This window comes from Vulpes vulpes, chromosome 8 (assembly GCF_048418805.1).
Source record: "Vulpes vulpes isolate BD-2025 chromosome 8, VulVul3, whole genome shotgun sequence".
NCBI classification, from domain to species: Eukaryota; Metazoa; Chordata; class Mammalia; order Carnivora; family Canidae; genus Vulpes; species Vulpes vulpes.
The window spans coordinates 39,897,914-40,002,533 of record NC_132787.1 but is presented as its reverse complement, the minus strand read 5'-3'; the positions used below and the strand labels follow the sequence as shown (position 1 = coordinate 40,002,533).

At 42.0% G+C, this 104,620-nt stretch overlaps 3 protein-coding genes across 3 annotated transcripts; 1 reads left to right on the top strand and 2 right to left on the bottom strand.

The window, feature by feature from the left end:
- Window positions 1-13,518: 13,518 nt before the first annotated feature.
- Window positions 13,519-40,879, top strand: TIGAR (TP53 induced glycolysis regulatory phosphatase). Its single transcript, XM_025995387.2, has 6 exons — window positions 13,519-13,709; window positions 23,569-23,606; window positions 28,382-28,503; window positions 33,937-34,014; window positions 37,632-37,742; window positions 38,826-40,879. The coding sequence occupies exons 1-6, from the start codon at window positions 13,678-13,680 to the stop codon at window positions 39,255-39,257; spliced, it is 813 nt and encodes a 270-aa protein (XP_025851172.1). The 5' UTR covers window positions 13,519-13,677; the 3' UTR covers window positions 39,258-40,879.
- A 9,777-nt stretch (window positions 40,880-50,656) lies between these two features.
- FGF23 (fibroblast growth factor 23) lies at window positions 50,657-60,721 on the bottom strand. Its single transcript, XM_025995571.2, has 3 exons — window positions 60,419-60,721; window positions 54,479-54,582; window positions 50,657-53,271 (listed from the first exon to the last, which is right to left on the bottom strand). Exons 1-3 carry the CDS (start codon window positions 60,612-60,614, stop codon window positions 52,834-52,836), a joined length of 738 nt encoding a protein of 245 aa, XP_025851356.1. The 5' UTR covers window positions 60,615-60,721; the 3' UTR covers window positions 50,657-52,833.
- Window positions 60,722-85,855: 25,134 nt separating this feature from the next.
- LOC112917594 (cytochrome c oxidase subunit 7C, mitochondrial) lies at window positions 85,856-86,291 on the bottom strand. The gene has a single exon (XM_025995615.2). It carries the CDS (start codon window positions 86,203-86,205, stop codon window positions 86,014-86,016), a length of 192 nt encoding a protein of 63 aa, XP_025851400.1. The 5' UTR covers window positions 86,206-86,291; the 3' UTR covers window positions 85,856-86,013.
- Between the last annotated feature and the right edge of the window lie 18,329 nt (window positions 86,292-104,620).

The following is a 104,620-nucleotide window of genomic DNA, read 5'->3' as shown; positions in this document are numbered from 1 at the left end:
GGGCAATGGCTTCATAGCCATTTTGATGTTGCTATAAACATTCCTGCTTGGTAGAGTTCTCTGTCTCTCTCAGAGGCATTGGAGGCTGTTTCCAGCTTATTTCTGACCTGAACTGCAACAGTAATATTAATACTGGTCATTTGGAAAGTCCAGATTAAGACATCGCCTGTTAAGTAACTCCACTAAACAGGATTTCTAATCATACAAGGACCCTAGAAATTTTCCTTTATCTCCATCCCCCACTGACAGTCACCAATGGTGACAAGCAGGAATAGCTTTTTTTCTTGAGTTTCTGCCTAGTGGAGTCTGCGAGGTCTCTTGGGAGTTTCCAATGACTCTGGTTGCCACTCTTAACCATCCATGGAATTCTCTTCTGTACGACCTGACCTGTTGTACAGCTGGGTCCCTCCCCGCTCTTCCCCCAACTGTTTGGCCTGCAGTATTGGTGCCTATCTGTTATTAACACTACAACACCACTCCTTCCAAATGCCATCCAGTAGCCCCGCAGGCTTCTCCCATTCAGAACTGTGGATGTTTAAGGGTGGGAAGGAAGCAGACAAAGCTGGCACTCCATTCCCCATAGCTGGCTAGTGATAAATCTAAGGGCCCCTTTACATGCTCTTTCAGAGGCATCTCATCATACACTTGAAAAATTTCAAACCTGAGGCAAAGACAAAAGTGCCCTTTCTCAAAGTGGAAGGAGCAGTGGAGTGAAGAACTAGAAATACCAGGTCTTTTGTGCTCTACTGACTACTTTCATGTTTCTTACGACTTTCCTAAAGATCAGGAACTTTTATGCAGTACACAGAAGTAACACCAAAATAAAGCGTCCCAGTTGGCTTACTAATACTCTCAACACACTGCCGTGAAACGAGTGTTCAAAACTGAGTATCACACCTGATTTTTTCTCCCCTGCTATTTAATGGTGCAGGCGACAGGATGGGTTTCCCCAAGCAAATGAGTTTTAGGAAACCCCTTCTGGTGAGATGCAGCACAGTTTGGAAACAACAGTAGAAACAATTTGACCTTTCCAAAAATTAAGGGATGGGAAATGGATGGGTAATGCAAATAAAAAGTGAAGGGAAAATATTCAAATAGCTTGACGAACATACATAATATAACGAATTTGAAATGCTGCAAACAGACATTATCCTCACAAAACAGGATGAACTCAGCCACAAACACTAATTTGGGATTCCCACCCACCTAATTCGTCCTAGGCTCAAAAAACTAAGGCTGGTACTTTCCAGAGGATGATTGGTGGCTTTCACACTCAGGGCCCTGCCCCCCCCCCCCGCACGGAGGATAGAGGACAGGCAAGGTCCATCAGCTCTGACTGCAGGCTCAGTCAAGCAGCCCTAGTGGCCTGAGAAGGCAAGGCAGAGGTTGGCTGTCACCTCTGACCCCATCTCAGCATCCCCCTGGAGCTTTGAGTTTCTGATTATCCAAAACATGGCTTCCATCTCACTTGTGGTGATTTGCCTTGGCTCTCTCTGACATGTCACCCTCATCCCTGATTACCCTCTGGCTCCTTTGTGGAGTCAACAGAGGTCTAAACATGCGGTGCTTCCTGGCAAGTCCACTAGGTGGCGCTAACACCCCAGGTGAGAACAACTTAAAAACTGATCCCTGCACAGCCAGGTGCAGGAAGACTGCCCAGAACCAAGCCCTCTCTCTGGCCCCGGGAGGGCCCAGCGGTTCCCTCACCTGCTTCTCTCTCAGTTACTACTACTACGACATTCTGACTCCATCTGGGAGTGGTTGGTGGGATTCATGACTTCTCGTTCCTCTCTGTGATTGGCCAACTGGCAGCCTGCAGACATACTCAGCTGGGCGCCCACTGTGATATAAGTTGCCTTGGACTTACTTGCTAACGTAAGATGAGAGCTTTCACTTGCAAGTCAGGATTTTAATTACTCTTGGTAAATCCACGTCCTGGTAACGACCGGCCTGAGGGGCAGTCAGGGCTGCAGCCAAGGATGGTCTGACCCCTTCTCTGCTCCCTAGCACCCACTGAACCTGGTTCACTCATTGACATCGCTTGCGTGCCCCCTACCGTGCTTGCAGCTCTGCAGCCTCTGAAATGTTTCTCTCTTACCAGTCTGCTATGAAGTAGGACCCCCTGTCGCCTCAGGTGGAGCAGTACAGGTCTGGGACTCTCCCTCCACTTTTTTGCCCCAAATACAGACTACAGACCTCTACTCCTCATGAGGCTTCATAATATCCTTTCCCCCTTTATGGGCTTTTAGTTATCAGATACCTGGGTGCTGGGCCAGATTTTTGAAATTCCTTCCAGACCCTAGTACTCAGTCCACACTGAGGTCTGCAGGTAGGCCAGGTGGACAGGGTTCAAGATGAGCTTTTTCTCTGTTTCTGTAGCCACTTTTCCTTCTTGTGGTATCTCAGTGACCCCACAAGAAGATGCACCTCTAAGATTTTTAGATCTGTTGATACAATACAAATCCCGTGGCTATTTCAGTGACCTTGTCCATTAAAGTGACATGTAGCGCTCCCCGGCACTGCTCATTCTTCCAATAGACTGTATAGGGCTGGTCAGATGCCAGGCATTCTGCACCAAAAACCTCATTCAACAAATATTTCTTCAGCATCTACTTTTCCAGGAACAACGTCCCTGCACTGCTTGATCTCAATGGTCAATGGCAGAAACAGACAAGTCACAGGACGCCTGCTACTGAATGTAGTGGCAAACAACACAGCACTCTTGCAGGCTTCCTGCTCTGGAATCCCCATTGGTCCACTACACTAGCTTTGTAGTGAGCCGGGTCCTTCATCTTTGAAATGGGGCAAAATAATAATAGTACTTCCTGAGTTAATCCATTTGAGCGCTTCAGCATGCCTGGCATATAGCCAGAGCCTGATAAATGGTAACAGTCCTCAGGCTAAGGTGGCATGTGAGACAGGCACCTAATTCAGTCTTTAAAAATGAATGTCACCGGCAGGTACCAATTGTTTACCTACTCAACCCAGCCAATAAGGCAGTGAGATAAGGGAGATGTTTTAGTTGATTAGCATTTTGTGGTTTTAAAGGAGTCCTTCCCGAGCAACCTATGTAATCCACACAACCGACTATGCATCTGATACTTCATTTTGTGATGAAGTGTCTGGAGGGTCACGCAGCTCAGGGTAAGTTATCAGAGTTGGACCAGAACCCAGCTGTGGCTGACTTAAATGGTACATATCCACCCTCCACCCCACCCCCACCCCCGCCATACTGGGCTGCTTGATTTATTTGCATTTTGCTCACTGAGGATTGAGCTGAGAGTGTGAGGCTTTCAGCCAGGGTAGGGTGGACTGCAGGATACCACTTGTTAAAATCACCCAATGGAATGTCCCCTTCAATGAAGACAAGGTCCAAAGAGAAAAAAAAGGGCCTTGAAGTCTAAGGAGAAGTGTGTGGTGGATTTAAACTCTGAAAGTGGCATTTTTGCCTTGCCTCTAAACCGAGAAGCAGTGATTCTGTTCAGGTAGGTTCCTCTCAGTACATGTGGTTTGTAAATGTGTAGCCACTATGATTGTCAGCCCAGAACTCAGATGTGTAGGGATATAATTATTTTTCCCTAACTAGTTTTTACTAGAAGAATCTGCCTTTCAGGCCATTCAGTGTGTCCTCGTCTTCCCAGGTTTGCATTCTCCTTTAGGTTTGCCTAGCCCCAGCCCTCAGGGTGGGATGGAGGGGAGGGGTGGAGATGTGATCCTCAGGCCTCCAGTTCAAGCCTGCAGAGCCCTTTCAGGATCAATGACGTTGCATACTGACGTAAGTAAATTCTTAGTCTCCTGGTCGATATTTGTAGCCATTAGAAAATTTGAAGTGTGTGAGCATTGGCCACTCCGTCGCAATCTTGCTATCAACTTACAGTGAAAGCAAAGCTTGGACTAAATTTTGCAGCACCTCCATACAGACATTAGCTGACACAGCAGGCCCTAAATGCTTAATACCTTCTGTCCCCCAGTGCTGTAATGGCACAGGACTCTGTCTCTACTGACACCTTGCATGAAGGTTTCCTTCCTCCAGGTAAATATTCCAAAGCTAGGATTCTCTTTAGAATCAGAAACAAGTGATCAGAAGGCCTCCCGATCCTATGGCTGGACAGAAGACCATTTAAGATACAAGGTGCTGGCTATTTATTCAGCGGTGAGGAGTACCTCTGAGATGGCTTCGGCTGGTCAATATACCCATCTTGATTTCAGGGAGGCCCAGAGCTAACTTGCATTGTTATCATTGACAGGTTGTTATTTTCACCAATACAGCCTCATTTCTTAAATTCAGGACGCTAATTAAAGTATCTATGATCCGTCAAGACACCAGTAACTGAAATTCCTGTGGACTATGATTCTCCCTCTGGACCACCCTTAGACTGTACATCCTTGATTGAGACATGTTATGGACTGGATATTTGTGTCCCTGTCCCCCCAACCCAGTTGTAATGGTATTTGGAGGTGGGGACATTGGGAGGTGATTGGGTTACAGATAGGATTAGGGCCCTTATAAGAAGCAGGCAGAGGGCTAGCTAGCTCTCTCTCCACCTCGTGAGGATACAAAGAGAAGCAGGTGGTCCACCACCCAGAAGAGGGCTCTCACCAGAACCTGACTATGCTGGCACCCAGTCCTGGACTTCCAGCCTCCAGAACTGTGAGAAACAAATGTCTGCTGTTCAAGCCATCCCACTGATGGTATTCCATTATAGCAGCTGGAGCCAACTAAGAACGCTTGTAGCATCTGGGTTATAGCTTACTTGAATCACACACGGAGTCCACATATTCTGAAATATTTCAAGAAAATTGCAAACACTGCTACTGGGCCTTTCTCGGTGATTTTTTTGCTATTCTGGAACATAAAAGAAATATTCTGCTGTTCCCAAACTCGGCTGGGACTGTCCAGGGAACTGCACAGCTACTGCTTCTCTGGGGTCTCTCCACCTCCAGGGGAGCTCCTCCCGCGAAAGGAGCAGTGCCTCCTTTCCCCCAAACCACAAAGCTTATTTCATTTAGAAAAATCACATCACTAATTTGTCCCTACTTAGAGACCCACTGACACTCCTTCCCTTCCTCTCAGCCAGGAGAATTTTTCTAGTCCAGGGCAGGAGCCTTCATGACACAGTCACTTAAGCCTTATTTATTTATTTATTAAGCCTTTATTAAGCCTTTTAATCTTATGTCAAGATTACTTTCATTATCCTCCAGGGACAGAGATTCTTTTCCTAGCCTCTTTCTTGTCACTTTCCCGTCCCTAAAAAAAGGGGACACAGGATAAAGGACCAAAAAATGCAGGGGAAAAATACTGTAGGAAAAACACTGACTACTATTCAAAAAATCCTATCCTACCAGGATTGTAGTTGCCAGAGGCCCTGCAAGGGTTCATGCCATTCTTAGGTTAGGATTGCCCAGCACTGGAGGCACTGAAGTGGTCTGAGAACAAGGCTTCTGCAGCTTTTCATTCGTGGCTTAGTTTAGTGAGCTTCTGGGCATCTTGGTTAATACTTTCCTGGAAAGTCTTGATGCTTTAGATAGTCTAAAAACAATAATTCAGGGGTGCTTGGCTGGTTCAGTTGGAAGAGCATGTGACTCTTGACCTCAGGGGTCATGAGTTTGGGCCCCACATTGGGTATAGAGGTCACAAAAAAAATTGAAAAAAAAAAAAGCAAAAACAATTTTTATATTTTCCATATATCTCTGTAAAGTCAAAATGAAGACACTATGGAAGATTTGCTTTGATATGTCATTTCCTACCACCTTATTTGCTTCATACTCTAAATCTTTACAGATACTAGGGTCAAGAGACCGGGATTTTAGGGTCCTAAAAGTCTTCTTTTTGCCTTAGCATTCTGACAGAGCTGTGGCAAAAGTAAGAGCCTTGGCCTTCCCACTCACTACCCTCTACCCCACACTGGTCCTGGCTCTCTGCCTGCAGTATTATTGACTATATCATACATTTGTATGTTTCATATAAATTGTCACACGTATTGCGATGGGGAGTCGTAGTGGAAAGAGTCTCACTTAAGCAAGAAGATCTGGGTTTGAATCCCTGGGTTTCCACTGAGTAGCAGGAAGATCTCTGACTTTCCTTGTTCTTTTATAAAACAGGAAACCTCACTGGATTAAGAAGATTAAGTTAGTTCACGTAAAGTGTACTACATAAGAAGAACAAGAATTGGCCAATCTGAATACATGCAAACATATCAATACTGTGTCAATTGTTTTTAAAGGTGTTATATATGCAATTGTTAATTTCCCAAGAGGCCAGGGTGGAGGGGGTGGTTGTTTGTCTGTGGATCCTGATGGAGGAGGCTACTCTTGATCTCATAGCAGTAACATCATGAGCATTTATAATTTTCATAGTATCCTCCTTGTGCTGCCGCCATTTTTCCAAACAGCAATGAACTCGGGTTTGGGGAAAGTTCTTTTGCGCAGTAGGTGACAAGCTCAAAGGCAAGGCATGAAAAGGGATTAGTGGATACATGTATTCAAATAAAGGGGAGTTCCCCAGAAGCACGTCAGGCTGAGAAGGCATCCTTCCACTGTCCATCAGTAGAAAAGCTATTTGACTGACAGATATGAGTTTTTTGGAACAAGCAATAATGGAGAACTACGGGTGACAGATGTCAGATGTTGGCAGAGTGGCTGCCAAAACAAATCTCCCTCCACCTTCAGACATCAAGATGATGGAGGACTGGGCACAGTTGGACTGGCAGCTCCTTCTTGCTCGGATCATCGGTCACATTATTATTTCTCAGTCACTGGACAAAGCAGATGGTTTACCATGTATTTGTGATTTTCTATTGGCCTAGAAATTGTTTTTCCATCAGGGTACGGCATGTAATCAATTATGACAGTGGGTGGGGCAAGGAAATCCCTGCCAGTAAAAGTCCAAGGCTTTCTCTTTTATTAAATTTGCATAAACCACTCTAATTTCCAACTTAAAAGCAATAGAGGGAAAAAGCAGAGTAGTGTTCTTAGAAATAACTTGGGTAATTGCAAAACCACAATTCTTAGTTGGTCCTGGAGTCTCTCAGTTTACAGTCGTATCTGCTGTCAGTTTTGTCTGTCCATTGTTAGTCTTAACATTTTCTTGTCTCTATTCTGGTCTTATACAGCTTTATCTTATAATCATAAAATGAAGGGACGCCTGGGTGGCTCAGTGGTTGAGCATCTGCCTTCGGATCAGGTCGTGATCCTGGGGTCCTGGGATCAAGTCCTCCATTGGGCTCCCTGCGGGGAGCCTGCTTCTCTCTCTGCCTATGTCTCGGCCTCTCTCTGTGTCTCTCATGGATAAATACATAAAACCTTAAAAAAAAAAAATCATAAAGTAACATAATCAGAGCCAAACTCTGTAAAAGTAAACAGAACAAATACCGAGAATACACATACCCATCAACTCAGATTTCTTTTTGAATATTCAGTTCTACTATATTAAATGCTAATAATCCTAAATTGGCTTGCCTTGGCATGGGCGAGTGGCTACCTACAGAGAACAATATACACATTCTCTCTCAGCCACCCTCTGAATGGGTTTTCCTTCTAAAAGGCATCTTGCATATATTTATGGAAAAAGTCCCTTAGTAATAAAAACAGCACAACAATTTTTTTTTTATTTTTATTTTTTTATTTATGATAGTAACAGAGAGAGAGAGAGAGGCAGAGACACAGGCAGAGGGAGAAGCAGGCTCCATGCACCGGGAGCCTGATGTGGGATTCGATCCCGGGTCTCCAGGATCGCGCCCTGGGCCAAAGGCAGGCGCCAAACCGCTGCGCCACCCAGGGATCCCAGCACAACAATTTTTAACATTATAAATATCACCTAGGGAAATCTTTGACACAAATAACATGTTTCTTCTTGTCTTTTTTTCAAATGTATTTTTTCTTATAATATCAGGCTCACAGTGAATAGTTTTCTATCCTTTTTTTTTTTTTTTTTCATTTAATCATGAATCAGAGGAATGTTACCATATCATAGATATTCCTTAGGAACATGATTTCCAATGGTGGCAAATACTGAGTTCCTATGATGTGTCTGGCACTATTCTAAGCACTGAAGACAGGAAAGAGAACAAGCTACACCCTAGCCTCGGGGAATTTACATGCCAGCAGAGACAAACAGGTGATCAACTTGTAAAAACAGTAAATGCATGAGATAGTTTCAGATAAAATGGGATAATAGTGGCCAGGCAGGCTACTTTGCTTGAGTGAAGGCCTCTTGACAAGGGAACTTGAGTCAGGATCTGAAAGCTGGAAGGGATTAACCACTTAAACATCTTGGGAAAGAGCCTTGTAAGCAGAAAGAACAAAAACTGCAAAGACCCTGAGACAGGAATGAGCACGTCGTGGTCGTGGTCGAGGAACAGAAAGAAGCATGATAGCTAGGGCTTGGTGAAGAAGGGCAGTGGACAGAGAGATGGGAGTGGAGACCTAGAGGGAGCCCAAGTCACATAGGCCTTGTAGGAGTTCAGTAAATAGTTGGGACTTTGTTCTAGCAACAATGAGACGCCATTAGAGAATTTTCCAGCAAGCGGCTGGTACGACTTGATTATAAAGACATCCTTTGGCACATAAGTAGGAGATGCTATGTAGTCTACAAGAGCACAGGCTCCCATGGTCATGCAGACAAGAGATGAGGGAGCTAGAATACGATGTAGCAAGGTCACAAGGAAGAGTGATGGACTCAATACATAACTCGGTGATAAAGCACACAGAATTTTTTTTTCTTAGCTTTTAGATTTATTGATTGATTGATGAAGAATTGAGCAACATAAGTAAGCTTGATTCAGACATACATAGAGCTCTGCACCCATAATGAATAAACCCACATTCTTCCTGAGCACATGAGACATTTATACAAAATGACCATGGATGAGTTGACAAAATGAGTATCCATAAATTTCAAAGATGTCTATCTTTAAAGATCTTTGAAGTCCTATAGATTTAAGTCTGTAACTATTTCAGTCTTAATCTCAGAATAAGAAAAAAAAAACATTAGTTAAAAAAACTATAGATAAGAAGAATAGAAACTTCACTGACTCCTCTATTAACCAGTAGACCAACATTTGGCACCAATATAATTAATTTCACCCTTAATGCTATTGTTGAAAGTATTTAAATGCCCAGGAAACATGAAAACCCATGCTTTCCTCCCTAATCCCACATCACACTTGGCTCATTTTCAGTGAAGACTATAATTAAATCTTTATTTGAAAACATGACTAAAAGATTAGCACTCACTGCATTATTGAACCTACAGAAATTTGTGATGAATTTGATGGGAAATGTTAGGTTAAGGTAAAGAATCTAGGATTACAAGGGCAACTGGGTAGGAGGTATTGCCATCAAATGAGAAAGACATGAGGAGGAGTGAGCAGTCTTAGGAGGTAAAATTCCAAGGTTTGGTGTTGGACAAAGTTGGCCTGAGATGCCCACTGGAGATCCAAGCTGGGTAGGTAATGGAATGAAGGAGGATTGTGGACTGGAGATATAAATAATATCTATACACTAATAGGATCACCTAGGCGACTACATGGGTAAGGAAAGAAGAGAGCTAAAGGCAGAATCCTGGGATACTCCACCATCCACAGTATTAATGGCATTGTCTACTTACTAAACATTTCTGTGTTCCCCATGTTTCTCATCAAATTTGCAGTTAATAGGGCCATATCAATAGCTCTGGACAGTGCATAGTGGAAGCATCTAAGATTTGGTTCAAGGCTTTTTTTTTTTTTTAAGATTTTATTTTATTAAAATAAAAAATAATAAAGATTTTATTTTATTTATTCATGAGAGACACAAAGAGAGAGAGGCAGAGACATAGGCAGAGGGAGAAGCAGGCTCCATGAAGGGAGCCTGATGTGGGACTCGATCCCAGGACTCCAGGATCACGACCTGAGCCAAAGCCGGATGCTTAACCACTGAGCCACCCAGGTGTCCCAGTTCAAGACTTTCAATTGTTCTCCTTTCCTGCCCCAGGAATCATGAATCTATGTATTTAAGTTGATATGCCTGTCAACCCTAATCCCTTAGTGACTATGTGGAACAAAGCCCCTTTTGATCCATGTCAGACATGTTACACAAGAGAGAAACTTTTATGAGTTAAGCCATGGAAAACTTCAGGCTTAATTTGTTACCTCAGCACAACTTGGCCCATCCTAACTAATTCAGAATTCCATCATATGCTATACTACAACAAAACACTATTTTCCCTTTTTTTAAAAAACAGGCATATGTGATTTGATAGGTTGTCAATGGAAGTCTATCAGTGGCTATTTCTAGTTTCTATCTAAACAAAATTTAAACCAACTTTGTGTTCATTTTAGAAGCTGAGGAGCAGGGATGCCTGGGTGATTCAGGGGTTGAGCATCTGCCTTTGGTTCAGGGCTTGGTCCCAGAGTCCTGGGATCAAGTCCCACATTGGGCTCCCTGAATGGAGCCGCTTCTCCCTCTGCCTCTCTCTGTCTCTAATGAATAAACAGAATTAAAAAAAAAAAAAAAAAAAAAGCTTTAGAGCAATCCTGGAATTGTTGAGTGAATAATGCAAGATTATGTCCATTCTTTCAAAGATCCTCATTTCTCAACTTTTTTTTTTGTTCTTAAAGTTTATGAAAACTTTATACATATTTCTTGCATAATTCTTTAATACTGGTACTTTAAATTTTCAAAATTTCTCCTGAATTAATGCTCTCCCCTTGTATCAGGTATTTTTTTAGATGTATGATGCATTGAGAAGTTTATTTTAATAGTCCTCATTCATGCATCTAACAAATTTTAATTGAGTCCCTACTGTGTTTTAAACATTTTGTGTTTTTTTGTTTTGTTTTGTTTTTTGTTTTAAACATTTTGATAGGAGCCAGGGAAATAATGAAATAAGAGCCAGTACTTAACTTCATAGTTATAGGTTTGATACCACCTGGAGCAAACTTATCTGGGGTCAAACTCAGTTTTGAGATCTTCAGATAAGAAATCAGTTGGGTTCTCTGTGCCTTAATTTCTTCATCTATAAAGTAAAAACAGTAATTCATACCTTGCAGTTATTTTGAGTGTTAAAAGAGACAAAGTGGATGTTTTTAATTAAGCTGTAGAAATGTACTCAGACTACCTCGAAGAGAAAAAGGTTTTTATTTATTTTTATTATTTATTTTTTTAGAAAAAGGTTTTATTGTAAAAACAGAACCTGCAGAGTATCTAGTATCAGGGCAGCCTGAGAGTCTAAGAACCAGGTGGTCTCTGCATTACATGCTTAAGTCTGCTTCTGTTTGTGTGTTTACTGGTTTCTTCCATTACCTTTGCTTGTTCTTACTCCCTACTCTAAATCTGTTCTTGAGCATATATTATTTGTGGCTTCTGTTTCTTCATAGTTTCAGTCTGCATGCTCCTCATAGCTCAATCTTAGGTTTCTTTTGATTCTTTCTCTTTAGCCCTCACATGTAACTACCTAATTTCCTTTTTCTAGTTCAAAGTTCCAGGAGAATCTGTTGGACCGATTTATTCATTCAGGCATTTGGCACCTTTATATGAACTATCTACGATGCGTAGGCAACGTACTCCCATGGTAATTTTGGCCCCCTTTTAGGACCCTCTGAATTATCCCTTTGCCCTTATTCTGAAAATGCCTGTTTCCTTGGAAGCTTGTTAAAGATGCTGAATTTGGCCCCCACTCCTGATCTATTAAATCAGAATCACTTTAACTAGATCCCCAGGTGATTCATAGGCCCATTCAAGTTTGAGAAGCACTGCCTTAAACTTCTAGTTCTTGAGGCTGGCTGTACATTGGAAACAGCTGGGGATTAAAGAAATTACTGATGTCTGGATCCCTCCTGCAGTCTCAGATTTAATTGTTTTGGGGTGCAGCCTGGCATCCAAAGGGTCTTAGATGATTCCAGTGTGTGGGAAGGTTTGAGAATAACTAAACCAGTCCTGTGCCACGATGGACCAGCTGTGAACCTAGAATAATTGCTTAGTTTCTCTCCAGACCAGATTCCTAGCACCTTAAGTGAAGAGACCCTGTGTACCTCGGACTTGTCCTGAGAGCCAAATGTGATCACACATGTGAAACTTTTGAAACGTGTGCTTATGATCCCATGCATCACTTGACTTCTCTAAACCCATCTTCGTATATATAATTGGGGGAAAACGCATTATTAAATATGAGAATGTAAGTAAAAAACGGATAGAAAACAATATGTAGGCCAACATTATTAAGTTCTGTCATTGTAAAGCTAGCACAGGTAAGCTTTACCTGTTATCTCATTTTACCTATCACGAAACTGAGAGAGAGGTTAAATAGCTCTTTCAAGGCCCTGAAAGCTGTTAAAGAAACATTATTCACCAGATGCTCTTTAAAAAATGGTGAGGAAAGGGCACTCGGGTGGCTCAGTTGCCTAAGCATCTGCCTTCAACTCAGGTCATCCAGGATCCTGGGATCAAGCCCCACGTAGGGCTTTCTGCCCATCCAGGAAGCTGCTGCTCCCTCTCTCTCTGCCTGCCACTCTGCCTACTTCTGTTCTTCTCCCCGCCCCCCACCCCATACATAAATAAAACCTTAAAAAAATGGTATGGAAGATTTTACTCAAGACTACTGCAACTGAGGTCAAGACTATTGCAACGTGGAGGAGAGACTCTGAATTCAAATACAGCAGAGCCAGATAAAGTTTTACAGCCAGGGGGTGTGGGGGAGGGAGGGAATGGAAACTAAGAGGAAGTTGGTTAGCTATCAAGGGAGAGGGGGGAGGGGAACTTGAAATCAAGAGTGGAGGAAGAGGGGCACCTGCCTTCGGCCCAGGGTGTGATCCTGGAGTCCCGGGATTGAGTTCTGCATCGGGCTCCCCGCAGGGAGCCTGCTTCTCCCTCTGCCTGTGTCTCTGCCTCTCTCTCTCTCTGTGTGTGTCTCTCATGAGTGAATAAATAAAACTTAAAAAAAAAAAAAAAAAAAGAATGGAGGAAGGGGAGCTGGACAAAATTCAGAGGGTGGAGGAAGAGGAGCTTGATTAGATACTAAGGGTGAGGGGATTCTCGATAAATTGGCTTCGCAGGCCAAGCACGAGGCCTAGGCTGGAAGAGCGCTCACAACACACTGGAGGAAAAGTCTGCAGCGCGAGCGCATCTGTCCAGGCGCCGGCGAGGCCGCTCCTGGGTGGGTCAAGTCCGCAGCCTCTGCTGACCTCACATCCCCAGTGTCAGGGGTGCACAGTAAAACCTCATAGGACCCCATGTGTCCAACACGCACACCCTGGAGGTAAGATTGCCAGCTGCGTTACAGCTTCACCTGCAATCGACCCCAAACCCACGCGCCGCTCACCCGCTTCCATCCGTAATCTCCCAAATCCAAACTTGCCCGGGCAGGAATCACCTCCCCGGAGGCCTCCGGGGCGGGCCCCGCACGCACCTGCCGCGCGCCAATCACGGGCCTGCGCACAGGGGCGCAAGCGCCGCGGCTGGGCGGAGCCTCATCGCCCGCCAGTCTCCGCCGAGCTGCCGGCCCCCCGCCGCTCTGATTGGCCTCCCGGGGATGACGTAGGTGGCCGCCTCGGCCTATAGCAATGGAGCCGGCCGGCCGGCGGGGCTTGGCGGAAGTGGTGTGGGCGAGGTGCCCCGCAGTGCGGCGAAGCGGCCAGCGGGCGAGTGCGGAGCACGCGAGCGGGACTGGGGCCTCGCTTCCCGCGTCTGGGCGCCAGGAGGATGACGCGCTTCGCGCTGACCGTCGTCCGGCAGTGAGTACTGCCGCAGAGTGGGGGAAGAGGCCGTTGACCCCGCTCCCCTGCACCCACCCCCGCATGAACAGCATGCTGTTCCCGGGAGAGCCGGCTAGGACCCCCCCCCCCCGCATGCTGTTCCCGGGAGAGCCGGCTAGGACCCCCCCCCCCCGCATGCTGTTCCCGGGAGAGCCGGCTAGGACCCCCCCCCCCCGCATGCTGTTCCCGGGAGAGCCGGCTAGGACCCCCCCCCCCCCCGCATGCTGTTCCCGGGAGAGCCGGCTAGGACCCCCCCCCCCCGCATGCTGTTCCCGGGAGAGCCGGCTAGGACCCCCCCCCCCGCATGCTGTTCCCGGGAGAGCCGGCTAGGACCCCCCCCCCCGCATGCTGTTCCCGGGAGAGCCGGCTAGGACCCTCCCCCCCGCATGCTGTTCCCGGGAGAGCCGGCTAGGACCCCCCCCCCCGCATGCTGTTCCCGGGAGAGCCGGCTAGGACCCCCCCCCCCGCATGCTGTTCCCGGGAGAGCCGGCTAGGACCCCCCCCCCCGCATGCTGTTCCCGGGAGAGCCGGCTAGGACCCTCCCCCCCGCATGCTGTTCCCGGGAGAGCCGGCTAGGACCGCCCCCCGCATGCTGTTCCCGGGAGAGCCGGCTAGGACCCTCCCCCCCCTCCCCCCCCCCCCCCGCATGCTGTTCCCGGGAGAGCCGGCTAGGACCCTGCCCCCCCCCCCCCGCATGCTGTTCCCGGGAGAGCCGGCTAGGACACCCCCCCCCCCCCCAGCTTGCTGTCCCTGGGAGGGCCGGCTAGGACCCCCCCCCCCCCGCGTGCTGTCCCCCCGGGAAGGCCAGGTTGGACCCCTCTTGCCCCCACGCCCCGCACCGCTGAGCGAGGCTGGCCGGTCCTAAGTACAGATGGGCACACTGAGGTCTGCAGGACTAGATGGCCAAGGTGCGCAGCCGCTGGGCCGGCCGACTTAAAGCTGAAGACAACAGGCAGCCTCTTCTCTGGACTAATCTGGGCGCCGCTCTGTGCTCCCCCGTGGATCCTAAACCACTTGCTGGGTAGCTGGTCCCAGGCCGATATTTGCGTGCGGTGCCGGCCGCCTTCCGCCGGCCGCTCCTGCTGTCTCCCCGGGTTTACCGGGCGGCCAGCCGCAGGCACAGGTCTGAGATTTATTTCTTCCCTCCGGAGATTACATTGGCGGAGGAAGAGGGCCTCCGCCCCGGTGACTGTATCACCCCCAACACATTTTTATCATAACTTTACACGGTGGAACTAAAGGCTGATATGTCTGCATGTTTCTTATCGTTTTCCTTCTTTACGCTTATTGGCCGAGTGTTAATGGAAAGTGCAGTTGAGGGTGGTTAAGAGCACAGATTTTTCAAGCAAGATAGACCTGGGTTAGAATCCGGGCTCCGGCCCCGGCTCCGGGTTCGGTCTGCCTGGGAGGAGCCTCGAAACCGGGGCTTCCAATAACCGACGCAAGCTTTAGGACCTCAGTTACCCCATCTATAAAATGGGGTAGCGATAGTGCCTACCTCACTGGACTGCTGTGAGAATTAAAGGCGGCAAGGGCAGAGTGTATAGCTCAATGGAGGCGGAGAAATCTCAAGAATTGGATAACTTCTAATTCTCTAAGGATCTCTAATAAAAATGTAGTTGGTCCGCAATTTGTGTGTATAGTGTTATCAGGCCAGCACTTTTTTAAAAAGATTTATTTATGTATTTATTTATTCATGATAGATATAGAAAGAGAGAGAGAGAGAGGGGCAGAGACTCAGGCAGAGGGAGAAGCAGGCTCCATGCAGGGAGCCCGACGTGGGACTCGATCCCGGGTCTCCAGGATCGCGCCCTGGGCCGAAGGCAGGCGCCAAACCGCAGAGCCACCCGGGCTGCCCTCAGGCCAGCATTTTGAATGGGTACTGCCTGCCAGTGCACTGGGTTAAACAGATAAATAAGATACCATTTTTGACTTCTGCAGCTCGCAGGGAATACTAATAGGACTTAACCTGGTCAAGCTGGCTTTAACTATCTTTGTCCAGTTCTTTATAGGAGGATAATCTTGGGAATCATCAGAGTTAACCGTTTAGGACCCACAGGATTTTGAGGACTAAAGCAGAAATCGGGTTACTCTCTCTCTTCTCTCCTCACCCCTCCATTTTATAGGATACTTTAATGACCATTTTATGATATATTTAATTTAAGGTCATGTAGCTCACTGGTAGAGCAGGAACAAGAGCCCTCATTTTTCCAGTGTTAGAACACTTTCTGGATGCCTTGATTCAGGCAGCTGGGTATTTGACATGTAATTGAAGCTGAGAAATTGTAGGAAATCTGGTAAACCATCCCTTGAAACTTAAGGTGATGTCTATCTAGATTCTTTTTTTTTTTTTAAGATTTTATTTATTTATTCATGGGGGGGTGCGCAGAGACACAGGCAGAGGGAGAAGCAGGCCCCATGCAGGAAGATCGTGCGGGACTCGTTCCTGGGTCTCCAGGATCACGCCCTGGGCTGAAGGCGGTGCTAAACTCCGGAACCATCTGGGCTGCCACTATTTAGATTCTTTTTTTTTTTTTTTTAATTTTTTTTAATTTATTTATGATAGTCACAGAGAGAGAGAGAGAGAGAGAGGCAGAGAGAGAAGCAGGCTCCATGCACCGGGAACCCGACGTGGGATTCGATCCCGGGTCTCCAGGATCGCGCCCTGGGCCAAAGGCAGGCGCCAAACCGCTGCGCCACCCAGGGATCCCCACTATTTAGATTCTTAATGGACAGTATTTAATATGAATTTGGATTTTATCCCCTCCTTCTTAAAAAGGGCTCAATTTAAAAAATTGATTCCTTACAGGAATCCTGTGGGGAATCAATTTAGAAATCAGTCGCTGTAAATTATCGTGTACCAGGCACTATTGTTATTGGGTTCTGACAACAGTCCAGTGAGGTGAGGACTGCTCCTCAATTAGCAGGTGAGGAAACAGATGCAGAGGGCATATAACTTGCTTGAAGTCACATGGCTAGGTGGGGTACTGGGATTTCAACCAAAGAAGCATGACTCTGTAGCCCATCCTCTCAACCACTGTACTCTTATGCTTCCTATTTATTGAGTTAAAACCTAGTTGTTTGTAGATTGCTTGAATATCACTAGCCATTTTAGTGGCTACTTTTTATTTCTAATATAATTATTGGAAGAGTGATAAGAATAGTTTGCTTTGTTTTATTTGTGGGAAAGTGGAGTTTAAGTGTTGAAATAATTGGTTGGGTTATGGTTAGCTTTGTCTGGGTCCTCCCTCTTTCCCCTTCCGAGTTCTCTAAGCTAAGAAGATTCTTTCAGGAAAAGAAATGATTGCAAACTTGATTAATAATAATCACTATAGTTAAATGTAATTCAATGAAATCCACAAGATTCAGTCATTTAGCATAATATTGGGAATAGCACTGGCCTTTTCTGTTACTTGATTCTGTATAGCTAAGATAGTCAAATGCTTTGAAACTGATGGCATGATCAGTATTTTTAAAGAGATGGATAGTTTTATCGAAAAGTGTCTCTTCTGACAATGCAAGAAAGCTTGTAAAATGCAATTTAGGTTTGACCAAATCCTTTATGAATCTTGTGCTGTTACTACGTGTGTTTGCCTTCATCATGCTTGTGGGTATGTATCATTTTTGAAATAGAATATGAAGATTTCAAACTTCAAGTCTTTTAATATTGTTAAACTGTAACTGCTTATGAACTTGTGGCACGGCATTGTTGAAAACCCCAATATATATATAGATTAGCATTTCCATCACCTACACAACCGATCGAAAGGCCGCAGTTCCCTTGAAATATTGTGTGTGTTGCAATTCGTTGCCTGCAAAACCATCTCATTTCACTTCCATTTTTAGCTAGCTTTTAAAACTTAGAAAGAAATTTACTAACTAAATTAAATTTACTTTTAATGACTTAGATGATGAATTAGTAAAGTTATTGACAGCAAAACTGATTTGTTTTTCTTACGCTGCCTCTGTTGGCAGTTACTTTTTGTTGAATGCCAGTAATTGTTTTGATCATTTAGCAAGCACAATAAATAATAGGGCACCTGTAAACTTTGTAAAAAATGTAGAATGCCAGTGATTTTTAATAATACAATAATTAATGTCCAACAGCAGTCCCTCTTATAGCTGATAAAATCCTTCATTATATCATAGCTATTTTTTTTTCTCCCTTTGCCAAAAATAGTTGGATGGTGTGGCAGTGCCACTATAAAACCATCCCAGTACTGGGATGAAAATATAGGGGATTGGTATGCTGCTGTGGTATTTGTTTTCTGAGACTACCGTTGATGAATTGGAAGAACGTTTACACCTAGGACAGACGTCCTATGTAAATGAAAACATATCATGTGTTGGGTGTGTTACATTTCCCCCCCTCAATATCTAGTTAAAGTCTCTGTGTTACAAGCCCTTAAAATCTTCCATATTTTTGAATGAATTAATTGGTAGAGAGGAATTAGGATAAAGCTGTATCCATGATTAAATATCAGGTGGGGCTTTGCATTTCCATGCATACTAAAGGATACTTATTTTGAAAACATGCCCCAAACTGTACTAATTTCCTATGATTTGTCTCTGTCTTGTGGCAAATAGTACTCTTCAATTATATTTGAATTCTTTAAAAGGATATGATTGGGAAATTAAGCTTTATAAGTGACTTCTAAAGACAAGAATATAAATTAGAGCTAACAAGATAAAATCTCTTTAGAAGTGAGAAATAATATAATAACCTGCAGAATGAAAGATGGATATTTGTAGGGCCTATAAATGGCTGGTCATAAGATTTCACTTCTTGGCATAAGCATTTGGATTCTTGCAGAGTCGGGCGTTCTGTTTTGGAAGTGGATCACACCACAGATTTTGAAAATGAGTAGTGTTATTCCTGACTCCTTCAAAATATATTCCTCTGACCTTTCAGCTCTCTCCACCTTCTCTGCCGCTATCACAAGCCAAACTTTGGTTAGGGGAAGTAGATTAATAGTAAAACTATTTGAGCCACCTACTTTCCTTTCCTACTCCCAAAACAAACTTTAAACAGTTGCCTGAAGGATTTATACAAACCTCTGGATAAAGCTGATAAAAGCTGTGAAACTAAATATTTATGAAAATTTTGGCGAAAAAATTCTATTTTGAGGTTTCCTGCTCTGTAATATTTATAAAGGGATTTAAAGGCAAAAAAAATGTAGAATGCCAGTGATTTTTAATAATACAATAATTAATGTCCAACAGCAGTCCCTCTTGACTTATAGCTGATAAAATCCTTCATTATATCATAGCTATTTTTTTTTCTCCCTTTGCCAAAAATAGTTGGATGGTGTGGCAGTGCCACTATAAAACCATCCCAGTACTGGGATTCCGTTTTTTTACAGTATGACATTTTTTTTTCAGTATGACATTTTGATGATAAAATCTTTTATTCTGTATCTTATCACATCAGCTATTGAGATTGAATTAAAATCGTAAGCTATCTTTTTAGCAAGCATACCAAAAGTTATCTTTGCCGAATTTATCTGATTTGTAAAAACCTGGACTGGCAAAATTATTAAATTTCTCCTCATCTGTGATTTTAAATTTATAAAATGAGCAAGAGAGCTGTGATTGTCATAAAATAGGCAAAACGCTTTTGAGGTTTCTGTATAAAAGTAAACTTGGCATAGGGAGGGTTCTTTGAATTTTGCTGGAAATTGAATTGGCTACAAAGCTGCTATCTAAAGAGGATGTTACTTATGTTTAACAGCAGTTCTTTTATTCTTGATCTCAGCAAGAATATGAGGCTGAGGCAGGAAATGAATCGAATGTTTGGGAACCATTTCCTGTATTAGAAATGAACAATTTCTTCATCATCGCCCTGGATGCTTTATCGGTCTGACTGGTAGAGATTAACATCCTCTTTCACATCTGTTTTGTATGCTTCTGAATAAATCTTGGAGTATAAGACATTTTTAAAAATATTAACCACAACGGTGATAATACTGGCAAATCAGTAGTAAATAGGTCTGAGAAATTTCATTTGTCATGTATGTATCCTATGTTTTTTTGTTTTTTGTTTTTTTTGTTTTCTTTTTCTGTTTTGTGCAAGTCCAAATGTTTATTCTTATTTCCCACCTTTCTAAAAAGGTGGTGTTTTAAAATATTATCCTGCACCTTGCTTTTTCTCCTTAATTTATTTTGGAGATTTTTCCATATCTTTACACAAATCACTCTCTTTTTGGGGGACACAGTTACATAGTATTCCATTATGTAGATACACCACCATTTATTTGTTAGTGTAACTAGTTCCCTATTAATGGACACAGGTTATTTACCATCTTTTGCTATTAGAAATGATACTGTAGCAGATGTTGTTTTAAATATGGCTGAATGCAAGTATTTCCAGTGATAGGGTTGCTGGGTCAAAGGGCAAATAGATTTGTTATTTTGATAGGTATTTCCCCATGGCCTTCCATCGGCAGAGTATGTACACTGATGTTCTCTTATTTCCTGGGATTTTCTCCAGGTAACAAGTATGTTAGGGCGAGGCAACCTCTGGCTGTGCCTTTAAGGAGCTGTAGCCAGGGTAGACACACAACTAAAAAAAAGTTACTTAGCATACAGGTGGTAACTTAAAATAGTGGTGCTGGGTAAAATGGGAGTATAGCATTAGGATGTGTAAATAGGATAGTTAGGTGGGGAATGGTGCTGGGGAGGGAAAGCTCCCACCGGAGGTGGTTCTCTGTGTTAGGTCTTGAAGAATGAGAACATATTGGTCAAGTCCAGCAGTCTATGTTTTAATAAGCCCTCCAGGGGATTCTGACACAAATTCAAGTGTGAGAACCACTGCTCCAGGCAGAGGTTGGCAAACAACTATTTTTGTAAACAAGGGACAAGGTCCCAGGCAGAGGCCTGGGTTTGTGATTTCCTCTAAGGTCTGATGGAGTTCTTTCTGTATCTATGTAAATCAACTCCATGTGAGGACTTTTGTGTTGTTTTTTAACTAGTTCTTTATTTAAAACAAACAGAGTATGGGTGATGAGCCTTCACAGTAATCAAAGAAATACAAATTTGGATCAAATTGAGACAAACTGTTCTAGTGCCAAATTGGCACAGATGGGAAGCTCTGACATTACTAAATGTTGGGAGAGAATGTGGGATGCTGCTGGGGAATGTAAATTGCTATGACCACTTTGGTAATATCTAATAAAGCTGAATGTTTGTATACTCTGTGGCTCAGTAGAGGAAGCAGTTTAGGGTTTACAAGCCATGTACTCCGTCTGAACCACTCAATTCCACTATTATAGTGTGAAAGTAGCCATAAACAACATATGAACTATGAAGGTGTGACTAGTTACAAAAAGAGTCATTTGCCAGCCCTCGAGGGGCTCTCACACATGAGTGTGCATCAGAATCACCTGGTACGTTTATTAAGACACAGATTAACTGAGCCCCAACCTCTTGAGTTTCTGATTCAGGGATCTCGGGTGAGGCCTGAGAATTTGCATTTCCAAAAGTCCTCAGGCAAAATCAATCAGTGATGCTGATTCAAAGGCCACTTTGAGAACCACTGCCCTAGAGAACCTGATGCACTCTGTACAAACATCTTCACAGCAGCTTGGCTCTAAATTTGAAACAATGTAAATATCAACAATAGAACATATAAATACATTGTAGTAAACTGTTAAGCATATTACACAATAATGAGAATGTAAGTAGTATGCCACCCTCGCAAACAAAGAACAGAAGGAACACAGACGACTACATACAGTAAGAAGCAATTCGTTATAAAGTTCAACAACAGAGGAACTATCTATGCTATACATGGGTGGGAAAGCTATGAAAAAAGGCAAAGCAAATGGGCATCTAAACACCCAAGTAGAGCAGCCTGGGTGGCTCAGCAGTGTAGCGCCGCCTTCAGCCCAGGGTGTGATCCTGGGAAAGGGGATCGAGTCCCACATCGGGCTCCCTGCATGGAGTCTGCTTCTCCTTCTGCCTGTGTCTCTGCCTCTGTGTGTGTGTGTGTGTGTCTCTCATGAATAAATAAATAAAATCTTTTAAAAAATAATCACCCAAGTAGTGGATCCATTAGGAGTGGGAGGACATTGCGTTCAGAAAGAGACCAGGTCTAGGAGGCTGGAGGTGGTCCGTTAACTTGGATGTGGCTACCTGAATATTGGTTTTATGGTATATTATTTGTTTATGTTGTTTATTTCATGTTTACAAGATTTAAAATGCATTAAGTTGAATCTGATTGTGTAGCTCTGTCCAAAAATGACCTATAAACAGAACTATTGAGTGCTTACTAAAAGCTGAGCAGTGTTTGAACACTTTACCTGTGATGAACACTTTACTTACCTGTATTTATTCAGTTACCCCAAAAGTCCTGTTTGAAGATTTATTTATTTTTAGAGAGAGACCTAGAGTGCAGGCTCAGGTGGGGAGGGACTGAGGGAGAGAGAATCTCAGACTACCTCCTGAGTGAGCCCCTGAGATCATGACCTGAGCTGAAATCCAGTCAGATGGTTACCTGACAGAGCCACCCAGGTGCCCCAAGAGTCATGTTTAAATAGGGCTATCATTGTTTCCATTTTACCGACAAAGAACAGAGGCACCCAAGCTTAACCGAGCTCCTAAGTACATAGCCAGAGCAGTTTTGTTCTCAGCCTGCTGTATGGCAATGAAGTTTACTTGAAAGGATTTTCACCTCTCATTGACATAGAACTACATCAGTGTGGACATTTGATACCAAATGAGGAAACAACCTGATCTGAAGAAACCCATTTACTATTTTTACCTACCATTTCCAATTCTGTATCTAGTGTCTACACCAGAACAGGCCAACCTCCTTTCTCCCAGGCTGCCACCAGTCCTTTGTGTCTCTGTTTCCAGTACCTAGCACTGTACTTAGTGCATAAAAGGCCTCAAAGAATTTTCAACTCAGTTCTTGATAGCTTTTCATATATTCAGTTGTTTTTGTTGCAGGTAAACCCTGTTGTCTGCTCTTGTCTGTGTAGCAATCCCCCCTCCACGTTTTTCCCCTCCAGCCTCAATTGATGGTTATTTTGTGATAAAATGTCCAGTCTGTTCCCTCTTGTGGTTGCTTCAAAATTGGTTTGGTTTGGTTTTTTAATTCGTAAAAACCCAGTACTTAAATCTCAGTTTTTCAGCGTGGTCTGCAAGATAGTTGTCAACATTACGAAGAGGAACAGCTTGAGATCTAGGAACTAAGAGAAGCCAGGGCATCTGAAGGTTCCTGTACTTCTTTCCCACTGTGTTCAAGTTCCCTTGGGCTTGCTCATTCCAATCCAGCAACAGACAGACTCATGGTTTGCTCCTGCTGCTTGTAAAGAGTTTTAGTCAACACACTTAAACAAGATTACTTAATAAAAATTGTCTTTCTATATTGTTAATAGAATTTTTTACTTACAATTTATTTCTGATTGATCCATGATTTATACATTTTAATTTGGGGCAGTATGGAATTCTTAGCATAGATGATTGCAAATATCACTTTAGAACAAGTTTTATGTTTGCAGGTTAGATTATAAAGTACACTACAGGGGATCCCTGGGTGGCGCAGCGGTTTAGCGCCTGCCTTTGGCCCAGGGCGCGATCCTGGAGACCCGGGATCGAATCCCACATCAGGCTCCCGGTGCATGGAGCCTGCTTCTCCCTCTGCCTGTGTCTCTGCCTCTCTCTCTCTCTCTGTGACTATCATAAATAAATAAAAAAAAAAAATTAAAGTACACTACAAGATTATATGCTATTTTTGTGAGTATCATTGCCTTTCATTGATTTTTTTTTCTCATTTCAAAAATGACGTAATTTGGTAATAAAGGCTTTTCTATCCCCCCTCCCCACTCTATTTTAGTGGAGAAACAAGATTCAACAAGGAGAAGATAATTCAAGGTTAGTTTATTTTATTTTAGTTGTCTCTTTCAGTGTCAATGTGATATGTGAGTTAATCAGATTTGGTGGGGTAGGGGAGTGGACTGGGGGCAGCTATTGTGAATAGCGTTAGAGAATTAAAGTGTCATAGCCCCTAGAAATATGATCAGAACAGATGGTAACCAAGAGGGAATAAGTTTCTTAAGTGAACTGAATGTAAAGAATAGGATTCCAAGATGTTTATAGGTAGCTTCAAAGTGGCCCAGTCAGCTGATTCAGCAGTTATATTGGGTCTAGTGGTCTTAAAATATAACTGCTGTGATTTAAAATGATTTCATATTTGGAAACATGGAGTTTGCTGGCTGGTGTTAATGGAATTTTTCTGCTAAGATAGTTATTTTTAGTAGTAACAAAGAAGAGGTTTAAAAAGAATCCCTCTTCTCACACAGAATTGTTATTTTATTCTGGACAGATTCTTCCTCTCTTGTTCTGCTAATTTGGATTCAGATCTTTTAATCTCCCTCTGATCCAGTAAGTCTAGCTTTTAAAGACTATCTTGGGTAAACTCTCAGCCAGACACACTATTTCTGCACTGTGATTATAAAAACATGTAGTTTTATTTCTTTTGGTTAGGGACATCTGGAGTTCGCAGCAACTGATTTTCATACCCAGCGTGACCCATTCCCTCCTCTGAAAGCTAATCTGATGAACTTGAACCTTTGTGTTCCAGTGACATGCGCGGCCGCACCCAAATTAGCCTATGGACTTCTGTCCCTTACCACCCTGTCCTTGAGTACTGCTCACCTGTCTCCTTTTCTTTTTTTTTTTTTTTTTAACCTGTCTCCTTTTCATTAGACCTGACAGTGAAGCAAGAATTAAAGTTTTTGTGGCCATACCTGTTTTTCACATTTGTTTTGTTTTTTTTCCTGATTTTGTCAGTTAGATGCTTAGTTCTTTAAGTTACAGCATTCAAGGCTTATATATTTCCAAGGACCATTTTTGTTGCGCACCTACAGTTTTGATAGACAGTAATTTTGTTAAGTATTCAGCACCAGGTGTCTTATTACATTTCCCTTAATGATTTCTTCAGTGATCCATGAAATACTTAGAACTGTTTTTTACATTTCCAAATGACTGAGCTTTTCATTTTTGTTCTTCATCATTTATGATTGACTGCCACTTATATTTTATATTCCAACAAGCTGATTTATTTGATGATGCCTTTTTGAAATCTGTAAATATGGTCAGTGTTTATAAATCTATTGTATGCTCAAGAAAAATCTGTTTTATAATTGTTGGGCTTGGAGTTATATGTCAAATAATCGACCTCTGTTTTGCTGTTCAAATCTATGTTTTGTTAATTTTATAAATTTACTAATTTGTGTGCATGACTGAAATATCAGTTAATGGGTGAGAGTGGAATTGCCCACTGTGATGGGCAATTTATCGTTTAGTGCCTGACATCCTATCAATTTGTACTTTATGTCTGCTCTTATTATAGTTAGAGACTGTTTTATTAGGCATATATACAAATTTAAAAATTGTTCTGTCTTCCTAGTGAATTGGATCATTGATTATAGTAATCCTCACAATCCTAAGACTTTTGTCATAAAGTCTTGCATTTTTTAGTGTAATATAGCTTCTCCAGCTGTTTTGGGTTTGGAATTTGCCTGGTGTATGTTTTTCTCTTGCATTCCTTTCAGTCTTTTTGTGTGCTGATGTCTTAAGTGTTACCTCATTAATGCTTGAGGCTGATTTTGGTTCTTCTCCATCCTCCCCCCACCTTCCTTTCCCTCCTCTTCCTTCTCCTTTTTCCTCCTCCTCCTCCTTTCTTCCCTTCCCCTCCCTACTGGCTTTGGAATGATAAACTCTTTCTGTTCTTTCAATGGTTACTTTTATATTTTTACCATTCATGTCTAATGAAGTGTAATATCAATATCTCCGTTCCCCCCAAAATACAAAGAACTTACATGACTATTGCTTAGTAGCTTAGCCCTATCCTTTTTTAACCACATGACATAGGCATTATTATTTTATTTATTATTTAGATTATTAGATTGTTTGGATTGTTTAGGTATATATGTATATATATTTATATTTATATTTATATTTACCAGTTTCTTTCCTCATTTCTTTTGCATGGCAGAACTTCATTCCTGAAATATTTTCTTTGAAAGGGCCCCTAGGGCAGATTGGTTGGTGGTAAAGATAGTTTTAATTGTTTCTATTCCAGACAATTCTATTTTTATTCTATTCAACCATTTTTAGCTTAGACAATTTAGACTGACAGTTCTCTTAGCACTTGGAAGATATTATTGTGCTGTTTTTTTGGCTGCCATTGCTCTTGTTAAGAAGTCTTCTGTCAGCCAAATCATGTTCCATGCTTAGCAATCTGTCTCTCTCTGCAACTGCTTTTAAAAATCTTTTGATTTTGGTATTCTGTAGTTTCCCTTAATAGATCTAGGAGGGATTTTTTTTTTCTTTTAATTTATTCTGCTTTGTGTTTTATCTGTAGATTTATGTCTTCTGTCATTTCTGGAAAATTCTCAGCCATTTTCTCTTCATATTTTCTCTCTTCCATTTTCTTTTTTCTGGAGTTCCAGTCAGATGTATGTTAAGGAATACCAATCTCTCCTTCATGTCTCTAAGAGATGTGAGATGTGTTTCATCTCCTTTGTGCTGCATGTGGGATGATACCTCAGCCCTGTCTTTGAGTTCATTAAGCCTTTCTGTTACTAGATCTCCCTTTATCCACTGAAGGATTGTTTCCCTCTTCAGCAAATCTATTTTTCAATATTAAAAGATCTGTTTGGTTCTTTTAGAAAGCTCTTTGGTTGTTCTTGATAGCTTCTTGTTACTTACTTTTGTGATTCTGTTTTTATGTTTTATTCAGTTCATAGTCTATCTGCTGATTTCAGTGTCTGAAGTATAAATAAATAAATGATTCTGAGTCTGTTATTTGTTGTTTCTCCTTTCATTCACAGTGGATTATTTTCTTGTATGTCAAGTTTTTGACTGAACTCTTATTTGTGCTTGTTAATGGAGTGTAAATGGAGTGAAGTTAACCAAGCTGTCCTAGATTATGAAAATCGTGAGTCAACACCCAAGCTGGCAAAATTACTGAAACTACTCCTTTGGGCTCAGAATGAGCTGGACCAGAAAAAAGTAAAATATCCCAAAATGACAGACCTCAGCAAAGGTGTGATCGAGGAGCCCAAGTAGAGTCCATGCCAGGGGCCCTGCACTTCCCCGGCACAGACTCCTCAGAGCAGCTAGCTGTCTGTGACTCAGATTTTTACTGCAGTAGAGAACTCTTTTTTCCCCCTTTTCTTTCTTTCTTTCTTTTCTTTCTTTTCTTTTCTTTCTCTGTCTCTCTCTTTTTCCTTCCTTCCTTCCTTCCTTCCTTCCTTCCATCCTTTCTCTTCTCTTCTCTTCTCTTCTCTTCTCTTCTCTTCTCTTCTCTTCTCTTCTCTCTTTTCTTTCTTTCTGACTCGGCATCTTTTTTAAAGGGAAACGTGGCCCTTTTAAGTGCTGGAAACCGAGCACTGAATGGCACTGTCTCTTTGGCAGTGCGGTGCAGACTCTGCTTCGGCTTGCTCTGAAGGCAAGGTGGGGCAGCAGGCGCTCCTGCTGTTTGGCCCCTGAAGGATCGCACCCCCATGGAGTGCTCGGTTAGGAGGGGATATTGTTGAACTGAGGCCTCCCACTCAAACCTACGAAAAGCACTGATCATTATTTTGCTTTGTTAGCTTATAGGCAGAACATATGTTTTCTCAGATCTCCCAAGACTCGTCAGGCCTTTGTGGAGAAGTTTTCTCTTACCCCTTGGTTTTTTGTTTTTGTTCTTTCATAGGAAAGACTATATAAATTTGTAAATCCTAAAAAAAAAAAAAAAAATCCCGTTGGAATGGAAACTTGTTAGTGTGTATTTAGTCAGATTTGCTCTGAAGTGAATTTGCATTTGATTTTACTACTGACCTTAGACTACACTAGCTTTCTTAGAGGATCTTTTGCTTCTGGGAGTGGTGAGTTCAGTCCACCTACCTTGCTGTGCCATGCAGCGAGACTCCCCCCAACCCCGCGTTTGTGCTGATACCCTGGCAACTCCATTTTTTTAGTGTTAATATTCAGGTTTCAGCTCCAGGTATTTTGGTGGCTTTGCTTTTCCTCTTAGAGATTTTCCTTAGACCTTGTGAGCAACACACACACACATGCATTTAGTTCTTTTGCAATAAGAGGACCCTTTGGAATGTTTAATCAGACATTAAATGTTTATTTAACATTAAGAAATGTTAACCTTGAAATGAAGGTTCCAAAGTTTTTTTGTTTTGTTTTGTTTTTTAAAGAGAAGGAAGGAAGGATGAAAGGAGCCAAGGATGAGGGGAAATAATACAATATTGCACATTTGGGCAGTGGAGATAAAGAAGGGCAACTTTTTAGGTGAGGATCCTACCTTTGAAATGCAGCACCTGGTTTGAGAACTTAAGATCAGAGCCAGCATTAATAAAATACAGCTAATGAAATGGTGAGCAGACATGAGAGAGGGGAGAGCTGGAGACAACTGAATTCTCATCATCGAGTTCCCACTAGACATTCTTTTGGGAAACATTTGAATACCTGAGCCTTTATGGGATTATAGCTTAATCTTACTTGCTTGAAAAGTTATATAGAAAAGTACCCAAGGAAATCTTTTAATAAAATGTAGATAAATTCTGTTTATATTTTTTTACATGTGATTTATTTGCATGTATTGTATTTATATTTGAATGTTACTGTTCCTTCTCTTACTACCACAGGACAAGGAGTAGATGAGCCCCTTTCAGAAACTGGATTTAAACAAGCTGCTGCTGCTGGCATATTTCTTAATAATGTGAAGTTTACTCATGTTTTCTCCAGTGACCTCATGAGGACAAAGCAGGTATGTTTGAAGTCAAGGTTTTCTTTAGAGTTAAAATCTCCGTGGCTATTACCTTGAAAACTGCTTCCAGAGTCTGTAGGAAATTCAGTCACATGCAGGTACCATCTCCAATCCTCTTCTTCCTCCACCAACAGAACTTTCTTTTCATCATACTTTGTACTTTTATTTTGGTAATTTTTAAATTAAAGTAGATTGGGGAAAATGTCTAACAAAATATCTTTAAAAAGATAAGGTTAATGAGGAAGAGTCAGCAGAAACACCAGATGGGGGAATTTAACCCATTACAAACATCAAATGTTGGCATCCAGACACTGTTAAAAAAGCAAACAACTATGTAACTGTAAAGAAATAAAAGACATGTTTAGAATATCTTTAAGGAACAGATTACTATAAAAATGACCCCAGTGAATTAAAAAGGAACCAAATAAATGTCTAAAGACTCAGTGGAGGGAATAATTGCCCATGAGGGAATAACAGGGTTGGAATATAGTCACCCTGCATAAGCAACTAGAGAAACAGGGCAAAATTTGTGAAACAGCTGTTTGCAGACATTGGACTTTAGACAGTGTGGGCCTGTGATCCCCAAATGAGGTGAACCCTTGGATTGCCCTGGTGTTCCACCTGAAGCAATTTCCCAGTGCTGCTTGGAGAAGGCAAATAGAGCCAGTAATCTCAGTGAGTTGAAGAGATATGCTTGGAATTTGGGGAGATTAAGTAAGGATTGTGGGACAGAGTGCTGGAAGAGGGAGCTGCATAGGGAAAGAACTCTAGAAATACCTATAGGGATCCCCTGAAATCTTGGTGGACTAGACTCTGCATATGCGTAGGTGAAAATGCATGAAGCCAGATATAAAACATAACTGCTAGGGAGAGAACAATTGCTCTCCCTAGAGGAGCCAGAAGCCAGTCAGTTTCAAGGGCTCACACAGGTTGGGACTGATTTGAGTTCCTACCATGCAAGTTGGAGAGATTTTGTTAGATCACACCTGAATAGTGAGGCTGGTCTGTGCTCAAAGGAACAAAATGAGGAAAAAAATAGAAGATATAAAAAGAACCAAATTCATCTTCTTGAGCTAAAAAATATATATAGTATTCTGAAATGAAAATTTCACAGGAGGGGATTACCAGCAGATTAGACACTGATAAAGAAGAGGTCAATGAACATGAAGTCATAGAAACAAATTACAAAATTAAAGAAGAAAGAAGACTAACAATGGAAAAATGGGGGCACCTGAGTGGTACAGTTGGTTAAGTATCTGATTCATGATTTTGGCTCAGGTCATAATCTTATGGGTCATGGGATTGAGCCCCTTGTCAGGCTCTACACTGAGGGAAATCTGTTTGAGATTCTCTCCCTCTGTCACTTCTCCCATTCATGTATACTCATGCTCACATGCATGTGTTCTCTCTTTCTCACTCTCCCTCAAATAAATAAAATGATCTTTAAAGGAAAATGAAGAGTTTCAATTGAGAGACCTGAAATAGGCCCATACTAATATGGTCAGGTTGTTGTAGATTATTTTTTCCATTGGTTTGTTGTTTTGTTGTTGTTTTTGTCATTGGTCTTTTTGAGTCCTCTTTTTATTATTTTTAAAGGAGTCTGACTAAAGGTTTTATTGATCTTTTTTTCAAAGAATCAGCTCTTGGTTTCATTGATCTTTTCTATTCTTTTTTAGTTTCTACTTCATTTATTTCTGCTCTTTATTATAATTTTCTTCCTTCTGCTGGTTTTAGGTTTTGTTCAAGTTCCTTTAGGTGTAAGTTAGTGTTTATCTGAGATTTTTTTGCTTCTTGAGGTAGGCCTGTATTGCTATAAACTTCCCTCTTAGAGTAGCTTTTGCTGTGTCCCATTGTGTTTTCATTTTAATTTGTTGGACCATTGTGTTTTCATTTTAATTTGTTTCCATGTGGTTTTGATTTGTAGTTCCCTGATGATGAGTGATGTTGAGTATCTTTTCATGTGTCTGCCATCTGGATGTCTTTTTTGGAAAAGTGTTCATGTCTTTTGCCCATGTCTTAACTGGGTGGTGTTTTGGGTGTTGAGTTTGATGAAAGTTCTTTTGTAGATTTTGGACATTAATCCTTTATCAGATATGTCGCTTGCAAGTATCTACTCCCATTCCATAAGCTCCCTTTTAGTTTTGTTGATTGTTTCCTTTGCTGTGCAGAAGCTTTTTATCTTGATGAGTCCCAGTAGTTCATTTTGTGGGTTCTTCATGTCTGATTGATTCTTTTTTTTTCTTGGTGTTTAAGGGTCTCACTGATGTCCTCCGCTCTTTTCTCAACTCCAGGGAGTATCTATTTGAGCATTACTCTAAATTCTCTATCAGACATATTACTTCTCTCCATTTCACTTAGGTTTCTTGCTGTGATTTTGGGGCATATTCCTGTCTCCTCATTTTTGTAACTCGCTGTGTCTGTTTCTGTGTGTTAGGAAAGTCAGTGATGTCTCCTGCTCTTGAAAGTAGTGGCCTTATGAAGAAGTCCTATAGTGCCCTGCGGTGCAGTGTGCCCTGTTCATTGGAACCTGGCGCTTCAGGGGTGTCTCCTGTGTGATGTTGTGGCTGAGCGACTTTGCTTTCGGTCTAATTGTGTACAGAGGTTCTCTTTGTCGTGGGCGGGGTTTGGTCCCTGTGATGTTAGGGGGCCCTTCTGGGGCTACCATGGGCTAGAGGTGAGTCTGAACTGGGATTTGCTGAGACAGCACTAAACTGCAGGGCAGTTGCCCTGTGTTGTCCCCAAGAAGTTTTCACTGATGGGCAGGGCCTGCAGTCTGACTCCTGTGTGGGGTTAGTTTTTCCTCTCCCAGGGCAAGAGTCACTTTGGAGTGGTACCGGCCACTGTAAGGGCTACTTGCACATGGCCAGGCCTGTGACACCACCGTGTATGGGCTAGGTCAACAGTGTAGTGGAGGGAGGGGGTGGTCCATGAGGTGCTGGAGGGCAGGGTGGCATTGTTAACAAGTTAGGTAGTGAATGTCTGCCTCACTGATTCCTATAGGCAGCCATGTGTTTATGCTGTGGGGCAGGGGAGGGAAATGATGCGTGTCAGCTCCCTTGTTCCCAGAGGAGTCTCCTGTGACTGCTGCCCCTCTGGACATGCTCTGAGATGAGTGAATAACTCTCCCTCCTGCATGCCCCAGGAATTTTTTAAAAAAGGTTTTATTAATTTATTCATGAGAAACACAGAGGCAGAGGGAGAAGCAGGCTCCCCGTGGGGAACCAGATGCAGGACTAGATCCCGGATCCGGAATCCCCAGACAAAGGCACGCTCAACCACTGAGCCACGCAAGAGTCCCCCCAGGCATTTTTCAAACTGCTGCTTCTGTGCCGTATCTTGTTGAGCAGTTTGTTGTGCTGTTTCTTAGAGGACTTGGACTCAGCTTTCTCTTGCCCTCCAGGCTCTCCCAGAGCCAAGCCTATTGATTTTTTAAATTCCAGGTTTTAAGTCCCGCTGATAGTAAGAACTCACAAAATTTGGACTCTCTGGTTTTCAAAGCCAAATGTTATGGGGGCATTTGTCTTCCCTATGCAGGCTTCCCTATGTGAGGATCTGTTTCTCTTCTCCAGGCCTTTGGTTCCTTCCCTCCTGCACATAGCCTGTAGGTCTATTTAGGTCCCCATCACGTCTCTGCCTCTCCTACTGTCTTCAGTGTGGCCTCTTCCTCTACCTTTAGTTGTGGAATTTGTTCTGTCAGTCTTTGGGTCATTTTCAGGGTTACTTACACTGATGTGAATGTTGCCTAATATATCCCTGGGAGGTGGTAAACTTAGGTTCCTCCTACTCCACCATCTTCCCTGAGTCCAAATCTTTTTTTATCAATTGGGTTTTGACAAAGGTATGAAGTAATCCAGTACTTGAAAGGTACTCTTTTCAATGAAAGGTGCTGAAATAATGGACTACCCATATGGAAAAATATGAAATTTTGGCCTTTATCTCATACAGCACAATGTAATAAACAGATTAAAAATATGAGAGTTTAAAAGAAATGAAGAACATGATAAGGTCTAGTGTCCTCAGAATGAGAAAGGGATCAAAGAAGTCATAGTTGATTTTACAGAACTGTTGGAAGATCATATTATCAGATCTGGGATGGGTGATAAATCCCAGTCAGAATAAATAAAAAGAAACCCATATCTACACTTAAAATAACAAAATTGCAAAACTCCAAAGAATAAGGACAAACATCATCCACTAATGGACTATCAACAAACTTGTCAGTATCAGTAATATATATAGATTTTTAATGTACCGAGCGATAATAGAGACTAACCTAGAATTTTATACCCAGCAAAACATTTTCTAGAGTGTAGGTGAAGACCTATTTCGGATGAACAGGTTATAAAGAAACTTTGAAAGGGTAATTGAAGAGGGAGAATAATAACCAGAAGGGAGCTCTGGTTTCAGAAAAGATTGGTGAGCACACACAGTGGTGAAAGTAAAGATCAATGTGAACAAACATTAACAGCAGACAGCCATAATGATGATAATGTTTAATTTGTGTGGAAAGGATTAAAAAACAAGGCAAACTGTGGACTTAAATTATCTTTATGGATTTGCAAATACAGTGTCGGTTGTCAGTCACACCAGGAGAGAAGGGAACATGAACAAAAATGAGCCTAAATAAAAGACAACATAACAGCTGTAGGAGTTCTTTGATAACTGGTCACCAGACATGGACTTTAAAATAACCGTTGAAGGGCACCTGGGTGGTTCAATGATTGAGCATCTGCCTTCAGCTCAGGTCGTGATCCCGGGGTCCTAGGATTCAGTCCTGCTTTGGGCTCCCCACAGGGAGCCTGCTTCTCTCTCTGCCTGTGTCTCTCATGAATAAATTAACAAAATCTTTAAAAAATAAAATAGAATATTGAGTGCATAGATTAAAAAATGACATTGAAAATTACAGTAGAGAACTGGAAGTGACGTACAAGAACCAAACTCGGATTCTAGAACTGAGGAAAACATAACTGAAATTAAGACTCAGTAGATGGGTTTAACAGCAATTTAAATTGCTGCACCTGAATGGAGAATTAATGAATTGGAACCTTTTCTGTAAAGGACCAGATAGTACATATTTTAAGTTTTATGGGTTACATGGTCTCCATCACAATTGTTCAACTCTGCTGTTGTATGATGAAAGCAGCCACAAACAATACATAAGTGGCTGTGTTCTAATAGATCTTCATTTACAACAAGCCATGGTCTGGATATGGGCTGCAGTTTGCTGACATCTGAACTAGAAGACAGTATTTCCTTAGAAGGAAATACTCAAATCCATGTGAAGAGACAAAGGGTGAACAGCACAGAAGAGAGGCAACTTTCACAAAGGAAAATTATTCCTAGTTCTTTTAAATTTTACTATGATGTATTTTGACATTTTGGCCAGAATGACTATTGTTTTGAGAAAAGAAACTGTTGTCTTTCCATTTTCAGACTGTGCGTGGGATTTTGGAGAAAAGCAAAGTTTGCAAAGATTTGACAGTAAAGTATGATCCAAGACTTCGAGAAAGAGTAAGTAATAACTTACACATATTCTTCACCAAAAATTATGAGTAAACCACCTCAGTTTATCTGGTGCATTCTTGATAGGGATGTGGAATCAGCTAACATGTTAAGAACCTGCTATGTGAGATTGGCTGTTACATATGCTCATAGATAGCATCTTATTTAATTATTAAATGTGTGTGAGGTAGGCATCCTAAATTATAAAAGCAAGATCTGTTCATTAAGAACTAGTAGAGAAGAGTTTGAGGTAAAAGTACAAAGTTCTCTTCTCAGCCTCCATGTCCTACTTCCTGATTTTAAGCTTTAGTAGACTCTCTTATGTATCAGAAATGAATTTTGCTGAAATAGTGATTTAGCTAAAGCCATACCTCAATTTCAGATCTGAGATTTGATCCCAGACCTCCTCCTAGAGCAGTAGTTTTGCTCTGCAATGCAGGCCTGTAAGCGGGCTAATGTCCCTGGCAGCCCTATGATTTCTTCTGTACCTGAATGGAAGTATCGAATGGCTAGGGCATCTTTAAAGAATTGCTTTTCAGACTTGCATGTGTTCTCTCTCTATTCTTGTCCAAAATATATGCTAGAGTTCCTCAGAGATCCTGCTTGGAAAGGCTCACTCTGTGCCTCTGAACCAAACAAGCATTGTGAGTTCAGGGGTGGGGCGCTGAATGAGCCCTGTCATCACAAAGTAGGGAGAGAGCATTGTCATTGGATGGGCTGGCTGTTCTCACTCTGCTCTCTCTCCCTCAGTAGCATCCTCTCCTGTGATTTCAATTGATTTCCATATATTTATATATATTTTAGCTTGGATCTCTTGCCTAAGCTCAGATATCAAACTACCTACTTTTTATTTCTGCATGTGTGCCCCACAGCTACTTCCAGCTCAGTGGAACACCCCACCTTTCCTGGAACTGGCTCCTGCTTTACCCAATTCCTCAAACCACACATTCTTGACTTCCTTGCCTCCTACCATCTTGTCACTTTTGCTGTTGTGTAGTAGTTCCTGAACCCTTGTCCCTCTGCCAACCCACTGCTGCCATCCTAAACTGCATCTGGTGTTCTCTGTCACCTAGATCACCGGGAACAGTGATTCTCCTGTCTTTGGACTGGTGCTTGCTTTTCTAATCTCATCTTCATGCTGCTGCCAGAGTACTCTTTGGAAAACGTGGTTGCTACGTACCTGTGTAAAACAGTTCACTGCTTCTGTTCTACCTTCAGGAGCCCGTCCAAGCTCCAGCTTGGCTTATCAGCTGTAGGATATGATCTGTTGCCTCCATCTGTCTTCTGCCTCCTTCCTCTCTCCTGTGCTTGATGCCCAGCCTTAATAATATTAGCCAGCATTTGCACAGCGCTCCCCACCCTCTGGCCCTGCTCCAAACCCTGCGGGTTTGTTAATCTTCACAGCATGCTGATGTTGTGAAGATTTAGAAACCTGTTTTTACAGTTGTAGAAAGCAAGGCACACCGAGGTCAAGTCCATGCCCAGAGTCCTAAGGCCAGTACATGGCACAGCTCAGATTCAAATTAAGACCATGTGGCCCTGGGTTCCATGTTCTGGACCACTGGTGATAGGCCTCTCATGGATCTTCTCAGTGTTGCCCAAACACCTTGTGCTCCTGCCTCACTGAACTTCCGAATCTGTGCTCCACTCTATCTGGAATACATACTCTCCAAACCTGGCTGGCTTCCATTCCAACCCCAGGGCTTTGGCTTCTGCAGCCCCGCAAATGCAGATTAGCCATCTCTGCTGTGTGTGTCTGTGTCCAGTAGTTCTTTCCATTACGACATTCTTCCCCTACTGTTCTAGGGTAGTACCCCACCACCCTGCAGTCTCAGCAAGGATGGGGAGCTGCAGACTCCTGGTCTCTTCTCTGCTCTGGCCTCATGGCCCGATGTGTTTCAGCATAGCATTTGGAATATTTAATGAATGGATGTCTCCATTCCTGAGAAAACAAACCAAGTAATTTTTAACATTCTCCTTTATGATAGAGGTTGTTCCGGTTATGAGGCTGAAAGTCTTTGAACTTGAGAATTGGAAGAGCATCTGACAAATGTGCATATGGTCTTAGAAAAAAATAACATTTAGTTGTTGGACTTCTGTCTGGTGGTGGTAGAATTTTAGGGGCATCATCAGTGTAAGCCATAAGCAATGATGCATCTCTATAAAGATTTTATTATGCAAGTAATCTGTTATCATTGTAAGGAATTAAAAGTAAGAACAGTTTGGGGAAAAACACAGTTAAAATGTCTACCATGCACAAATACTGTGAACATTTTGGTATGTGTTCTCTTGACTTCTTTTCATGTTCATCTGTTAGTCTATCAGTCTATCTGATTGTGTTCACATTTTTCTAAATGTACCTCTGTGTTTTTTTTTTTTTTTTTTTTAAGATTTACTTATGTGTTTTAGAAAGAGTGAGAGGGAGCAAGCACAAGTGGGAGGAGTGGCAGAGGGAAAAGGAGAGAATCTCAAATAGACCCCCTCCCTCCCACTGAGTGTGGAGCCCAACACAGAGCTCAATCTCATGACCCCAAGATCATGATTTGAGGTGAAACCAAGAGTCAGACACTCAGCTGACTAAGCCACCCAGGCACCTCTATATGTGTTGTTTTTTAACTAGCTTTTTCCTCTGTTTTTCAGTGCTAATAAATATACATGGATATGATCACTTAGTGACTGTATTATTCCAATACATGGATATTACATAGCTACTACTGGTGGATACCTAGGTTGTGACTAGATTTTCTACTAATGTAAATAATGTTAAAATAAACCTCTTTGTAATCAATTCTGTATACACCTAATACGTTTCCTAGAAGTGGAATTGGTGAATATATACTTTTTTTAAAGCCTTGTATATTGCTAAATTTCCTTTCAGAAAAGTTGTGCCAGTTTATACTTCCACGAATAAGATAGGAGAAAGTTTTTCTCATGTAAACTCTAGCTGTTGGTAGTCTTCTTGGTCCTCTAGTTTAATAGCACCTGCAAGGTGCCATCTTAATTTTCACTTTTATGGATTCTTGGTGAGGTAGATATCTTGTGTTTTTTTTGTCATTTGTATTTCTTTTGTGACTTCTGTGTCCTTTGCTATGGCTCAGTCTTTATCAATCTAAAGAGCTAATGAGCTTTGAAAACACACATATATGGGTTTGAATTTCAACTTTGCTGATTTTGGGAATACAGGCCAGTTGCTTAACCTCTCTGAAACTCTGCTTTCCCATTTATAGATATAGAGATGAAAATACCCATCTCACAGTGCTGTTATTAGGATCAAATGAGACAGTATGTATGAATGTGAAGTGGCTGACTTGGTGTGCTTCACATATTAGTCTGTGGCCCTGCAGTCTGTGCAAATCTCTGTATTTGTCCAGTAAAGCTCCACCCACCATCTACTTGAGTGTGTTCCATAGAACCTGTCTGGACACAGTGTACAATGTAAGATGTTAACTGAATTTTCTAGGGTTTGCAGCCTCTACGGAGTATGTTCTCATTATCAGTTTAAAAATAAAGTGAGTGGAAGGAAACCAAGTGTCTTGCCAGAGTGCTCCAGTTTTTGCCACAAGCATGTACTCAGTTGTCTTTTTACAAATTCATTTGAGGCACTTTTGTCTATTTGGCCCTTGCAGAAATATGGGGTTGCAGAAGGCAAGGCCCTAAGTGAGCTAAGGGCAATGGCCAAAGCAGCTGGGGAAGAATGCCCTGTATTCACACCACCTGGAGGAGAGACCTTAGACCAGGTGCGTAGCCCGGGGTGAGTTGCTCCGTGGATGAACTTGCCAACATCAGAGTAGGTAAAATTGGGTTTCTTTTGTAAATGGGATGTCTCTAAATCTTAGCTAAGCAGTTTGAAAGTTGTCTGGTTCATAAAACAACTCTGCACAGTGTGTTCATTTTTCCTTTTTAAGCTGTCTTTCTTATTTGCTCTTAAGTTGGCAGTCATTGCCAATACTGGATTTTTTTTTTTAAATTTTTATTTATTTATGATAGTCAGAGAGAGAGAGAGAGAGAGAGAGAGAGGGAGAGGCAGAGACACAGGCAGAGGGAGAAGCAGGCTCCATGCACCGGGAGCCTGATGTGGGATTCGATCCCGGGTCTCCAGGATCGCGCCCTGGGCCAAAGGCAGGCGCTAAACCACTGCGCCACCCAGGGATCCCCCCAATACTGGATTTAAAGTACGTGTGTTATTAGATGATTCTTGAAGAAAAGTCTTTGAATCTGAAGCAGTAACTTTAGCAGTGGTAGTGGTAGGCAGGAGAGCGAGTGCGGTGCTGCTCAAGGAGAGTGGGAGGCAAAACAGTTCAAAACTCGAAATCTTCAGGCCTCTCCTCTCTCATCTTTCACTCTGTAAGTGACCTCATCACCACACTTGCATTTCGTTGGAGTGTTCTGCTTTTAGATTGCATTATTGGGGATTTTCCCCCCCTATTTTTTATTTTCATAATTTTCTTGTAAAGGCGATTAGCTCAGTAAAGGCAAGATTTTTTATCCTTGTTGGTGGTTGCTCTAACCAGACTGATTGCTCTAGATGTAGTTTCATAGTTAACACTCTTATGGGCTTCTTTTTTACTTGTAAATTGCCCTAACTAGATTGTAAGTGCTTTGAAGGAAAGAATTAGAAATTGTGTCTTACTCTTCTTTGTTCCCCAATGTGCTTCCATCACTCCAGAAATATGGTAGAGGCTTTTACTGCTGATCAATTAACAAACAGAATTCTGCTTATGTCATCCCTACATTGACATATTCGAAAAATCCAGTCACTTGTGTTTTATGTTTATGTTTTAAGGCAATCATTAATGTCACTTTAATTTCTTCTCTTGTAGGTGAAAATGCGTGGAAAAGACTTTTTCGATATTCTCTGTCAACTGATCCTGCGAGAAGCGAGTCAAAATGAACAGTGTTCCCAAGGAGCTCCAAGCAACTCTCTAGAAACTTCTCTAGCAGAGATATTTCCTTTAGGAAAAACGTGTGCCCCTGAATCTAATTCAGACAGTGCTGCACCAGGATTAGTCGCCAATGTCTTAGTTGTTAGTCACGGCGCTTACATGAAAAGCCTGTTTAATTATTTTCTAACTGACCTTAAGTGTTCCTTACCCACAACTCTGAACAAATCCGAATTTATGTTGGTCAGTCCCAATACAGGGATTAGTCTCTTTATCATAAACTTTGAGGAAGGAAGAGAAGTGAAGCCAACAGTTCAGTGTGTTTGTATGTACCTACAGGATCATCTGAATGGAGTGACCGACACTCACTAAAATGTAAATTGACATCCAAATCTAGCAATTTTGAACTTTTGAGGGAGTGCCTTTGGCTTTATTTCCATCCTCTGCTAGTGTTGACTTGGAAACAGTTAAAAAGCAATTACAGCAGTTATAAAGGTTGAATGGAATCATGGCCACAGAGAACACTAATGGAAACCACTTAGGATTGACTTATTTTGTCTTGAGTACAGTTGGCATTTTCCAAAGTAATTTTACTGCCCTGTTCAGTTACGTCTCTGGATTGTAAATGAATTGAGGAATTCAGTATTGCAAATTGAGGGATTCACGACCTCATAACTATGTTTTTTCGTTTTCTTTATGTTGATACTTTAATATCTGAAAAATCTAGCCTATTCTATTGGCTCTTGGTAAGATGCTGTATGTTTTTTACTATATCACCCAGTGCTTTAAAAGAAGGAAAAGAAGGTACTATTTATAATCCCCATTGAATATTTATAGTGAGAACATATTGTATTTTAGAAGTCCTTTAAATTAAAAATTCTTAACCATCCTCAGTTTTATATAAAGCAAAATGACACTAAAATTTTTAATATAGAAATCAACTTGAAATTTTTTACTGTAGAGGGTTTGAAATGTGGATGAATGGATATTATGGTTGCAGGTTTTTCTGGTGAGGAAGAATGGAAAGCATCATTTGACTAAGAAACATTAAAGAATCTCTTTTCAAAAGAAGATAAAAGAGCAGGTCTTTCTCATCTGATTTATAGGCTGAAGAGTTTAGTTTGGGGAAGGTTCTAAAGTCAGTAAGTGGTTACTGGTGTACTACATGGTAACCTCAGAAGGAAGGGGGGGATGCTTCCTTGGAAAGAACCTTGTTCTGATAACCTCACTCCTCAACTGTGGGTTTGTGTGGTAGGTACAGTTGCCTCTCTTTTCCACCAGGTGGCACTGGAGAAAAGGGATTTTGGTTAACTGAATTTCGTACACAAGGTTGGCCCCTCAAAAATCGTCTAAATGAGTGTTTTCCATGTAGTTTGCTTTTAAGTTATCATGCTGATGAATGCTGTGAGTCTCACCTTACAAGAGTATTAATACTAAAGCATGTCAGTTAAGGCCAAAATCACATATAGTCAAAATTTACTTTGGACAGCTTGTCAGTCATGTGTAAAGTTAACCTGTGTGTCCATCCCTGCTCCTTGCCTGCCAGTGCTGGAAGAGAGCACGTGGTTGAGCACTAGAGCGAGGACTCCACAAGTGAGAACTTGAAAGGGGAATTGAAAAGGAAGAATTCTCACCATCCAGAAATAATTACTTTCCCTTCTGCCTTTAAAAAAAAAATTTTTTTTTTAAAGAAGTAACACGTTGAGATGTAAGTGAAGTTCCTTTAACTAGTTCCCACAGTGCTATGCCCCTCTTGTACTCTGCAGAGGCCACTACCATGGTGCGTCTATATGTATTTTCATCCATTCTTGACGATTTACCTAGGATCATAAGACAATGGTATTGCTTCAGTGTTTTTTAAAACGTACCTAAATATCATCAATCTGTACTCTTTATTTTCACTTATTATATCATGCAGTTCTATCTATGTTGGTATGTATGGATGTACTTATTATCACTGTATTCTGTTAAATAAACATGGCACGTTTTGTTCATTTGGTCTCCTGTAGAGGACATTTGAGTACACTTAGTATTTTCTTTCAGGCAACAGCCTTTTGCTTCTTTCTTGGTACTGTGGTGTAAAAATTGTGCATCCAGTTTGACAAGAGTCAAATAGATTTTCAAAATGCCTGGCCTGGTTCTTCATCTCTCTGGCAATATTCAAAAGTTCCTGTTTTTCACATTTCTGTTAGCACTTGATACTATATGATGAAAATCTGTGAATCTGGTGAGTGAAAAACCTAATGTCATTGTTCTAATGAGCTTGTATGTGACTGCTAACGTGTCTGGGCATTTTTCTCATATGTATTGACAGGATCCCCTCACTGGTGAATCACTGGTATATGCTCTTTGTCTGGTTTTCTGTTGGGCTCTAGATTTTTCTTAGTGAGCTGCAGAGGTAACTGCAAATATCTTCTAGTTTACTTGCCTTTTATATAATGTTTGTTAAGCTTTTTTTCCCATAGAAGTGTTTTTTGTTATTAAGTCAGATCATTTTATCATGGCTATTATGGTTTGTGGGGTTTGTTTTGGTGTCTTTCAGAAGCTTTTCCTACTGGGAGGTCATATAGTGGCTTCCTACTGATATCTTTAAAGGGTTTTTTTTTTTTTTTTTTTTTTTTTGAATGCTGTGTCGTAGATTATTTGGAGTTAACTTTTGTACATTATATGGTAAGAATTCAATTTTGTATTTTTTTCCCATATGGTAAAAAAGTTACCCTAATGTCATTTTTAGGAGTCTTCTTTCTAAATGATTTGTGGTTCTACTCTACTAAAACCTCCATGGCGCATATTTGCTGGAATATGTCTGTGGGCTTGGTTCTGTTTTAGTGAGTTATGTATTCCCATAACAGTATCATACTTAGTTACTGTAGCTTTGCAACTGGATATCTTGTAGGGTATATAACTCCTCTTGTTTCATTTTCTTTCTTTCTTTTTTTTTTTTTTTTTTTTTGATTGGAGTATAATACAGTGTTCTATTAGTTCCAGGTGTACAATATAATGATTCAGTAATTCTGTACATTACTCCGTGCTTACCATGATAAATGTACTCTTAACCCCCTTCACCTATTTCACCCATCCCCCCCCACCTCCCCTCTGGCAACCATCTGTTTGTTTTCTATACTTAAGAGTCTGTTTTTGTGTTTGTCTTTTTTTTTTCTTTATTCATTTGTTTCTTAAGTTTCACATAGGAGTAAAATCACATGGTATTTGTCTTTCTCTTAGCTCACTTAGCATTATACCCTGTAGGTCCATCCATGTTGTTGCCAATGGCAAGGTCTCTCTCTCTCTCTCTCTTTTTTTTTCCCATTCATCTGTCAATGGACACAGGCTGCTTACCATGTCTTGGCTATTGTAAAAAAATGCAGTAAACATAGGAGTGCATCTATCTTTTTGAAGTAGTGTTCTCATATTCTTTGAGTAAATACCCAGTACTGGAATTACTGAATCAGATGGTAATTCTATTTTTCATTTTTTAAGGAACCTCCATACTGTTTTCCACAGACTGCATCAGTTTGCATTCCCACCAGCAGTGCAGAAAGTTTCCTTTTTCTCTATATATTCTTGCCAACATTTGTCATTTTCTTTTTGATTTTAGCCATTCTGACAAGTGTACAGTGACATCTCATTGTGATTTTTGAATTGAATTTTCCTGAACATTAGTGATGCTGACCATCTTTTTGTGTCTGTTGACTATTTGTAAGTCGTCTTTGGAAAAAAGTCCATTCAGGATTTCTGCCCTTTTTTTTTTTTTTTTTAAGATTTTATTTATTCATGGGAAATACAGAGAGAGGCAGAGACACAGGCAGAGGGAGAAGCAGGCTCCATGCAGGGAGCCCGATGTGGGACTCAATCCCTGGTCCCCAAGATCACACCCTGGGGTGAAGGCAGCACTAAACCGCTAAGGCACTGGGGCTGCCCTTCTGCCCAATTTTTAATTGGATTTTTTTTTGGGGGGGGTGCTGGGTTGTATAAATTCTTTATGTATCTTGGATATTAATCTCTCTCAGATAATATCATCTGCAGATATCTTCTCCCACTCAGTAGGTTGCCTTGTTGTTCTTTCAGTTGATGGTTTCTTTGCTGTCCAGTAGTTTAATTTGCTTTTGTTTCTCTTGCCTGAGAAGATATATCTAGAAAGATGTTTCTATGGCTGATGTCAAAGAAATTACTGCCTATATTTTCTTCTGGGGGTTTTATGGTTTCAGGTCTCACTTTGAGGACTTCAATCCATTTTGAGTTTATTTTGTGTGTGGTGGGAGTCCAGTTTCATTCCTTTGCATGTAGCTATGCAGTTTTCTCAGCACCATTTATTGGAGAGATTTTTTTCCTGTGGCATGTTCTTGCCTCCTTTGTCCTAGATTACTTAATCATATATGTGTGCATTCATTTCTGGATTCTCTTCTGTTGTATTGACCCATGTGGCTACTTTTGTGCATTTTTCTCATTTCATTTTTATAGTTGTCCTGGCTATTTTTGTGTACTTTATTCTTCCATATACAGTTTAGAATCCATTTCCAGAAAAATTCAGTTGCAAATTGATTTGGAATCCCATGTGCATTTGTTACTTTATCTGGTCACTCAATACATACTTTTCAAGCATGGCACATACATAGCAGGCTATTATAAGAACTATTAGAACTATTATAAAAGCTGCAAATATAATAGCAGTGGATTAAAAAATAGACCAGGTCTCCATCCTTGTGAAACCTGTAGTCTGTCAAGGAAAACAGATAAATATGTAACATGTCAGAGTGTGGTCAGTGGGAGAGAGAAATGGAGCAAGGTAAGGGGAATTGAGACGGGAGAGAGGATGCCGCTTTATCTAGGTTAAGTACAAGAGGGCTTTCTAAGGTATTCCCTAGAGTTCTGAAGGATGTGAGTGAGTTCTGCTGATCTCTGGGAGAGGAGCAGCTCGGGCAGGGAGTAGAGAGAATGCAGAGACCCTGGGGAGGGATCTTTGCATATTTGACCTGCAACAGGAGTTGGAAGAGTGGTAGCAGAGGAGGACTAAGGGGAGAGGAGGTGGTGTGGCCCTGTGGCTTGTGCTAAGGATTATGGGGAACATTTGTTGATTGACTGTTGTATGATTGGAACAGTCAGTGATGATCCAAAAAAGGTTTGTGGTCAGAAGACCTGTGTGCCAAGTTCTAGGGCTGGCTCGTGGTGCTTTTGTGGCTGAGCGGGTCTTTAATACCCCTGAGCTGCTCTTTCCTCACACTAAACGGAGAATGACTATAGTAATGTATTTGTGTGTTTTGCTAACCTTTTGGTTTCGGTATGGCAAACCTACAAAAAGTGGCCAGAATAATACAAAGAATTCCTGTGTACCCTTCATCAAGATTCCTCACTTGCTTACCTTTTGCTTCATTGGCTTTGCCATTCACTCTGTGTATCTCTGTGTGTGTGTGTGTTTTCCCCCTGAAATCTGAGAGAAAGGTAGAGACATCATGCTTTTTGTGTGTTTCCTAAGATCAAGGATATTCTCCTATAAAGCCACAAAACAAATACTCAGCGCCCCTCAAGTCTTTAATTTTGACCATGATGGTGGATATGTAGTAGTATCTTGCAGAGGTCGTAATTTTTTGCTTTCTTGTTCACTAATGATATGGAGCACTTTATTACATATATATTGCCTATTTGTGTAGCTTTCTTTGCAAAATGTCTCTTTAAAAATTGTGTTTGGGACACCTGGATGGCTCAGTAGTTGAGCGTCTGCCTTTGGCTCAGGTCATGATCCCAGGTTCTGGGATCGAGTCCCACATCAGGCTCCCTGCAAGGAGTCTGCTTCTCCCTCTGTCTGTGTCTCATGAATAAATAAGTAAAATCTTAAAGAAAGAATTGTTTGTCTTATTTTTGAATTTGAACTCTTCATATATTATGGAGATAGAAGTTCTTTGTCAGCTATATGTGTGCATGTCTAAGCACATATACACTTATGTATTCATAATATTCCGGTTTTCATATTTGTCAGATATATAACTTTTCTAAGTGGTGTTTTTAAGGAGTAGTTGATTTTCCTAAGACTGATTTACCATTGTGTTTGTTTTATGGTTATTGCTTCCTGTATTCTGAGAAATGTCTGCATAACCCTGGGTTATGGAGATCTTTTGTTTTAGAAGCTTTATAATTTTACCTTTGACACTTAAGTCTTTGATCTATCTTGATTCATGGTTTTTCACACAAATATCCAGTTATTCCATGAGCAATGGAGAAGACTTTCTTTTCTCCCTGAATCGCTTTGGTTCCTTTGTCAAAAATCAATTGACTGTGTAAATGTGGGTCTGGTTTTGGATTCCTTATTTTCATTTTTTTTTTTCTTATTTTGGCTATTGAAGGTTCTTTGTATTTCCATATACATTCTTTGATAGACTTTTTAGAATAGCTTTTAGATTTACAGAAAAGTTGAGAACGCAGTACTAAGAGTTTCCAGATACCCTGTGCTCAGTTTCTTCTGTTATTAATATCATTTATTTTAGTGCATTTGTTACAATTAGTGAATCACTATCCATTCATCGTCATCATCGTCATTATTTAAAGATTTTACTTATTTATTCATGAGAGATAGAGGCAGAGACCTAGGCAGAGGGAGAAGCAGGCTCCCTATGGGGAGCCTGAAGCAGGACTTGATCTTGGAACCCTGGGATCATGCCCTGAGCTGAAGGCAGACACTCACCACTGAGCAACCTAGGCGTCCTGGTGCATCATTATTCAATAAAGCACATCATTTATTCAGATTTCTTAGTTCTTCTCTAATATCGTTTTATGTTCCAAAATTTCCCATCCCATTTTTACCACATTACATTTAGTTGTCTGTCTCCTCAGGCCCCTCTTCGCTGTGACAGTTAATCAGACTGGTTTTTGATCACCTTGGTAGTTTGGAGGAGCACTGGTTGGATGTTTTGTTGGATCCCTCTCGGTGGGAATTTGATGTTTTTCTCCTGATTAAGAGTTGGGTCATAATTTTTTGAGAGAAGAACACAGAGGCAAGGTTATTTTTTTTTATCACATATCAAGAGTCCATACCATGAACAATGACTTATTTCATTTGATTTTTGATGTTGGTTTTGAGGTTGACCTTGATCACCTGGCTGAGATAGTGTTTGTGAGGTTTCTCCATGGTCAATTACTGTTTTTTTCCCTTTGCTGTACTGTACCCTTCCGGAGAAAGTCAGTATGCACAGTGGAGATTTGTGTTCCCCTCCTTGAGGACAGTATCCATATACATTTTTTGGAATTCTACTTGAGAGCTTGGGCTCTTCTCCCTCATTTATTTATTCAATCATTGATTTTTTTTTTTTTTCTGTAAGGTTTTGAATTTTTGAGTTGAGATTGTTTATTGGCTCAGTATGTGATCTGTCTTGATTGACATTTCATATGTACCTGGAAAGGGTTTTAGAGACCTAACCATTTGATTTTTATATCTTCCTTAAGAATTGGCCCTTTTGTCATTGTAAAATGGTCCTCTTTTACCTATGGCAATATTCCTTAACTTGAAGTCTATTTTATATGTTATTAATGTAGTGAGCACGTATTTCTTATGCTTGGTGCTTTTTACCAGACCTATCCATTATGCCATGAATTGTGCTCTCTTCCCTCCTCCCCAAATTCATGCATTGAAGCCCTAGTCCCAAGTAACTCCGAACGTGAGTGTACTTGGAGATAGGGCCTTTAAATGAGGCAGTCACGTAAAATGAGGCCAGTAATATGGGCCCTAATTCAGTTCAACTGGAGTCCTTAAATGAAGAGGACATGTGAACACACTGAGACACCTAGAGATGCCCGTGCATAGAGATAAGAGCATGTGCAGGCAAGAAGTCAGCCATCTGTAAGCCAAAGTGAGAGGCCTTGCTGGCATCTGGGTTTTGGACTTCTGGTCTCCAGAACTCTGAGAAAATAAATTTGTTTAAACCACCCTAATCTGTGGTATTTTGTTATGTCAGCCCTAGCAAACTCATACAGTACCTTTCCATCCATTTCTTACAAGTGCATCTTTTATAGACAACATATGGTTGAATATTTTTGTTTAATCCTGTCTAACCACACCTGCCTTTGGTTGTAGTGTTTCATTTATATATGATATAATTATTAATATGATTGGATTTAGTCTGTCATTTTTCTTTTGGTCCCATCTGATTTTTTTTGTTTTTCCTTTTCTGTCTTGAGTATTCTTTTTTAGTAATCACTTTTAATATTTCTGTTGGCTTTTTGCCAGTATTTGTTTGCATTATTATTATTGCTGCTGCTGCTGCTGCTGCTGCTGTTATTATCGTGGTTACTCTAGGAATTACAGTGTGCAATTTTTTTTTAAGACTTTATTCATAGAGACAAAGAGAGAGAGAGAGAGAGAGAGAGAGGGAGGCAGAGACACAGGCAGAGGGAGAAACAGGCACCATGCAGAGAGCCTGACGTGGGACTTGATCCAGGGTTTCCAGGATCATGCCCTGGGCTGCAGGCGGCGCTAACTCGCTGTGCCACCGGGGCTGCCCAGTGTGCAATATTCTCAATTTACCACTCAGAGGTCATATTGTATGATTTTTACATATAGTGTTATCGTCTTGCAACCATTTACCCTTCCCATTCAGTGTGATAATTTTGCCTATATATTTCACCTTACTATATTATAAACCCCACAGTACGTTGTAATTTTTGCTTTAAGTCATAAACTAAGGGAAAGAAGTATACCATATATACGTGTACATATTCCTGTACATATATACTTCTAGCTGTCTACGTATATATAAGGTCATATTTCTACCCCAGCTTTCAAGATTTTAGTTTTGTTTTTCAGCAGTTTGGCTGTGATATACCTAAGTGTGGTTTTCTTTGTGTTTATCTTGCTTGAGTTTTGCTAAGCTTCTTGTATCAGTATATTAGTTTTTCATGAGTCTGGAGAAAATAACCATTGCATCTCCAAATATCTCTTATTCTTCAGCTTTTTCTGCTACTATTCTAGGATTCCATTTATACATATCTGGGGCAGTTTGATACTATCCCATAGATCACTGAGACTCTGGTCATTTTAAATTTTTAATTTTTTCTCCCTCCCCTATTTTTAAAAATTAAGTTCAATTAATTAACATATAGTGTATTATTAGTTTCAGAGGTAGAGGTCTGTGATTCATCAGTCTTACATAACACCCAGTGCTCATCACACCAATGCTCTCCTTAATGTCCCATCACCCAGTTACCCCTTCCACCACCCACCTCCCCTCCAGCAATCCTGTAAGGAAACATAGGACCCTTGTTTCCTATGATTAAGAGAGACTGGTCATTTTTTAAAACATGTTTTTCCCTGTTCAAATTAGATCATTTATATTAATTTTTTATGTTAAATGGGTATTTATTCTTTCACCTCCAATCTACTATTAAGCCCATTTAATAAATTTTTCTTTTCAGTTATTCTTTTTCAAGTCTAGATTTTAAAAAAATCTCCTGAGATTTCTGATTTATTCTTTGTTGTCGTACTTTCCTTTAAAACCTTTACACATATTTATAATAGCTGCTGTAAAGTTCCTCCCTGCTAATTCCAACATCTGGAGTGGTTTCTAGGGATTGCATTTTCTCTCGACTCTGGTCTGTTTTCCCTCATTTCTCACAGAGTATGGATGATACCATGTATGGAATCTGGTTTAACTCCTCTTCCTTTAAATGGAATCTAGTTTGTTCTGAAAGCCAGTTAAGTTAGTGGCAGAGCATTGTCGCCTTGTCAGGCATGGTGTGTGATTCTCTGTTACAGCAAGTCTAATTCAGTCTTAAATTTAGTTTTGGGTTATATCTTTTTCTCTGGGGCCCACTCCTAAGATGGGGCCTCTGTATGTCTCAGAACTGATGTGTTCAGTGAGCCCCTTTATGCTTGCCCCGTTGGACCTTTGATATTTCTCAGCATTTTATGGCTTCTGGTATTGCTGGCTGCTTGTCTTCCACTTCTGTAGCAGATGGTCTTTGTAGGGTCTTGCTGAAGTTTTCCCTGTGCGTGTGCAGCCCAGCCCTTGGCCAAAGACCTGTAGTGAATGCTCATGCGGACTTGGCATACCTCCCCTTTGCCTAGCTCTCCTTCCAGCTACACCCCCCCTCCCCCAAGAGTCCAGCTGCTTTCCCAGATCAGTGCAGGTGCCATACCTACCTGAGTTCCATCTCCCTGTCACGTGTTCTGAGGATAGAAAGGAGAGATGATCATGGGGACTTGTTTCCTTTCTCCCAAAGATCGTTGTCTTGGACTACTCCATGTCTGAAAACAATTGCCTCATATTTTGTTTTATCTAGTTGTTTGGGCAGGACAGCCCACCTGGTACCAGTTCATCTGTCACAGCTAGAAGTGGAAGCTATGTTAGGCATTAAGTTAGTTAAGATGTATACATGTTCTATATAAACAGCAAGTATCTATACAAATATGTGCAAGGGGTGTGCTGCTATTTCCATCCTGCAAGGATTTATAATTCTATGGACAAGATAAAGATTGGGCTTTAAATACCAGACATCCTGCCTGTGATTAGATCTCTGAAGCTTCTAGCAGCCAGATTACGTAATTTGTCATAAAAGTGGTATGTACATACTTTTCTTCACTTACCTTCTCCCATCCTCACCCCACTAACTGTGTTGTGTTTAAAGGCTTTAAATTTTCCTTCCCTTAGGGAGAACTTTCACAGACAGAGAACTCTTCCAAGCCTGTGGAGGGGCAATGTCTATAGGACATCTTTTCTCTGCAGTGTTTAATTTTCCTTCTATAATGGAATGAAGGCCTATTTATTCCAATATGGTTATTTTGGTACTGTTCCATTCCTGTGGATTATCAGATTTTAAAGTCCTTTGGGCCAGAAATAAAACAGAATCACTTACCCTTGTTTTTTATTTCAGAAATACTGTGGAAGAATGAACTTTATAAGCAGAGGCAATGTTATAAAACAAAAAGAGAACTTTTAAAACAGTAATCTGCCTTTGATAAGTCTGTTTTATGTGATTAAGAAAAAAAAAATATGACCTCTAGTCCTGTATCTATCCAGATTCCTGTCCCTCACTCTTCTCTGTCCTACAGGAAACTTTGGTACTCAGACTCTTGGACGTAATCAAGACAGTCAGTCTGGCTTGTCAGGAGGTCATTGGAACACCAGTCAAAATAGTGCACTGAACACCAGTTCACTTAGTGCAGTGAACGCTGCACTAAGTTCTTTAACATTTGTTACATAAAGAGGCTAAAGGTCAGGCTGTGGAAAACTAACTGTAGTCTTGAGCTGATGTAAATTTGAATATTTGGGTGTAATGGTGATGTAAATGTGTCATGGACATCTTTGCTTCCTGTGTTTCGGTAGTTGGTCAGGTAGAGATTAAAGGAGGAATTCTGGAGGCATCAGCCTCAGAGAAGACAGAGGTCCATTATATTGGTGTCCTGCTTTTATAAAGTCTCACAGGGCAGTAACACTGTGTCTGGGGCAAGTACATAGTATCTGGTTCACTGGGATACCAGTGTGGTTACATCTGTGGATATTTTCCAAATATGAAATTCTCTCCTTAAAGAAAACACTTTTGAGCTGGAATGATCAGAAATTCAACTTCATAAAAAAAAAAAATTCTCCTTGTTTTCAGTAATTTTGTCTGAATTAACCAAAATTGCTGAGTCCATTTATGAATGGCAAAGAAAGAATAATTTAAAATTCTGATACTCTTTTTCAGAGCAATATTGCTGTCTGGATTTTCACAATGCTGCCCTCCCATAACCCCTTTCATGATCACATTCTGACATGTTTTCATGTAGTAATACAGAAAGGAACAGCTAAGAGAAGCTGAGATAACTTTATTTTTCTTTTAAACAGAAGAAAGAAAACACATGGGGTTACACTTTTATAAATATCTATAAATATTGAGCGATAGGCAGATTTTCCAAATAAATAAATAAATATTGCCACATGCTAAGGACCATAGGAAATTGTGGGAACTACCTTGGCTCTGCCAAAGGAAGAACCCCTAACAAATGGCATTGGGTTTGTAAGATTACAACCAGTTTTCTACCAAAGTCCTTTTGGGATGTTACATCTAGTTATCAGTATGAGGGAGCTTCCAGTAGCTTTTAGACAGTATAATATCTCCAACGGGAAGTGAAAACTACCAAGAAAATACTTGCCATGCACTGCTATATAGTAGTATACATAGTTTTAGTGTTCCCAAATAGGAACCAGTCCTGCAAGTTCAGCAGGACTGAACCATCAGGTGAAGGCAGCTGTCCAATGTCTCGTAAGTAAAAATGGATCCGTTTCTAAGGCTGGGTGCCTGATGGCAGTGGGAAAAAACAAGTGGACTTCGAAGAAGCTGTTATTTAAATATACTTTGCTCATTAGCATTTTGCTCTGTAGGTGGCCATCTCAATAGAGGTAGGAACAGGGGACTCCCTTATAGAAAGACTCCAAGTCAGGTGGGAAGGCTAGGGAGGGGGAGGCTGAGCATCAGGCCCACCTGTCATGTTGGTAAGTGAGGTTTGGTTTTCCTGGGACTGAAAGCTGTCCTCATGTAAGGCCCCCAGAATTTGCAAGTGGACAGAGACCCAAACATGTCAGCCCAGGCGTGTTTAGCCACCTCTGTAGCCAGTGCTGCAGAGCAGTGAGGAGAACATGGTGAACAGCTGGCAGTGCTTTCTTCGCGTAACTCTTACACTTTGGCCCCCTGGGGATTGGGCTGCTTTCCCCCTGAGTCCGTGATGCCACCTCACTTAGATTAAAGGACACAATCTGCCAGTCCACGGAAAACGGAACCCAGAGCAGCCTGCTTGGTTCAAGACTCCCTTCCTGTAACAGTTTTGGAATTCATCCCAAATACAGTACTACTTAGGCTGGAAGTAGGCTTCATCAAATGCCTCCAAGGGGAGTTTGAATTTATTTCCATTTTAAACATGTATTTCCATTTCCTAGAGGGGGGGGGGGTGTTTCATGAGCCTCCGCCAAAGCTCTTCCTCAGGCCAAATTCACTAAAGCCAGAGTCGGGGGCCCAAGACAGGGTTATATCCTGGACTGCTTGGAAACAGGCAGGGTCATTCTCAGCCCTCCCGCTGCTCTGGCTGCATAGAAGAGGAGAGAGCATGGCAAGCAGTGCCCACCCTGTCGGGAGGTCGGATTTTCTAGGTTGACTGCTTGCCTCCATTGTCCGAGCATTCTAGTTCATTTTGACCAGCTTACTACCAATCTTTTGGACAGCTCTGCTCCAGATGCTCAAGGAAGAGCAAAGCCTTGAGATTAGGGTTTTTTTTTTTTTTTTTTTAAATTTTTTTTTTTTTATTTATTTATGATAATCACACACACACACAGAGAGAGAGGCAGAGACAGAGGCAGAGACACAGGCAGAGGGAGAAGCAGGCTCCATGCACAGGGAGCCTGACGTGGGATTCGATCCCGGGTCTCCAGGATCGCGCCCTGGGCCAAAGGCAGGCGCCAAACCGCTGCGCCACCCAGGGATCCCGAGATTAGGGTTTTTATCAGTTTGCCCAATTCAGCTATGAATGCCCTAAGTCGAGGTTTGCAAACCCGAATGCCAACAAGGGTCCAGGCAGGTAACACAAATGTAAGGAGCAGTGGAGAAGCTATAGGTGTCTGCTCTTCCTTTCATCTTGGAAATGGTGGACTCGCTAAGGCGTTGCTTGGTTTTTAATACTAGGCTGATGGAGAGAGGCCTAGGGAAGAGGCACTTCCCCGGGGTTAGGGGGAAGGTGGTGGTGGCAGTGGGGGTCCCCGTCTCCTTAGTGAAGGCGAAACTGCTAGTGTGTCGTTCTGGGCCTCGCCATTCGGAAGAGTGGTACAGGTGGGGCGGGGAAAGCTTCGAAATGGCCATTACCGGAGCCTCCAAGGTACATCCTCAGGGGACCTCCCGGGGATGGTGGGGAGAGAAGCCGCCCCTGGCCCACAGCGCCCCCACCTTCCCCTCCCCGGCGCAGAGGCTGCTTAGAAAGGACCCCCTTCGGGCTTCCCTAGACGAGCCTGGGGAAGGGGCGGCACCTGTCCACGCCCATGCCCCCGGCGTGCGCGTTCACCCTGTTGCCTCTGAGCACCCCCAGCGGGTCGCTGGCCGGCGCGCCGTGGTCCTCGGCGCTCGGGAGCTCCTGCGAGCAGGAGGCCGGGGCGGGGGCCAGGCGGGGCCTGGGCTTCAGCACGTGCAGCGGGTCGCGCCCCGTGTCCCCGGCGCTGCGCGTGTGCCGCCGCGGCCCGGCGGTGGTGAAGTGCACGAGGGGGATCTCGTTCCTCCGGGACAGGAACTGCGAGTAGGGCGGCGGGTTGGTGCCGGGCAGGAAGGCCCGCTTGGCCTGGCCCAGGCTGACGAGGAAGCGGTGCTGCGGGGAGTGGTACACGTCGTAGCCGTTCTCCAGCGTCCGCTGTCGGAACCGGCAGCTCTCCGGGCTGAAGAGGTGCTGAAGGGGAGAGCGCGGGTGGGGGGCGGCCGCGGGCCCCGCGTCCCCCTGGGACTCCACGGAGGCGGCCTCTGCCCCTCCCCTTGCTGGGGGGAGTGACCCGAGCCGCGCCCTCCTGCCCCCATCGCACCCCGACCCCGGCCCGGCCGGGACCCCTCGCCCTGCCCTTGGGCGGCCCCTGCCAGGCCGCTCTGGGTCGGGTTTCTGGAGGGGGGCTCATAACTTCATTCACTGCCTTTGCCCCCTCCCTTGGCTGAAAGTTGGCTTGGGCGGAATCCCTACCTGGAGAAAGGAGGAGGGATGGGGCTTGAGGGTGCTCAGACCAGAGATAATATCCTTTGGGATTTAGGGCGGGGAACTCTGGCAACAGAGGACCCGGGGTTGAGCCCTCGCTCTGCCACTAACTAGTACTGGGTTTTATCGAACACCTGCTAGGACCTTCACGTGTCCTTTCATTCAAAACCTCAAACTTCCCGGAGTGCTTTACAGATGAGGACCATCTATCCGCCTAAATGTGGTCAACAGCTACTTTAGTGTAATGCCTACATTCGTTCCACAGAGGGTTGTCTACTTGTGGCCAGATACTGTCCTAGGTGCTGGGACACAACAGCAAGCCAAAAAGGAAGTCATTGCTGTCATGGTATTCTTGGTCTGTGTGGTGGTGAGAGGCTCCTGAGATGAGCAGTCCCACTACTGCATGATCTCAAAATTCTTTAGAATATGCCTGCAACCTGTCGTTTGGGAAATCCTTTGCTCACCAGCCTGAATGACCAGCGACCACAGTTGGGGACAGAGATCATTCATGAGAGATCTTTAACTGGAGGGAGATGCCACATTACTTTTTCCAGGTGGGGAGACCAAAGTGGAGAGAAGTGAGGGGACCAGCACAAGGTCAAGAAGGTCTAGTAAAAGAATCAGGAAGACACCAATGGCTTCTCACTAGGGGACCTACATACAAGGTGCTGTGTAGATATACAAATGGGTTCCCATAGGCAGTCAGACTAGAGGTGAAGAGCCCAGGCTCCAGAACCAGACTACTTGGGTTCAGACCCCAGCTGTATAAACCAGAGCATCTATTACTTAGATTAACTAAATCACTCAGTGAAAACATCACCAAGCACGGCCAATGGAACCTTTGTATAATTTCATGTTCTGGCAAAGAAACGAATTATCTTTAAATGGTGACCAGCACAAAAAAGAAACTCACCGATCCAAAGATGTTGCCTCTGAAGTCCATGCAGAGGTACCTCCTACTCATCACACCTGTTATCACCACAAAGCCGGCATCCTCTGACCGGATCATCAGGGCACCTATGGAGAAAATCTTCCAGGTCAAAAACTGGTTGCACATCCAAGTCCTATCTTTGAGCACTTCCTGAAAATTCACCTCCCCTGATTGATTTTAAAGGCAGTGATGATTTCGCTTCACCCTCCCTTGTACTTACTTGTTCAGCTTCCTTTCTTCTGATTGTGCCCTCTAAACTCCCACTCCCACTCTCCTCCATCCTCCATTTGCCTCCTACTTCCTCCTCTTGTTTGTATGAAGCACTCTGAACTCCCAGCATCTTTCTCCTGTGCTGGGCACATGTTCCTCTCTCAGCCTGCACTGTCTTTACTTCCAGCGTTGCCTAGCTAATACCTCCTAATGTTTGTGGTTGGTTATCACGTTCTCCCAAGCCTCCTCGGCTTTTGTAGTTTTCAAATCTACACCAAGAGATGTCTTTCAAGGGTCCGGCTTGCATATATAGAACCTAATGCTCCACTCGGATATCTGTATAATAGTCAGTTATCCATCACCCAACACCCATTTTGTATCAAGAACCATGTTAGAATTGATCTTCCCCTCCCTTCTCTGTTTATTGAAGTCTCTCATCCTTCAAGGCTACGCTCACTTTCTTTGAAGACTTTCCTAATCTCCATAATCAGAACTAATGCTCTCACCTTTATTACAGCATGCATTTCATTCACCTTGCCTTAACTAAGCTTACATTATCTAGCACCTCTTCTAGAGTGAGCTGCTTAGGAGCAGAGGATTTATTTTTCTGTGTAGAATAGATACCATGGATGCACAGAATTTCTTCTTGGATCTTCCATTGCTGCTCTTTGTCCTTTCCTTGTTTGATGGTGTCCCCTCCAGTGCGGTCCCTCATGGTCTTTCAGTGTCCCCATTCAACAACCAGTCTCCAACAAGGGCCTAAAATCCACACATACTACCCTCACTTGAAATAATTAATAGCTGCCTGCCTTCATGGGGACTTGGCACTTTTAACAATTGCAATGCATTGTACCAAGGACTAAAGTCTAAAGCTTTCTGTTTTGTGGCAAGAGTATCATTCAGCAAGAGTTCCACCCCAAATGCTGTTTAATTACCTGACATTTTCTGCTAAAAATAATTATTTAATTAATTAATTATTTATTAGAATACACAGAGAGGAGAGAGAGAGAGAGAGGGAGAGACACAGGCAGAGGGAGAAGCAGACTCCATGCAGGGAGCCTGACGTGGGACTCGATCCCGGGTCTCCAGGATCACGCCCCGGGCTGTAGGGCCACTGAGCCACCGGGACTGCCCTAAAAATCATTTCTTTAAGTCTTTGGAATCACTTGCATTCACTTACCCCAGAATTTCCATGTGTATCTCCTTTGGCCTCACAGCCCCGGCAGGTGTTCAAATTTCTATTCTAGAAATGTAGTGTGGAGAGGTTGTAAATGCCCAGCACCATGTCCAGGAAGTGGGGGAGCCTCATGGGATGACTTATACCTGTCTCCCCCTTTTACCCTGTGTAGGCCCTGAGGAGAGTACCAGACAGTACTTAGACACTAGCTTCATAGGGACTGAAATTGGAATGATGTGAGACAGAGGGAATGAGGGTGGGAGCAACCCAGAAAGAAGAGAAAGCAAGAAGGCCAAGGAGAAACATTCATTTGTTCCAAGTTTGACTAAGAGCTAGCCTTAAGGAAAGCTTCTGGAAGTGGGGTGGGGTATAGGAGGCACAGGGGATATTTAAATTACCCTGTAATGAGGTCTACCTATGGGTCTCACATATATGGCTAATTCTATCACAAGCCCTTAGACAAACAAAGGTGTAAATGTGTAAAAAATGTGTAAAAAAAAAAAAAGTTTTGTCCTGATGAATTTTCAGTCTAACTGTGGATAAAATTACACTTAGTCATTGTTTTTGAGTGGTTGCGCTTTAGGTATTTTACATATCTTAAATTTTCAAAACAACTGTGATCTTGTTAATATTATTAGCATCCCAATTTATGTGCAAAGGGAACTAAGGCAGGATTCAAACTCGGGGCAGTGACTCTAACATCCTCTTCCTATGATCCAGCAGTTCGCCTCCAACAAAAATCATCAGCAGCCTGAGGAGACAAATTCAAATGCCAAGATACGCGTTGCAACCCATGAGAACTCCAAATCACTCTGCCCCTGAGCAGGTCAGAGAAGGGACCCTGACCCAGGAACCAGGGGACCTGTGTTCTGATTCCAATTACTAACTCTGTAGCCTTGGGCAAGTCATTGCTCTCGCCTCGGGTTGCTCAGCTGTGTAAAGAGAATGATAGAAGCTGGGCTGCCAACTTTAAAGGGTTCCAGTCAGACTCAAATGCAATCTTGATTGGAAAAGTGACTTTATTCAAATGTTTTGAGCAAATGGAAGGCATTATGTAGCGTGTGCTGGCCTGCCATTTATGACAGGCCCAGACTTTGTGAGCCATGCGGGCCTCATGCTTGGGGTCAGTATGGGCAGAGTGCATGCTACATGTGCTCCTGGGCTCCTGGGCTGGGCCCAGTAGAAAACAGCCTGGAGGGGAACAGTGAACAGCTGCTACAAAGGACAAAGACTGGAATCCAACCAACAGGAGCCAATGAGAAAGTGCAGGAAATGCCAGAGACAGATTGCCTTCCCTTGGCTTGTTCAGAAGGCATGTTTTCACAGGTAGCATAGGTTCTAGGGCGGAATCTGGCAGAAGGAAGGCACACACTGGCTGCTGGGCTACAATCTGTTGCAGCAGGTGGATTCAATGGACTGGCATGTGATCCTGGAGGGAGCATGGGGTTGGGGTCAAGGTGTCCTCTCAGTGACCTTGAGCCTGTGTAGTTCTTTAACCTTTGTTTTTCATATGTAATGGAATCATTTATCACATTTGGTCATCTTAAGGGTGCAATGAGTTAATATTTTTATCCACAATAAAAACACTTTCTAAATGCTAGCAATTTGACTATTGCCACCTGCCTCCACTCTGCTATAAAACTTATTTTATAAGCAATTAAAATTATCAGGGAATCTGGATGACTCAGTTCATTGAACATCCAACTCTTGATTTTGGCTCAGGTCATGATCTCAGGGTCTTGGGATTCCTCCTCAGTGGGAAGGCTGCTTGAGGATTCTCTCCCTTTCCTTCTTCCTCTACCCCTCCCCCCGCCATGCTCGCTCTCTCTCTCAAATAAATAAATCTTTTTAAAAAGTAGAAAATTATTGCCTCCATTCTGTTCTCATGACAGTAAATGATAAATGGGATGGTACATGTAAAGTGCTTTGAGCTCCCCGAAAGAAAGAGAATATTTTGCCAGATTAAAGAGCCTGAGAATAATTCCGCTTCAAGTAAAGAAAGCACCAGTGGGGAAAATGGAAGAAGGGAAAATATCAGGATCTTGGAAGTGGTATTAACCACAGGTAATAAGCATCTCTTCTGCTGTTTCTATGAAGCGGGGATGGTGGAAGGGTAGCCTTCTTCATAGTAGGACAGGAGACACAGATGTTGGAGAGACTCCTTGACATGGGTGCTGTGAGTCCCAAGGGAGGTCATAGAATCTTATAGCCAAGTAATTTCACAACAACCGACAATCCATAGATGGTTTGGGCATTCAATTATTAATCAAGAATTTACTAAAGCACAGTGATCAAATGAACCAGATTGTATCGGAAATGTCTAATTAATTAGGAGGGGGAAAAGCACACACCTTCCATTAGTGTAAAAGCAAATCTTTCACCAGTCTGTGAATTCCTTGTGCTGCTTATCTGTATGCCTCAGTGTTTCCTCTTTCCTTTTTTAGTGACTTTGGACCTTCGTGTATACTTTTATATTAGCAATACACAAAATGACTGATTGAATAGTTTAAAGGGTTATATAAATAGGTCAAGTAAGAGGCAGCTGGGTGGCGAAGTCAGTTAAGCATCTGCCTTTAGCTCAGGTCATGATCTCAGGGTCTTGAGATTGAGCCCCACAAGGGGCTCCCTGCTCAGCGGGGAGTCTGCTTCTTCCTCTACCTCTGTTCCTCTGCTGCTCCCCTCCCCTGCTTGTGTTCTCTTTCTCTGTCTCTCTCAAATAAATAAAATCTAAAAAAAAAAATAGGACAGGTAAGTCTCCCTCTCCCCACTGTGACCAACTCCCCTCTGCAGGTTTGTGTTAATTTCTAAAGACACAATACTTAGCTACTGTCTACATCTAACAAAACAAAATCATTTCTACCAAAAAACATCTGAAATCAGTTCAACTCATTTTTCATCTTCTCAGTCATTTTAATCACTCCCAACTAGTATCAGTGTATTCTCTGAGCCTTATGCCAGTAGATATTTGAGGGAAAAGTTTTACAAGTCAGGCTGCCTGCTTCATAGGCAGAGCACCACACGCTGTACCACCCACAACTCACCACAGCTGGCTCACACTGTTTATGTCATGCTCCAGAGGACATGTCTTTGAGGGCTCCTTTTGGGGGAAGGTACTGTTAAATATCCATTGAATAAAATGAGCAACACTTTGGATGCATCAAATGTATCCAGATTTAGTTCAGATTTGTGTCATTGTCATTGGACTGCAATTTGGTTTCCAAAATCTTGACTCCTGAATCCTACTCTATCCCCTTGAGTTCTGGAACCTGAATGGTATTTGCAGAGAACTTTGGTCCCTCCTCTCATCTCCTCTCACCATCCACTGAGCACTGGAAGAGATATGCATAGCTGGCTCTGCATGTGCATGTGTATCTTGCAACAGCTTTAAGGACCTTTGATACCCACACAGCAAAGCCACCAAAAATTATCAATTAAGTCTGTACAACAATAAGGGCAAAGCATTATTCCCATCAGGAGTTTCCTTTAATTAAACAGAGACTGTGGTTACTCTTTCATTCCTTTCGTTTGATTGAGATTGAATCAGCTGGCATTCTTCTGTATCCTCAGTGTAATTTTGACACATTCTTCTAAAATAGGAGGCCTTGTCTCTTTCACAACTCATCCCCGTCTCTCTCCAGAACCCCCTATGCACGTGCAAGTGAAGGGGCCCTCATTTGAATCATAGCTAATTGATCAACTGTGGATTGTGGTCTAGCTTGTCACAAGCCTAATCTTTAAAATCACTCCAGGAGTTTCATGTTGCCAAGGAGTTCCCAACTAGCTCAATCTGCTACTGAGCAGAACTTTAAGCTCCACAGAAAATAATAAAATAAAATAAAAGGCTCCACAGAGAGGAATCACCAACTAATACCAAGCTGGGTACCTCTTAAAGTCCCCAGCAAACATGTTGGGTGGATGGATGCATGGGTGCATGGATGCATGGATGTCCATGCACTTGGTCAGACCCATCAAGACAGTATAGCTGGACAGCCTGTCTTTCATACATTTTTCCTGAGAAGTTTTAAAAGACCAGAATACTAGAATTTGGAAAGAGCCCCTGAGTTCATCTATTCCAATCCTTGGTCTGATACAGGAATCTTTTTTATAACCTCCTCTGTTAGCTGTCTCCAAAGTTTATGAGCCAAACTCAGTGTCAATGACCTATCTAGCTTTTCCCCCCTCTCAACTTTTTTTGCCTTTGTTTCTGCACATTTTTGGACTCTGGATAGGACAAGTCAGAGGGGCTGCTATTGTGGGAAGAGGGATTATAGTTAAGACAAATTATTTTTGTTGGGAGAAACAAGTAAATGCTAATTAGGGAAGTAGTAGAATCTTCTCCCTGGGTTAAACACACATGCACACAGGCGCGCGCGCGCACACACACACACACACACACACAAATAATGGCTTCTGGACAAGAAGCTAGGAGGCTAGATTAGTCCTCTGTTCCCGCCCAAAGCCTCCCCAGGTCCCTTGGAGGTGGGTAGAGAGAGGAGCTCTCCATCCTTCCCAGCCTGAATGAAGCCCCTACTCACTGTAGATGGTCTGATGAGGTGTGCCATCCACATGGCCGTCCTTGTGGATCTGCAGGTGGTAGCTGTTCCTGGCTGTGGCCGTATACAGGTGGGTTAGGCTACCCCAGCTGGAGCCTAGCAGCGGGGAGGTGTTGGGATAGGCTGTGACTACCCAGCACAGGACAGAGACCAGGAATCCTAGGCGGGTGCCAGACATCACAGCTCTCTGAATGGCTGGCTGGAGTTTGAAACCTGACACTGCCTCCCTGATTCCCTGGCTATGCCTCACAGGCCTTTTTCTCCTCTTCTTTGTGGGTGCCTTGTGTGAAAGTCCCAGGCTAGATTCCCTCCTTTTTTCCCTCAGACTTTTAAAGGGTGGCCCTGTGACATCAAACAGGAAAAAGTCCACTGTCCACATCCTCTGCGTTGTAACCAGCCCATTGGAAGAGAATGCAGAGCCCTCTTAGGCTCACGGAAGGCACGTCGTTCCAGACACACACACACCCCCCTCAATTTCAGGCCAGCACTCCAAAAAGTGAATAATGTGTGGGCAAAAGTTATCTACAACTCTGGGTTGTCTGTTGACCTGTCCCACTTCCACCAGGAAATGTGAAGGCAGCCAGCAGTTTTGAAAAAAAAAATCCAGCTTCAGTCATGCAGTCAACAGACTCCTGTGCAATTAATCTCCCTTTGAATCTACTCATTTTGGTTTTCTCCGTCCTTTTAATTCCAATCAGCAACTGTGTATCCAGTTCTCTCTGTGCACAGTACCAGGTGGGTGTTTTGAAGGTACAGAAAAAGTACAGGACACCATCAGGCAGAGGGCACCCTCGGAAATCCCTCCTCATGAAGATATGGGAGCTGGAAACAGAGGTACAGAAGCCAGAGTTGCTACCCTGGGAAGATTTCAAAATAGGAAGAAAGAAAACCAGGCCTTGAAGTCCCTGCTGCTTTATGAAATTCTGAGGTTTGATTTCTCATTTTTCCTAGTTTGGACTACCTAAGGGCAAAATAACTGTTATTATGGTCTCTCCAACAGTATGGAGACTAATTCAGAGACCTCGTGAAGATGGGAAAGCTGGTGGCTGAGCACAGGGGAGCAGATCCTGGGAAGGTCCCAGGGGCAGAGTGGCAGGCCAGGGTGTCCCCACAGCTCATGTCTCCTGAGTGTCTGGCTCGTGGGACTAGACACTTCCTTGTAGACCCTGCTCACAGGTATGCCCTCTGGGAAAGTACATTTGATGTGGGGTGATAGTGCCAGCACCTGCAGTCTAATGGGGAAGCAAACAACTGGAATGCATACCAGAAAAATACACACAAAGAGACTGCTCCTCCTCCAATCTTCCACTTAGTGCATGCAGGCATCAGGCTAGACGTCATGGTTGATAGAAGAGAGAGTGAGGTGTGACCTCTGCTTCAAGGACGTCACAAGCTAATGGAGAAAGGAGAAACAAGAAGTAACCATTGCAAAAAACGTAATGGAATGTACAATCATACAGATGCAGACAAAAGATGCCATTAGTGATTCTATATTTGTGCAAGTTTTTATAATTTATAAAGCATTTCATAATGCTAATTTTTACATATATTAGCTCCTTTGAATCTCACTTGCAACCCTGTGAGATTGCATTATCAATATTTTTATTTTATATATGAAGAAATGGCAATCATGGGTTCATATGTCCAAAGTCACAAAGCAGTTAAATGAGAGAGCTAGGACAAGGTCTTCTGGTTCCCTAGGATGTTTCTCCTAATCACATAATCACAGCGACAACTGACACTCACTGAGAGCTTCCTAAGTGCTTTACTTGTAGTAACTCACTTCATCATTAAAATAACCCTTTGAGGAGATGCTGCAAACTCCTTTACACAGATGAGGAAACTGATGTGCACAGTGCCCCAAGATGTACAGCCAATATGTGGATTGATGTTGGATTTAAATCTGGGCAATCTGACCCCCAGACCTCCTAAGAACTCACACCACATGTTAGGGCAAAAGAGATTGGAGCCAGGAACGTGGTAAGAGAGTGCAAGTAGCAATGAGGCATAGTAGTCTCCGGTGTTTCTCTAGCAAACACAGTCCTATACCCAGGATGTGTCTCTAAAATATGAGGTGCTGTCTCCTCAGGTTAGGTAGTAGATGATCAAGGACATACAAGACAGTCTTCTTTAATAATGATCACAGAATGATTCATAAACACATTACCATATCTGAGCATTCAGAGTTGAAATACACATCATTCAGGAACATTTGCCAGTTGATAACCACGTTTCCTTTTCTGGTTGCAAAAGGTACAAGTGGGAAGTACCTGTGAAACAATCAGCAGGTATCAAGAAACTTATCTGTGCAAGAGAGAAGGGAGGGGGAGTTCCAGGAATAAAAAGCAAAACAAACATCCTTGAAGGGCTTATACTATAATCGAGCAGAGGAAAACCTTGTTAAATACAAAGCATTGTGTGAGAAGAGCTAAATTCCTAGAATGTGCAAGTAATGCTAACAGCAGGGGGCCTGAGTGGCTCAGTTGACTAAGCTTCTGCCTTTGACTCAGGTCATGATCTCTGGGTTCTGGGATTGAGCCCGACATCAGGCTCCCTGCTCAGTGGGGAATCTGCTTCTCTCTCTCTCCCTCTGCTCATCTCTCTGCTCATGCCCTCTCTCAAATATATAAATAAAATATTTTAAAATAAGAAATGCTAATGGAATTCAGAAGAGGATGAGAGCACAGTGGGCAGATGCTGTGGTCAAAGAGGGCTTTGAGGAAAGTGAGATTTGAAGGGGCCTTATAGGAGGGACAGGGAAAGGCATTTCCTAGCACCTGCCAGAGCATGGTGGGAAGGCAGTGCAGGTGTCTCAGGAAGAGTACATGGTTATTCATTTGTCCCTGTGGTGATTACAAAGGGGCTTCCCTAGCTGCTTCAGCTTATTAGTTATGAGACTTGATGGGCCAACTTAATCCATTTCCAGACTTCCCTCCACGAAGAAGCCCTGAACACCTAGCAACTGTATCTGAAGGCAGAGGACAACCTGGGACAGTAGGCTTACTTCTGAGGGGAATGGAGGCAGTGCAGGGAGGAGAAGCATTCTCCACTTGGTGAAAGCAAAGGAGAGTACAAGAATCTCAGAATAATTCTTTCTACTGAGATATTGAAAAATTTGAGTAGAGGAGGGGATTTTCTCATTAGTATGCACAGATGGCAGAACTTCCGGCTCCCAGCTGATGACCCTACCACTGGATTCCAAACCTGGCTGCCCATTAGAATCACCATAACTGCCCTAGCACTAATCTTAGACCTACTGAATATGCAGCCCAACTATTTGTACTGTGCCCCAAAGCTACCCGGGAGATCCTAACACCCATGATGATGTTAATGACACTTAAGAACTTTTCAAGAAATAAGAGGTTGAAAAGAAGATTCCTGTATCAGACCAAGGATTGGAATAGATGAACTCAGGGGCTCTTTCCAAATTCTAGTATTCTGGTCTTTTAAAACTTCTCAGGAAAAATGTATGAAAGACAGGCTGTCCAGCTATACTGTCTTGATGGGTCTGACCAAGTGCATGGACATCCATGCATCCATGCACCCATGCATCCATCCACCCAACATGTTTGCTGGGGACTTTAAGAGGTACCCAGCTTGGTATTAGTTGGTGATTCCTCTCTGTGGAGCCTTTTATTTTATTTTATTATTTTCTGTGGAGCTTAAAGTTCTGCTCAGTAGCAGATTGAGCTAGTTGGGAACTCCTTGGCAACATGAAACTCCTGGAGTGATTTTAAAGATTAGGCTTGTGACAAGCTAGACCACAATCCACAGTTGATCAATTAGCTATGATTCAAATGAGGGCCCCTTCACTTGCACGTGCATAGGGGGTTCTGGAGAGAGACGGGGATGAGTTGTGAAAGAGACAAGGCCTCCTATTTTAGAAGAATGTGTCAAAATTACACTGAGGATACAGAAGAATGCCAGCTGATTCAATCTCAATCAAACGAAAGGAATGAAAGAGTAACCACAGTCTCTGTTTAATTAAAGGAAACTCCTGATGGGAATAATGCTTTGCCCTTATTGTTGTACAGACTTAATTGATAATTTTTGGTGGCTTTGCTGTGTGGGTATCAAAGGTCCTTAAAGCTGTTGCAAGATACACATGCACATGCAGAGCCAGCTATGCATATCTCTTCCAGTGCTCAGTGGATGGTGAGAGGAGATGAGAGGAGGGACCAAAGTTCTCTGCAAATACCATTCAGGTTCCAGAACTCAAGGGGATAGAGTAGGATTCAGGAGTCAAGATTTTGGAAACCAAATTGCAGTCCAATGACAATGACACAAATCTGAACTAAATCTGGATACATCTGATGCATCCAAAGCATTGCTTTAAATCCAATTTTAATCCTGGAATTAGTACACAGAGACCAAGCCCCCTTCAGTGGCCTGCTCAATTTTCCATTTCCTTTCAGGATTTCCAGCCTAACTGTACAGTGTAAGATGTAAATGGGTCTCTCTAGGGCATTTTATTTTATTTTATTTTTTAAAAAAGATTTCATTTATTCATGAGAGACACAGAGAGAAGACAGAGACACAGGCAGAGGGAGAAGCAGGCTTCTCACAGGGAGCCTGATGTAGGACTTAATCCCCGATCCTGGGATCATGATCTGAGCCGAAAGCAGACACTCAACCGCTGAGCCACCCAGGTGTACCTCGCTAGGGAATTTTAGTAATGAACTCTAAATCGGTACACTGTGCCCCTGAGCAGGCTTTTCCTAGAGCCTGGTGTCTGTGGCATCTCCTTAGAACCTTCAGAGGGTGAAAGGAGAGTCCAGGATAAGTTGATTCCTGCTCTTTGCACCTAGAGGAGACTCAGCTGGCATAATTCTGAGCAGAGAATCTGGGAGCTACTATGACCTTAGGAGCCAAATGTGAAACACTCATAATGGATGGGAGCAGGAGGCTCAGGGGGGAGGCCAGTGCTTTGTGATTTTGAGTATCACTGTCCTTGGTTCCCAGGTAGCTTCCTGGGAAGAAGCAGGTGGGGGGCACACCTACTCTTCTCCAGCCTGTTCTGGAAGCCCATGTTCCAGTAGGACTTGCCCCAGGGACTGTGTGCAGGCCTTCTGGTCCGGTCCTTACATTTATAACCAGAGGATCAAGGCTCTAAATATGGGTTGGAGACTATACTCCAAGTTCAGTCTAATCTCTCATCTCCTAAGTTCTTTTTCTCACAACCTTCTCATGAGGCACTAAAGAGGAATGTCTCCCCCAGGTCATATCTCTCTCAATTGGTAGACTTGGCAAAAATTTTCAGAAGATAACATTATCTTGACTGTTATTAGGCAATCATGAAAACATGTTGGAGGGATCGAGGTGAAGGAAAAACAGAAGCTGGGTCCCAGGGTGGCTCATTGTATTCCTTTCTTCTTAACACTCTAAAAGCTCCATCTACAGATGGTAGGATCACAGAATATAGTTTGCATTTGTCCAGCACTTCACAACCTGTAACCTGCACATTCATATCTTGTATCTCATTTGATGCTCAAAACAGTTCAGTGAGGTGGGCCAGCAGGTCACTGCGGGAACTTCACCACCTCTTAGTCTAGAACTGATATGTCCCATGGGATCAATCTTCCCGCCCCCCTTCCCTCCTCTCCTCCAAATGAGTTGTTTCAGCACCCACAAAGCAAACTTTCCAGCTTTAAAAAAAATCATGGTAGCCTTTCCCAAATTGGAAGAAAGATCTCATAGACAGTGACAGAAGGTACACTGGGGATGAGAAGAAGCAAGAAAACCTGAGGATTATTACCACCAGTAGCATCCCTCAAAAACAAAGGCTTCCCATGGTGAATGGGACTGTATGTGCTGGAAGAGCCCAGAGCTGACTCCCTACAACTGGGGCCCTCCGTGCTGTCATTGTGGGTGGGAGTCACATGAACTCTGCATGAGCCATTGCACAGTGAGGGGAGCTGTGCACCAGGAGGGCACACAAAGCAAAGAACTGGAGCTCAGGGCATCTTTAGGGTAGTGAAACTACTCTGTATGATACTGTAATGGTGGATATATGACATGATGCATTCATCAAAATCCACAAAATGCACAACATAAAGAGTGTGAACCCTAATGTAAACTATGGACTTTGGTTTATAATCACGTGCCAATATTGGTTCAATAATCATAACAAACGTACCACCCTACTGCCAGATGCTGATGATAGGAGAAATTGTGTGCAGGAAGAGGGAGAGGAGAGGACAGTATATGGAACCCTCTGTACTTTCTGCTTCATTTTTTTTGTTAACTTATAACTGCTCTAAAAAATAAAGTATATTTTATTTTATTTTTCTTAAGGTTTATCTATTTGAGAGAGGCAATGGAGAGGGGCATAGGGAGAAGGAAAAATCTGAAGCAGACTCCCTGCTGAGCATGCAGCCCATGTGAGGGCTGGATCCCACAACCCTGAAATCATGACCTGAGCCAAAATCAAGAGTCAGTCGCTCAACTAACTGAGCCAACCATGCAGCCCCAGAAGTAAAGTATATTTTAACAAATGACCAACAATGCTGTTTGCCTCAACAGGTGTTAAAATTTCAGGATCAAATCAATGAAATGCACTAGAACAGCAAGTATTCCATTGTATATGGCTAGTTAGTTACCTTCCACTTCTTTCTTTCTTTCTTTCTTTCTTTCTTTCTTTCTTTCTTTCTTTCTTTCTTTCTTTCTTTCTTTCTTTCTTTTTATTTATGATAGTCACACAGAGAGAGAGAGAGAGAGATGCAGAGACACAGGCAGAGGGAGAAGCGGGCTCCATGCACCGGGAGCCCGACGTGGGATTCGATCCCGGGTCTCCAGGATCGCGCCCTGGGCCAAAGGCAGGCGCCAAACCACTGCGCCACCCAGGGATCCCTCTTTCTTTTTCTTTTTCTTTCTTTCTTTCTTTCTTTCTTTCTTTCTTTCTTTCTTTCTTTTTTGTTACCTTCCATTTCTTTAAATAGGACACAAGCAAATCTCTCGACCCCCACTGTCCCATGTAGCAGCTTCCCTATCAGAACTGGAACTCATTTCTTTTTAAATCTGTACATGCAACTTTATGGACATCACTTCCTCTCTCTGCACCTGTTTCTTCAGTTGCAAACTGGGGAGGTGGGATGTGGAATGTGGGATGTCTGAGACTTTCTCCAGGGAAGAACACTGTCTTCCCTTTCAGCTCCTACCCCTTTCCAATCTATTTGCTTTGTTACCTTCTAAACTGGATCATCTACCTGTGGATTGGGATGGGAAGGGCTTAAATCTCTACTGGTGGACTCGTTTCTCTCCCTCTGTCTTGCTTATCATGTCCACCCTGGATTAAGGATAAACTCAAGGGAGGAAAGTGCCTTTAATCTAATATTTAATATCAAATAGATGATAATATAATTTGATAATTTGATAATAGGTCACTATAACAGCAGTCTCAGCCTGAGAGATGTATTCAAATGTAAATCTAAATATATAAACAGAATCCTCATTATACATTCATTAAAATGAAATACAGTTGCCTCTGTAAGATTACCGAATCCGTGCCATACTACCTCGCCCTTGGTGCCATAACAAGAAGCTTATGTGGCAGGACAAAAGGGGTGAAAGTGCCTTTGCTGGGGAACCCCAGTGCCCTGGAGGTCGGAGAACAGCTTGAGACCTGAGGACAGAGGACACGTCCAACAGTTGCAGCTTCCAGCCCCTTTTCCTTCCCTCCCTACTGCTCACCCCTCCTCCCTTCCGCTACCACCCTTCTTCTTACTGGAAACCCTCTCCTGGCCTCCACCTCTACTGTGGGAGATAAGACAACATGTGTCCTGGGCGGGGAGAGGCCCAGCCTGTGTGAATGATTTCAAAAAAGGTTCACTTTGGGTGATAAGAACAGGGTTGTTTGTTCCACTGAGAGCAAAGCCAAAGACTTAGGTCAGATGGGGTAGCAGGGGTAGCTGGCGAGTGTGAGAGACACAACTTTTGAATGGAGGATAATCAGCAAAAAGTGTGTCAATTTGTAGCCCTCTCCCCAAATCCTTCACATATCCACACTTCCAGGGGGCTCCTTGACTCTTTCTCTTCATCATTCCTTAACCTCCAAGAAAAATCATTTTTTTAACTTCATGTTTAAATAGAACTTTAAAACTTTTCAAAAATACTTTCATAATGGATCTCTCACTTGTCCCCCACAGAAATGGCCCGCTTTGCATAGAAGACCAAGTTTCCCTGCAGCTGGCCAGCTGTCATAGAGTGAAGTTCTTGCCCAAGTGACTGAGTTCCCCAGCTTTCTCCTCCCAGCACACCCCCACAGCATTCCTTTTTGTGTCACTCTCAGTCAGAAGCCCCCCTGGAGTTTCCTGAGCCTGAGAGTTTTGTGAATTCTGAACCCATTCTTGTTCCACATCATTTTATTTCCCTTCCTCCCCTACCACTTCCCCCCACTTCTTCTTTATGTGAATCACAGAAACATAGAACCTCGTAATGGGTGTTGGGAGCCTCGAAGATTCTCACCATAGCTTCTTTCTACAATGAGGAAAACTGAGACCTAGAGGTGACTTGTCGAAGGTCACATAGCCGTGTTAGTGGTAGAGCTCAGTATTGGATCAGGTTTCTGAGCCTCAGCAAGACTCCCTTCCACCACAACACACTTACATTTATTCATTGGATTAAACCCATTGGAAGGGGATCAGTGTTCTCAGGCTGCCTTAGGAGTAGCTAGATGGTTCTTTGCATCTCCTTTGCACAGGTATCTCATGCTTCATTCATGCTACTTGCCATATAGGGTGCTGTGGAGAAGGGTGTGGTGGCTGTGTGTGTCCTCGGAAAGAGGGTGCTATGGAAAGAGAGGAAATGCATTTAGTCATTGGATGAGCCCTTTGCAAACAGATTCATCCTTCCTTCCATAGTGCTGGCCCTGGTTCAGGGATGGGAAAGTTTGGTTTCCCGTAGTTTCATTTCCCCCCACTTGATGGACATTAGTTCCCTTTAGTAGTAACAGTGAAGGTTTTGGAATCATCCCTTGCACAATTATTTTGTCTCCAGACCTGGTTTTATCCTTACTGACTCATGTCATGTGGTGGGAAGAGTGGACCTTGGAGGCAGGATTTGGGGAAGCTGCCTTTGGCAAGCTCATCTTCCCCTTATGAACCTCATTTCTGTTCTTTGTTGAATAAGGGGATTCAAGTAGAAAATATTTGTTTGTTTTTTTCTAGGTGAAGGAAAAAGGAGCAATGTCTAGAGCCCTTAGTTACTCTGCCTACAGGGCTCTGCCAGGTAGCTATTTTCTGTTATCCCACTCCGGACCTTTGATCAAAACCAGAGGGAAGACAGTGATGCTTCTAAAATGGAGCTTCTGCCCAAGGAAGGGGCAATAGAAACTTTAGACTGCGGAGGAGCTGTGTTTGTGTGTTTGTGTGTGTGTTTGTGTTTGTGTGTGTGTGTGTGTGTGTGTGTGTGTGGGTATGCACGTGCCCGTGAGCATGTTTGTGTGCACACACACAGTCTGCCCGCTCTGATTGGTGCTCAAAAGCTGCCCAAAGGAACCCAGCCCACCCTCTCAGGATGCCTGGGGCTTGTCACGCAGCCCACGTCGGGGAGCAGACATCCTGGTTCCCACTCACCTCTTTCAAGCCTATGACCTAGGCCAGCCCACCATGTTTGGGACTTTGCACATCCGGACCCATGTTATCTCAGGATCCTGGGACTCCTTGGCTCCCCTGCCCTGCCTCCTCCCCTCCCTGTGGACACGTAGCCACCACACACTTCTCAGAGGGCTATTTCTAGCTGAGGGGCTGTAATTCAGCCCCAGCCTGTCAGGTCAGGCCGTCTGTGTGCTGCAGCTGGGACGAGCGGCCCGACACGTTGTGGGTTCAGCAGAATGCAGGATGTTGGGGCTTCCGGAGGCAGGCATCGCCTCAGCCTGCTGGAGGTCATGGTTGCTGAGACGTGGGGGTGGGGGTGGGGCTGACAGGATGCTCCTGCCGCCTGATGGGGAGGAACTGGATGTATATGGGAGAGTGAGCAGGAGCTCAGCCTCATACCTCCAGTCCTTGTCTGGACTCTGACCTGCCACAGCCCTTCCTCTGGGACGGACCACTGTCTTCAGCCTCACTCAGAGTTAATGCAATCACCGTACTTAAACAGTGGGGTCAGACCCAGCTATGCCCATACCAGGCCTGCCATTTTTGTTCAGTTACTGCACCTCCTTGGGCCTCCCTTTCCTCATATGGAAAGAGGAGATGATAATTGCACCTACCTCATCAGATTGTTGACAGGATTTAATGATAGGGCACATACAATAATCTCACATAAAGGGGTCACTTAGCTCTTGCTTGTATATGGTACATGTCTCTTCCAAACCTCAACCTCCTGCCACAGCTTTGGGTGCTTCCCACGTGGCTTTCGCTTGCTGTCAGAATTCCTCAGAGGGGACTTTGGGTGTTTCCATTATTTCAGAGTTCTTTCTAATGCCTGGCATGTTTTAGGTGTTTAGTAAGTTTTTACTGAATGAAGGAATGAATTCCTCCTTAGGGTGATAGGATGGAAGAACACTGAACTTGGAACTAAAACAGGAATGAGACAAAAAATGCGGGTTCAAATCCCAGCTGCACCCCCTAGCTAATGTAACCTAAGCAGGTAAGCTGGGGCACTCATTCTCAACATCTTTCAGTCCCCTGTCAGGTAGGGATAATGGCTCCTGCCCAATCTCCCCATAGCTGTGGGGACAGATGAGCAAAGGGTGTGACGTTGCCTCAGTAGCAGTGAGAAGCTGTGTGGTTCTAAGTAGATTATTTTTTATCTTCAGTTGGTTCAGGTTTCCCACTTCAGGGAGACACATGTGTTCTATTTGGCCCCCTTTTACAGTACTATGTTCCCAGAGCTGAGGTTTGTCTTGGCTGTGTCATAGTCTCTTCCTTCCTTTTCCCTTCCCTCCCTCAAAACATGGGGCTCCCTTCATTCAGAATTAGGGCCACTCACCACATAAAGTGGTGAAATCATTCATTCATTATGATTTTATGGCAACTATCTAGACACCTCTCACTCCCTTGGTGCCATTCAAACAAGGCCACATGGCCTCACTTGGACTTCATCTCAGCTTTCAGCTCTCATCTCTGTGAGGAGGAGACATAGATTATTACCATCATTTTATAGATGAGAACATTGAAAATGTATTGACGAACTCAAGGTCTCATAACCAGCTAATGAGTCATACCCAGTTCTTTAGTTTTTGTTTTTTTTTTTTTTTTTGCATTATAGCTGGGGAATCCCAAAGGCAAGCTGTTATTACCAGGGTTCTTTTGATGGACCATATGGCATGGAAACTCCAACTTTATGTCTTATAGATATGGGGTTTCCAATCTTTGTCTGCCCTGTTACTGGTTGTCATCTTGGACAAGTTACTTGGACTCTGAGCTTAGTTAATGTCTGTAAAATTGGGATATACTATCTACTTCATATGCATAAAGTACTTGACCCACTGTAGCTACTCAACATTCCCTTTCATTCCTTGTGTTTCCTCAAAGTACCCAACAGCCTCTAATAAGTGTATGCACATTGTATTTCTTTTCCTATCCCATAAGTTATCTTAAGGTGAGATGAACCGAATACTTATCTACTTATTCAATGAATATATACTAAGTGGCTAATGTATACTAGACATTGGGCTAGATTCAGACATAAATGGGTGAAAAAACATTATTCTTGCTTTTAAGAAGCCCACAGTCTAGTGAGGAAAGGTACCTGCTAAAGATAAAAGTACTGAGTGTGATTTGTGCTATGAAGAAGGTGTGTTCAAAGGGCTCTGGGAGCTAGCAGGAAGAGCCTCAAACCTGGCCAGGAAAAATCAAGTTGGGCTTCACAGAAGGGTTGACAGCTGAGCAGAGTTTTGAAGGAGCAAGAATTAGCCTGTGGGCAAGGTGTGATAGAAGGAAGATTATTTTAAAAGGGGAGATCACATGTGGAAGGGCAGAGTCATGAAAGCACACATCTTTGGAGAGCTACAAGAATTGCAATATGACCACAACATAAAAGGAGGTGTGAAGTATTGGGAAATAAGGGGGAGAAGATGGACACAGTTGGATGGAAAGTGGAATTTTGTGATATATTATGGCATTTTGAGTGTAACCTCAGCCTACGGGGACACCCTGGCAATTCTGAGCAGGGAATCATCATGGTCAAATCTGGGTTTCAGTATGAACACTGGTAGAAGTGTGATGAGTAAATTTGAAGGAAACAAGTCTATATGTAGGGAGACTGGTTAGAAAAATTTAAAAATATTCTAGATGAGAGATGATAATAGGCTGGACTAATGCAAGGGCCACTTGGGGCTAGAAAAAATAAGGTGATGAGAAATCTTTGGAAAGAAGAACTCAAAGAACTAACTTGGGGGTCAGAGAGAGAGAGAGAGAGAGAGAGAGAGGAGTCAAGGATCATCCATGGGTTTCTGAGTGGAGTGCCTCCAGGGGCTGATGGCACCATCATTAGGCTAGAGTGTTCTCTCTACACAAGGAGATAAGTTTGGTAGAAGAGATGAGTTTGGTCTTGTTTGGTTTGGGTGCATCAAGAAATATGTGGCTCAGGATCCCTGGGTGGCGCAGCGGTTTGGCGCCTGCCTTTGGCCCAGGGCGTGATCCTGGAGTCCCAGGATTGAGTCCCACATCAGGCTCCCTGCATGGAGCCTGCTTCTCCCTCTGCCTGTGTCTCTGCCTCCCTCTGTGTCTCTCATGAATAAATAAATAAAATCTTTTTTTTTTTTTTAATATGTGGCTCTTGGGAGAGGGATCAGGGTTGGTAGTAGAGAAATTGGAGGTGTTTTCATGCAGGTGATAGTTGAAACAATGTTAGTGATGGATCATCCAGATGGACTAACAAAGAAAGGCCTTGGGTATCTGGTGAATATTGACAGCTAAGAGGAGAGTGGAGGAAGAGGAGACCACAAAAGAGATCAAGAAATGTTATTCATACAGTTTTGGTTGAGAAGTCTGAGTACATATTCCCAGCTTAACTAGCTTTGGTTGCAACTGATTCCCAAAAGAAGATGTACAGAAGATACCACAGGCAAATGCGCTGTCTTCATTCCCATTCAGAGCTTCCATGCTGGTGAGCTGTGCCAGGTAGTATGTGAGTCCTGAGGGCATCACCAACTTTAACTTGAGATCTTGACCATACACAGATAAAGGCAGCTTCTTCTTGATTTCTTTCCTCTAAGCCTCCATCATGCTCTTGTTCTTTAGGGGTCTTATCTCTCCAATTCCCAAAGGAATGAATAGAGACATTTAAATAAAGGGAAGAATTGATGGCTCCTTTCTGGAAGGCTGTAGCAGAGCTGATCTAGTCTCTTCTCCCTTCAACCCTACACTGAAGCCCGCTCAGTTTCTAAAGAGTCCAAGAGAGAGGGAAGGAATAAAAGGGATCTTTGTGGTAGAGAAGAGGGCATGGTTTGATTTACCCCCTGCTGCTTTCATGCATAATTTATTTATTTCTCCTACTAAAAAATTCCAGCTGCTACTATTAGGACCCTAGTGTATACCCCTCAAAGGAAGGAGTCCTTTTTTTTTTGGTATGTATGTACGTATTTGCAGTATAATTAACATGCAATGTTATATTAGTTTCAGGTGTACAATATATTGATTCAATAATTCCATACATTATTCAGTGTTTACCACAGTAAATGTAGTCACTGTGTGTTACCAGTGTTATTATAATATTATTGACTATAATTCTTATGCCATACTTTTCATCTCTGTGATTATTTATTTTATAATTGGAAGTTTGTACCTCTTAATTCCCTCTATTTCACCCATTCCCCCACCTACCTCCCCTCTGGCAACCACTAGTTTGTTCTCTGTATTTAAGAGTTGTTTTTGTATGTTGGTATTGTTTTTAGATTCCACATATAAGTGAATCACATATTTCTTTTTCTGATTTATTTCACTTAGCATAGTGTTCTCAAGGTCCATCTATGTTGTTGTAAGTGGCAAAATCTTTCTTTTTTATGGCTGAGTAATATTCCATTGTAGATACCATTTGTACCATATTTATTTATTCATTCATCTATGGATGGACACTTGAGTTGCTTCCATATCTTGGCTATTGTAAATAATTCTGCAATAAATATAGGGGTACATGTATCTTTCCAAATCAGTGTTTTCACTTTTGGGGGGTAAGTAGTCAGTAGTAGAAATATTGGATCATATAATTTTTCTATTTTTAATTCTTTGAGGAACATCCATACTGTTTTCCATAGTGGCAGCACCAGTGTACATCCCCACCAGCAGTGTATGGTGGTTCATTTTCCTCCATATCCTCGACAACATTGTTATTTCTTGTCTTTTTTATACTAACCATCCTGGTAGGTATAGGGTAATATCTCAAAGAAACCCATTTTGTTATTGACTTATATCCAAAATTCCATTCCTGGGGGTGATGTGAAGAAGTCTTAAGCTCTCTGTTTAGATCAGAGTGTGTTCTTAATTATCAAGAATAGGGGGGAAGGGAATGGGAGAGTAGTGTCTCAGAAAGGTAAGAGGAAGCAAGATTTCCAGAAAGAGGACATGATTAACCATGTCGAATGTTGCAGAGAGGAGACATAAGCTAAGGCACCATAATTTGCAAATTTTCATTCATGATTTTGCAAAGAGCTGTCTCAAAAGAGTAGGATTGGAGACCAGATTGGGTGGACACATTGGGTGTCCTCATTAGAGGACAGTATGAGGAATAGGAAATGAAAATAGTGAGTGTGGACACTTTTAAAGTACAGTGAGACTATAATAGGAAAGGATGTTGGGTGGTGTTCTGAGCTAATTAGTTAAGAAACTCAAAAGAAAAATGATGTATTTATCAGATCATAAAGAGAAAAATTTTAGAGGAACACCACTGTTAATCCTCATTTGTCTCATTTGCTCCAATCATAGGGCTTTTAGCTTTGGGAGAACTCGTAGGGCTAATGTGTAATTGCAGGTGATAGTTGAAACAATGTTAGTGATGGATCATCCAGATGGACTAACAAAGAAAGGCCTTGGGTATCTGGTGAATATTGACAGCTAAGAGGAGAGTGGAGGAAGAGGAGACCACAAAAGAGATCAAGAAATGTTATTCATACAGTTTTGGTTTCCAAAACTTCTCCAATCAGGAAAATGAGAAATCAGGGACTACATTTTCAATTTAAAAGTTATTGCCTGGCGGTTCCTGGGTGGCTCAGTTGGTTAAGTGTCTGACTCTTGATTTTGGCTCAGGCCATGATCTCAGAGTTATGAGATCAAGTTCCACATTGGACTCTGTGCTGGGCATGGAGCCGACTAAAGATTCTCTCTCTCCCTCTCTCTATCTACCCCCTCCTCCATAGCTCTTTCTTTAAGAATTATTCCCTGAAGCAACTTAAATGTCCATCAATAGACAATGGTTAGGGAAGATGTGGTATTTATATATATGTGTGCTTATATAATATATATGCACACACAATGGAATATTACACAGCCTCAAAAAAGATGAGATTATGCCATTTGTGACAGTGTGAAATAAGTCAGACTCAGAAAGATTTCACTCATATGTATACTCTGAAAGAACTAATGAGTAAACAAACAAAAAACAAAACAAGTCCTATAAATACAGAGAACATAGTGATGGTTGACAGGAAGGAGGGCCTGGAGGAGTGGGCTAAATGGGTGAAGGGGTGTGGGAGATACAGGCTTCCAGGTGTGGAACAAATAATTCATGGAATTAAAAAGTGCAGCATGGGGAATATAGTTAGGGAAACCATCATGCTGTTGTATAGTGACAGATGGTAGCTACACTTGTGATGAGCAGAGCATAATGTATAGAGAAGTTGAATCATTATGTTATACACCTGAAACTAATGTAACACTGTGTGTCAACTATATTCAAATACAAAATTTTAAAAAATTATTTCCTCTACAAATTATCAAACTCTTAGAAGATTTCATAGGAGAAAATCTAGATGACCTTGGGTATGTGATGACTTTTTAGATGCAACACCAGAGACATGATCCATAAAAGGAATAACTTTGTTTTTTGTTTTTTAAAAGATTTTATGTATTTATTTATTTATTATAGACACAGAGAGAGGCAGAGACATATGTAGAGGGAGAAGCAGGCTCTCTGTAGAGAGCCTGATGGGGGACTTGATCCCAGGATCCCTGGGATCACGACCTGAGCCAAAGGCAGAACTCAACTGCTGAGCCACCCAGTCATCCCCTAAAAGGAATAACTTTGAACTTCATTAAAATGAAAACTGCCCTGAGAAAGACAAAAGCAAGTCACAAACTGGGAGAAAATATTTGCAAAGACACATCTATATTTAAGAAACAAAACAGAAGAACATAGGGGGAGGGAAGGAAAAATAAAATAAGACAAAATCCGAGAGGGAGACAAACCATAGAGACTCTTATTATAGGAAACAAACTGAAGGTTGCTGGAGGGGAGGTGGGTTGGGGTGACAGGATAACTGGGTGATGGGCATTAAGGAGGGCACATGATGTAATGAGCCCTGGGTGTTGTATTCAACTAGTGGATCACTAAACTCTATCTTTGAAACTAATAATACGCTTTCTGTTAATGAATTGATTTTAAATTAAAAAAAGGAAAAAAGACATCTGATAAAGAACTGTTACACAAAATATTCAAAGAGCTCTTAACACTCTTTAATAAAAAAACCCCAACAATTTATAAAATCGTCATAAGACCTGAACATACACATCATCAGACATGATACACAGATGGCAAACAAGCATTCAAAAAGATGTTTATAAAAGTTCTCATCACAAGAAAATTATTTTTGTAACAACATACAGTGATGGATGTTAACTAGAATTATTGTGGTGATTATTTTGTACTATATACAAATATTAGATCATTATGTTGTATGCCTGAAACTAACATAATGTTGTATATCCATTATACTGCAATTAAAAAAAAACATACTGCACATCATCTGTCATCAGGGAAATACAAATTAAAACAACAATGAGATACAACTACACCTATTAGAATGACCAAAATTCAGAATACTGACAGCACTCAGTGCTGGTGAGGATGTGATGCAACAGGAATTCTCATTTTATGTTGGTGGGGATACAACACGGTGCAGCCACTTTGGCAGACAGTTTGGCAGATTCTAACACAACTAAACATACTGTATGATCCAGTAATTATGCTCCCTGGTAATTATCCAAAAGAAATTAAACCTTATGTTCACACAAAAACCTGCATATGGATGCCTATAGCAACTTTATTAATAATTGTCAAAACTTGGAAGCAACCAAGATGTCCTTCATAAGTGAATGGATAAATAAACTGTGGTAAATCTAGACAATGAGCTATTATTCAATACTAAAAATAAATGTACTATCAAGGTATGAAAAGACATGGAGGAACTTTTCAATATATATTACTAAGTGAAAGAAGGCAACCTGAAAAGGCTACATACTGTATGATTTCAACTATATGACATTCTGGAAAAGGCAAAACTGTGGAGACAGGAAAGAACTCAGATTGTCATGGACTGTGGTAGAGGGTGGGGAGACTGATAAACAGGCAGAGCAAAGAGGATTTTTAGGGCAGTGAAAATACTCTTTATGACACTATAATGATGGGTATAGGTCATTTGATACGTTTGTCCAAATCTATGGAATCAAGACAATAACATCAAGAGTGAACCCTGATGTAAACCATGGACTTTGGGTAATTATGGTGTGTCAATGTAGATTGATCAACTGTAACAAACGTACCCCTCTGGTGGAGGAGATTGATTATGGACAATCTATGGACAATCTCTGTATCTTCATTTCAATTCTGATGTAAACATAAAACTGTGCTAAAGAAGATAAAGTCTTTAAAAAATGATTTCCTCATTTCAATGTCCATGTATCTTCTAGCTTGATAAGTTTGGCAAAAGGAGTCAATTTAGAATATAAAAAGCAGTGGCTGTGTGCTGCTCTAGTATTGTTCTGTGATACAACTTCAGCATATGAATTTATACAATACATATTTATTGAGTGGAGTTGCTATGTGATACTTATTGGTAAAAAAATGACAGACATGGTCTCTGTTCTCAAATAGCTAGTGTTAGCAGAGAAGAAAGACAATTTTACTACTACAATTCAAATGGGATAAATGTTGCAGTGGGCATAGAACACAGACCCATGAGGTGTAGTGAGTGGAGTTGCTATGTGATACTTATTGGTAAAAAAATGACAGACATGGCCTCTGTTCTCAAATAGCTAGTGTTAGCAGAGAAGAAAGACAGTTTTACTACTACAATTCAAATGGGATAAATGTTGCAGTGGGCATAGAACATAGACCCATGAGGTGTAGCAATGGGCCTTAACCAGGCATAGGAGTCAGTGAATAGCCAGGAGGAGGTGACGATGGCTGTACTGTGGTCTGAAAGATGAGCAACTTTGGAAACTACAGAAAAGGACAGAGTTTAAAAATATCCATAATCTCTCTCTGAACATAAGTAATTATTTGATAACAGATTGTTGTATTTTCTTCTGATCTTTCTTTCTTGAATATTTTTCTGTTGTTTTGTGAAAATAATTTACTCATAAATATTTAAGAAAATAAAGTAAAAAGAAGTAAAAAAGAAAAAAAACCCACCACCCATAAATATCCACCCTTCAATGATCTCTATTCCAGACATATCTATAAGAATATAGATAGAAGAGTAGGTGGAAATGTTAGCAGAAGTACTTTTATAGAAATGGGATCATGCCATAGATTCTATTTTTTAAAAGATTTTATTTCTTTATTAGAGAGAGAGAGAGAGAGAGAACATGAGCAGGGGGATGGGCAGAGAAGAGGGAGAAGCAAACTCTGCTGAGTGTGGAGCCTGACACAGGGTTCGATCCTATAACCCTGGGATCATGTTCTTTTTTTTTTTTTTTTTTTAATTTTTTTTTTTTATTTATGATAGTCACACACAGAGAGAGAGAGAGGCAGAGACACAGGCAGAGGGAGAAGCAGGCTCCATGCACTGGGAGCCCGATGTGGGATTCGATCCCGGGTCTCCAGGATCGCGCCCTGGGCCAAAGGCAGGCGCTAAACCGCTGCGCCACCCAGGGATCCCTGGGATCATGTTCTAAGACAAAGTCAATTGCTTAACCAACAGAGCCATCCAGGTACCCCATATATTCTATTTTTTAACCACAAATTTTTTTTTAAAGATTTTGTTTATTTATTCATGAGAGACAGAGAGAGAGAGAGAGAGAGAGAGAGAGAGAGAGAAAGGCAGAGACACAGGCAGAGGAAAAAGCAGGCTGCATGCAGGGAGCCCGACGTGGGACTTGATCCCAGGTCTCCAGGATCACGCCCTGGGCTGAAGGCTAAGCCACTGAGCCACCTGGGCTGCCCAACCACAAATGTTTTAATTAGATATTCCTTGGATTTAACAGGAGAAAAAGAAGAAATGGAAGGGAAGCTGGTGAAGACATTGGTAAACTTCAGTTAAACGTGTCATTTGCACAAAAGATACTGTTTTGATAAAATCCTTCCATATTTAAGAAAATAGATTATGAAAATATTATGAAAAGCATTAAGAATTTGGAATAATAGTCTATGAATTTTGGGGGTACTGATTTAAATTAGCCAATTTTGAGTGGGTAAATACTAGAAAATAAATAATAAGAAAAAAAGAAATAAAAAAATAAGTGTTTTCACATGTCCTTTCTCTCCTTACCACTCCCTAATTTTGTTAAATATATCATTAATTTTAAGTTGTCAAAACTTATCAAAAATTTGTCAAAGTTCACATCATCCTAATTTGTTTTGTAATCATTATTTCTACAATTGTTTCATCTTCATTCATATCTAACAACTTCAGTGCTCACCACTAGTACTTTTTCAGCTGTTTCTCTTTTCCTGAATTGTTATTTGGATTAATATTTTAATATATAAAATTGTATTAAAATAGTCACCTCCCAAGTGAAGTTTCTGGGTTTTCAGTCTTTAGTGAGTATAAAAATCAACTGGAGAATTTCTTAAAAGATGCAAATTCCCAAGCTCTACAACCAGAGTCTCCTGCTGGTGGGGTGTCTACAAATCTGCATTTTAAACAAGCATCAAAGGGATTCTGATGCAGAATCACAATTTGAAAATACTGTTCTAAGAGAACTAACATGTTTGGGAGGGGGTGCTGAGGGGGAGAGTTTTGTACTAGTAACCTGGCAAGAGTGTTATATACTTAACCTCATTACTTCATTTAATCATTTAAATTATTACCTATGTTCCAGAGGAGAAAACTGAGGCTCAAAGAGGAACATGAATAGCTCAAGGTCAAACACAGCTAACAAATACAGAGCAGAGATTCAAGCTCAGGTCTGTCTGGATTTCACATTGTGCTGGGATTTTCCATGGCAATTAACCAGGTCAGGGACAGCCTGGGAAATGGAACCTAAGAGTTCTGGCCATTAGGGTATGAAGCAAATGTCTGAAGTAATTCAGTAAATAACTAACAACTTGAATTTACCTGGCACCTTTCTTTTGAAAGTTTCTGTTAAATAATGTCCCTTCTGTAATTTCTTGTGCTTATATTTTGGTTACGACGTCATGAAGTCCCCTGCTATGTACATCAGGAGAGGGTACTCAGCAGAACACAATTATTTGCCTTTATAATGAATGAATGCTCTAGCATCAGCAAAAAGATCAAAAGTAAGAATTTGGTGGGATGCCTGGGGGCGCTTAGCGGTTAAGCGTCTGCCTTCAGCTCAGGCTGTGATCCTGGGTCTGGGGTTTCAGTCCTGCTTTCGGCTCCCTGTGGGGAGCCTCTGCCTGTGTCTCTGCCTCTCTCTGTGTGTGTCTCTCATGAATAAATAAATGAAATGTAAAAAAAAATAATTTGCTGAGGGGGCACCTAGGTGGCTCAGTTGGTTAAGTGGCTGACTCTTGATTTCAGCTCTGATTGTTTCTTGGGTGGTGGGATGGAGTCCTGCCTAGGGCTCCGCACTGGGTGCGGAACGTTCTTGACATTCTCTTTCTCTCTCCCTCTCTCCCTCCTTCCCCCCCACTGGCTCATGTATTCTTTTTCTTAAAAAAAAAAAAAAAAGAAAAGAATTTGCAGAGAACTCCATCAATCTTAGTTCATCTTCTGGTATTAAAAAAGATAACACGACCCCTAAACACAAGTCAAACTTCATTTGACACTCGCCCCTCCAAAAAATTGTTCTGAAAGAATCGATAGATGTAGATTTGATGAGAAAGTACACGTTGATGTCCACACAGTATCTTCTAGAGGGATTCTGAAGGGCCCTTTTGGCTGTGTGTGCACTCTGTTCCACAGAAGGTCAGGTATGAAGGCAATCCTCTGCCTAACAAGTGATGCTCGGTGGGCCACATCCTAGACTCTCCAGGGGCGGGGGGTGAGGCCAAGCAGCTGGGGCTAGTCACTCATTGGCTTTTGGTGATGTCAATCTCCACCGCCTTGGGACTCAGCCTGCTGAGTGGTGGCAGAAAACTGGAGTGGAAGGCCTCTCCTCTCCTGGGTCCCTGCGATCTGGAAGGGGAAAGGGTCATGGGGTCCTGAGAATCAGCTAAGCTGGGAAAGTGTTGAGAAGCTTGGAGAGAAGGAGAGGTAGATCCAGTTACCTCAGGGCATGGGCACTGGTGTGTGTGTGTGTGTGTGTGTGTGTGTGTGCAGAAATCACTTCAGGACCATGGGTTATAGTATTAAGTTAAGCTCTTAATGCTTTCCCTGAGATTCAAAATCCAGACACTCTTCTTTTGGAAAAGTCACATTCCTTATGCCATCTTAATTTTTTTGGTCATTACCTCTTTTCTGTTTCATCTGAAAACTTAGTCAAATTTCCTTGGGACATGTCAACTTGTTTCAGTTCTCAGGAAATCCAAGAGGTTTCTATCTGTTGGGCTGGTTTGCTGACCAGAAGGGCTTGTTGGAAGCAGTGGGGAGAATCCCCACGGAGATGGTAAAGATACATAGGAAAATGCAGTGTAAGACTTTAATCTCATAACCAGTCACAAACACTGCCCTTGTTCCCGCCAGAAGCACAGGCTCAGGCTTGCAGCTTGAGTGGCTGGAACTGGAGATGCAGGAGAATCTGTCCCCCTGCTTCCTCAGTGCTCCCTTAGCTCCTGGGGCAGAGATCTTCTTGTGTGTTTTACTGCATGTAGATAATGGCCAGTGTTCCTGACCTTCCTCAAGTTTGCTCTGGGGGGTCTGTTTGTGCTAGCATACTCAGTGGCATGGTGGTCTCCATGAAGTAGTTGTGGTTCTTGGAAAGATGGTCAGCTTCACCCCTGTCCCCAAGCTCCTACTTTTCAATGACAAATCAGGCCCAGCCAACAGTGTTTTCTCTGGATTGGAGGTTGCATCCCTCAGCCAAGTGGCTGCCCTAGCTTCCTATTCCTCACTGACCTGTGAGTTCCTTCTATGGATCTTCCTCTGCCCTCTCTGTGTGTACCTTGCCTTCTCTGAAGGGCTGGTGGCTGGTACACCTTTCTCCCTAGTTGACTTTGTGCCATGTTGACAGGAGCTAACGTGAAAGGATAATGACAGCTGGAGTCAGGACTGCTTTGCTTGCCTTTTAGAGGCCTTGTGGTGGGGACTTGGGGGCATCTGGTGCCAATTCATTGGCAGCTTTCTTTTAAGCATAAGGATTCTTAGAGCCTCTTGATTTTAGCTTTGGATGCTAGTAACGGTTTAAGGACAATATGAAAAGTCCCATGTATGGTATTTTAAGTCAGTCCATCCTCAAACACCCTAAATTTGGTTAAAAAAATACTCTTCAGGCATTTTTATACAATGTGGAAACAAAAAGCAGAAGTTAGTTTTGTTTATATAGATTGTTGCTGTTGTCCTTGGACTTGGCCATGGAGATGGCAAGTTGTTTAACTGGGAGGTCCTGAGAGTGCACTGTTGAGTGATATTGTTCCCATGGAGACACCCAGAAGCTGAGAGATGGGACTCTGGAAGGCGGCCGTGGAGTCATTCCAGTTCTTGAGCCTCTCCTGAGATGATTTCAGACAGGAAATGGACTAAAGGCCAGGCCCAGGGGCTCCAAGAGCTAGCAGCCAATCAGGTTAAGTAGAATTGAAAGCCTGAGCTCCTTCTTCATTAGTGTTTATGAAACTGTTTTTGAAAGTATCAGCTTATCTCAGAATACTAAGGAGGATTAAAAGCGGGGTGGGGTGGGGTTGGGAAGGATTTGTTTTTAATAAGAGCATCTTTTAAAAGTTTTTATTTAGGGACACCTGGGTAGCTCAGGGGTTGAGTGCCTCCAGCTCAGGGTGTGATCGGAGAGCCTTTGACCCTGCTGGGCCTGAGGCTGCCTGTACAAGGAATTTGGGAGCAGAACTCAAACCAGATACCTGAGGGCTAATGGGATTTTATTGGAGTGCAGTGATTGGGTCCCAAATCGGGCTCCCTGCATGGAGCCTGCTTCTCCTTCTGCCTGTGTCTCTGCCTCTCTCTGTGTGTCTCTCATGAATAAATAAATAAAATCCTTAAAAAAATAAAAGTTTTTATTTAAATCCCAGTTAACACACAGTGTAATATTTGTTTCAGGTGTACAAATAGTGATTCAACATTTTCATACATCACCTGGGGCTCATCACAAGTGCACTCCTTAATCCCCATTGCTGTTTTTATTTTTATTTTTATTTTTATTTTTTTAAGAATACTTTTTTAAAGATTTTATTTATTTATTTATTCTTGAGAGAGAGAAGGAGAGACAGAGCCAGAGCCAGAGCCAGAGACACAGGCAGAGGGAGAAGCAGGCTCCATGCACCGGGAGCCCAACGTGGGATTCGATCCCGGGTCTCCAGGATCGCGCCCTGGGCCAAAGGCAGGCACCAAACCGCTGCGCCACCCAGGGATCCCCTCCATTGCTGTTTTTAATAAGAACATTTTTAATAGACCCCTAATATACTTAATATTTTAGTTATGCACAAGATGGTTTTCTTGCTGTAGAAATGTCCTGTGTTTATGGTGTCAGTATTTGAAGCATGAAGTCAAGACACATTGTCTGAACTGTATGAACATATTTACTGGGAGAGTGTATAGAATATTTAAATTTTGGATGGTCCTGAATGATTTAGAATTTGTGCTCATCATGCAATGCAGCAGCTTCCTTTGATCCTGCTGGGCCTGAGGCTGCCTGTACAAGGAATTTGGGAGCAGAACTCAAACCAGATACCTGAGGACTAATGGGATTTTATTGGTTACCTAGTCATTTTAGGTGGACAAACATGATGATCCAAAAGGAAGTGTCTTGTCTACAGACCTGGTTAATAAGATGTTTAGATTCACCCCAGAGGAGTGCACATGGATTATGTGTGTGGTTTTTTTTTTTTTTTTTTTTTTTTGGTCTTTGAACTCATTTTTACTTTCCCAAAGGCAGAAAGCCTTAATGTTCCATAAACACAGATGACATCTGATTCAGCAATAATAAAAAAAAAAATGATATTCAAGTACAGGGAATAAGTTGGGCAGTCCTAAAGATTTAATTATATCCATATTTAAGTAACTATTGCAGGATTATTGGAGATCGTGATGATAAGCCCAGTCAAACCATAAAGTTTTTTAAGGTTCTGCCAAATGAGTAGTTTAACATTAGGGGTACACAGATAATCTAATGTTGTCAGGACTAATTTAGGCAGCGGTTTTGTTCTATGAAAGGATGTAGAACCACTCAGAGCAATTTTTCAAGAACCCAAAGAGACTTTCTTCCAACTATTCTCGTTTTTAAATAATGGTTTAAAAAGTACAGCACCCCTATTCAACCAAAAAGTCTAGAGCTCAAATGGAGCACCAGTTTACAATCTCTGCTTTACGGCATTTTTCTAACATCAGTGTGGTATTCCAAAAGTGACTAAATGAGGATTAAACATTTAAAAGCTGTTTTCCTGCCCCAATACAAAGCCCTAGGAACTAAGTCACTACATTTTATTTAGCTAGTAGCATTTCACTATCAACATAAATTGATTTACTGATATAAATTACTAATCAGAGCCATCTTTTAGTCCATTTCTACTAAAATTCCAGAATAAACTTTGAATATTTCCATATGGTTTTACAAGCTATTACATTTCAAGTATTCTACTTTTTACTTAGTCTAAAAACGACTAGCATTGGTCAATAGGAAATTTATCATGGGAAAATTTTAGTTTTTAGATCACAGGTCTGGAGAACTCTTGGGGCTTCACTCTGTATACACTAGTGCTTTTCCTCATGACTAAATGTCACTCATGAAGAAAACCAATTTTACTGCTTATTTAGTAAAGGCAAATAAAAGTACACTTCTTTTTCAACTAAAAGATTACTATGTGACAACAAAGTTTGCCTTTTTAATAACATAGATTACCAACAAGGTCCTGACCTAGTAATCAAAAGTCAAAAACCTCAAATCTAAAAACAAGAAACAAGCACAATCACACACATATTCTGACCAAACAAACTAATCCTGAATATTTCCCAAATAAAAAAGCACAATCATTACATTCCATGTTTCAGCGAAGAGGCATTAAAGATTCATGCCATAAGTTTATTTACAAACATGTTGAGTATGTTGAATTCAAGAGTTTGATCCATTTTTCAGAGACTGCACCTCTTAAAATGTTCCTTTTCACATCTGTTTAGTGGATCAATTAAAACATCCTTATTTCTTAAGCAGTTGGTGTCTTACTATAAAAAAAGGTGCAGCAAATCCAGATCCAAAATACAAAGTCATCATAAGCAGTAGCCTCCACTTGTTTTCCACTGAAAATGGCAAATTCTTCCCGGGGCCCTCCTCATAGTGGCTCCTACGGACCACAGAGGTCGTGAACCTCCGGATGCTCTGTCCCAACATAGCGCTGAAGGTCCTGCGAGAGCCGCGGGCCCGGAGAAGGCAGGAACCGCAGCGCCCCGCGCGCTCCCCTCCGCGACCTTGCTCCTCGGCGCGCCGGGGCTGAAGGGGAAGATCGATTATGTGTGTTTATATGAAACAGCCACTTTTAAAGTGGAGTTAGTCTATCCAATCACTCAAATACTTGACTCACAAGATGCCCAAAAGCTGTCTTGAGAATTTTTTCTGTTTTTTTTTTCACTAGTTGTTGTCAATGGTTGTCATTATTTCTGGAATGCGATAATATTTTACAATGTATAAAACTTTCATACACATAGTCTCACTTAATCCTTTCAACATTCCTGCATGGTGGTGTTTCAGGAATGCATATGGCTACAATTAACAGAAAACCAAACCACAATGGCTCAAATGCAGAGAGAGGTATTCTTGTCACATAATAAGACATCCATAGGTAGGTGTTTGCTCGGATAGTTCAGTGGCTCAACAGCAGGGCTCACATGACTGGGATTCTTCAGCCTTGACAGATGGCTGCTCTATCTCCAGGCATCCTGTACATCTTTAAGGCAGGAAGAAAAGGGACACGCAGAAGGGGTAGCTTCCTAGAGTCCTGGTTAGAATTCGGCTCCTGTCGCATTGGCAAGAGGCAGGTCACATGATGTCATCACTTCTGGCTACAGAAAGGCTGAGCAAGGATTTTGTCTGGAGCTGAACACATTGCTGGCTCAATGAGAACTGGGTTCTCTAGCAAGGCAACCAAGAGTGCCTGCCATAGGTGGGCCACAGACTGCTCCTTCCCTTGCCATTGCCTGGTAAGCAGTGATGTTTGACTTTGCTGCATTCTTGTTTCCTCTTTCTGCGCCAATCTATTTGTATAACAATCTTCATTTCTTCCGTGATTACAAAAGAGGAAAATGCTCTTGTTCCAATGCCTTGGAAATTTCAGGAAAAAATGGAGAGCAAAATCATCAATAATCTCATACTCCAGAGATTATGACAAATGTTAACATTGTGGAATGCTTCCTTCCTGCATCTTTTCCACACATATATAAATACTATTATATTATATATTTAGTATTGTGCCATGCTCTTTTACTTAATAGTATGTGGTATTTCCCCATGTCATTAAACGTTTTTTAAAATCATAGTTACTTTTTATCTGTATTATTTTTATGATCACCAAAGTAACACACTTGTAAAACATTCATGTTTATGAATAGTCCCACCTCAAGAGAAAACCACTACAAACAGCCAGCAGCTTTATCAAAATTTATATAAGTATTCCCATGTTGTTGGATATTTAGGTTTTTTCCATTATTAAAGATAACATTTTGATGACTATCCTTGCATGTATACTCCATTCACATTTCTGATCATTTCCTTTGTGTAGATTCCTACTGGGTTAAAGGGCATAAACACTTTCAAAGCTCCTGACGCATATTGCCAAATCACTCTCTGGAAAGGCCACACCATTTACACAGGACATTTCTTTTCTTTTCTTTTTTTTTTTTAATTCAATTTGTCAACATACAGTATAATATCCAGAGCTCATCACATCATGTGCCCTCCTGAATTATAGAGGGCATTTGGTGAGCATGCCCAACTTGCTCCAACCTCAACAGGATTTCTCAAACTCTTCTGCCTTATTCCAAGAAAGCAAAGTGGTTTAGCAGAAAGCATAGCATTCAGAGGTCCAACTAATTCTGATTAGTAATTGGAAATCCTGGTTTTATGTTTGGACTCCAACAGAACTTGTGTATGACCTTAGGTGAGCCATTGCTCTTGTCACTTTAGTTCAAAAATATTGTGTACTCTAGTGGATACTGTTGGTTACCTGCCCAGCAATTCTTTCTCCTTTACTTCTTTCTGACACAACTCTGAATTTGTTCAGATTTGCATCCTCTTCTACATAGCCCTGAAGCTTCAGGGGATGCTGACCCCATTCTAGCCTCAGTGGATGCTGGTTCTTAAACTTTTTGGTATAAGGATCCCTTTCCGCTCTTAAAAAGTTATTGAGGAACTCAAAAAGCTTTTTATTTATGTGGGTGTTTTCTATTGGTATTTATTGTTTTAACATTAAAAGTGAGGAATTTAAAAACCACTTTGAATTAAAGATAACAAAAATAAGCCCATTATAAGTTGAATTAATTAGCATATTTTAATGAAAATAACGATAGTTTCCAAAGCCAAAAAAGTTTAGCAAATTGAGCAGCATTGTTTCACATTTTTTTGCAATTCTCTTTTTTAATGTTTGGCTTAATGAAAGACAGCTGGATATTTGCTTCTGCATTCAGTGCATCATGTTATCCTACATATGGAGTCTCTGTAAAACTCTACTGTGAGGGAGTGGGATGGAAAAAGGCAACACTGTTATGAAAACAGGTTTGGCCTCATGGTTTCCCTGGAAAGATCTAAGGGACCCTAGGAGACTCCAACCACACTTTGAAAGCTGCCATGGGGATCCCAATTGCCCTTACCAGTGACAGAGCCCTGTTTGATCAATGAGGCATTAAGAGAGCCTGCTGGCATGCTTCAGGAAAATTCTTGATTCCAAAGAAAAACAGAGGAAAGATGTAATCATGTCTGCATGTGGCATTAAGAAATGCTACAACTGTTTTTCTATCAGCCTAAGGAGGAAGCTGGCACATGTCAGATGGCGAAGCCAAGGGATAGCATGGAGACAAATCTGGAGTCTCATGGGTCAACTGCCGAGTCTGCCTTCATTGTGCATTGAGTTAGACATGGCATATCAATAGAATTTGGTACGAGGAAGTGGAGGTGCCCTCAAATGAGGAATGGGTGAGTTGAGGCCACAGATAGCAGGAATCAAGATTTTTGGTGTTCCAGCCTGGAAAGCTGGAGACCCCATGTGGCTGTGAACTGACACTAGCTCCTTTCAATAAAACCTTGGGATAGTAAGTGATCCTTGAGGGCATAGTGATGGTGAAAATTCAGAATATTGGTATATCGGCTATTTTTTTGTGGCCTTTAGTAAATCCTATACGAAAGAGACAAATTTACTGCTTATTCCCATCTGAAAGCAGAGAAGGAGGCAGGCATCTTATTTTCAGGAGATAGTGAGGCACAGAAAAACCTTCCTGGCTGGTGAATCGTCTCCCAAATTCCTTCCTTTGAGCTTCTCCACTCTGGACAGGGTGTGGGCAAGTTCAGCTTGGTGGTGAGGACTCCCTGCCTGAGACTATGATTTGGATTACTTTCAGGCAGAGGTCTTTAGTTTTAAACTAGGTGCAGGGTGATGGGCAGAGCACAATGGTCATTAATCAGGAATCTCAAAGACCACATCCAGAGAAACTCTTTGACCCATAGTTAATAAGCCATGGAACTGACCAGAAGCAAATTGATACAAGTCTACTAAATGCTAAGGGAACTGTATGGCCAGAGAAACCCTAATCTTGGCCAAGAAGAGCCATGATATTTTTAATCCCTAGGGCAATTCCCACACATCTGAACCTGTGGTTGCTGAAAGCTATGCACCTGCTCCAGTGGCCATCTTAGATGTGGCCATTGAAAATTAATTTTTTTTTATACCAAGGATCTATCTCCAGCAGATGTCTATGGAAATGCAAATACCTCCCCACATATAGCAATAATAATACTAGTTATTTTCTATGTACCAGATATTTTACCTGTTGCATTTCATTGAATTCTTACAATAACCATACAAAATTGAGATCATGATTCTTGCTTTGCAGATGAGGAAACTGAAGCTTAGTTAGTTTAAGAAACTTACTGATTTTTTTCTGACTTTAGAACCTGGTTGTTTTACTCCACCAAGCCACTAACTGCTAGCAGCTTTGCCTATTCACTTCTCTGAGTTCCAGTGATACAGTACGCCTACTGAGGACTCTGGGGTCAATGGGGATAAAAATGAGGTACTGTGATCCCACAGAACCTGGACCTGAGCTTGCTAAGAGATAAGTTAAATCCAATACACATTGACAGAAAACAGTCATTCAGACTTTCCTAATCAGAAATGAAATAATTATCTTGTAACAGGAGGTCCACAGGTAGTATGGTTTTCAAGCAGGTTGGCAGGAAGGATATTTTTAACAGAGAAGGGAGCCCAGAGTAATTTCTGACCCACCTTGGATCACATCACATGAGTTGCTGCATATGCTGGCTATTCCTGAGAGGTGCTGGTACTCATCGGCTTTATTAGCCAATGACTTGAATGACTGCTTGGGAACATGTTGCTGGTCTCAACTTTAATCACCTGACTCACCTTCCAAAACTCAGAGAAGATTTATCCCAAAGATGCCCCTTGTCTAATTAACCTGGATCCCTCAGACCATTCACAGACTCTATAACCTCTCAGGGCTTATACATGTAAAAGCAATTATGAGTGAGTATACAGAAATCCAAATAGAGATAACAGATAATAGATGAATTTGTTAAAAAAGGAATTTACCATAGGTATCTTCTCAGTATGCCAGAATTACCCTGTGGCATCTGACCCATGGGCATTTAGCCCTGTATCCTGTTTTCTCCAGCAGCTCCAAAAGATGGTTTCTCAGCACAGTGGAGAAGGAAGGGACTTGGAAAACATCCAGTCCAGCCCCTCATTTTTAAGGTAGGCCCAAAGGGGAAATGCCTTGTCTTCATTTTCACAACTGATTAGTGTCACAGCAAGGAGGAGAACCCAGGTCAGGATATATGGTTCTTTGGGCTCTTAGCCTCAAATGTCAGGACCCGCAAATATGCCCATTTGGTAATTCATGCATTAATTTGCCTAAATTTCTTTCCCAACATTAACCAGAATATTAATCTATATTAACATTTGGCAATAATGAGTTCTGTAACTTTATTATCTGTATAAAAATGATAGCACTTATTTATTTTACAGTTTTCTAGGACTTTCATAACTTTTGAGAAGAGAGTTTACATTTTTAATATTTTGAGATTTGCTATATAAAGTCAATATTTGCCCCAACTACACTGAACTATTTTGCAGGCTTTGATCATATCATAGCCCTGTCCTTTTTTTTCATATTCATTTTTAAAAAAGTCTTTAAATGTAGGGCAAGATTTCAGCTGATTTCAAAGAATCATGGAATTTTAAAACCAGAAAGGATTACAGCTGCTCTCTAAGATTTGTTAAGTGTCTTTCCTCATAAGCTTTAAAAAAGAAAGTTTACTTAGTGTGCTTATAATACATTTTTTGGTACGAAAATTATTTTGGATGCACTTTTCATGAAGATAGCTACTACATAGGGTGACATTGGTTTGCACTAAGTCATCTTCTGGAAATGGTCCTCTTATATCTCCCCATTTGTGTTGTGTTCCTGGTTGAGGCTGATTGCCATTAGAGGACTAGTCATATCTCTATTAATTCTCATTCTATAGTAACTATATCCCTTCCACAGTATGACACTGGTCTGAGTGACAGAAAGCACATAATGAATGTTTACTAAATAAATGGATGAAATCTAATGAGTGAGACTTGCCTTTCTTTATGGTAAGGAGAGGACAAGTCATCAATAACATGCGAATTCCAGAAACAGCAACAAGGATACCATTCCAGTAAAAAGTAGAAAAGACTTGTTTCCGGCTAGCATTTGCCAAAGTTGGTCCAGGAAGGAGGACAGCAATGATGATCATTTCTCAGAAAATGTTTTTGTTCAGGCACAGATACAATTGTCCTGGAAAGCGGAACCGTGCAAAGGTACAGAGGCCAGGTGGCCTGCTGACCACCCTCTCTTTTCCTTACCCCAAATCTCTCCTTCTCTTCCCACACCTACTTGTCAGCAGTGTACCCCAGAGTATGATTCAAATTCCAAGAATCTTTGGAACTCCGGAAAGGCCTAAATCATGAGGATAGAAGCAAAAAGAGACAATATCCGGAGGCCATTAATGTCACACTGAGAAGCTTGACTAGTTATAAATTCTCTATATCTGTGCTAATGAGGAGAGGCCCATACGGGTCACATGGAAAAATAGAAACCTGAGGAGTCTTGTGTGCAAAAATTTGGAAATGCTTTAAGAAAATCCTAGTAGGTACTCTTTGGAGCACACATATACTGACGTGAAGAGGTTTTCTACAGAAATAAACATGACGGAGGCTGAATAAGTCGGCCAACAAAGAGAATCAGTTCAATTAATTTAGTGAGGTCTGAGTGAGAGAGAATCATTTTGCTAGAATTTTGTTACCATAGGCTGTTTGGTTTAGTTTTGACCATTCAAGAAGTTGTCCTCTGTGTATAAGCCATCTCTTTAACCATTTTCTGAGAGATTTGGTCATCCTGGTCATCTTAAGGATAACAGTCAAGCATAAATATCAAGTAACCATCTGGACTGACTCCTAAGAAAGCCTCAAATGTTGAGCTAAGTTATTGTAGACCACACTTTGCTGCGACCTTTGGCACTTAGGGTGGAATTTGTTGTACCCAATTAAGATGGGAAATATTGAACACTTGCAATTTATTTGCATTTATAAAATTATGCCTGGTGCTAATTCTCCCCCCACCCTCCACTTGCAGAGGGCTTGAGAAGCTTAAGGGTAGTATTTAGCTTGAGGTAGCATGAAGGGGAAAATAGTGAAAGAGCAAGAGGGTGTCAGCACTCCTTTAAGTTCAAAGAGGAAGTTTAAGCTCATTATGAGAATTATAGGGAATATTGGGGGCAGCACTAAGACAGTGCCTCAGAGGCTCACACATGGAAGCCAGATGTATTTTTCATGAGTTATAAGCAGCAGTGTTGTCCCCACATAGTTAGAAGTGACCTCATACTATATATCCCCTCTGGGCCTCAGTTTTGTCATCTGTAAAAGGAGGGGCCAGCAGAGATTGTTTATCTTTCCCCCAGGAGTACATAATATCACCTGGCAGTTGTAAAATAGGACCACCCAGCCTGTACCCCAGACCAATGATTCAGAAGTGATTGGGAATGCAGAATCCAGAAATGACTCATGTGGAACCTAAGCGTCAGCATCCTGTAAAAGCCCCACAGGTGAATCTCATGTGCTGCTCCATTGATAACTACAGATCCAGATGATCTCTGTGGTCTCATGGAGCAAGAACTTTCAGATTTCAGCACCCTGACCAATGGATAGCTGACTATGTATTGCAATTATTCCCTCTAGTTAGTAAGGGAACTCTGAAGGGGATAGTGTAGAAATGTTTTAGAACTGAGGATGGACAAGGATGTTCTTTTTTAAAAATTTGGAGGGCCTCAATTTAAACTTGGGTCATCTGTACATAAACTCTTTTTTACATGGGGGATATACAAATGATTATGCTTCTTGTGAGTCTGGGGAATGGCATGGGCAGAAAAGCAAACTCAGCTTAAAAAAAGATTTGGTAATTCACTGGTTAGCCAAGCAAACAGAGAGCCTTCAGGAATAATTCTCTAGTCCAGTCTATCATGTATGCACCCAACAATCTTTGCTAGATATCTGCTTTTTACAAAAGTACTATGTGAGCTCAACTTTTTAAAAAATATTTTATTTATTTACTGAGAAAGACAAGCAGAAGAGAGAGCACAAGTGAGGTGGAAGGCCAGAGGGAGAGGGAGAAATAAACCCCTCTGCTGAACAAAGAGCCTGACATAGGGCTCCAACCCAGGACCCTGAGATCATGACCTAAGCCAAAGGCAGATGCCTAACAGACTGAGACAGCCAGGTGCCCCCTCAACTGTTTTCTTTTTATTTAAAGTTTTTATTTAAATTCTAGTTAGTTACACACATGGTAAAATTGGTTTCAGGTGTAGAATTTAGTAATTCATCAGTTACATATAACACCCAGTGCTCATGACGAGTGCCTTCCTTAATCCCCATCACCTACTAGCCCATCTCCCAACTACCTCTTTCCATCAACCCTTCGTTTGATCTCTATCATTGAGTCTTTTATAGTTTACTTCCTTCTCTCTCTTTTCTCCCCCATCCCCTATATTCATGTCTTTTGTTTCTTAAATTTTACATATGAGCAAGATCATAATGCCCATGTCAGTACAGAAGGTAGACATGTGCTCTCTCACTAGACAATGATGACAATATAAGAGCAGAAGAAAAGCTACCCTGGCAACCCTTAATGATTTGGATTCAACTTTGTACTTCTCCCTACTGTGCCCAGCACAGGGAACTATGCTGTGTTCCAGTACACAGGGAACTATGAGTAATTTTTTAAAAATTATTTATTTATTTGAAGCATGGGGGAGGAGCAGAGGGAGAGGGGGAGAGAGAGAGAGTCCTAAGCAGACTTCTTGCTGAGTGCTGAGCCTGGAGCCCAACTCAGGGCTTGACCTCACAACGGTGAGATCATAACTATGAAATCACTACCTGAGCTAAAACCAAGAGTCAGACACTTAACTGACTGCACCACCCAGCTGCCCCAGAGAAATTTTTGTGAAGACCCAGCATATGAGTTATGACTGATAAAAAAGTGAGTAGATTGACAAATATTCTAGGTTCCTGAATCTAGAGAAAGAATCAGCAATGGGGTACCTGGGTGGCTTAGTGGAACGTGTAACTCTTGATCTGAGTTATGAATTCAATCCCCACATTGGGTGTAGAGATTGTTTAAAAAATAAAATCTTAAAAAAAAAAGAAGGAATAAAGAATCAACCACAACACTGAATACTCCCTCCTGGTTAATTTTTCACACTCATTTGAGCACTTATGCCTAGATGAGAGAGAGGTCTCCAAGCACTCTCTCTAAGCATTTCAGCCTTGACATTATTTTTTTAATTTTAAGAATTAACTTCAGCAAAAATCAATTCGAATAGGGCATTGCCAAAACCAGACTTGTGAACTTTGCAGGCTTTCCACTTGACTTACCTTATCTCCCTAGCCCTGGACCACCTCATCCTGTGTTCCTCCACCAAGGAAAGAACAAGCAGACAGATTCCACCTGAGGAGATTTCTTCATCTTTTCATTTTTGCTGTGGTCATGCATGGGTGCAAATGATGTAAGAGAGCGGACATTATGTGGGGAAGCTAGGAGACCAAGGATATAGTTCCAGCTTTTACTTTTACTGAGATGTGTGGTGGTGTGGGCAAGTTACTCCAACCTGTCTTCCTTCTCTGCAAAACAGTGCATTTGTATTAAATTGATTCTAGGGTTACTCTCAGCTTCATGCATTTAATTCTAGCAGCAAATAATTGCCTCGATCACTTGTTATTTTATTTGCTGTTTTATTGGATGAAGTAAAGTGTAAAAAACATGCCATAATGTAGAACATATATGAAAGAACATCATTAATGTTGCTTATATTAGTAATGGTTTGTGGTGCATGGCTGAGTCCCTCAAATGCTGTAACTATAGCTGACATGCATGGACTCTTTACTGTACCAGGCTGTGCTAAGCACTTTAGGTGTATTTGCTAGTTTAATTCATAAAACAGACCTATGAGGAAGGTACTAGTGATCATATTCATTTTACAGATAGAGAAACTGGGTCTCAGAGGATCTTGCCCAAGATCCTGTAGGTAAGAAGTGGTGAAGCAAGAATTTGGCCCTAGGTGGTGTGTTTCTAGAGGCTTTCTCAGTTCCTGCATTCTCCGCTTCTCCTAGGGGCAGGGGTAATGCCATTACCAGTTCTGGCAACTTCCCTTGGGGCCTGAGCATAGAGTAACACAGAGTCAGAAAACAACCTGGTGGAGATTCAGCTGAATGGAAAAAAATTCTGGTTGTGGGTAAACTCCTTTGCTTGAGAAATTTTCAAAACAGGTGCTGCTAGGGAACTATGAGTAATGTCTTGAAGACATTTAAGAACTAGGCAAGGACTTGGGGCATGCTCAGTTTCGAGGGAAGATATAGGCTTGCTGTCCCCTGTAGGTTCCTTGCAGCCCGAGGATTCAGTGTTCCGCCTGATTCCTAGAACTGTTGGCTTAGAGAGGGATGCTTACGATAAATCACAGCACGGAACTAAAGGTGACAGGAATCACGCACTTGGCCTGATGTTTATCTTGTGGGCTGGCCAGCCCTATGCAGCCATTTACTAGCATTTCATCAGCTGTGTAGGGCTTTCCCCATAAGCTTCCTTTCCAATTACTCACAGCCCCTGTGAGAAGAGGGAGGAAATGAGGGCACATGGGGGAAGGGATCTCTCCCCTGAGTGCCATCACAGCAGGAAGCTAAAGGGGTCTCAGAACTACTGGCTCTTTGCTGGCCTGACTAGAAAACCTGGTGGCCTTCTTATGCATGGTCCAGGACCCAGAACTTGGTTAGTAACATTCTCCATTCATCCACGCTGTTCACTATTGTTTTATTCTCTCAACAAGGAAGAAAGGGCTCCTTCTGTGCACTTGTCAATACCACTGATTTTCTAATGACTTTTCTAGTCCCTCTCAAAGCATACTCATCTGTTCATTTATTCTTTCAATGTACCTTTTTTAGTGAATACTTACTGTGTGCCAGCAGGGGCAGGTTGGGGTTGGAATACAGAGAGGACTAGTGAATCTCTCTCTGCTATCAAACAGCAACCAGTAAGTGGTGGAAGTTGGCAAGTTCTGATGTAATAATGGTGCAACATGAGAAATGTGTGCCGAGAATGAAGGGAGTGAAGTAGGGGCTATGAGGGGAGAAGACTTCCACTGGGGGTGATGTTTGAGCTGGGTTGCAAAAATTGTGCTAGTGGGAAAGGGCATTCTAGGAAGAGGATCAGCTCTTGCAATAGGTAGACACTGGGAGCAGATCTGGGCGACAGTGAGTTCCTTGTGACACTGGAAGTGGTGCATGGGGGAAGAGTATGGAAAATCTGCAAAGGTTAGACAGTGAAGGGCTTGCAGAGGAAGAATAGATCCTATTCTACAGGAGATGTGAGCCAAGAAATCTCATTCTACTGGCAACATGAAAGTGGAGAGAATGGAGAAGGCAGAAAGACAAGCTGGATAATGATTGCCACTGTCCCCAACACCCACAATGACCCATGACGAGGCATGACAGTGGCACTGTGAATTCACCAGTTTGCCAAAGCAGTAGTGCACACTAGGTAAGAGCCTGCGCTCTGAGTCAATCATTCCTGGATTTGCCTCCTGGTTCTGCCTCCTTACCTGTGTGATCATAGGCCAGTTCCCCCACATCTCTGTCCCCCAGAACCCTCATCAGTCAATGGGGAATGGTCATAGTTCCCACCTTAGACAGATACTATGAGAATTAAGTATGCACAATGCCCGACACACAAGTGGGTGCTTTACCATGTATGCACAATTCCTGACACACAGTGGGTACTCTACCCAATATGCACATGCCTGACACTCTGTGGGTGCTTTACTGTGGTGACTTTTATTACAATGAGAGGAATGAGAGAATCACAGATGGCTGGCTTCAGCAGCCCAAGGGGTGGTACCATCACTAGACAGAAAAGACTGTATTCAAAAGGAGGAGCAGGTGTAGGGGAAGGATGTAGAGAAGGGGAGAGATATTGGGTTGAGGGGACTGTTTTTTTGTATCTAAAAAGTCTAAAATGAGGCACATCACTTTGTGTTTTCCCCCTATAGTCACTTTCCTGCCACAGGACCTTTGTACTTGCGGTTCCCACTTATTCTAGTAACTACTGCTGCAAAAAGAAAAAAAAAATGATCCCGAAATTTAATGGCTTAAAAAGTACAGTCATTTTATAATTACATCTCACAGTTCTGGGGTTCTGGACTCATCTGGGTAGCTCTTGTTCCAGGTTTCTTACATGGATGCAGTCAGATAATGATGGAGCAGGAGATATCTCAAAGGCATCCTTGCTTTTGTGCAGATAACTGCACAGTTAGAACAAAGGAATAAATAACACATGTAAGGAACATTCACATATGTTATATCACTTGATTCTTAAATCCACACTGTGCAGCTGGAGTTACCATCTTCATTTCAGACAAGGTAAAGGAAGCTCAGAAAAACCAACTGATTTTCTATCAGCTGGATGTGGACCTGAAATTCGGATGAGGTCTTCTCAGTACCAATGTCATGTGCTTTTCACTTAGATTCTATATCTGCTTGTATCTGTAGGTATAAATGACCAGTATGAGGGAGGAAGAGTAGGAAGGCAAGGGGTTTCCCATGGATGTGAAGGGGGTGTAAAGGTAAAATACAAAATGCTCAGTTAAACTTGAATTGCATATAAAGAACAAATTATTTATAAGACCCAAATATTGCATGGTTGCATACTTATACTGCAACATTATTCATTGGTTATCTGAAAGTCAACGTCAATTTTAACTGACATTTGTGCTTTTATTTGCCAAATATCGAAACCCTACATTCAGAGTATGAAAAGGTGCACAGTGATGAAGACCTGGTATCTGAAAATAAACTTTATACAACTTAAAGTACAGTGTCAAGCTAAATCCACATCCTTGCTTGCCCTCAATGGATGCATGTGAAAAGATGTGCCAGGTCCTGGATGTGGATAAGTTGCAGGAAGAGGAAGCTTGGAGGAGGGAGAGAGGGGCTTAAGAATGCAGTTTAGTGCTACAATGCAGATGAGCCTTGATGACATTATGCTGAGTGAAATATTCCAGACACAAAGGACAAGTATGGCATGACTCCACCTATTTGAGGTGTACTAGAACATTGAAGTTCATGGAGACAAAAGGTAGACTAGTGGCTACCAGGCACTGAGGGGAGGGAGGAACGAGGAGTTAGTGTTTAATGGGTACAGAGTTTCCATTTGAGAGGATGCAGAAGAAGACGAAAATCTGGGGATGGATGACGGTAGTGGCTGCACAACACTGTGAATGTACTTCATGCAACTAAAACATAGAGTTAAAATGGTTAAAATAGTAAATTCTATGTTATGTCTATTTTACCACGATTAAAGAAATAATCCAGTCAGAGATCCTACCTCAGAAAAGAGCTCTGGAGGGCATACTTGTACTACAACATTATTTGTTGTTTATCTGAAATCCAATTTTAATTGGAATCTGTGCCTCTATTTGCTAAATATGCAGCTAGCGCATGACAGGATTACTCAGGACTTGAAAAATTGAGGTGAAGCTCCAGCTTCTTGGTACTCAACATCCAGGCCACGGGGACAGGAGTTCAGTGCTGGCAACCAGGGGGAGGTTTGCTTGACCCAGTTAAGGTCTCATTGGAAAGGATCTCAGGGAGCCTCTAAGTGGGGCTCATTCCTCTGCCTTAATGGGAGAGAAAAACTCAGCATCCCACTCTCTCTCCCCTCCCTGTACCCCTGCTGCAATGAGCTAATATCCCAAAAGAGCCTAGGGCTCTTCTCAGAAGGATGCTCTATAAATACAGCATCTTTCTACTACTTGGAAATCCCAGGGCAAAGGACAGATTACCAGAGGGATCCAGATGGGGGAAGGTCCCCGGGGGCCTTAAATTTAGCCCAGGCAAACTTAGCTTAGGTCACTAACTGTGACAGCCCTATGCTGCAGAACCATCAGGAGGGCACTGTTCATTCTTTGTAATTTGGGAGCTTTTCCTGCCCCCAATTATATCCTAGGAGCATAATGGCTTAGTGTGGTGTTTGGACACAGTGTGAATTTTTATGGGTAACTGCGAGGGCATTCCCCCTGCCCCCACCCTGTCCTTGCTGTAGGGTGCTCAAGTCTGCTAAAATCAGACCAGACAGAGTAGCTGCCCAGACAGACCTTACAAGGAAGCCACAGGACTAGGGAGGCAAGGGGTAAATAGAAACAGTTCTCAATCTGCCCTAGTGACAGGTCACCAGGGGATTCCGGGAGCTTTGTCTTCACCTGCTCTTGTTAAGTGAAGCAACACAGTAGCTCTCTACCCCATCACACAAAGCGGCACATTTCATAGCAAATATTTTATAACATGTTTACTATCTTAAAGTGAAATCCATAGTTAATATAATTTACACACACCACTTTAAGAAAATCATTAGAATGCCGTAACTGCAGGAGAAATGAAAGTAACTTAAAATACTCTGTATTTTAATATTTAAGTGTTTCAGCACAACTACATTAACGGGCTAAATAAAGAATTCAGTTGGTCACATGTAGTTGCAGTGGATAAATTGGATTTTAGAGTAGCAAAAATGTTTAATTAAAATTACATGCCTTTTAGACATTTGAAGGACGGGTTAAGTAGTATATCTGTGTAAATACACACACACACACACACACGCAGAATCACTGTGAGTGTGGGAGCTACAAATGCAGCTGTCCTGATAACCCAGTACCACCAGGGCCACCATCATGAGATGATTTTCCAAAATAGTGAACTGCTCTTGGAAAGTTCCAAGCAAAACAAAGTGCAGTTCTCCCTGAACTCATACCCTTACTGGAGGGCTCAGTGTGTATCAAACTCATGGGAAAACACTTTTTGATTTATGTAAAACAGACTTTGATTCCAGGCTCAGATTTATAAACAGGCGCTTCACTTATATGACATTTTACGGTTGAACAGAGTGCAGGGCAATTCTTCACAATGGGGGACTGTCCTGCATTTGCAGATGTCTCAAAACTGGCCACTGCTCAAAAATGCCAGGAGCATCCCCAAACATTATGACAACAAAATACCCTCCCAGGTTGTCCAGGTGCTCCCATTGATAGCCACTGATATGTCAGGTCTGACACTTAACAGAAATATTTCCTCCCTCCCTTCCTTCCTTTTCTCCCTTGCCTGCCTTTGTATCTCCACATGATTCTTAGAAGCAGGAGCAAGAACATGGGAAAGAAGAACCAGACCTGTGTTGTGTGTGGGATGGCTAAGGAGGAAGAGATGGAGCAACTGCAAGGAGTTGTAGGGTAGTTCCCAAAGATTTCACCAGGAACCTGTCAACACAAAGAACTAGTACATAGTCCTTACTTCTCTAGTGATTCACACTTCATGAAACTTTCCAGCACAGTATCTCAGGTGAATCTATACACAGACTGTGCAGTAGGCAGAGCAGGGTTTTTGATGGCATTTCAGGGATGAAGAAACCGAGGCATAGAACTCTTAAGTGATCCAAGTCCCCAAGGTTCTTCTCCACTTTAGCCCTGTGTGTGTTTCCTTGCCAGCTCTCCTCATGACATGGAATATGGTTGTGGTGACTTAGCAGATGGTCTAGTCTCCACTGAAATGAAATCTCCCAATAGACAGGAGCCCACTACCGCCAGTTTACTGATCTTTACAAGTACCAGCATGACTATTTAAAGCCAGTAGGTTTTAAATAAATATTTGTTTAAGAAATGATCTAGTAGCTTCTTTGCTTCCAATCTTTTATCCTTGACTCAGAGGTCTCCTTTTAAAATAGGATCTCATAAAAAAAAAAAAAAAAAAAAAAGGATCTCATCACACCACCTCCCTTGTAAAAACCTGCAGCGGCGCATCACTATCTACAAGATAATTTTGAGCTCCTTGTCTTGGCATTCAAGATCTGGTTTCAATGTACATTCTCCTGCACACTCATCCATGCCACCCACACTCTAAAGCACCCTAACTACTTGCCTCTAGCAGCTAACACTTACTGAACCCTGTCATGGGCCAAACACTGTACAAAGTACTATACGTACATGATTCTATATAATTTTTACAAGGACTATATGAGATAGGCACTGTTACTGTCTCCATTGCCAGAAGAGGAAACTGAGGCTTCAATAACTCTCCTAAGATCGTGCAGCTCTTGAATGGCATGTCCAAGATTTGACCCCCCACCTGTCTGCCACTCAAGTACTACTCTAACCCCACACTAAGCTGAATTTAGCTTGTATTTTATATTTTGACAGTGGCCTGTGCTCAGGCTCTTCTTAGCCTAGAATATCCCTTCCTTTTCTCCATGTGTCTCTTATCCTTGCAGCGCCAGCCCCAGGGGTCCCTCCTCCATGAGTCTTCCTATCCTATCTACCCTGGTGAGTCACTTCTGCCTCTGCGATTTCACATGTATTCTGACTTAAAGCAGCATTAACAGAGCAGGTGACTGAACTCCACTCAGGACTGTGAGCTCTTTCTAAGCAAAACTATGATCCATTCATTTCTAAAATTAGCATCTAAGTCTCCACTCAATTGGCATTCAGTGGATCTTTCTTGAAAATCTAAGGATGAAATCATCATTATTAAGAAAGCAACCACAAGGGGGCAGTACAAAAGGGTCTAGTTAATGGCCACCCTGCTTTCCTTCTGGGAGACCAGAGACCTGGGGGACAAAGGAACCAAAGTATAAATAATTGAAATGTGCTTAGCCAAAAAAATAAACAACCATGTGAAGTGTGAAAAGAAAATCAGAAAAAGTCAGAAAAAGAACAAATTTTTGGAAGTTTTAACTTTTCAAATTTCTTGATAATTTGGAAAGCATGAAGAAATTGCTTTTTGGACTGAATATTTTTTGTTCTTATTTATAAAATATTTACCTCCTAAGTCAAGAAACACATAACACATTCTATAAAGGGAAATATACATTTAGATCTGTAAAGAGGGCAAAAAGCATAATTAGTGTTATTTCCTCTTATTCTCTTCTAAATTTTGCTACCTCTCTTGCTCCACCCTCCTAGTGTTTCTATGGGTTTAAAATACTTTTTAATCAAGAATCATGGGTTACTTATTTTTAAATTTATTTTTATTTTATTTTTTAAAATTTATTTTTAATTGTTGTTTTGCTTGTTGTTCCCAATTAAAAAATTAGTAGAAGGCCATAAAAACTTTGAAATGTGTTATTTTCCTGATGGAGATCAGAGGGAACCCACAGCTCACCCTGGAGAAAGATGAGGCTCAAAAATTCATGGGAATCATCCATATCAAAGGTAAGAAAATAAGATTTTGAGAAGTGGGTCTTTAGAAGGGAACTTTTTAGAGGACTTTTTAGGAGGGCCTGGAGTACCTTAGCCAATTGGCAAGATCCCAAAAAAGGCTGGATATATGTTCCCAAAGTTGAGGGACATGATGGATACTGTATAATTCTGCCTGGAAAATCTCCAAGGCAGAAGAAAGGAGTGTTCAGTGCTGAGTTTTTTTACATTTTCTACCATAGACATGGTTTTAATTGTATAACCTTGAGGAAATAAAAATCAGCTGTGATCTTTTTTAAAAAAAGGAAGAAATTAAGGTTCCATATGTAAAAATAATTTATGGCTAAAGTTCTGAAGAAACGCCATGCTTGGGTGTCATAGGGCTGGGGCCTGCAGGTAGAGCCCTGGTCCAGGTGTGAGAGGTTATAGGACGATGATGAGAAAGAAGAGTAAGGGCCCATTCAGTTCCTTCCCCTTGATCCTAGTGACATGGCCCTCATGACACTCTACCAACCCAGAAATGTGCACCTGACACCCAAGTGGAAGGTTTCCCAGTGTCCATCTGCTAACTATATTCTCTGGACAAGTCGTGAAAACCCACTGCTCTGATCACATTTTTCTTCTCCTTCTCCTTCTCCTTCTCCTTCTTTTTCCTTCTCCTTCTCCTCCTCCTCCTCCTTCTTTTTTTCCCTTCTTCTTCTCTTAGAAATTATTTATTTATTTATTTGACAGAGAGAGGTAGAGAGAATACATGTGCAGGGGGAGGGGGCAGATAAAGAAGGAGAGAATCTCAAGCAGACTCCACGCTGAGCGTGGAGCCCGACATGGGGCTTGATCCCATGACCCCAAGATCACGACCTGAGCCAAAATCAAAAGTCAGACACTCAATTGACTGAGCCACCTTGGTGCCCCCCAGTCACATTCTTACAAGTACCTCCTGGAGATTGGGTCTCGATATAGGGTTCATAATGGCATCTGAAGCTCTTCCTTCCTAACCTGGGTCTTTGATGAGGGTTAATTTAAGAATATCAGAACAAATGATAGGTGTGCTATACTTTAGAGCAGGTTTCTCAACCACAGCACTATTTATATTTGGGACTGGGTCATTCTTTGGGTTAGGAGGATGTCCTGTACGTTGCCTGATGTTAAGCAGCATCCCTGGCCAGTATTCATGAAATGTCAATAGTTCTATACACTCTGCACCTCCCCAGTTGCAAAAATCAAAAATGTCTCCTGATATTGCCAAGTGTCCCCTATATGTTTCCCTTATATGTCAAAAATCATCCCCAGTTGAGAACCATTACCTTAGAGGTAACTGCCTATTTCACCTATTCAAAAGAATAGGGCCACCAAATAAAGGCTACTTGTGATTATAGCAGACCCCCCTGGGGTCTGACTGACAATTTCCTTCCTGGAATGTTGTTAGAATGATATCATGTCTGAGGTCAGACTTCCCCAGATGGCAGTGGGGCACTGTTAATGGATTGAATATCTGCATATCCTCAAAATTCATATGTTGGAACCCTAACCCCTAATGTGACTGTGATTGGAGAGAGCCTTTAGGGAGGTGATTCAAGTTAAATGAGGTCATAAGGGCAGACTAGAATCCTCTAGGAGTGGTGTCCTTATGAAGAGAGGGAGAGACACCAGAGAGCTCTTTCTCTCCATGTCCACATGCAAAAGAGGACACAAAAAGAAGGTGGCTGTCTATTGGCCAGAAGGAGAGGCAACACCAGAGCTGACCCTTGGACTTGGACTTCCTTGACTCCAGAACAGTGATATG

What these genes read in the sequence shown, in the direction of transcription:
- FGF23 (XM_025995571.2), bottom strand. Translation starts at nt 60,614, where the DNA reads ATGTCTGGCACCCGCCTAGGATTCCTGGTCTCTGTCCTGTGCTGGGTA. An exon ending in ACCTCATCAGACCATCTACA is followed by an intron (nt 54,583 to 60,418) that starts GTGAGTAGGGGC and finishes TTTTCTCCATAG; the next exon opens with GTGCCCTGATGATCCGGTCA. An exon ending in GAGGCAACATCTTTGGATCG is followed by an intron (nt 53,272 to 54,478) that starts GTGAGTTTCTTT and finishes TCTCCCCTTCAG; the next exon opens with CACCTCTTCAGCCCGGAGAG.
- LOC112917594 (XM_025995615.2), bottom strand. Translation starts at nt 86,205, where the DNA reads ATGTTGGGACAGAGCATCCGGAGGTTCACGACCTCTGTGGTCCGTAGG.
- TIGAR (XM_025995387.2), top strand. Translation starts at nt 13,678, where the DNA reads ATGACGCGCTTCGCGCTGACCGTCGTCCGGCA. An exon ending in GCGCTGACCGTCGTCCGGCA is followed by an intron (nt 13,710 to 23,568) that starts GTGAGTACTGCC and finishes ACTCTATTTTAG; the next exon opens with TGGAGAAACAAGATTCAACA. An exon ending in ATCCAAGACTTCGAGAAAGA is followed by an intron (nt 34,015 to 37,631) that starts GTAAGTAATAAC and finishes TGGCCCTTGCAG; the next exon opens with AAATATGGGGTTGCAGAAGG.